The following is a 134,916-nucleotide window of genomic DNA, read 5'->3' as shown; positions in this document are numbered from 1 at the left end:
GTGTGTGTGTGTGTTGTAGTGGGCTGTTTTCATACAGGTTACTCATTGATCCCGATGACTTGAGGGAGTGGTGGTGCAAGGCGGGGATCGGCTCCGGCAGCAGCTGTGAGGGGCGACTGAGTGAACACAGACCGTGAACACATTTCTGTACATAAGGTCTAAAACTTGTATTTGCCAGATACACAATCATTGTGTAAGGGTATTTGTCTGCAGAACATACACACAGGATTGACCTTCCTCACTCAAAGTCAGCCCTCTACGTCTCTGGTGCTTGTCTAAACACCCCTACACAGAGAGGAGGGCTTTTCACAACACACACACACGCGCACGCACACACACACACACACACACAAGCCGACACACACAGACAAACACACTTTGTTGTAGACAATTCCCCGAGTTGAGCTCTGACAAAGAATGTGACAGCTCCACACACGTCGTCGCACAGCAGAGGTAGAACACACACCAACAGACACACACACACACATACACACGAGGAAGAGGAGGAGGAGGAGGAGGAAGAGGAGGAGGACGAGGAGGAGGAGAGGCGGCATGACCCAACATGTGCTTGGCTCCGACGGAAAACTGCCCGACGCTCCATCGCACAAAGACTTGGAAGTGGAACCGGGAAAGCCGGCATTCCGCGGGATAGAGTTGTGTACACTGAACTGAGCCGGAGCTTAGAGGGAGAGAAGGAGACAGAAAGAGGGGAGTGAGGAGGGCAAGGAGGCCCAGAAGATGGAAGTGATAGTAAGCAGTGCTTGAGAGAAGGGAGGGCGGGGGGGGGGGGCAGAGACAAAGGAAGGCGGGAAGGAGATAGAGGGATGCCACAAGTATCAGTCAGGAAGGATACAGCACTGATGAACTGTTTGTGGTTAGTGACTCCATCCTTTAAGTCTGCTGAAGGGTCCTTGAGCAAACAGACTTACCGCAACACTGTCTTCCAGACGTCTAAATTCCGCAGTAGACTTTCTAGTACCCGGTTTTGACATAGGCATCTTTTCAGACACACATTTTACAATGACCACAATCAGACCCAGTTTCAGAATGAATAGGCAGATGCATGTTGTTTCAGGTGAATACATCAAGTCATCTTTCTGGGGGCATTAGTGAGGAGGGGTGAACGGTGCAGGGTGCATTTGCTCCATAAAACTGTCCATCAAACAGACTAACAATGATCTCATGGTAGAGTGAACAGTGGGCATTGTAATATTGAACTGTTTTTATTACACCAACTGCAAATGCATCTTGCACAATCGGTGTGTGCACTTTCGTATCAGTCTATACACACCAAGTGGTACCTTTAACTTCTTTAGGTTCTTCAGCGTAACAACAACAACAAAAAAAGGAAACTCACAACTTGCCTGAGGACTTGAAGAACTATGTGATATCATGGAGGCATAAGTGTGACTACTAGAAGAGATCACCTGGCCTTTGGAGATGAAATGTGTATACCACACGATTCCTGTGTGAGTCATTGTTTTGGCAAAGTGGGAAATAAAGTTTGAAATGTTCCCATCTGTGAAGGAGCAGTCAGGAAGTTCAACACTTACCTAAAATTACGTCAACCCTTTCTCCCTCTCGGGCACCCTCATGCACGCGCACGCCAACCAATTACACCGATCATATCTTTAAAAAAAAATGAAATAAAAAAAAAAAACACGCTTACCTGAATATGTATATTTCTTCATGGTTGTAGAGGTTTCCTCTTTCAGTCGTTAAGTGGAATTGCAATTTGAAAATCGTAACGGTTGATGCGTCGATCCGGTTTCTCAGTGCGTCAGGATGTCCTCTCTCTCCCTCTCTCTCTGTCTCTCTCTCTCTGTCTCTCTCTCCACTGCCACTCCTGGACTGTCAGCTTTCACCTGGGCGCAGGTAAACAAAACAAAAAGAAAAGAAAAAGACTTCTTATTAAGCTTTCTGAACTTCTTCCCGCGTCTTAATTTCCGCCGCGAACCACTTGGGTGAGACAGTCTGTTGGGAATGGATGCGATCACACCTGCGCTCCTCCTGACGCACGCCCAGTCCGGGAGCGGGAGTGGTTTACACACTTTACACTGTGTGTGGGGGGGGTTTTACGTGTCGACTCACAGCAGCTGGAATACAGATCTAAAATCATATTGGCTGTGCTGGTGAATTAAGAGACCTTTTGCGGCTCTGCTCCATTGCGCAATGTGGAGATCATACAACTTGATAATCACCTTTTCAAAAATATACATACGGTCTTATTGATGGGTCTGCATGTCATGTATCAACAATCACGTGTGTATTGTGTGCAGGCCGGCTCGTGTGTGTACGTGTGTTTTGTGTGGGGGACAATTTGTTTCTAGTATAAACTTTGGGGCCTGCTCCGTGTTCTCTAAACACGGACTCACAACCTCCAACAAAGAGCTGCAGCTCTGAGCTGCAGAGACCTCTTGTGGCTGCTGCCCGGAGTCATCCTCTTCACCTCAGGGTGCTGATCCCCCAACAGCTTTGATACCATAGATACAGCTGTCACCTTGAGTTTGTCCCTCGGGGCAAGAACTGAAATCACACCTTTTTTTTGTTTGAGGAGTCAGAGGAGTCATATTGAGCGAGTGGTGAGTACAACTGTGAGGCCTTTTTGAGTTTTCAAAAAGCAACACAAAAAAAACAAAACATGCCAGTGCTGGGAATTTCAAGTCACACCAGAAGCTCCAGACACAATGTGACATGTGTGGGAGGATCTGCAGGCTGTTTGACCCAGAACAACATCTAGAGACTAAATCAGACATCAAAGCATGAGCAGGCTTTGTCAGTTTCACGCAGAAAGAGTTTTATTGCCTCTTGGTCTGTGGTTGTACGGCCAAGTATAGACTTGATATATTTAGAAAAGAAAGCAAGACACTTTGAATAAACTGCTGCAACACACAGCGGACAATTACACGCTTTATATCATTGCTTTGAAGTTTCACAAGGAGAGTCATAAAACCAGGGAACTGACCTAGTATCAGCTATAATATTCACATAAAATAAGCCAACATTAGCTTCTAGTAGTCATACCGGACCAAATGTTTAAGGAGAAATGCCTTTCTTCTTTAAGTCTCACTTTAGTATGTTAGTTTTTAAGGCAAGTGGCACAAAATGTCAAGTGAGTCGTGTCAGTTCTCAGAAACCTGAGTGTGCTCGTTGTGCGTGGACCAGAGGCAGCGCAAACATTTGTTTCTCGCTTCGAAATGTCGACGCAACCCGTCATGTTAACAATGGAGGCTGAATCCCACTGATGGAAGATTTTCAAAATGTTTTGATGCCAAGACTCCGCCCACAGGTTTTAGTAAGCCCCTATATATGTTCTTGTTTTTGTTAAAAGTACTTCATAAGAAAATGTTTTAATAATATCACCTTTAAAATGTTGATTCAAAAGAGAGCATGAGAAAAACAATATAAATAATTCCACCTGGGGACTGGGAGTTGCACCCCAGGAATACTGTCCCAAGATGTGAACAGTTTTCAAAAAGCATACGTCAAAATAGATTAGTTTCTTACAAAAGACACGTTTTTCGAACAGACCAAATGTTTTATTTAAATAAAAATGTTAAAAAAAAATGTCAATTGGCAGGAACTGGATTTGCTGGGGAGGAAGGATATTGATAGCCAAATCAAGTTTTCTGGAACCAATAAAGAGAAGAACAGTGCATGCTTTCACAATTTTAGCTGAGACAACTTTAAAAAATATTAAAAACTGGCAAGCCCAACACAAACTAAGAAAAACTGTAGAAAGTGAGCTGAGGCCTCTTGTGGTGGAGCAGTGAGGCGGCGTGGAGGGGTGGTACCGCTTACTGAGCTCAGGTGTAAAACAGTAATAGTCAAAGTGTTGCAATCTGCATGTAGTGGTTGTATAAGGTGAACATATTTCACCTTGTGTCCTTCCAAACAATGGCTCCGCTTTACTGCAAGCGCTGACGCAAAGGGGAAGTTTCCTATGAGTTCTGTGACGCTTCAAATGTGGGATGTCCTGGATCAGAACATCTGTATGACCTTCTGCTTAGCAGCAGAAACCAGGAACCGCATCATTATCCCATAACTGCTGATTCAGAGGCTTAGTGTCTCTCTGTCCCAGATGCCGCAAACGGGGGAGGCTGCAAGAGGCAGCCGGCCGTAGGAATCCAGGGTCCCGTCTCCCAACGCAGGATGACGAAATGATTCCAAATCAGCCAAAACAAAATCGGCTGCTGTTGGTATTCACAGTCATTTTTTATCAACTTCATTGTTCTTTACAGAAGAAGAAAACACCAAATGATGGACCCGGTGGACTCTCACACGGCCTCAGATCCCTAGAGCAGACTAAAGGTCTCAAACATTTGTGACATTCATATCAAGTTCAATCTGATGTTCAGTGGAGACACTTTGGCTCAGAACCATTCAAGGTTTGTGGGAAGAAGTACAAGAGGATCAGCATAACCAGACGTCAGAAAAGCACACCGTTCGCCGACCATCTTGTGAAGAAAAGTTGCATAATATTGTTGATTAAAAAAGCAAATCGTGTAAATCATGTAATTACATGCATTTGGCCACATACTTAGTGTGAATGAAGCCATACGCATACTGGCATTGACACCAAAACCTCTCATCTCAGAACCTGCTTATGTAGACCGTTAGATCCAGGAGACCCTCACACACGGCTTTCTAATTTACCAGCTCTCCTTTCCGTGGGTCTGGATCTCGAGATGGTTGGAGATCTGTTTAAGCTGATGTTGAGGAAACTGGCCCGGCCGTCCCTCCTGACGTCTACCCCGCTTCCTCTCACAGCGACACTCGACCGGGAGGCCCTCCTGGTCCAATGCAGCTATCAGTCGCCTCGGTTAATGGCAGCTTTCCTCTAATAGACCTTTTCTCTTGGTAAGGTGCCAGGATATATTGAAATAGCTAGGAATAAGCCCTAAGGGTCTGTTTAGTGGACTAGGAACTAGAACAACCATTCAGAACTGCACACAGTAGTATTTAACTTTTTACAACCATGAATACGCTTCATTACTTTCATATGATAAACATTCAGGACTTTGCTTTAAATTCAGATGATATGTTTATTGCAGGATTATTAGCAGGAGCATAGCAGCTTAATTATCTACTTAATTTGATTATATTACAGCTTGATCATAACATACATTTCCTCCTGAGCCGAGGCTGGATGGAAGAGTCTTTAGTCTGACAGGAAATGACACCCAACTCTTCCTGCGAGGAATAGAAATCCGTCTGAAATCCTCCGAACTCCGTACGGTGAGGGCTATCTTTGGTTTGGATGTTACATTTGACAGAAAACAAGGCTGCCTTAAAGGCCATAATATGTAAGACCATAACCACATCCTGCAACTGTGTACCAGCTGTTATTACATCTCGTGCAATAGACTTCTGCAGGTACAAAACAGAAACACATACCGAGAGCCCTCAAAACTTTTAAACATTATATAACTTGTAAGAAAAAGAACAAGTCAGATAGAGACACTTTGGAACAAAACCTTTTTTTTCCACCCCCAACACCTACGTACACTTGTAAAAGCACCATAGTGAACGTCACAGTTTCCACTCTTAACTCTGTCACAACAAACATAACACAACCTTGATCAACAGCACCTGTGTGTGTGTGTGTGTGTGTGTGTGTGTGGGGGGGGGGGGGGTGTTATCAGACCTGATACCGAGGTCTGAAAACAAATTGCCCGTACATGTGGCTTCAACGTAGAATTTCACATCACCTGGTGTTGTAAACACACTTCACAGCACCCATTAGCTGTGTGAAACTGTGACAGATTATTATCTCGTACTGTGTTTTGTCATTCGGTGTTTCCTGTTTCAAGTTATCGCATGGAAACCTCCGCGGCAGCACAATCAGTAGTTTTCTGCACTTGTACAAAACTTAGTCTGAATCAACACAGGAGAAGGATAAAGTAAAACATTCGCTGCGTTCAAAACCTCGTCTCTATCGTATCTGTGACCTTGTGGTGGGGACGCGCTGATTGTCTTCTTGCTTTGAATGTGCTGATGTTGTTCTTCTTGTCACAGGGGTCTCAGTTTCCGTTTAAGTGCTATACCACTCACCTCAAAGCCCAGTTTCTATTTCTCGCTGGGCTAAAAGTTCTTCTAAATTGTCCCCCATCTCGCACACGCACACACGCTACTGCATACCTGCAACCCTGCGCCTTGACACTACCCCGCAGCAGGCGCGAACACACATTTCACACTCGAAGGCTGATCTTTGGTGCCGGGTGAAGGAGCAGAGTCACAGCTTGTGACCACACGGCCGCACCGCACAAGTAAACATTCTGTTGTGTTGCACGCTGCCACAAAATGAGATTTTTTTTTTATTTTTTTAAAACTTTGTGACATTTCAACGTTGACTCACACAGCGTCTCTCGGACTGGAGTTTGAATGCAACTTGTCTTGACGTGGTTGGAACTGTTTGATTTGAAGTGTCTGAAAATGAGTTTGCATTTGTGAAAACCTGCTGGAGTGACTGATCTCCGTGACTCGCCACAGGGAGGCACATTCCTGCCACCGGCAATACGACTCTACAACAAATCCCTCGAGTCCAGATCCGGGGACTAATTTTCACTGTACACGTGTATAAATAACACTCATGTATATACATTATTATATACATGTTACATACATATATTTTGCATTTTGCACTCTGTTTGCACTCTGTTTGCATTTAATTTAATCTAACCCCTGAATACACTGCATTTAATTTAATCTAACCCCTGAATACACTGCATTTAATTTAATCTAACCCCTGAATACACTGCATTTAATTTAATTTCCGTTTGCATTTAATTTAATCTCTGAATACACCGCAGTTATTTGTTATGTATATGTTTCTATGCATATATATATATATATATATATATATATATATATATATATATATATATATATATATATATATATATATATATATATATATATATATGTATGTATGTATGTATGTATGTAGACCACAGGTCAGTGTGGGATGCTGCTACTATAACAACAAAATGTCTCCTTGGAGATTAATAAAGTACTTTTCATTTCATTCAGGTAATGTTCCTTACTCGCTCTTCAGAAAGAGTCCGGGCCGTTCGTATGTTCTTGGGTGAGGTTTAATAATATTTCACAGCTGATGACACACATGGCTATATCGGTTTCCTGGTCTCCCTCTGAAGTGTCTTGTGTTGATCTGGCATGTCGGCTGTGTGAAAATGAATTTCCTCAAACTGGAACCTGTATCTGTTTGACAGTAAACCAGTGTTGGTGCAAGTTTATAATCAGACCCAGGGATGACTCATATCAGACCGTGTAGCTTATGAAAAAGTGAACCGCTTCACTTTTTCATAATCTACATGGTTCCAGTGCTGCTGTGCTGCTCTTCAATCACAGAAGTCTGACGCTGCAGCTCAGAGAAAAAGTCTAAGTGGTTGACTCTGAGTTAAATCTAGCATTAATAAAAAAGTGAACATTTTTACGCTGAACCAAACACAGCAAACAAAGCTTCAGTCCTTTCCACCTGGTGGGTTTAAATATTTAGTTTATTTATTGATCACACAAAATGTCTCTAACCTTTCTCTCTTAGTTTGATTGTTGTTGCAGGGACACCTTTATCTCTTCACAGGAAAGATTACAAAGGAAATACTGACCTGCCTGGTTAACCTTTATTTTATTTTCATTCATTTGGACTAGAATCAACACACACAATATATGTCATGGCATCGTGGTGGCGGTGCCACCAAACCACCGCTTTAGTAAATTCTTACAGACACGACGACTAATCCCAATAGTTAATTGTTATATTTATGGAGATGACATTACATAGTATCATCTTATATATGCCATTCAAGTCTACTCTGCCCTTTTTTACAATAAATCATCTCTTTGTAGACAAAAATAAATGCAATGAATAAAACAACAATTAAATAGCAATATCATTGACAAATGAATTGTTCCTAAAAAAAAATACCTATGTTTATTTCCTCTGTACATTCGTTACGCACAGCGTAATAATGGTCTTATAGTTGCTTATTATAAAAAAAAATATATATATGTATATAGTTACCTTACAGGCTACAAGAAATGTATAAAATAAAAAAAACACATATTTACATTAAAAACACATGTGAGGGAACAATCCAGTTCTGATTTCTTCACACTGAGAGACAACAAACAATCGTGTGTGTCTATACTTTCAAACAGAGTTGTGTAAAGTTTTTTATAGTCTTACAACTGTGTCAAACAAAGTCAAACATTGTTAACAATTCGTGGACGTCTCGTGTTGATTGTCTTTCACCGAGACACACACACGAGGCCTCAAGAGATGTCGCAGAAAACGCTGAGTTGCAACGTTGCTTCCCTTGCATCGCTTGTGCCTGCGTGGTGCAGACAGCGTGTCGAGTTTCAGGTCGCTCGCCTTGCAGGCTGACATCTTTAGCACCGGATCGTGCCACGCATGTCCTCGTAAACATCACTGTTGGGGACGCGCTGCGGTTTCTTTGCGGTGCACATCTTGGCCTGGTGACAATAGAGAGGGATGTTGACATGCGAGATGCTATTACACAATAGGTAGGAGAATTATTATGCTGTGTGTTGCAACTTTGCTCTGCTGGGGCTTTTTTCTTGGATCCTATAGTTCATCTTTGCACCATGACAGGTTGTGTAAAAAGTGGCATTTTGAAGTGGCACAACATTGTATAACACACATTATTAATAGGGGCTCACTTCAACGTGTGTCTACTGTATATGTGCTTGAGATCGGTCTCGAGACTTTCTTAAAGTACTCAGTCTCATCTAAGTCTCAGACAAAGAGAGCTAATTACCAGACTCATCTAGACCACAACTACATATTGTGGTCTAGACCACACTGTATATATTACAACGCGCGTGTGTGTGTGTGTGTGTGTGTGTGTGTGTGTGTGTGTGTGTGTGTATATATATATATATATATATATATATATATATATATATATATATATATATATATATATATATATATATATACACACTGTAATATATACAAATATAGGTCACACTTTATAATGTTAACTTTAGTTTGTTATCCATAAATAGTCTTCACTTTAGATTAGGTCACAGAACATACTTAACCAATACTTAACTAACGAGTAGTAACTACTTGAAATAAACCTGAATTGCAGCATTTTTTTTTATCATTTACGACAGTTTACAAATTATCTTATTGATCATCAATAAGTTCTTAATACTTCATTTACAAATGGGGAATCCATCAGTTATAAAGTATAAGAACCCAAACTTATTAATCAAGAATGAAACATGTATAACTGTGTTTATAAATTGCATACTCGTGAGTTACTAATGAGTGTTCATGTTGGAATAATGCTTTATAAATGATGAATTCAGTGTTTAATCATGCTTTACGTATGCTAAATAGTGTGTACTTATTACGAAGTGCTACTAAAATATATAATGTAAGTACACACACGTATATACAAACAGAATAATTCAGATGAACTTTTTGCTCTGACACACATTGTCGTCATGCGGCTACTGTTGCATCGTCTGAAAGAACCGCTCACAATGAACTTTAGTTTCAAACTGAACACACATAAAAGTACGATGAGTGTTTGTCAGACGAGTACTTAAACAGAATAACAGGAAACATGGAAACAGCCCCCAAGATTCCACAAGGGTTTGTGAGTCACAGATAGACACCTTCAGATAAAGAAAGAAACACACACACACACACACACACACACACTAAAACACATGTGTACCTTGAGGATGAGCCATAAGAGGAAGAATATGATGATGACGGACAGGGCAGCCACACAGATCACAACAGACCCCAGGATCAGGTTGTTGTTTGCTCGGTCGCACCGGGGCGTCTTATCTGTTGTCATGAGAAAGTGTGTTTAGCTGTAAATACAGTCCCCATTTTCACCACTATAATGCTGTGTTGTCTACGGTGGTGGTTCTGAAATGGGGCTACGTGAGGCACTCCAGTGGGTACGTGATATCATCCATTAAAAGAATCCTTTAAAAATAGTTAATCAATACATACTCAATCAAATATAAGTGTAGGTTCATGAACTGAATTGTATATATTCTATATTGACTCAGACACTGATGGCACAGCGATGTGTATTACTTTTTTTTTTAACTTTTCTTTTTTTAACTTGGCTGAAAACTGATTTTACAAGTGGTACAGCACTGAACTACTGATCTATGGCATCTGAACTCTGGGGATTTTCTTTTTGCATATTGCTCGTGGACTTCCCATTTTAGCGATAAATATCCTGATATAATATTGTTTTGGGGTAAAAATACAAAAATCACATGATTAAAAGTATTACGTTTTTGTTCTGATCCCTGCTGAATGTGAGAATATTAAATCTCTAATTCACCTTTTGTCATGTCAGCGGAGTCAAAAACAATTTAATTTACAATGAAGTGAACATAAAGCATATCAAATGTCAAATAAGTTAATATAACTTTAGCATGAATCAGGCCCTTTGAGGCACTCTGGGAAATCCCTCGTTACTTTGTGGACTGTAATAATTGTCTGCTGATGCTTGAATTAATGTTTCCCTGTCACCTCTGAATTAATTACACCACATTTTATACTTCTATACATTCTGTATTTGGGGAGTAAACTGAGAGGCTCACCTGTCACCACCAGGAGAACAGAGCCCCTGCTTCTCACGTGTTCATACTGATTGGTCTCATTGTCAAACTTCATGTAGTTGCACCAGTAAGGTCCCGTGTCGTTAGAGGTTAGGTTCCTGATGACAATGTCCATGTTTGGGAAATCTCCCGTCAACTGAAGTCTGTCACGGAGTTCTTCGGCAGTGATATATTTCTCTTGCTTGATCGTCTTGAAGAAGACTACCTCATTGTCGAGACCCTTGAGGAGAGTCAGGGAGTCTTGACCCGTTGCAGGAGGTCTGCACTTGATGGTGACAGCTTCTCCGATTTCTTTCCATTCCACTCCACTGCTCCCTACGGAGATAGACACATAAAACCTGCACAATTATTCTGTTTCATCACACATTACATTTGGAGAAAGCTGCACACACGTGTTTAAATATTGTCATATATGTCATCAGTCTTACCTCGGCTACAAAGGGCTGTGCAGGAGAGACAAAGGACGGTCACGAGCTTTAAATAGACAGCCGACATCGTGAGAGTGACTATCACACGGCGGTTCATCTGAGCTGTAACTCTTCAGTAGGAAAATGTGTATCGTGCCTTCACCCACCCACCACTCGTGCGTGACATACACGAAGCTGTGTATGATGAGGTGATAGGAACTCACTCAGAAGGTGACGTGTCATCAGACAGCATTGAAAGGTGGGATTGGCTGATTCTAACAACAACAAAAAACATGTAGCACAGCTCGTAGCGGAAGTGTAGATTGACATTTTGACTTGAACACCTTCTAAGAATAACACAAGATATTATCTCTGGGTGGTATGTGTTGAGAGCCTGCACGAGTGCCTCTGCAGTGCGAAGAAGATCAAACACGTCTGATGACAGTCAGAGTGCTAGAAACCCAACTGGATGAGATCCAGTTCCACGGTAAAAAAAAAGAAAAAAAAGACAGCTTTTCTTTATTATTAAGCTAGTTGTCCCAATAGTTAAACTCCTTAAACAGGCTTTGTGTTGATGAACATGCCTTTCCAATATACTTCATGTTTAAAGATGAGTATATTCTTAGTACATCACAAACAGCAATGATGCCAGTAAATGCCATGGTTCAGAATATGGCTCAGAACACAGTATCACCAGGGATGACATGAACAGATGGTAAAAAGGTCGGTGTGAGAAAAAAAAAAAGAAAAGAAAATGCAATTGTATCCCAGAGATGGAAACGCTTTACAAGGAAGCGTTATAAATATTTCCTCAGGTTTCTTGAGCAAAAGTCTACCAGCAACAACATGTGAAACTTGTGTGTGAGAACCAAATAACTACTTATAGAATATGAGATTGGCAGCTTTAATCTGAACTACATTGATAATATATACGTAGAGCATGAAATAGTTTATCATCTTGACAAAAAACAGACTATCAGTCTTAAAAAAACACATTTTCCTCAGAGGTCACATAACTCATACTTATTAAAGGAAAGCTGAACATTAAACTGTTCTTTCTTAAATCTCCCTGAAGCATCAGACACAAGGAAGCACATTAGCACCAAAGTTCAGTGTTTAGTGCTTCAGAGGGTGGGAGGCCTTTGTTACAGAGTTTGCGTCGCCCTCTAGTGGCAGACACGTTAACCACTAAGAGAAAATACAGTTTGACGCTAAAACTGGCCCCAATAATTGGAGGCAAACAAATAATGAATGACATTATAAAAAAACACAGTTGTAAGAATATAAAATGTGTATTCTTAAGAGAGTTTAGAGTTATTGACATACTCTATATTACCAAACATTTAAAATGACCTTATATCCGGCCTAAAGCTGTGTTTAATTGTGTTACAAACCATTTAATACGGTGCTTACTGATATGGGATACAACAGGGTGCATGGATATAATATTAGCATGAGTGAATATGATTTCAGATCTAAGCATAGGAGGATAAATCACCTCTCTGGCGCTGCGCATCTCAAAACTACACTTGACTATATGAAGACAAATTTAAGAGTTTGTTTTAAGAAAAATTGTAATAAATTAATAAACACATTTCTGTCCATCCTCATGCTCATTTACTTGCTGAGATTTCTGCATCCACCCCAACATAATGGAGATTACGAGAATTTTATAATTGGGGTTCGCTGGATTAGCAATTAACATTTAACAATTGTCCTGTTCAAGCTTAATTCCAAACTGAAGAAGAAAATTAGGACTGGAGGACGAAGTGGACCTTTTACGAGCAAGCAGCACAATCCTGCAGTTCAAATGTCCACACATGAGCCTCTTTGTAAATCAAAACCTGAGATAAATTCTCAAATGAATGAATAGTCAGTCTCTTAATTACTCACGAGTTAAAAACAACGAAACAAATAAATACAGCATCTTTTTTTTTGTTGCATCAACAAACTAAATATCCTCCCATATCGTCAGGACACAGTAAAATCATGTAATGTCCCGATTGCTCAGTCTCATAAGATGCTGATCCGTCCAGTTTGAAGCAGAAATGACCTCAACCCCCTTCCATTAGCTTGTCACTGTCCTGGGAGAATTGTAAACATCAAAATCAATCACATCAATAAAAGGCTTTCACCATCTTTGGAGATAAATTAAAAAAAAAAAAACACCCCCAACCCCCGCTGCTCTTTCCGCGCCCCTCTGGGACAGATTTAAAGAGGTCCCCGTCCATCCCCCTGCTCCTCCCTGCTCCAGTCTCATCCGGTTAAAGAGAAACAACCAGAGCTTCCTGGTGGGTGGAAAGCCTTGTATTTGTGAGACTGCGAGACAATCCGGAGGCTCTGTTTGCGCTCCCAGAGAGGACAGATTATTTCTTCATACAACAATATCATTTACTATGGTTGAAGCTTCGCAGTAGAGAAGCACCGCTGTCCTCCGGATACTGTGCAACACATTAATAGTGTATTTCCTCATGCAATCATCCTTTCTCCTCCATTGCTGAGTCAGGGCCTGACTGGAATTATTGATTATTGTCTAATTGCTTGCAATGTCCCTCAGAGATGACTCACCTCATTTCCACGCTCGCACATCCTTTTCCCCCTTCAGAGATCTCCTGGGAACACGCAGGGCCTCATCTGGAGTGCAGGTGGTATCATGGCTCTGTCAATACACGGACCGTGCAAATGAGCACGGAGAGGGGAAGGGGTGGGGGGGGGGGGCTAACGCATTAATCACAGACATCGGTTAAATAACTTGGCATATGGCCGGCGGGGGAGGAAAATGTTAATCTCCCGTCTCTCTAGAAAGATTAGTAGGATGATCAAGAGGGATAGACAAAATAGTCTGTTTCTAATGTGGTTGTACTGATTAGCTGTTGACCTGGAGACCAGAGCAAGCTGCAGAGTTGCATTTGCTTGCTCCAGAGAAAGTAGACTAAGCTTTCGGAACACTGGGTCTTATACAGAAGGAAAAGCAGCAGAGGTCCATTCTGACTCGGTGTTTTGAGGTATATTAAAAGGCACAGGACTTTCCCTGGTGGGTGCAGCACTTAACAGGAACAAGCCTCCATTGACTGCCCTCCCAACGTCCTGGCGTGTCTCCAGAGCCGGAAGTTCTTTTCTTGATCTTGGATGACCTCTGCATGCCTTTCACAGCAGACGAGGACCTGAACGCACCGCCGTGCCACAGCACTCTTCGCAGGCTGTGAGGGAGCTGGAGTTGTAGCTCAGGAGGGGGAGAGGAAAGCTACGGTTGCAGACGTGTGGAGCAGAATATAGTGGAAAGCCCACGGTGGGCACAGGAAGAGGACTGGGATGCTCTGGTTCAGACGACCTGTCACCCCCAGTTATTTCTAAAGAGTGCGACTGGAAGACGATCCTCCGGCCTCACAGTAAGAGGCTTACAAAGAGGCAACAATACAGGCGTTCAGACAAAAGTCGCAGAGTTATAATCAGATTTGGGGGTCTTATCAGAAGTGATCTTTTTGTATCGGATGCCCCTTTTTTTTTTTGGGGGGCATTTTACCCCAACCAGGACTGATGGATATGCAAGTCTCAGTCTCATCTCAGCTGGATAGATTTACTGGTTCAAGAACCCGACTGAGGCATTGAACATGTATAAAGAGTTACTTCCTGGGGTTGTATTTCTATGATAATCACCCCTGTCTCTGCTACTCAGTCAGTTTAGCGTCCATGCTATTATTAGTGCTAAGATAAATATGTAGGAGCTTCCTGGCATCCGCAAGGCTGTAACAGCTGAATGTATTAGTTGCATTAATGCATCAAATATAGGTGGCCATATCTCTAATGTGCCAATGTGTCACAATAATGAGAGAACTGTCTTTCAGAAGCAAAAGGATGAGATTCAATTTTTATTAATTTGTCACATATCTGCGTAACTAAAAAAACTTGTCAAATAGGGATGCGAACAAGCTAATTGTCATGATTCACCACTATTTGCTTCGGAGTCAAGGAATAACTCCAAGATACGGTCTCAAAATAACATTTAACTATGCTCTCTAACTATTTGAGATGAAAAAAAGAAAAAGAATCATTTGTACTGCATGCAAATAAACTCAGACTTTGACAAGTCTTTCCAAATAAAGCCATCTTTGTGGAGCGCTGCTGAAGGTTGTTTCAGAAGTAACATTACATCTTGTGTGAATAACTTCACCTTTTGAATCCGACTTCAATAAAATGCAACGCCGGTCTTAAATCAGACCGCACAGAGAGCCAAATATCCAGCGTGTGATGTCATGACAAGACATGCAGTTTCTCTTTTGGCAGAATTGGCGGCGGCTTTTGTGATTACTTTGTCCGGGCAGATCTCCAGTCACACTCCAGTCCAGTCCGCACCATTCAGTCTTCCTTCAACTGTACTAAATATTATTCTGCTGAACTCTTTATACACGTGAAAATTAAAATGGAGAACATTTGTCGACATTTTTTGTAACTTCACACTATTTTGTGTAGATGCCCACTAAACTAACTGCAGTATTTAAGTTGTCAAAGTCAAATATTTCGATACCATTGCACGACAAAGGGAAAAAAAAAAAGAAAAAAAAAAACACAAAAAATTCATATCAATCTTTATTGTATTTAGAAATCCACGCATCAAATCTTTTTAATTATTTTTTTCCTTTAGCATTTACAACAGGGAAGAATGAAGGACAAGCTAAACGTCATGCCTTTCCCAGCAGGCGCGATGCACTACAGGATGGGCTGAAATGGAAGAAGGGGAAAGAGAGAGATACATAAAGTGCTTTTGTCAACAGTTTTCTTATTTTAATAGAAAAAAGGATCAAAACAAAAGGTTTGGAGGGTGGAGGAAGAGGACACGGGGGTCCATGGATGCGACGGCGGTGAGTGCATGTGAAATAGGGAAGAAGGTGACAGGTTGATGAGGAAGAGAGTGGTGGAGGGGTCTTTATCTTTTAAAAAATAAAAAAGCGTTCAAATGGAAAAACAAAAAACAAAAAAAAACAAGTGGTCTCAACCCAGGATGAGGCTGGACTTGCCACCGGGTGGGTTTCTTCGGCCGCCTGTGGCCGCGTTGACATCTCCCGACGGGGCAGAGGGCTGTGTCGTCTCCTTCGGCTGCTCTTGCTCCTCTGACTCCGCCTCCGCATTGTCGGGATGATCTGCAGGTGCAACGCAGAGACACGACCATGTTTATCGCGGTCAAACAAACCAACTACAGCAGAAGAAAAAGAAACTAAATGTACTCGACAGTTCGGCCCAACAACGGCAGAGAGCTTTCATCCTTTCAAGGAGCTGATGTGGAGAAAAGGTTTCAGAGGATGTAATGCTTCCATTTGATGCTTTTTGAACAAACACCATTAGAGATCATAGATGAGACCTATAAAATGGCACACTGCCTTTGAAATACCATCACCATACATGTATTAATATAACAATACAATAATATAATCGATTCACCTTTTAACATGTAAATATGTGATTTAAAACAAGCTTAACCACATGAGCATGAATTCCACAAGTCAATATCTGAGAAGGCAGTTACTGCTCCATTTAAATCTTTAGTTGCAGCTTTATTTGTGGGATAACAAACTTATCAACCAAGATATTTGTTCATGAAAATTGATAGAATTTCAACTGCTTGCAGCAAACACTTTAATCTAGCCGTCGCTGTCTCCCTAGCTAGCTTCATCTGGGTTAAGCATCTTTTAGCTGTGAATCATAGAGGCTGCAAAATTACTGTGCATTTTTCTTTGAAATGTATAATAAATCTAGAATACAATAACATTTAACATGTTTTTACAAATGCCAACAAGGCAGCCTCTGGTCTTAACATTTTGACTATCGCCAGGTCTGTGATGATGCCAGAGCTGAAGCGGCAGGCTCTTGTTGTCCATTAGTGCCTGCATGACTGTCGGATTTGCACAGTCAAGAGGACTTAACTTAAATGTCACAAATAAGGGCAACACTGATTCGAAAAATCTTCTTTTAAGCGTAATGGACACTCAAATATTCTCGGCTCGACATTGGAGCGAGTGGTTGCTGTGATGACTGCATTCAATGTTTTACAAGACTTCAGGACTACACAATGTGCATCCAGACGCTCATTATGAGAACTCTACCGGACAGATTTACGAAGAAATCTTCCACAAACGTGTGTGTGTGTGTGTGGTGTATTTATCAGACGCACAAGGATGGAGTTGCATTATTTGATGAGTGCTGGCAAGGTGGACCTTTTTCTCCACACTTTATTATTTCAGGAGGAAACATGGGAACAGATGATAATCAAGTATTTTTCTGGATTCATTGAAGTGACGCTCCACTGGGAAACATTCGCACAGGGCAAACAGAGCATTTGGGATTTCTAAGAACCGCAAAGAAAGTTGAAGTGCCAGAAAGAAACCTGCATTGAAAAAGACTTTTAAAATCAGATTATAATAAACAAAACTTTTATTAATGAAACAAACATCTGATAACTGTCATGCAGGATGGTAAATTGTGATTTGTGTTCATTAAACTTCAAACAATTTGATGTGAAAATCTACTTAGCTTTATTTACCTCAGCATTGTGTGTATTTTGTGGGTCTTTGATTTGTCTTACATCCCTTCATCTCTGTTTATTGACTTACATTACTTATTAGAAATATGCTAAAGATTATAATACCATAATTATAGCTGACGTCCATAATTAGAGCTGACGTCTTGGTAAATCAGACGCACAGGTTGCGGCCGCAAACTCATTCAAAACATCAGCACACATTTGTGCCACGCCCCATAAATATGTCCGTACGTCTGGTTCCTCTCCTGGCTGCTCCATGCAAAGCAATATGTCAGGAAGCAGCTTAGCTTCACTTTGACTTAAGTCCTTAATATTTCTATTGTAATATATACTTCAAAGCGCGAACACACACACACACACACACACACACATTCCGATCACATTCGAAAACAGGGTAAATTAGTGAGCTTATATTTCTAAACACTCAGATGTGTGTTAAAACCCTCCATTATCTGAGCAGCAGACACTCTTACAAACATGCACCTGGAGGTTAATAAAAAGCTTTTCATACTAAGTGAAGCCTGCCATCAAAGAACAGCTGCTTGACTACAGACCATCCCACCATCATGACAGGGAGAAACCACATCAAAGAGATCATGTGATGTTGACTTAGAGAAGGAGAACATGTGTATTGTATCTTTAAGAAAAACAGTAATGGATGTAAGCAGCGCCAGATATTTTGGGGGCAGTGAAAGTGGAATTACCCGATCGAGCACGGAGCTATTCACTGAATAATCTAAGTCATGCACTGCTGTTTTGACATTATGAGAAAAAGTTACAGGCTTCTTTATGCACGGTTCAAGAGTTCAGGATACTCACCAGTATTTGCTGGTTCTTGGCCATTTTCAACCTTCAATAAAAACAAAATACAAAAGATATCAGATATCCTCACTGAACCAATCAGAATGTTTTTACTTTCATGAGAAAGTGCTCCAAGAGGTAGTGGATTTTTTTTTGCGACAGACACAGCTGATCACGGTTTTGAGTCATGGATTGGAAAGAATAAGGAAACAAATATAACTTTTAAAGATGCCACGGTAACATTTTTTGTTAACAGTCGATTCTGTTGTTGTCTTGTTAAAAACGGCTGGTACGCAGAACACAGAATATTATTACATCCGTCTGAAGTCCGTGTAAAGCATCAAGATGGTTAAACTGTGTAATTGATCCACAGTTCACATGTCCGTTACACCACCAGTAATGAACACCCTGTTTCACTGTCTTTACGCCTCATTTAAATTGCTCAAATATAAAATTCCACAAGTCAGTAAGTGAAGATGAGCACATTCCCAGATGAAAAATTAAACCTCTGCAGGGATTACAAATGTCAGGGGAGAACATCGATCAAACAACATCCTGGGTCTGTTTCAAATAGAGGGATTAAGTCATTCATCCCCCAATGCATTTTCCACTGAACTGTTTAGAATTATATTTAATCTATAACTGTGCTTTTCAGCCCCCAACTAGGCTGTGGCTCTGTTTTGGAAACAGCGTCTGTCAGACTAAGTGAGCGGTACCTCTCGTCTCTGGTTCCAGACCAATGCGGCCCCAGAGTTGTGGATGGTGATCAGCTCCGGCTCTGGGTTCTTGGGGAAGAGAAGAGGCTGCTGGCATCGCCTAAGTGGGGCTGAGGGTTCCCCACACAGGGTTCCTGCAGCTTCCCCAGCTGGGAAGGTAAGAGACAGATGGATAGAGCAACCAATTAATTAAAGACTGATCAGAGCGTAATAGTCAAGTTCGGTTAATTATATTTATATTGTCCATTATCACAGATATGCCCGTAAAGGGCTTTACAATCTGTACAGCATTGATTTGGAAAAGAAAAAAACATGTCAAGGGGAAAACACAGAACAAACATGAGCTAAAAGCCTATTTTATTTGATTATTTTGAAGATAGACAGGAAACAAAAGACAAAACATGACTCAGGCTTCAAAGCAGCAGAGTCATACCATATGGACACTAATCCAATTAGCTACAGCCAGACCCCGATGTTTCTAAAGCACGAGGCAGACATGCTCACCAAAAAAAGATTCATCTTGTCAGATTTGTGAGAAAACATCAGCTTTATGATGGAATTTCACTAAAAAAGCATGAGACAAAAATCACTGAGAACCAACAGAAAACATCCCCAAAGCCGATTGGGCGTCTGCAACAGAAACATAGTGGAACACTTCCAGGCAGACGACATGGTTGCCAAAACTCACATAACCCTATCGCGCCTGTATTCTCCTTTAGCAGAAAGAGCATTAAAACCCAGTGTTTGGCACACTGTGGGGAACTAAAGCCACATAAGGTAACAGCCCAGCTCTAGCCCAGAGGGCCAGGGAGGGGACAGACCGTCTTTGTCATCAGGGGAACAACGGCTGCTGCAGAAGCGTGGGAGTGGCCATTGTTGTTAATGGAGTGAAGTGAATCAGCTCTGTTGAAAAGCCTCAATCACTGAACAAGACCTCCTTCATCGCTGGCTCCGATCAATTATGTGGACAGCAAATGGAAGACGATTAAACCAGATTCATCGGCTGCACAGTGATGCATTATGTTATCATTACTACAACACATATCCTTCTACTTAGCCTTATAGATCTCCTGGGTCCGAGATATAAATGCATGATGGCACTAACTTCATTGGACAAACATGATTGAAGGCAGGAAGAGCATCCATGCTGCTGCTGGTCTCAGCGGCCTCTCTGATTACAGAGAGCTCCTCGTGTGGTCTGACGCTGAGAGCACTTGAGCAAACCAACAGCTCTGGTATCTGAAAACCCTAAAAAAACAACCTGCCAAAGGCTCCGACTAACACTATGCTTATATGTCAGCATGAACATAATATCAGAACATTCCTACAGCTGAATTGACGGTCATAACTCAGAAGATTAAACAAATAAAAATCTGCTTCATACCGCCGGCAGCTTCCAAATCACCAAAACATACTTTCTACGTAGCTTAATTTACAGATTTTGAGATATCACTTTCTATGGTTTCTGCCATCACCCCAACATTTATCAAACTGTATTGATCAAATTATCGAAAGAGGACTCTTGAACAACTTCACGCCTTTTCGTAAGACAACATTACAAACGATCACAGAATCTACTTCAACAGGAACATATGTTTTTATTTATTGCACATTTTACAGTTGTAATTTTTGTATGAGATAACTTGAGATGTTTCTATGTTTGTGACTAAAATAAATTTAAAAAAATAATGCCCTTGCCACTCAAGTCACAGATCTTCGTGTGAACATTTTTTTATTGGAATATTTTTTAAAGGAATAATCCCTATTAAAGAAATGTCTGATACCAAATAATTCTTAATTGTCCCCTAAATAGAAAATATGCTTTTACAGTTCGTGCAAAAACTCTGAAAACAAGTAATACTCAGACACAGGATATAAACAAACAACAACATTAACACAAGTCTCTCACTGTGCTCAGGCTGCTTAAAGCATTTAATGGCCGAAGGCACACAACTCCTCCCAAAGCAAGTATCTTCTGCCAGAGGGGAGAAGCATGAAGCACGGTTGAGGGGGTGGCAGGGGTCGTGTGCAATGGTTAGTGCTCGGCAAGTTGTGGCAGTGTCATTGAGGTCACTCAGTGACACTGTGACGACACTAGGAGGCCCCTTATTAGAGAAGATATGTTGGTGAAAATCAAGAGCTTATTTCTATCGGCGAAATAGCAGGTAGATGGATTCAACGCGAGGCCTACCGATGATGCAGAGAAAACAGGAAATTATCTGAGGCCAAGTCTACCATTTAATATTCATTCATTCATACCCAAGTATCCATACTTAAAGAGGATCTGCTCAGGATAGCCTGTTCATCTACACTCTGAGTTCACAGGCAGGCCAGGCAGATTTCACAATGCTTACAAAATCTGTTATAGTAATACATCATGCTCATTTAGGCAGGAACAATTATCGTCATCCAGTTGTATCCGTTAAATTGGGAAAACTATAATAAGGCTCCTGTGAACTTGACTTAAACCCAAGAGGAACAATGCAAGCAGGAAACGCTGGCTTGTACTGTCCCCAGCTGCTGTCCATAAAGTCAGAGAATGAATGAAGGTTTTTAGGGTAAATTCTTCATTATCCACAGAACATGACACATCATATAAACTGTTCCCCACAGAGTGACCAGTGTGAAGACAAGTGATCACTGGCTTGTGAGTAACTCCACTGCCTCGAGCAGAAATGGAAGCCTACTTCTGTGGGGAGTGAATCTCCTTTCCTCGACTGTAGCTGGCTACAAATACTCATCCTTAAATATAAGCAATAGGGATAACGCATACTTAAGATGAGTGAATTATGCTTGGCTGAAGCTTTACCACATTAATCATCAACATACTGCGAGAATAATGTCAGAATACATTCATGCAGGCCCCACTGGCCGTATGTTTGCAGTGACCTTGACACTTCAGTAGTCAGTTAAATTGCTGAATCGTGTCGCCTACTGCTACATTTGACTGCCTCTCATGGACCCAAAGTAAAACTTCCCTTTTGTCTAGAAAGGGCCACACAGTTTCACCAACTGACACGTATTTTAACTGACCTATTTCTTTCCAGTGAGGGCTGATCCTCATCCCCATCTAACAAAGTCTAGCTTCAAATTACCCTTATCCCAGTACGCCAGGGCTTCTTGGTTATTTCACTTGTGGGATGTTCTTTCTGACATCCTAAACGGAAAAATACTTAATAAAACTCTAATTTGTATCTTTTCCATGCTCAACATGCCAAACTCAAACAACTGTTAATGTTATCTTGGAAATATAAACCCTATTGTTTCAGTCCTCTGGTATTGTCACATGGAAAATTAATCAAGATGGGGTGAACCGAATGATAGATTGAATTACTGGGTGGATTGTTCCTCCGATGAGCATGGAGGTCTTCAGGTTCTGCAAAGATGTTGGAGACCATCTTGTCCTTGCGGGGAGTTGAATCATCGTCTGTGCCGAAGGAAATGCTGGATGTTCCACCCGGCGGTCGTAGTACCCTAAGGGACAACAAATAATGGGGTCATAATATCATTTGATTGACATTGTGCTACCATCCCCCACTAGTCAGGCCAACCTAAAACACAAGGCCTTCATGTCACATGCCGCTGATCAGCTGCACAGCGCAAATAAAAAAATAAAAAAATCGATAGTCAAATATAACATCAGGATGCCTAAAGCTACTTGCAGCTTTCTCCTTACTCCACCCGAACCCTTTTATAAACATAGCGCACACACACAAAACACACAGGCAACCAGCAACGTCTCCGCTCTCTAAGCCCCGGCTGTCAGCCTGTCAGACAATCTTTGCCCTGCAGCTGACTCCAGTCACATATAATCAAAGAGCGTAGCTGGCTAGCTGCAGCCTCTCCTCAGTGCAGATTCCTTTGCAGTGACACACGAGGGGTTGGTGTCCGTTCCTGGTTGCATTGTAATTCAATTATTGAATGAGTAAATCAAACTTGATGCCCCTTCTGGGTCAACATTACAAAATAGAGGTGAAAAGTCTGATGTACACAGCTAATCTAGATTACCTAATAAATGGACCTTTCTAGAACAATATAAAAACGCTGCATGCAGACCAATGCTTGGTAAACAAAGTGGAATATCCACCGACATTCCTTCCACAAACTGAACAAAAGGGACACGATAATGAGTTGGGAAACCGCTTTTCCTTGCTGTGTTGAAGGACAGTTGGGGTGGACAACAAAAACGGGTGTGTTTGCAGAGCCCCTGCTTGACCCCTCCCTGTTTTTCCAGCAAACTCTCCTCTCCTCAGAGTCCCTGAAGCCACCAGCTGACACTCATGCAGCTGTCCAAAGGACCAGGCGGGCAGATGGAGTCCAAAAAACAACTCTGCTCTCAAAGCAAAAACTACAAAGAAAGCAACTGCATTGGCGTGAATTTTATAAATCAATTATTGTATATATACACACACACACACACACTCGTGCTCCTGGCACGCGGCTGTGACAGTAATGCCTAAACCAGACTTCACCTCATGCTGGAGGATGAGCTCATGCTTTCCACACGGATTGCGATGGGGGAAAAGCTTTTAACTGCCTGGCAGCGGACCCCACCCTAAAATGAAACTGCAAATAATATCGATGAAATGGCATTAATGTGCAGGAGCTGGAGGGCAGCTGCAGGGCGGTGGAGATGGAGCAGCTATAGCTGAGCTCAAAGCCAAAGATGGCACGTCTGATAAGGAAGGGTGGGAGGCTTTTGATGGCCTACAAAGATTTTAGCTTAATTCTGCTCAAGTAGCTGCAGTACGGATCCCTTTGGTCATGTAGCATCAGAAATGACCAACAGCTGGTAAAAAGGTCTTTAAGGAGCAAAAGCAAAGAGCTAAGGAAGATTTTCAGGCTTAGCTAGCGCAAAGCCCCCACCCTAGGCCTCGCATCATCCGAAAACAGCATGCGACTTCAAAACGATTAATGACTGACCGAGATTTGACATGCTCACTAAGCAACGGCTAATAGCAAAAGTGTTCCTCAAAACTCAGGATTATACGCCCTAAAACCATGACCCATTATTGAGACAGCCGTAAACAAAAACGGCATTTTCTCTGCATTGTTTTCACTGCAAAGGGGCAGGAATGAATCCAGACGAGACGCATCACTTACTGGAAAGCCATGGCTGCGTGCTTGGAGGATGAGTGGCCCTCTTGAGGTGGGTTTTTATTCCCCCACTCCCCCAGAAATATCAAGATATAACAGATAGCATTCGTCAGACAATGTAGCGTCGACATGCCTATTGAAACTACAAATGGAGATTTTTTTAGGTTTCTCCAAACTTCCATTCGCCCCAACCAACAATGAGCCATATTGGTGATAATGACATATGCAGACATGAGTCGTCTGCGATTCTTCCTGCAATCAATCACACATTCAGATTCTCACCTCTGAGCTTTTAACGTTACACTTTTCTTTTTTATCCTATTGCTCCAAAAAAAACAGTCAACATATTTGGTTAGAGTTACATTATCAGCAAGCAAATCCGAAGATCGGCACATTTAGAAAATCATCGCAGGAAAGGTGCAGGGGACTTTAACAACTACACAAAAAAAGTTATTTAGCTTCAACCACCGTTAAAGCAGACGGGTTAACGTTAGTAATGGTCGCTCTGACCATGTCTTCCTTCTCCTTAAACCCGCATGTCTAATTGACGTTAGTCTTTCAGTCAGGCTAACCTGACTAACTAGCTAACCCAACTAACTTGGTTTGGATAAAGAGTACGCGGTGCTTCAGCCACCCAATAAGATTAACTTAATTAGCAAGACTATGTGACAGTTTTGCTAAATCCAGCCGACCAGCGGGGCTAACGTTGGGAAGCTGGCTGCCTTCAAGCAAACGCAGAAAAGAGGCGTTTGCTAGCCGACAGGCTCGTCCGCATCACACTTCTTTTGTTCCTCCGCGAAAAGGGGTTTCAGCTCTTTTTTCTTACCTGGAACTGCTTTTAGAACCGGGTTCCATCCCTGTAAAGTTGGTTGTCGTCGTCATCGTTAAGGAGTATTTCAACGCCTTGGCGGAGACAGATAGTCGATGAGAAATTGATAAAGACAGTGCTCCTCCTTCCCCGCAGAGCTGCGACGGGATGTAGACTCCACCCGACACTGAAAAGCATAACGGCGACCAGATCCGCTGGTTCTGCGGTGCCAGCCCACGAGACCCAGCCCACCAGCGTTCGACCCGCTATGATTGGCTAGAACATCACAGAACTTCTCTCTCATTGGACAGAACCTCAGCGATCGCCTCTCTTGTTGGTGGCAGGTCTCGGCTTCATGTCAGTGTTCAGTCCACAGCCCTCAAGGCTTTTTACATTTTTTTAATTTTTTTTTACCGCTATTAGCATTGATCATGACATTCTGCAAAATATTTCAAACTGCTATGTCAGGGTAAATAAAAGCGCAGAGAACTTTGACCTCAAGCTATTTAGAAAATATTGGGTCAACTATCTTGTGTTATGTTATGTGGACAAGCCTTGTCATAGTTTTAGAAATGTATTGTAATATTTTTTATGCATTTCTACCCAAAAGAGGGTTCAACAACCACACTGGAAAACCAGCCAAAATAAGTGGAAGTTTCAAAAAGACGATATCTTTATTTTAACAAGAATTTTATTTTGACAAGCATCTTAATACAGGCAATACAGATTATATACTTTATATCTGTATATAAGGGGAGACATCCCAGGTGAATAAGGTAAAAATGTTTAACTAATATATATCAACATACAACTTCCCTCATTGATTATTTATAGTAAGGCAATCCTTTATTTGTATCACAAGTTTTCTGTAAAATTATTTTAAATATGCAAATTAGTATTATCTTCATAAATATGGGAACATTTGCATATATTTCAACAGAAATCTGAACATTGAATAAAGCAAGGTTCAAAATTCTTCTTTCATCGTGACACATTAAGAGTCAAAGGTTTTTACAGTTTTATATCTCTTTGCATCACTCTATAAATCAGAAAATACTGTCATGAGAAAGCGATCATTTTTACCATGTTTATAGGAATACAATGTTCTATAAATCTGGCTATGAATTATCGATGAATAAACCCCTCCTTTGCAAACTTTCAGAATATAGATAGAAATTAAAGTGGCAACTTTATTGTATACAAGTGCTACTAAAGTGGAGATTTCTGGGTCACTGATTGAGAGAAAACAAATTTGAAGAAAACTGCCTTCAAAGACGTGTATTGTAAAATGTCATACATTTTTAAGACAATACAGGAAAACAAGGTAAAAACAAATTCAGACATTTCCTGTTAAAATATGCAAATGAGACATTATCTATTACCAACTTGGTGACTTTAAACAAATAAAGACCTACGGGGATTTTTTTTTCCACGTTATTGAAGCAAAATATGAAGCATGGTTGAATAAAACAATTTAACATATCGTTACACATCCACTACTATACGAAACATTCTAAAATCAAATATGTTTTCTGAAGATAACAGAAACCAAATGACAATGCAACCCCATTCCTAAACTGGGTAAACGGTTCCCTAAGGGATAACATACAGTTTAAGAACAGATATTCTGGACACTTATCAAGCCTAGCCCAACAACATTTGTTCAGTAAAGTCTGTTGTATTAATTCTCCCTCCATCGGTCTGCCCCTCCTCAAGAAGAAGTCCTTAACGTCTACCACAATACAGCATGAACAAACAAAACCTGGGTGTGGTTTATGTACATAAACAGAACAGTAAAAAGGGCAAGCATGAAAATACTGTACAGCAGTTGTGTGTAGCGCACAGAAATTACAACTTCCTCTGCATTGAAACCAATTGAGACAAAAGTACAAGTTGCGAAGAAGCGGACACTGGTTTTTTTGGGGCCGGGAAGGTTGATTGTGTTAAGGAGGAAAATGGTGAAGCATGCGGTTGATTAAACGAGGCCTCCGGTCTGTTGCTGGAACACGTCAATTGTATCTTCATCTTCCATTTCCAACTGTTAAGAAAAGTAAAAAAAAGTTATACAAACATGTGCCACATGACATAAGTTTCAGGTTCAGTGCAATCTCTTTGCTACATTTCAAACCTGGTTGGCATGCAACTTGTATATTTATTTTCCAAGATTAATTGGCTTTATTAGGCAACAATTGTATTGTAAGAGGAGATATATTGTAAAGAGAGAGACAGGGGACATGCTCATGTTGTGTCATGATGTTGCAGTTGCATGTTATGAGCCTCAGGGATGAGATCGGGCGCGATTCTAACTTGAATTTGTTGTTTGCATGGGCAAAATTAAACATTGAGACAGCCTCGAATAAGAGGCCATAACAAGCACATTTTGTGGACCTTTCTTCACAAGGTGTATGAAGCTTGTTTGAGCCCACTACCAACTCCAGGCAGCAGGGTGCCCTTTGTGTGTGTATTTTACTATTCAGTCTGTTTTAGGTATAAACACATCGGCTTAAAGCTTCACACTTACTTGTGATGGCGTGTCTGTCTCATTTATTGGCTGTCCATCAAACCTGAACCTGATTTGCTTCATTGAAAGTCCCTGGAGAGACAAACACATACAGTGATGAATGTAAATTAAAAGACTTATTATTCCCATTCCTTTTTATAAATTTGAACACAGACGGTGCCAATTAGATGACTGGACCATCTCTGTGAACCTTTCACAGCCGGACAAAGGGTTCATAAAAATAAACATACGTTCACGAGGAACATCGTTAGATGGCTGGCATTACGCTTCTTCACAGATTCTGTGACTTTTATTTGATACACGAGAGCGACGTTTTACAAAGATAATACAAAGCACTTTCTCAAAATGTTATCTTGTGAAGTGAAGCGAATGAAGTTAACTCTCCAACGATAATGAATTTCATGATACATGAAGTAGCAGCAAATACTCAGGGTTCACAGTCTCGCTTAAGAACACTTTGACATGCAAACATTGGAACCTTGTGAGAGAAGGACAACCCGTTCTCCCAGAGTCAAATGCCCAAATAAAGTAATCCACAAAACCCGAACATAACATTAAAATAACAGTTGTTTGATTTAAAGTTGAAGTAGTTTGATTTATAAAGCTCTAACACAATGACTTATGACTTACACAATGACACAAGCCAAATGTTTTAAATGTATAGCACAAGCCAGAGGTTTTCATGGAAATCTCGAGATATTATATTAACAACATTTTAAAGCATGTATTTTATATTAAGTGCTGAAGTTTGAAGGCAATATAAACATATTGCCAAACCTTCTCTTGCAGTAAAACCTAAATAAAGAAATAATGAAAAACATCTGCTTTTCATTGTAGTTGTAAATATGAGCTGCATGACAAACATGTCTCTTTCCGGCAGCCTAAAGGAACAGACAACGTTAAGTTTCCGCATTTGACTTTCAGATACAGAATAATATTAGAGGCTGCGCTTTTGTATTGGATATATAGATACTTCAAAATGTAAGTTATCAAACCTCAGCTGTGTTCAGATATTGAAGAAAGATTTGCATCGACTTTGTAACCCTGACTGCATGTCATAGAGCAGAACTGGAACATCGCCAAGAAACTATGAACAATACCTCTTTGAGAAAGAAACAACCATGATGAATAACTCTTTAGTGAGCCGCTCTGGCTTTTATTTAAGTTCGACCTTTCAGCAGAGTGCAATGTCTCTCGATGGCGTGGATGCGACGCGTCTTTAGACAAAGCCTAGATTCCTCTGACATCCTGACTTGGACCTAAAAGCCAACTAAAATGTTTGTGTCAAATAAAAACCACAGTTACACACTTTTACTAAATTGCCTAGACATAACTACTGGTTTGCTTGAGGTTCACGTTGCACTATTTAGAATGCTGCTTTTGTGTCTTCAAACAAGATTAAACATGTACATACTACAAAGACGTTGCTTTAAACCATCAAGCAATTACAATAATTGTTTCCATATGATGTAAATGCAGCATAACTTAGCAACATAGCTCTCCTAAGCCTTCATCCACACTGTCTACACAGCTGGAAAGACAACGACAAGCTCTCAGCTACAGTTCGCCAAAAACATTTAGCTCCGATAAGCTTTTTACTGGCAGACATGTTGATGTGTCATAGCTGGAAAAGCTTAAAAAAAACTTGAATAAAAGCTGCATTACATTTAGGCGTGCCTGTTCTAGGTCCCCAGCAGTGTGAATACTGTGGTAAATATTGTGTATTAAGAGACATCAGGAGTTTTGTCAAGTAACCTAAAAGACCTGACATATTACAAAGATTCAAAAGAGTGCATGCATTTCATGCAGAGGGTGTGACTATAGTGAGTAATAATGGAGGTGCTGCACCCTTTGACTGCAAAAAGCTAGAGAGAACAGTTTCTAACAACAATGCAATCTTAAAAATACATTGAGAAAAACGGTTTCCTATTTTTTTTTATTATGTGATGGTTTGATTAGGTGGTGGTTGATATAATTGCCTTTAAAGCGAAACAGCTTAATAATAAGGGAACAATAGAAGATATTGAGGGTGAATTTTATTAAAGAGCTTAAATAACAAAGTGGCAGAAGACACTAGAGAACAGTCATCAGCCTCATGTTATAGAAAACTATTATCAAATTAATTGCATTCGGTCCAATAATAAATTAACTATCTATCCATCAATACAATGCAGTGATTTGTCCCCAAAGTTTAGGAAATAGACCTATGACATCATCCTGAGTGTTCACAATCAATCAGCTGTGGTTGTTGTGTGCAGACATTGAGTCCCACCCACCTGTCTATCGCAGTAGGCCTTCATGAGTTTGATGAGCGGCGTGTGTCTTTTGATCTTGAACTGCACGATAGATCCATCCTGACCTGCTACCTTCAGGTTTATGTGTTCGTTGCTTTCTGTCTTGACTGATTCCTGATTGATAAAGTCAGAGAGGGAAAGAAAACAGTTTACACAGCCATGCAGCGATCCAGAATATGCAGATTTGATGAACTACAAACAGTGTATTTCTGGGTTACAGCTTCACAGATGTACAAAGGTGCATGCTTTTTCCACATTAGTATAATTTGTTTTCCTCCTAGAGCTGCAATCTCAGATCATCTTTGTCGTTATCGTTGACATTTTTAAGATGAGTGATTGATTAGTAAAAAAAGATGAAACATCGACAGTGAAGTGGTTAAATAAAGAGCAACTGAGAACAGGAGCAACCTGTCATTAAGGAAATAAGACTGTATGATTTTACTGCGAGACAATAGAGCTCTGGGATCCGGTTTGACTGAGAAACCTTCTACTCGGCCACACGTCTATAGTGTCGTTGACTTATAAGCCGTTGCAGACGATGTAGCAAATATCATAACATTTAAAATCATTTTGCATTAATGTAATTCAATAATTGATTCACTCTGTACCAAGAGGTTTACAAATTTCCATAAAATTTAAATCGAGTAAACTTTCAAATCTGTCCCGGGATACTTTTTCCCTTTGATTACATTATGTTCCAGCACCTTTCAAATTCATGTCTTAGTATAACTTGCCACAGCCGGCAGCGGTGGAAGACAAATTGAGATTTTAACTTAAGTAGTAAAACTATGGTGTAAAAATACTCTGTCATAAGCAAAAGTCATGAACTTAAGAATTTTAGTCAAATGTTGAGTATGAATCTTGAATAAAAAGTCTGCTGTCAATCCAAAGACTCACTCGGAACAATGTGCCATATCAAGTATTGATGGCAGTAAAGTTGGTATCCCTGGTGGACTTGTTTTTTTCTGTATATAAAACCAGTATGTGATTGCAGTGATAGTTGGAAAGGATCAAAGGAAGACTGAGTCAGAGCCCGGGAGGGAGTAGAGCCTGGGGCATATGAAATCGCATCATCGACGAAGCAAATGGACATCAAAGTATTGATTAGGAAGAACTATGTCATTTAAATATAAAGTAAACAGCAATGGACCAAGGATAGACCTCTGCCTGATGGTAAGCATCATTGATGCATTATATTGTGTTTATCCCTTTAATGTTGCAGCTGGTAGAAGTGGAGCTAATTGGACTTAATTTACTGCTGGGAAACCAAATCCATAATAGTATATCATAATGCATTAGTTGATTTGTTGTTTATATTGATAATCTGAATCTGCACAGTAACTAATGTGTCAAACAAATGGAGTGGAGTAAAAAGTACAATATTTCCCTCTGAAATGTAGTGCAGTACAATTCAAAAGTAGCATCAAATAGAAACACACACACACACGCTATCAACATCATGAGCCATTCACTCTGTCTTTCTCTCTCTTTGCCTCGCACACAAGTAACAACATTGAGCCAGTGAGGAAGACACCCGCTGGTTGGCTGTGTGCTCAAGCAGAAAGGGATCTGCGCGCCTTTGAATGCGCGTTCACAAACCTTCCGGTCTATCAAAGTAGGCATAGATAGTAGTTGAAATTTAGCTCTCAACTTTATCAATCTGAAACAGAACATGTTGACTTTTTTCTCTGAGCCTTTATGACACAGATCTGGTGAAACAAACGAGTATTTTGATACAATGTGAAGATACTCACCTTTGGTTTTTCATCAGCCATGGTCACTCTTTTGGCGCTTCTCTACGCTGCCACACAAAGAATACGGGTGCGCGCACGTACACGTTCCATTTTAAATGATTCGAACCAAGCGTGCGCGATCACGCGCTGGTGCGCGTCCACAGTGCCGGGCTCTGAATGGCTACAGGTAATCACGTGCATGAAAGCGCAGTCTGGACATGGGCGGGAGAGTCCCAATGCGCGTTACAGGGGAACTCCAGCACCACATGCACGCGCACAGCTATGTTTTTCCTTTTGTTGTAGAGATTGTACAGGTTCAGTTATCCCTAAACATCAACCTTCTCACACTACTGACCTCTCATCAGTCTTCAGTCATTATCTGTGTACAGAACATTACACTTACTGCACTTATTATTGTGTTATTTTTATTTTAACTCTATAAATCCCAGCGGCCATCTTGTTTTTTTCTCTGATGAAGATGTACTTCCCTAGTACGTTTTTTTTTTAAGTTTTTTTTTTATTTTTTATAAGAATGTGTGTATTTACATATACATTGAGTCCAAACACTTATTCTTAATCTAGTGGAAATATGTGTGTGTTTTTGCATGGATAACCGAACATATTTTGACAATTCATTTATTGCTTTCCTTTCATACGTGAACCGTGTTTCCCAGAGTTTAAGATGTATTGATCATATGTTGCGTGAATAAGCTTTTTTCCTTTTAGTCACGTCATGTTTTATAGCCTATGGTCAGGACAAAACCACACAGTTAACCATATAAAGCAGATAAAAAAATAAAAAAATAAAATCCCCTGGACAGGCAAGAGAATGGCCAGCCTTTCCGTGACGTCATCAGTAATGCGCGTGGGCCTTCGAATGAATGAGCGAGGCGCGTAAGCAGCGCTGGTCCTGTAGTTCATGTGGTTGAGTCTTTACAGCGGAATAGTTAGGAGTTCACATTATAGCGTGTCAATAATTTTGCTCTCTGATGGAGGAGGTAGACGTGGAGCCGGCAGTCACAGTAAGTAACCATTGTAGCCTAAAAGTTGCTCTCTTTCCTCCCACTGAATAGCATTGCTAACTAGCTAACTGTAGCGCAACAACACAACTGCACGTCTAATCAAGCTAGCTAAGTTGAATTATGGTGCAAATGAGAAAGTCCCATGACGTGTGTCAAACACGTGCAATGTCAATAAGCGAAATGCATGTCTTAAATGTAAACATATTAGAACATATTAGATAAAATGATACAAGACTAGTTAGTTGGAAAGTATTCAACTTAATCATTGGATACTTAAATTACTTAATCTATTCCAATTATGGGCGGAGCTTGAGTTAATAGAAAGTTGGAAATTTGGCTTGACTGCTAAAATTTTGAATGTAAAAAAAATCGTGCACGAGACAACCTATTCATTGTATTATGTCTTCAAATTTAAAGAAAGTTGCAATCACGCAAGGCATTTCTTGTTAAAGAACAAATCAGAACACAGTATGTGAGTCAATATTTTAATTTGAATCTTTCAGGCACCTGTTTTAATTGAAATTGATAATTTCAGTGAAATGATGATGTCATTCTTCTTTAAATGCAGAATATTCCTGCAGCCAGTGATGGGAAGCATTTGGGGTTTGCATGGGGTCCAGGAGATATCCTTGTGTATGAGACCCTTTACAAAGCATCAGGTACGTGTAGATGTTCAAACAAGCCTCTCTATGTTTTCACACTCTCTTGCCCTCTCCTTCATCTCTAATGTCACTCTCTTATTAACACCTGTCGATTATTTTCAGGTGCTAAAGGTCAAGGATCAGGCTGCTCCTTCATCCATGAAGTCAGGAAAGATGAGGATATATATTCCCCCATTTTACGCAAACTCTTCAATGAGTCACATCACATCTTTGTTGGCCTTCAGACGATTAAAGAGGACCTTCCCAGCAAGAACAAAAAACCCCAGTAAGGCGACGTCCCTGTTTCTGTGCATGTCACTGTATGGCTTCTCACATGAACCTTTAACACCTGCAAAAATGATTGTATATCATGAGTTGTCTCTATCTTGCTCCTTAGATTTGTCAGCATCAGTAAAAACTATAGATCTGTGATACGAGCCTGTATGGAGGAGCTTCAGCAAGTTGCAGGTCAGCTTTTTGAATATAATTTTTATATTTTGGTCTTCATTTTGCATATTCTGAAATAATCAAATTCAAATTTCTCTTTGCTGCAGTTTCTACAACAGATGCAGAAGTAGCCACGCAATATGGAAATCAGGTACTGAGACATTACATCCTTATGTGAGACGTAGACATAATAAGTAGAGCAGTAATTCAAGAACACATCTTTAATTTAGTTTAATGATATTGTACCAATGTAGTATCGCATAATTATTTCATATAATTTTATGATAACAATACTTTTATATCAGTCACTAGCTACAGTAAGGACTTGGGCAAATAAAGATGTGGTGCTAATGCAGAGGAATGCATTTTTTTTAATTTATTGAAATCTACTTTTGGATGATTTTATTTCCGTTGACACGGTCCTAACCGCAGCCTCTGTTTTGGTGTTAGGTGTCCATTCTGTTGGCCATAGAACTGATCTGGAATCTGAGTGAAGTGCTGTTCATTGAAGCTGCTCCTGGTTAGAGTTTGACTTTGTGCTTGTTTTTAGTCTCTCTTTGGAATACATTTTATTATATAAGAACTCTCACAAAACAGTGTTTGTCTGTGTCCTCAGCGGGTTCCCTGTTGCTCCACCTGCTCGACTGGGTAAGGTTACACGAGGCCGATGTGGATGAGAAGGCCAGACAAGTGCTGCAAAGTGAGAGCCCTGCTGAGCACCAGGACTACTGGGATGTGGTAGGTGCAACACACACACATTTATGTTTTTGAAACTATCCAAGCTATAAGCACACCTAGCCCTGGTTTTCCTGGGAGGGATATCAGTTATTCCATGTTTTGTGTCTGTGCTGTGCAGGTGTTGAGTTATGTGCTGCAGGGCAGGTTGGAAGAAGCCAGGCAGATGCTGGTGAAGCAGGCCACCCTGCACCCTGCTGCCGGCAACATGTACAAGCTCATGGACACTTTGCTCAGCAAGATGCCATTCTACAATGTAAGATCATCCTTCAGTAGTTCATCCCAAAGAGTAGTTTTAGTCAAATATGACACAAATATTAATGCTGGCACAATAAACACCGTAACACCATTCAGCAAAATTAAAACCAGTCAAGCCAGCTTTTCTGCAGGAGTTGAACACCATAAGCTTCACACAACTATTATTGATTGGAATGCTGTTGTTTTGATTGAATTATTAAAAGAAATAAAAAAGTTTTTACCACAATTTCTTACCATTTAAAAAAAATAATTAATGCCATACATGTGTCTTAAATAAGCATAATGTTTGTTGCTGTGAAGTACTATGGGCTATTAGCTAGCAATTCTGTGTGTAAATCAACAGGGCTTTGACCAAACAATGTGCTGCGACTCACATTTAATCCTTTAAATCTATATTTTGTGGATAAAAATACACACCGGTTCCCTCCCTTGCTTCACAGTTATCATACATATGGTTTGTATTCTTAAAGACACGGGGACTTTCACATTATTCAAACTGATTCAAACAGCTCATGGACCAACCAATTTTCTTCTTTTTTTTACTTTCTATAATCATCATTAGCCGGGTGGCACCCAGACGTTGACAGACTTTGATGTGAAGTGGAGGCACTGGCACGGCGAGGTGAACCGATGCTTGCAGGACAACTCGTTTGCCAGCAATCAACACCTGGAGATCATCTGCAAGGTCAGAGCCCCCAGCACCCTCTTTCTGCTGTCCATCTACTGCAAAATTACATCTGTAGTATAAGCAATGAGAAATGTAATAAAATCTTTACATTAGTCACATTAATCCCTCTGTTTTTTTTCCTTGTAATTGTAGATCATAGTGGGGGATGAAGACACGCTGCTGGAGCACAAGGAGCTACTGAGCACCTGGTACCACTTCCTGGTCACTAGGCTGCTCTTCAGCCATCCCACAGTCAAACCCACTGAGTTACATTACTATGCACAGGTACAGCTGCTGCAGCACTCAGTATTCATGTTCACTGCTTCTGCATGCCTGTTATTTACCGTGTGTGTGTGTGTGCGTGTGCGTGTGCGTGTGCGTGTGCGCTGTAGTCATGCATGACGATGTTTCTAGACGCGAGGAGCTTCCCAGAGCCCCTGGACAACATCTTACTGGCTGCCTTTGAGTTTGACATCCATCAGGTCATCAAGGAATGCAGGTAACATAGATAATCATCCATCTATAAATGTATTTATTCATATTTGTGTTAAATTGAACTCTTTCCTAATTTCTCGACAGCATTGCGCTCAACAACTGGTGGTTTGTGGCCCATTTGACAGATCTGTTGGATCACTGCAAGCTCCTTCAGTCTCACAATCTACAGTAAGGACTCTGTCCGGCTGTGATCGGACATGCATCCACTTCTAATGTGGAGATGAATAGATTGCACACTTCATTCATCTAATATCTACCATGTCATTTTGATGCGTGTGTTTTGTTGTGTGTGTTCAGCTTTGGCTCCAACTTAAGGGAATTTCTCCTGTTAGAATATGCCTCTGGTCTCTTCACTCATCACAGGTACGGTTGTTTAAAACTGCTAATTATACTTATGGTATAGAAAGTCTGCAATGTATTTATTACTATGTTTATTAAAAGATTTAGATATACACAAAGTATTAATACTAGATGAGTCTCGACACCCATGCCTTTTGGATGAGCAAATGCTGATTATTTCTTCTAATTTTTTATCATAAATAAGTCTCAGCACCATTGAAACACGAGACGGCGGCATCGTGGAATTTGCCTATACAGCTCACCGTAGAGTTTTCATGTGTGGTTTGTTTGTGTGTCTGTGTCTGTGTCTGTTCAGCCTGTGGCAGTTGGCCGTTGACTACTTTGACCACTGCCTAGACTTTGGCCGCGTCTACCTGGAGCTGCAGATTGAGCATATTCCTCTAGACACAGAGCGCAAAGCCCTCAAGGTGCTCAGGATCTGTGAGCAGAGGCAAATGTCAGAGCAAGGTAGCCCTTCCTTCAGAGTATCCGCCTGTCTGACACAAACACGGACATTGATACAGTTTTAGTGTTCATCCCAATGCGATAGGGAGTTAAACCTTTAATTTCTTGTCCTCTTGCAGTGCGGAGTATCTGTAAGATCATGGCTATGCGGGCCCTGAGGAACAACAGACTGGGTTCTGCTCTCTCCTGGAGCATCAGGGCCAAAGATGCTGCCTTTGCTACGCTTATTTCAGAGAGGTGAGTTCGCCGAACTACACACTTATTCTGCAAGTGCAAGGCTTATTAGAGAGAGTTTTACCTTGTTCTCTTCAACACTGTTCCCACCGTGGACTCTGAAGCGCAGTCCTTCTATGAGCATGTTTTAATGAGGGGCACACGCTCTTAAGATGACTCTTATGAGATGGTATTTCTTGAGTTGATCACACTTAAAACAACTCAAAGCTTCTTGCTCGGTTTATGTTGGTCAGATCTATGTATTCTGCGGGGGCCTTTTACAGAAATCTGAAAAAAGTAGAGTGAATAATTATATATGGTTTGTGATTTGAGTTCTAAATTGCAACTTGCTGGTCTCCTTGTGAAAGCACTTGTGGTTGTTTTCTTTCCAAGTGGTTTTAAAATTGTGTGTGTGTTTGTGTGTCAGGTTTCTACAGGATTACTGCACTAGAGGGACCTTCTCTGATTTGGACCTGATAGACAACTTGGGTCCAGCAATGCTGCTCAGCGACAGGCTCACTTTCCTCGGTATGAACAAAGAACACAACACATCATTTTGTAGCACTGCTCACCTTGTGACTCACCAAGTACTGGGCAGCTTATAGTCTCTTTCAAGCAGTCACATGAGCCTCAGACACAGAGACATGTGTGCACACAGATAAATAAAGTCATGTCCTGCTTAATGTAGCAGCATGCGACCGCGTGATAAATTGGAAGAATGTCAGTGAAACTAGACCAACTATTTATAGAGACAAGTAGGGTACATTTCATTAAATGGCTTTTTGTATAGATTATGACTGTTGTACACTTTGTAGCTCTATATTTATTTAGAAGTTATACAGATTTCATGATTAAATTTGATGAAGCTCCTCAATACAGGCTCATATCACAGATTCATAGTTTTCACTGATACATCTGTCTTTTACAGCAAAGCTTTATCTCACTGAAAAACAATACAGTACATAGAGTACAGTACATACAATGCACATAGAGAAAGTCTCTGTATTCATGCAGACGAAGGGTCACTTTAAAGCATCTATGTCAGCATAAGCTTGGTAGCATTGACCTAAAAACGACGCTCTGGTTTCATTCCTAGGAAAGTATCGTGAGTTCCACAAGCTGTACGGAGAGAAGCGCTTCAGCGAGGCGGCCAAGCTGCTCCTCTCCCTCATGACGGCAAAGATCGCCCCCCGGAGCTTCTGGATGACTCTGCTGACTGACGCGCTGCCGCTGCTGGAGCAGAAAGAGGTCGGTCACTGCGCACATGACGACATGCATAAGAAACACAAGTCCGGATTTTAAATGTCTTTGAGAGGATCATAGTTTACTTTTTTTATTCTTTTGTTAAATTTAATTTCATAGACTATACTTATTATTATAGAAGTCGGAATACCCAAAATAAATGAACTAAAGAAGAACAGAAATGCTCGTAAAGGAGTTGTTTTGTCGACTGTTTTTAACTAAAAGGTGGCTTTTTTTGTCGAATGTTTAGGTGATCTTCTCAGCAGACCAAACCCACGAGCTGATGTTCTGTTTAGAGGAGCTCACCTCCTCCCTGAACGCCTCAGCTCCCGGCCCAGACAAGCCCACGCAGGTACGCAGCTCCTCAGGTGCTGATTATTGTTTGTAGGAGAAATTAGCTTTCAGTTGCTGCTGATGTAATATTCTTCCCCTTTGTGAAAGTGTTGACAAGTGTTTCATGTAAATGTGGTGCTTCAGTTTAAATGAAGGTACGTGAAACTAAATTTTCCACTTCAAGGTGACCTAGAGAACAATTCACCCATGATGCATTGCTGAGCTTGTTATACACAGACTCCGTGCTATAAAGTGCATTTCCTCTACAGCTGCAATACAACAATCTGCCTCAATGTTAAAGATATTCAATCCTCCACACGTCTTATGTTAATATTTGTCATTTCAGGATGAAGACATCGAGCTGACCAAAGTGGAGTTGCTGAGACTCGCTCTGGCCAGGAATCTGGCCATGGCTATTGTCAAAGAGGGAACTGTGGAAGCATGAACGGTGACATGAAAAAGAAAGCTCTTCTTTTGCATTTTTTGTATTGTATATAACGTGAAGTAATCAAAATGTGCTATTTCATAATAAAACTCTTTTCATTATGTTTATTCTTGTAAAATCAAGTCGAATAAACTCAGACATCCATTGAAAGTATTTATTTTTTCATGTTGCAAACAAATGGCACATCATACAGTATGTACAGACATAACGGCTCTCCCAAAATCTGCACGTCACATGTTCACATAACAAACAATAGCTACATTACACACTATGTACAGTAAACACGCACCTCTTCTGTACATCCACATGACGAGCTGAGGACTACCAGAGAAGTAAAGGAGGATCGGCAGGACTGATTCATGAAACTACTCACAGTCCCGCAGATGAACGGACTTCATCCCCCAGTGACAAGTTTTCTTTTAGAGCGACCAAATTTAGATTCAGATCTTTTTAGTTTTTTTTACAGTTCACATTTTCTAGGTTTCAGTGATGCACTGAAATACTATAACAGAACATAAAACAATACTTTTTAAAGACAAAATACTCTCAATACTGGCATTGTTAGGAGAAAATATCTTTAAATACAGAACAAAAATATAATAACCCACTGCTAAAATCATGACTGAAATGCACAAAATCATGACTAAAATGCACAAATTCACTTATTTAAAAAAAATAACCACATGAAATAAAACCAGAGTTGGACTCAAACATCATGACATATTCATGATTAAAAATGAACCACTTTAAGTGCAGTTGGTTTCCTTTCCATAAAAAAAAAAAAAGATTAACCATAAAACGATAAAATATCACTACTTTTTACTAGACGGATACATCTTCCAATCTAGTTCTCATCTTAAGACATCTACTGGATCCTGTTTTCAAATGTCGGGATTCATTCAAGTATATTTTCTGCGGGCTAAGAAAGTGCTGAGCCAGAGGAATACAGCTGTTGTATCTCAGGCTCTGTTAACTTACAGGTCAGCACTTTTTTTGAGACTGCAATCGATCAGGTCCATCAGGAGCTGAGCTTTAATGCATCGATTAGTTATAGCTCATTAAAATCTGTTCTATTCATCTCGGGGAAAATCCCTTTTAATATTTATCTTAATACCATCAACCTGTAAACTCCATGGCTGTCTTTCTTGCCTGTGTAAATCTTTAGTTTGTTAGCTGCAGGAGAGTATACAACAACTTTAGTTTCTGCTGTTAGCTTCTCACTGGCAGTAATAACGGCCAAAAAGAAAAAATAACAACTATAAGGAATGTGAAACTGTAAGGTTGAGTGCAGCTGAATTTCTCCATCTTGCCCTCGTTTCTCTCTGGGATGGATGGATGTGCAAACACACACGCACGCACACACACACACACACACACACACACACGGAGCATGAACTCCTCTATAGCTGACCCCATGTCTCCGGTGGGGGGAACTGGTCGACCTCTCCGACCTCGTTGCACAGACGGTCACCGAGTGTGAAAGCCAGCTTGTAGCGCAGACGCACCTTCTCCTGTGAGGACACACAAACACACGCAAAGATCTTTCAGCACTATCGGCATTGAAGCTCTTTGTGTATTCATGTCCTTCAGTGTTATTGTGTTGCCTACCCTTGTTGGGTTGGCCAGCAGCATGATCTGGGTGATGGAGGCTGGAGGAAGGATGGGGTTAAACGGAGCCAGTTCTGTTCCCGATGGAGGCAGCAGCTTCACCTTCATTGACTGGTGGAGGATGAAAGGAGTCTGTATGTTTCATGCCTTTATAAAAAGGATGAATTCACATTTTTTCACAAGTTTCTACAAAGCGTTTCCTTGCTGAAGGTGGCAGAGGGACAGTAACACAATAAGTCGAATCACCACTGTGTGAGTCATCACGCGGTTCAACATGAAGCACACGGAGGAACACGGGTCTCTACCTTCGGCACAGCGGCTTGCAGCACCACGTTGTGAACCAGCAGCGGTGCCGTGTTGAGCATGGACACCACCATTACCAACACGTCGGGCCTGCCGGGGGGACAGTCGGATGCAAAGTTGAGGAGCATGCGAACGCCGTCCCTATCATAGGCCGTCACAGGCAGCACTTTACCTAAGGGAGGAACAGGCAGACGTTTATCCAAATCATTTGTCCGTCAACCAGTCTAGCCCATCACCCCTCCCTGCTCTCCCCTGTCCTTACTCGGTCGGATCGCCTCCAGAGGGACGTGCACGTTGCTCAGGGAGTCCATGACTCTGGCCGGGCTGCCATGGAGGGGGAGGTGGCAGGGGGACAGGGAGCGAAACAGCGGGCTGCCCGGGGCGGAGCCCAGGCTCTGGGCCTTGGTGTGGGACAGAGCAGGAGAGCCGGGGAACGTTCCCTGGAGGAAGGAAGGAGAGGAAGGAGCGCCATGCCCAGGCACAAGGGCAGGAGCTGCAGCAGGAAGCCCAAAGCTGCTTCCTCTGGCCGTCATCTGGACGGACAAACTGTAAAATCACATTTGATAGATCGCTATGAGACCTTTACGTGCAAAATAACTCCTCAAAGCTGTCAAAATGTCTTCAAACAAGGGCATAAAAAGAGACAATTATGTGGGACAATTCCGTGTTTACTCTTATTCAAACTGTTAGAAAGAACTGCCGCTGTGCATGACTGTGTACCTCTTGTGATCGGAAAAGCCCATCATAGCCAGGTCTTGCAGGTCCTGGAGGCTGTGTGTGGCAGCAGCTGGTTCAGCCGGAGCCACAGCTGGAGCTGAACGAGCTACACTGCCAAACATATCCACACCTGCAGCTGGAGCCTGCAGAGGAGAGGAGGAGACCAAAGATAAACCTGCTAGACATTAACTAACACGCTGTGGTTTAGTTCAACAGAGCGCTTTAGATGTACCTGTAGGGAAGTCCACTGATTGGACAAGTCATTCAACTTGGGTTTTGTTTGGCTGATCAGAGAGCTAGGGGGCTCGTTCAGTCCTGGAAGAAGATAGATTAGCATCGTCAAAAGAGAGAAAGTCTTTTGTCTTTATTACCGTTATGTATTTTATCTGAGAGTCCAGCTTCTTTTCTGTACTCTCACATCTCTTCACATGAAAGCAATAGTTGGATTTCTGGCGGCCAGTTAGATGTCAGGTGAGAAGGTTGATTTAACTCAGTTAGTCACATTGCTACCTAGAGACAGCAGCTCGTCATCGAGGAGAGAGAGGGCGGTGGTGGCCTCGTCGAGGGGCGGGTGACTCGGGCTGCTGCTCTGACTGCCGTGGGAGCCGGCTAGGCGTTTGGGAGGAGGGGGCAGGACGGGGATGGGAGAAGCCGTGAGTTCGGTGGAGACGAGACTCGGAGACTGGAAGGGAGCGGCGGCGGCGGCGGGCTGAGGGGGACTTGGAGTGTCGAGGCCGGCGAGATCGATCAGTGTGTCTGTGCTCTCTGTTGAGGGAAGGTGGTACACAACAGCAGGACATCCGGAGCATGAAGCAATCACGTGTATTTATGTAAAATGGAAGAATAAACGTGGGCATATCTATAAGACGTCCCTCACCGCTCTCACCGTGGCCCGCAGTGGATCGAGGCTCCTCGCTGTCGCCGTTGATGGGCTGCCCCTCGACAATCTTCTTGTAGGCGTTGATGACCCTGGAGAGGTCATCGCTGGCCTGCAAGATGTCACCTGAGGAGTCAAAGGTTACAGATATTTACACACAATGAAATGGTCGAGAATGGGCTTCTTCAGTTAAAGACATCAAGCAAACAAGCAAACCTAAACTGGTGTCATTGTCCTCCGTGTCAGTGGCCATTTTGAAAGCTGCACGTCTCAGCTTGTCGCATCGCTCGTAGAGTTCCTGGGAGAAAAATACAAAAGGTGGTGCTGGACAGTTTACTAATCACCTGTGGTGTATTTTAATAATGCAAACATATGAAATTACTTTACGTGATCAAATGATCATGAACTACTGGAACAGTCTTCCTCTCAAATTAGGAAAGAGCACTCTCCTAGTTCACTTTAAAAAAAGAGTACATTAATAAAGTATAAAAGTATTTCTACATCTTGAAAAAATGTGTTTTCCCTGTTTACTGTCAGAGGGAAATATTACAGTTTCTTCCTTGATTCAACTTCACCATTTTATACGTGTGTGTGTGAGTACACGGACACTCACCTTAATGATATCCTTGTCTGAGTTGGAGGATCTGTCTTTATTGTAGTGGGACAGCATCTCCGTCAGCAGCTTGACGTTGATGTTCACCTCATCCAGCGTGTGGATGCGCTTTGTTACCTTATGCACTCGAGCCTCATCCTAACAAAAAGACACAATGTTACTGTTTACCACATCACATACAACACATATGACATCATATTAAATAGATTGACTCCAAATGTATTAGGTTACTTGAATGAGCAGCAAGCAATGGGAGGATCTTACCTCTTTCACCATATTTTTGATTAATCTGTTGGCTTCCTGGAGGTCCTCTGGATTTTTACTCCGGAGAAGCTCAGCAAGCAGCTAAACACACACAAACACACACACACTCAACATATCTTTTACAAATAAAGACCCCTGGTTTCACAGAAAACAAATCATTCTGCTCATCTTTTTGGTGATGATGCCCTTCATTTTTTGGGAAGGTAAAAAAGACAAATTATTCAGAGAGGAGCGTTGTTTCCTTTGCCTGTTTTACCGAGCAGCCTGTATGAATCACAACATCAACTTCATATTCATACATAGAAGAAATATGACTCTCGAGGTCCATACGCAGGAATACACAAATAAACAAAAAACAAGGACAACAAAGCAGAACAACGGTAAGCATAAACATGTAACTACTATGTGTATTAATATAAATCTATACAAAAGTATACATATGAACATAAAACACAATAATAGTGCAACATTACAGAACAGATGTCGTTCTCTCACCTTGCCCATGTCCTCGTTGTCAAACACCGGATGTTTCGGTCGAGTCGGAGGAGACGGGATCAGAGTCCTGTCCAGCGGTAACTCGGGGTCATGCGTCACGAGGCCTGGTGAGGAGAGCGAGGACAATAAGGTGTCTTTTCTTGTGCATTGCGTTCACTGTGTGACTGATCTCAACTCACCCTGCCTTCTCAGCGTCTGGTAGGCTTCGCCGATCTTGGTTTCATTTGGAAAAGCCACCGTCCAGCTGTACAGCATCTCTACAATCTTCAGCTTCACCTTCTCAGGTGCACTGTCCCCCATGTACTGAAAAACCAGGGCGGATGTTTGTTTAAAAGAGGCTAAATGGTCTGAACACACAGTCAGCATGCTTTTCAAATAAACCTATTTGGAGACTGCTTACCTTCGGAGACACAACTTTAATCAGCTCATTCAAAAATCTGTACTTTCCGACTTCATTGTGAAACCTCCTCCCGCAGTTCTTCATACATGCCTCCAACACCTGCACACAATGTCGTTAACATTAAGCCAGCTTTGAGGGTGGGAAAAAAGGTGCTTGTTGATATGAAGGTGAATTATGTCTTACTGTTAGAGCCTGAAGAGCCTCCCATTCCTGTGGTGAGTGTATTTTGTGGACGAGCAGAGTCACAGCTATCTGCGGACTGCAGGAAGAGATTCTAGATGAGAGACTTAGTGACTTAAAAAAATGGTTTGCAAATATATATCCCAGACATACCCTTCCAGCTCCTTGTTGATCTGATCACAGAAGCCTATGATGTACTCCCAGTCCTCTTGTCTGTTTGTCGGATGCGTGGCTTTATCTGTGAGAGAAAGACGTGGAAACTAACTTACAGTAACTGGTGTGTTTAAGATAAAATAAGATACTCCTTTATTAGTCCTTCAGTGAGGAAACTACAGGATTACAGTAGCACTGCTTACAAGTAACAAGTAATAAGATGAAGAAACAAGTAGTAGAACGGTAATAAACAGATTAAAGACCACATATGTATGCACATAACAGCCCACTTTGAATATGGCTCAAGGAGAGCATTGTAAACGTAACAACGCTGCAATTCATCCTCCTTCCTTCTTGTATTGACTGATGCCCATTGTGCTGCTCATTCAGACGAGTCTGTTTGCTGAGCAGCAAACAGCTGCACGTATGTAGCTGTGCTGGGTGACAACTGTCTGCAGAGCTTCTCTAAGCAATCACTGCGCACACACTGAGCTGCCACTGGTAAACGTGACCCCACACAGTGTTTAATAAGCCTCTCCACCCATCCGGCCAATGATGCAGCCAGTTGTCTGTCAGCAGGACCCTCTCGCAGCTCCCTCCAGCAGCTGGAAGCGGCTATCAACTTCCCGACTAACAGCTTTGACGTTACTGCCTCGCATCCAGCTATTTACGCACACAATTTAATTCATAAAATGAGGTTAATCACTCACTGAGCCAGGATTCAAGCGACTCCCCTTCCTGGTACGCCATAGCACTAACAACATTGCGTGATGTCACCGCCAGCGTGTGCGCGAGAGTCCAAAATTATTGCTGAGAATGATTGAGAAATACAGATAAAATAGTATGTGCCATTGTAAAAATACAAAAATATCACGTCGGTGTTACATTTTAAATCTGCCGAATGAAACGCTGATTTTGAATTAAACTTGTCTTTTCTGAAGGCATCTGCAGGACGTACTAACCTGGGGTCCTAACTGACACTCACGTTTTCAAGATGGCTGCTTCCATCACAGGATTACTTAAACCTTGGACACCAAGGTAATTCTCATTTTATAAAGACACGAACACATTAACAGGTTGTGTTCGCTATCTGTTTTATAGTGTTGTGCTACGGGCGAAATTTCACTGCAATCCAGGATCGGAGCAATGTAAATTATGCGTTTGCGCTAATATCTGGCAACGCGAATGTTGCTTCATGTTTTTTTTTTGCTTCTTATACGTCTAAATGCTTTTATGCATTTTTTTTTATCCTCTTGTGAACCACGTTGAGCTGCATTTTGTAAATTAAAGGTGCTATATAGATCAAATGTATTTTAAGTTTATTATCAATTTGCTACTGTAATTAGTGTAAAGCTTTTTTAAGCAGTCAACGGATAACTTCCACCAAAGTGACCAAAATATAATGTATGGTTCATTTAATCCTTCAATGTATTGCACGTTGCAAGATTCTGACAGGACGGATTCAACTGTGTTTGACCAATGAAGTTTTGTTTCAACCTAAAGCATTCCTGACACAGGTGAAATCTAAAAAACTCTTTTTTTTAAAATATATGACTAACTTTTTTTTATTTTAAATGAATGCCCAGATACTTTTTAATGAATACACTATTTTGGTTTTGGTCTACTACTTTTGAAATGGATCTCCCGTCCTCACACACACACATAAACCCTTTTGAGTAATTTTTTAAACGTCGCTCTCTCGCATCCTTTGTTTGCAGAGTGTTTATGGTGAGATGGAGCAGATACAACCCATACTATCTGGAGCCAGAGGTCAGGAAGGAGGCCTACAGCACACCGGAGACGGAGCTGAGTGCCGAGGATAAGGCGCAGCGGGAGCTCAAAGCGGTCCGACCCATCAAGGCAGCAACCAGTGGAGTCAGCAGCTCTGTTTTCAGTGACCCAGTCCTCAGGTACAACGACATCCCAACTCTCTGTAGGAGGGCGTCACGTCTTCAGTCAAAGCTTTGTGACATAATGCTCCTCTTTGCTTTTCAGCAAATTTATCAACATGATGATGACTGACGGGAACAAGATTTTGGCCAGAGAGATCATGACAGACGTAAGCGAGCAAACAGTCTCAAAGATTTGCTGTGTCTAATAGTATACAAGTTACCAAAAGCGCTCTCTCTCTCTCCCTCTCTGCTTCCAGACGTTGGAGAGCATGAAGAGGAAACAGGTTGAGAAATACCACAAAGCTCCAGAAGGGAAGAAGGAGGAGATAGAGTGTAACCCCTACGCCATTTTCCACCAGGCTATAGAGAACTGCAAGCCTGACGTTGGGCTGGCTAGTATCCAGAAAGGTGGAAAGTACTACCAGGTGAGTGGTGGGGCCGATCGATGCATGCTTTGATCCGAGGGAGTAAACAAAGTCTAATTATATTCCGTTTTCTCCCTCGTCTCCACCCAGGTGCCCATCCCTCTTACAGACAACCGCCGTCGTTACCTCGCCATGAAATGGATGATCACCGAGTGCCGGGAAAACAAACATCGACGCATGCACATGTATGAAAAGCTTTCCCAGGAACTGCTGGCAGCATCTGTGAAGGACGGCAACGTTATCAAGAAGAAGTTTGAGCTACACAAGATGGCCGAATCCAACCGAGCCTACGCTCACTACCGCTGGTGGTAGAATTAAACAATAAGACTCAAAAGACATTTAGTGACCCATTTTGCTCCTCAAAGCGTTTCTGTAAATAACGAACTCCATGAAAATCCTTTGTTGGAAGGACGACAGTGATATACAAAGGGTGACCTGGACTGCCATCACTTTTTGTAATGAGAAACTGCATTGTGTACTACACAGATGTGCTTAACTGTCTTGATAATAAACACACAATTAAGGAAAAACTTCCAAGATTTATTAGAACAAATACATTTGTATTCAATGTACAACCCAATCATAAAAAATGGAATTGAGAAATGTAAAAATGTTACAACAGTGTAATAAAATATATGAACGAATATTGCAGTCAGCACTGCGCCCCGTCATTAAGGGACTAATTTAACCTTTAGGGTCAGTTTCACACATCTTTGAACACCTTTGCTTTATCAACTTGGTCTGAAGGAGGTGAAAAATATTTAACTGAAATCGCCAATGAACTAGAAAAAGGTACCAGGGGGAATATAATGCAACGTTTCTTTATCTTGGCAATGGCTGACTTTTATTTGAATAATTTTCTAACATTGAGGTTAGTCTGTCTGCCACATTTATTTTAACATTTAACTATATACATATAATTACAGATACAGTGAAACGGAGCTCAGCTACATAATAGTGTAACCAGTGCTGGTGGTGCTGAAAATGACTTCTCTCCTGGTTTTATACTTATAACCAACCTGCGTATTCCTTAAGGGAAAATAATTAAACATTTATCCAGCAGGGTTGCACATTTACTGAAGAAAAATTGAGGTAAATATTGTACTTTTTACTGCACAAGATTTATTTGATAATTTTAGTTCCTAGATATTTTTCAGATTCAGATAAACTATACAAGATATGATGAACAAATAAATTGTTTGATTAAGACATAATGCTGTTATATTGGCACGAGTTGTTTGAAAATTAAACTTGTGAATCCAGTAATGTGTTGGATACCTGTACAAACAAGTTAGAATATTAACTGTAACTAAGCTCCTTGTTTATTATGTATTAGTTGAGCCGTAACAAAAAATTAAAAAAATAAAGATCCCCGACTGAAGACATCACTTTATGTCATTAAAACCGCCTCACAAAACAAATGTAACTAATCAGTAACACAGGACTCCTACATGACAAATGAGGCAGAAAATTCCTTGAAACAGCAATTCAAATCTTTTGAGAAAGGTCAATTCCACAAAAAAAGTCAACTCAATTATTAAAATATAGATTTTCAATTAAATTTGGTCACACAACAATAAAAAGTAAATTAAAGACCAAATCAGCGTGTATCTTACTGGAAGGTCTGTTCCAAGTCCTCTGGATTTGGTAAAAAATAGGTTGGACTTCTTCAAAACAGGAACGCCCGCAAGATCAATACAGAATAAATAAAAACATATTCAGCTACTTTCAAACCAAGTGTACCTGAATGTGCCTAAACCTCGATAACTTAACTTCAACGCCTTGTGAACTTATTGCACATTCAACATCCACGGCACCATGTCTGTCTCAACGTGGAAACAATTCAGCCAAATCAAAAAGTGTTTTTACAGTTTTTGAACCACCATCTTCTCAAATCCCTCCTTTCCTGGAAGATGTTGACATCCTTCAGAAATTTGCTGGTTGTATAATCAGAAGAGACTAAAGAGAGGTATCCAAGACCCTTGAAGTTTGGCTAACGCAACTGCAGAAGCAGCTGCTCTATCCACACGACAATCTTAGTCAGCGATTTCGCTGTAGTAGTACTTGTGAGCCGTGCCGCTGAGCAACCAGCCTCCGGCTCTGAACTCCAGGATCTCCAGCAGCAGAAGCCGGGCCATCGAGCTCAGGCCCTCCTGGAGCAGAAAGCCGTCCCGCAACAGGAAGAACAGCTCGTCCATCCGCGGGCTGTTCACCTTCTCCAGCTGCTCTCCGATGCGATGCAGCTGCAGCACCAGACAGTCCACCTGCAGAGGGAGGTGGAGGGCATGTCAGTGACTTGTGGGTAAATAATGACGCCCTTGTCAAGTTTGGTTTCCTTACATGTTCTTGTGTCTGATTAAAAAAAAAACAATCTCTGAATCAAAAGGAATGTATAACAATATTCAATTTAACTTTGATTGTATTGAAAAAAAGTAGGGATAAAATTTTGCATGACAGATCGATGGAGTTTCATTACAATAAGGAAATGGCCTCAGACACTGTCGAAATCATTTGTGAATAAAACACATTGCACTAGAGAAGAGTTGTGCATGTGTTTTAGCTTTAATGGACACAACGTTCTGCACCTCAGTTTAAATTATTTCTCAAAGTTAAACATGAGAGACATATTGCTACCACTGCCTGTGACCCAAGATTTGTCATAAGAAATCAGAATTTCTCCTAAATATTTGTTGCACAATGTCACAGATTTGCTCCGGGAATGTGACAAGAAGGGAGTCCATATAAGGTGAAACTTAAAACCAACCCAATTTATGTTAATAAGGACAATTCAACAATGAAATCAGCAATATCACAAAAGACAATGAGGCAGAGGGACTATCAACCGGGCTTCATAGCTCTCGACTCCAGGTGAGCCTCATCAAGCTAACGGCCTGCCCCTGTCGGCCAGCACAGCCTCCTCGACGCTGGGAGATAACATTACCACTAGTTAGATAACATTTACTGCCAACCTGATGACACTATTAGATAACACACTTGTTTCCTTGTTTCCTTTAACAAAGTCGTGATTAGCTTTTGGCTGGATTTAACCTGTCCAAATGGGTTTGAATCCCAACCGATGCTCCCATCAGTCAGAACTGGCTCAGGGAATGTGAAAAGGAGACTATGCACTTAATAACCAACAGAATTTATTAAACTACAGTTAACTCAAATGAATGGAATGTATAGATAACTCAACAGCAGTATCAACAATGCATGGATGTGTGGCATGTGGAGGTTTTGAAGGCGCAAAAACAAACGACAGCGAGGTTAGGGTGAATGTCAACCGTGTAATGGGCGATCACAAGGCCAGTTCATTGCTTAACGGCCCAGGTGAGCCTAATCAAGCTAACGACCTTCCCATGTCAGCCTGCTGAGGTTGACCAGGACAAAGCTTAAACACCGGGAGGGTGTGAAAAACAATTAAATGACATGCAGGATATCCATCATCATACCAAAAGTTTACTGAGAAAAAATATGTTACATCTAAACTAATAAACTGAACAAGAGAAGACAAAATAACTAACATTCTTTCTCACCTCCTCTTCATTCATTAGAGCATCTGGTTTGGCTAGCCGGATCAGGCAGTCATACACAGGATGGACCAGCGCCACCATTGGCATGTTATTCACCTAAATGTCAAGAAAAAAAACATAGATACTGCTTACAGCAGCTGAATGTCAAAGTTAAAGACTAAAACGTTCATAGCTGTGTTGTGTCAGTAATTTAACTTCCCTTTCAACTGAAGTGAAAAATGAGCACTGACTCACCCCAAGAGAGTTGACCTGTGCAAAACAACAATGGCCATTATCAAGGTTGAAACCAGAGTCACTGTGAGAGTGAACTGGGGCCACACCACTGACATATTTAACACTTACATTACCACACAACAAGAGGTGTTTTTACTTTGATCCAGAGTCATTAAGCAATGCCACTCTGTATTATTGATGAAGACAACAAGCTAACTTGATTGAGTTTAAACACATCTTAAGGGGAAGTGACAATCACTTACTTTGAGGTAGTCGAAGACGTTACAGATGAATGTGACGTAGCACACCCACTCCTGCAGAGAGCGCCCCCTCATCTCCTCGCGGTTCTTGAACTCCTGCTGGAGGCGGTTCAACATGTTCCTCCTGAACACACTTCCATTGTTCTGCTTGGCCTCGGCCTGCACGATGAGACCAAGATAGAAGGTGGAGTATGGACAAAAAGTTAGGAAACACAGCGATGTAAGTAAGCTGGCTTAAGAGCCTCCTGTTGCTTGAGTGTAAACTACCAGTTAAGCATTAATAAGGGAATTGGATTAAGAAATTGGTTAACAGACTTAAGGAGATGTTCAAGTTCTGCTCTGGTTTCTTCAATCCCTTGTTCTCAGGGGTTCTCAGGTGTCTTGATTAAAGAAACTAACGTAGACGACAAATACTGTCAAACTGTGTGGAGGTAAATGAAGTAACAAAAACAGCATGGACCTGCACGATGGTGTAGCAAATTCGTCCGGCCTCTTTGCTGAAAACCTGGTCCTTTAAAGACTGATCTACGATGACATTGGATACCTTCACCAGGTTCACTGAACTTGGATCTGAAAGAAACAAAACTGCATTTACACAAATGCTGATTATTTACCACACAGAGGATGCTGACTGCAGGAAACCTTAAAAAAAATATTAAAATTGTTTGCAACATTGACCTGATGGTGAAATTCTAAGTAATAAGAAGACAGTAACATGCTCACCTTTCAAGGCTGTTTTCAGCAACATCTGCGTGTCCAGGTCGAATGACTGGATCTTGTAGTCATCAGTAGGGTTTTCCATCACAGATGGTATTGCACCCAAATAACACCCAAGAGCAGTCACGCTGTAAAGATCAGACAATTTGTTTACTGCATTTTAGAGGGTTTAAACTATAACTGGTGTGTTAAAACTAAATGCAACTCTACGCACACCGTGAGGGTTTGCTTCAAGCCAGGGCACGAAATACATCAACGTTACAGACAGACAGCAGAACAATGTGTGGCAACAATAACAAAATTGTGCACTGTCATCAAACTGACTGCTGCCTGCAGCTCATTCACTGAGGGATAGGAGGGATTACACAGGCCAACTGGGGTCACCCGAGAGGTCACCGTCCCAGTACCACAAATACACAGATTGAATACATTGTAGTTTTTTTGTTTTTTGTTTTACATTGGGAGCCATTTATACAATTAACCACAAGCCAATCACATGTAACTTACACTCACGTGACATGATTCCGGCTACACGTCAAGGTGTGTAACGTGAACGTTATTTTGGTATAACCGGGCAAATGTAGTGTGAGTCAGCCAGTAGGTCAACACACTACTTCACTAGCTGGCGTCAACTGATATACTCTAACGTTGTGTAGCTCGTGTGCTTCTGCTCAATAGGAGAAACCTAACGTTGCCGTTGTCGTTGAGACGAGTTAACGTCAAGTTTTTTTTATCGAACCTACATGTGTTAGTTACGTTACAGCCCCCGCCCAAAACAATGAAACGGAGTAACGTTAGGTAATGTCACGTAAAGAGTCAACCGAAAAGCCAAAGCCAGTTACTTACATTTCGAAAATAATGTGCGAAAAATTCCCTATATTCACTCCACTTCTTTACACCTAGACTGGTCATCCCACTTGGGTGGATGTAAGCGGACGTTAGCCTTTCAAAGCTGAGGCATTGAGGCAAGATGGATCCCTGCCTCTCTTCTAAAATAACGTAACGACGAAGGAAAAGAGGGCTATTTGCATTTGGATCAGCAGTAAAGTCCCTATTATCGTAGTCACGGGGCTACTCAACACTTTTACTAACATTTTAAACTTTATCTTTTTATTTTATCATCACACACGGTATTTATGTAATCCCAGAGCTGTATTAAGAGATGCAAAATAAATGGAGATAACGTGACTTTCCTTAAACGGCTCTGGATAATCCTATTGCGTCTGCTTGTTATTCTTCTTCTTTTTACTATTTTGGCTGACTACAATCCAACGTTTAAGGTGCAGAACGCCACCTGTTGTACCGGAGTGTGTAACATCATTACTTCTATATAATTATAAATAATTACATTAAATGAATAAACAATATAAATAATGTTCATGAATTATAGGAAGTTGCAAACAAAAATTGCAAGTTGCAAAGAAAACTTTTTTTTAATTGAATCAGAATAAATTCATTTAAATCCATTTATGAAGATTCACGAAAATAGGCTTCAAATAACAGTGGATGTATATGGCAATGGTAAGTGCCAGAGATCAATCTGAAAATACAAGTTATCTCGCGGCTGGACGGGGACCAGTTGCATTGATATGTTTTGTCACTTTACACTGTAAATACAATTTCAGCTGTTGTATTTATTAGTAACCTTTAATGAACATTTACATATGCCATAAAGACTATTTGGCAACATTGCACAGTCATATCATCTGCATTTTAGGAATCAAAAGGGTTGTTACTAAATATGTGACGCGTATGTTCATGATACCTGCATTATTTCCGGTGCGTTGAAGCGAGTCAGTGATTGATCTTGTCGTGATATTTCTGCTTTGAAAGGTGGAGTCCGTCTCAGCCGGAAGTGATGCTTACAAATTGTGACGTTCAGTGCATCATCCGTGAGAAGAAACCTGCCTTGTCCCATTATAGTTGGACTGGACGTGTCGGGTTCAGGACTGAAGTTTAATTCATGAAGGACTTTAACTTTAAGGTAAGTGCCTGTTTCCCGCGTCAGAGCTGCTCAAAGGTACCGCCTGATGTTGTTGTTGTTAGCTTAGCTTAGCTAGCCCCAAGGTCCCACTGCATGTCCTCTATCCTATATCTTTACATAACTTTATATGGTATACCATAATATTTATACTATGTTCCCCGCTGCGGGTTGCTAGTCTTCATATATTTTATTGTATTTTGTCTTGACAATGTTATTTTCTCCAGATATTGATGTTTTTACAATAGTTTAGCCTTCTAAAATGCCCATCGAGGAAGATGTGCCACAAACCTCTGCAGACTCAAAAGTACATATGAAGGAATTATGTTGCTAATGGTTTGTTATGCATACGACTTCTGGGTTTACGAGACACCCCATATTACTTCAAGACGGATCGAGAATAGTTCCTTTAATTTCCAAACAGTCTGGAAGTCAATAAAATAAAGTTTTGAATACTTCTGAACACCAGATGTCTGTGTGATGTTAAATGTAAAGCTTTTTGTCCTCTGGAAGGGGGCATTCTGCATCGCAAGTACATTTATTTGTTAATACTGTGTCGTGTGTGGATTTTTACGTACCAAACATATATTTCACCAAACATACATTTCAAGGTGTTGTCAAGTAATTTCATGGCTCACACAGCCTGTTTTCGACCCTAAGTTTGTCAACTTCATAATCCACTTGAATCCACTAACAGAGTATTTCATCATTTCTGCAGTGTTAACAGGAATCAGACCCTGAGGAGACATGGTGGGCTATAACCCCGGGGCTCAGGATGCAGCCCACTCCCCAGAGGAGGCCGCCCTGTCTGGGTCAGTGGCTGGCATGGTCACCCGGGCGCTCATCAGCCCCCTTGATGTGCTTAAAATCAGATTTCAGGTAACGATGTGTGAGACTACTTACTGTGTGTGGGGGTCAGGGGTCACGGCCGCAACGAGGCGCTGACAAAATAAAACTCAAAAGATATTTAAACCAAAGCTAAATACATTGTACCTCTACTTTTGAATTATTAATAATGTATCATCATTGATTTATCAATGTTTTCACACTTCAAGCTGTGAAGTATACTTTATGTTCATGTACAGTACCGGCATACTAAAGTGTATTTGAAACCCCACAAAGTGATAGTAACGTAGATTAAAAGTACATTGGTGTCTCATCAGTTGTTGGCTTGAATCTTTACCCTCTCCGCCTCATTTCAGCAGCTGAACTCTTGTGAGTAATCGTGCTGTTTGCTTCCTGTCTGTTCGTCCGTATTTTTTTTACCCCACAGCTGCAGATTGAGCGTGTGTCTTCACAGATGCCTGAGGGAAAGTACCAGGGGTTATTTCAGGCATCCCGGTGCATTTATTCAGAGGAGGGACTCTCTGCTTTCTGGAAGGGCCACGTCCCTGCTCAGCTCCTCTCCATCTGCTTTGGGGCTGTCCAGGTAGCGCCGGAGACCTTTTCAAACCAACCTGATAACCTGTATCTACATGTTTTAAATAACTGCGTACCTGTGCTTTGCAGTTTGCTAGTTTTGAGTTTCTGACGGAGTTGGTCCACAAGTCAACGCTGTACGACGGCCAGACAGCAGGAGTTCACTTCGTATGTGGCGGCTTGGCTGCGTGCTCGGCGACTGTGGTCTGCCAGCCTCTGGACACACTGCGGACACGTTTTGCAGCTCAAGGACAAACCAAGGTGGAAATTCAAAATGGGCAAACTTTGGCCGGTATTTAACTTAATGAACTCCAAGTCATATGTAACGCTTCTTCCTTCCTCTCAGGTGTACAGGAACCTTCGCCATGCCGTGTCCACAATGTACCGCTCGGAGGGCGTGTTGACATTTTACCGCGGCCTGTGTCCAACGCTGGTGGCGGTGTTTCCATACGCTGGGCTGCAGTTCTTCTTCTACAATGTCTTTAAGAAACTGTTGCCTCCACCACCCAAAGAAACTGGAAACTTAGGAGGTAGAGATGGTGGCACATAAAGCATGTGAATTATTTCCAGCTTGACATTTAATTTCTACATATGCCCCCCCCCCCCCCTCACTCCCAAACACTTTAGGGCACCTGAGAAGCCTGGTTTGTGGCAGTGGAGCTGGAATTATCAGCAAAACAATCACATACCCCTTTGACCTCTTCAAGAAGAGACTGCAGGTGGGAGGCTTTGAGGCAGCCAGAGTTCAGTTTGGACAGGTGAGCTCCTCAGCGACATGTTTCTCATACCTGGGGACACATCTACGTCGCATGTGTCCGTAATATGATCTGTTTCTCGTGTGCAGGTGCGGAGCTACAAAGGCCTGGTGGACTGCATGGTTCAGATAGCCAAGGAGGAGGGCGTCCGAGGCTTTTTCAAAGGCCTCTCTCCCAGCCTTGTGAAGGCTGCAATGTCAACAGGCTTCACCTTCTTTTGGTATGAAGTGTTCCTCAATGGCATGCGTAGCCTCAAGCAGAGACAGAGAACAAATGGCCTCGCCGAAGACCGAGAGGAAACATAGTGAAGGAAAGAAAAGTAATGAAGGCACAATCATGCCCATCAGGAATAAACCCTTCTTTTCTTGCACTTAACACTTTTTTTTTTTATCAACTGGGTCGAATGAGTGGAGGTGTTGGCTGTGTTTACATGGAAGGATCAGAGAATATGACCTAATTTTACTTGTTTTTGTACTGTCGTTCCACCTTGTGTTGTATAAGCAGGGATCTTTTGTATGTATTTAATATCATAGGGTTTTTTAAAAAGGTGCAGATTATTGCTTTTGATCAAACTGAACTTTGCACATTTTATGCTCTGATGTATTCCTAACTTTGCCAATGTTGACTCACATTTTCTGGACATCTAGACATTCAACTGGAAGATGTGTATTCACCAAAATTTGCTGAATTTGTTGTGACAAAAATGTGGAATATTTATTTTATTTTGTACGGCATGCTTTTGACTGTTGGGAAAATATGTGTCAAAAGTGGGTTTGCTGACATGTCTATCCAACACTTTAAGCTTATTATTTTCTAAATAAATGGCGTTTATAAAATTAGCAAGATTCAGTGCTCATGAGTTTGCCACCCTGGTTATTGATATTACTGATGAGTTGTCAAGAGGATACATGAACACCGGCAGCAGTGTGTTTTTCTAAGTATTAACTTGTGCAGTATTATTAAAGAACACATAGATGTGGCTTAGAGTCAGACTCACACTGGATTTTAAATGGTCCTCTCAGGTTGCTGTGGCATTAAATGAGGTAAAAATGCATTATGACTTGTTTCGGACCGCACACACACTTGTTCATTTAATTTAATTTACCCCTAATGTCTCAACATTTGTCTTCATTGGGAGCAATAACGCCGGTTGGCAAAGGTTTTATATTCAGTTTAAAACACAGGACATCCGAGAGGATAATCTCATCATTGGAATCAAGTCCACATACTGAATGTATCACCTGCGTCGCCTTGCCTCCCGTGTATGCTTTACACATTATGGCGCCATCTTGTGGTTAAATTAAGTCAAGGGAAAAAGAGCAAAACAATGTTACAATGCAAATTTTACTTCCAGCAAATTATATCAAAACTAAATAACCGTAGTGCTTGAAACATTTAAGTTGAGCTCCTCCTTCAGTCCATGTGGAGATCGTGTTTTTATTCTATGCATCTAAAATGCTTAATGTTTCAGGAGACCATGTTGTTTATTGCAATATGCTTCCGCAATGTCTTGTGTGGCTGTGCCCTAGAAAAATATTAGATCTGCTTTTGTCTTCTGACGTATAAATATTAAATTTCCCTTTTGTTTTTTCTTACATACACACTTCAATAAATAAACCACATGGTGTCCCAACTGTAATTTATCCGTTTGCATTAAAGCGTGTCTGAACTCTTCAGTTCAGGATGTTTTGTTGTAATGAGAAGCCGAGGGAACAAGGGGACATCTCATGCAATTATGGATGTATCAGGTTTGAATTTTAATTAAATTTACTGGATACAAAACCCATCAACAGTATGACAAAAAAATATGAATACAGTTGAAATGAATGAAGAAGCAAAACAACACGCAAACCACATGACCGGTCTGCAAAAACACAACAACATCAAGTGTAAGACCAAGCTAATAAATGTAATATTCAGTTAAAATCATGCAATTACACAAGTCATTTACATACATTGTACCTACTATAATAAACATTTAAAGAAGAAATACAAGTTCATAGCAGCACCATCACTGGGTATGATAATCTTTTTTTTTTTTTTAAATAATGACAATGCACCGGTTAGATATAGATCATACAATATATACAAGAATACACAATCACCTTACACCCGACTGTGAAAACCAGAATACTCAACTGATACGGTGGCCACCGAGACTGTGGTGAAGGCTTGACCACATAAATAGATACGTCGAACCACTAGGTCCAGGTAACAAAGCCAGAGACTCCGATGCTTGAAGCGGAAAAAAAAACAAAACAAATTCTGTACATGTAAAGATTATTATATGGACGGCACCGCAACATACCTCGTCAACACAGAAAGCAATCTGTGGGATCAAAACATTTCCAGGAATGTACACTACACTCAATCTGACTAATAGTGTCTGATGCATGATGCTGTCGGTCTAAAAGGAGGATGAGGAGCCTCCAGCTGCTTTTGCTAGACTCTCAATAGGACGCACTATACCGTTACACCTCACCGGACTTTTTGCTATGGAGATCAGGCGGGCCTGTCTGAACCTGTTGGCTTTTGCTGAAACACCGGCGAGTCTGCTGAGGGGGCTTGGACCACCAGGACAGTGAAAAGTCTCCTTCACTTCAGCTGGCTGAGGGGGGCATTGTGGCATCCTCCACTGATCCACAGGTCGAAGGCGTTCACCAGTGAGTGGCGCGGCCCCGCTTTTCATTCGGGCTGCGGACTGGAGTTCCAGGAGAAAAAGCTGGGCAGTTTGAAGAGCGAATCCCTCCGGCCCGGATCCGGCAAGGTCAAGGTCTCCGGAGCGGACTTCTTCCTGGGGCGCTCCTTCGGCACCGACAGGAACTCTGGGGCTTCGGTGGAGAGGGGAGTGGTCGGGGCGCTGCTGGGGCCGCTGCGGGCGCTGGACGGCAGGGGGGTCTCGGAGATGGAGATGGCCGGGGGGAAGGTGCCAATCTTCAGGTTGGTGGCTTCTTGTGTGGCTCTCTCGTACTCTCTGACTTCCTCCATGGTCATGTCTGCGGGGATGGATTACACACTTTGGCAGTGACACTTTGTCCGGTTGTGATTAACATATGGACAAATCAAACGGACGTTGGCTGTGGTTTTACTTCACTAACAGTCCAATTATTGTTTCACAGTTCTATGTCACGTAACGAGAGAAAAGCAGGACAATAAATACTGACAGTAATAGACTGTCGCGTATGATCGGTTGCCTGTCGCACAGTGGCTTGAAAGCTAATTAAATAATAATGGCTCAGAGGAGGTGTGAAATGAATCATGACATAGTGGAGATGAAAAGAGAGTACCGCAGTTGAAAGCTGTGAACCTTTCAATACAAATGAAAAACTCAAATCTCATTAGATAACCTCATTCATTTAGAAGACCTTTCACTGTCATGAAATACAAAACACTTAACAAGACCCCAAACAGCACAATTCAGCTGGAAATGTGGCAATCAACAGGAATTAGTCCAAACATGAAAGTCTAGAAGTGTCAGCTTGAAGTATCAGAAAGTGCTCACTGGATTTCTGACGCAAATGGATTTAAATGGCACCATCATGTCGTTATCATTATTGGATTAAATGCTGAACAACAGCACAAAACGTTTTAAAGTCCTCCATCCATTTGGAGAGATTGTCATCTTTATAAATGTTTAAAGAATACTGTCGAGGGCACTGTGATACAATAATGTATAAATAACAGGTGTAGGTATGAAACGCAGGGGTAAACCATTCCATTTTTGAAATCACAAGGCAAAATACAAAGTACAAATGGCCTTGCTGGACCTTAAAAGACATATTTGCATTATTCATCATCATTTCTAAACTTTTTATGAAGTATACTTTGAGTTTTACCCACACAGATGGGGCTGAAACGGTAAGAGAACGTTGTTCTGATTTTACCTAACTACAATCTAACTATAATCTTGAGATGAGTCGACGTCTACAAACAAAAGCAACCAAGGTTTCATCAGCAGTGCCGTCTCTAACAAACTCACCGATCCACTCATCCACCCAAGCGAAGGCCTGCCTGTGTCCTAGAAGCAGGACATCTCGAATCACCTGGGCAGAATAAGACAAAGAGAGAGGAAGAGGAAGCAGACGAGGCACAAGATGACACATGGAGAAAGATAAAGAGGTACAGAGGGAGTTCAAGGAGAGAGGATGTGAATCACAACGCGGTAACTCTGAAGGTCGTTCCAAAACATTTTATTGTTCTAAATATTTCCGTTCACCCCTTGAGGTATGTGATTAGCATGAGTGTTACCGTGTCAGTAATGGTCCTGACTGTGTGTGTGCGTGGGCCTCGGGCAAGGAGAGCACAGAGACGGTTCACCTCAGGGACTGACGCTTTGGAAGGCCAGGTGAAATGCATTTTGGAAATGGGAGATATGGAGTTTAAACTGTGCAGCTGAGTCAAAGGGGGGCGGTCGAAGTTAATCCGTGGGATGTGAACAGGGCAGATATCGTAGAAGGGCAAAATGGAGCGTCTGACTTGGTTCATGGTCAACTGCTAGTGAAACGCCTCAAGCACTGACACTGATCTACAAGGGTCAAACCGTGGGACTGAGCAAGGAAAGGCTATTTCTGAGCGGAAATAACTTGTTGTTGTTGTATCCCTACCTTGTGTACAAACTGCTCCACGCGTGTCTGCAGGCCCCAGACTTCAAACTTGACTGTGACCAGTTTGTAGGAGCACATGATGGGTTCTTGGTTGTTGATCCACCCTTCCTCCAGAAGGCCTCGGTTAGTCTTCTTCGACTTGAAATAAAGCAGGTCCTGCAAGGCAACGATAAAACCAGCCGAGAGAGAGAACGTAAGACCAAAACAACCTTTATTAAAACAATATTAAAATGCTGTTTCCCGTCATTTATCTCTCGCACACACATTTCCTCCTCCCTGCCTGAAGGACAGGAGCCCGCATTCATCACGAGTCCCTGCTCTCAAACTTAGCGTGCATTAATCACGGCCCCCCAGAGACTAATTATGCTGTCGTGCTCATTCGTCCTGGGGTCGTGTGTCTGACTGCGACAGTGTGCAGTCATACAACTCTCTTCAGCCCTGCTGGAAAAACACTTACAGTGGAGGTGGAAAAGGCACGTTTAATTTGCCTGTGCATAAAATGTGTCGTACGTTAGTTAGCAGACCTTTTAAAATCATCTTCTAAAATACCACTATTATAAATATGCTGATTAGTTTATGGAGGTATTCTTATACGCTTTTTTTGCTGAGAGTTGGATGAGAAAATCACTACTGCTCTAATGTCTGTACGTCTAAATGCAGCAGCCGGCTAGCTTAGCTTAGCACAGAGACTAGAAACAGGTGGGAAACAGCTAGTCTGTTGTGGTTTCACGGGGATACTGTGCCAGGCTCCTGGAGTCCTTGTTGGCAACCTTACACTTCAGGAAGTGACCTCGGCCAGTAAATAGTTAATAGACACCTAACCCCTGTTAAATCTACAACGCATTCTTTTGACAGCTCAGTAAACTAATATAACGTGTTAGACGTCGGAGTTGAAATATCTGAAACAAGTCTGTGACCATTATCTTTTATTCCTTAGATTTAATATGTGTAAGAAAACTCTGTGCTGTTGTCTGAGTGCAGCATGTAAAGAAAGAGCAAACAACAGCACACTTGCTATTTGTTCATTGATGCTTTCGAGGTGTCTGACTTCATTCATGAAACTGCTCTATGGTGTGCATTGTCAGGTGTGCCTGCAAAAAAAACATCATATGATATTTGCATTGGCCATGTGACCACATTTGACCCTGGACAGCATCTCTGAGCTATTTTTAGCTTTAAGAGGATAAAAGCAGAAGATCATAAAGCCTGGTGAGAGGTGTGCATGTGTGTGTGTGTGTGTGTGTGTGTGTGTGTGTGTGTGTGTGTGTGTGTGTGTGTGTGTGTGTGTGTGTGTAAGACCGTGTGTGTGTAAGTGGGGGTGTCAATAATAAAACTCCACTGCAGTGACATCATGGCCCCTGGCGATTATTAATAGCTCAGCTTTTTATGACCATCACACCCTGACAGACGGGCAAACACACACACACACACACACACACACACACACACACACACACGAATGACAAATGTCAAATCACCTCAGCTAATGCCCATCACCTCCCCCTCACATAAACATGCCTTTCCATCACTCTGAACAGGCAGATGGCCAGCTGGTGGTCAAAAATAAGCTGGCGCTGCCAGAGAAAGATAACACTGACACTCTATTCTGTCTATCTTCTCACACGCCATCCCTTCTTTTTCTTTTTCATTTGAGGCCTTGTTTGCCTCTCCCCCCCCCCGTTGTTCCTCTGTTCGTCTCAATGCTCTCTCTTCTACTCTCTCCTTTTTATCCTCCCTCCCTCTGTCTCTGTGTGCGTGTATTTGTTCGCTCCTCTACACTCGTACAAACATGTATTTGTAGCATGAGGTCGATGGTTCGACTCCCCTCACCTCGGACTCCTTGTAGTGGCGCTCGGGGATCTCATCATAGACGATGTCCACGAAACACACCTCTGTTTCCTCGTCTCTGGGCTCGCTGCAAAAGATCTGAGGGACAGGGAACAGTTCAGAGTGTGAGGAGGACATTTAAATCCACACATGTTGTGTGACGGTGCGGTGTCCCCTGTCTCTTGGTACAGTTGTAATGGGGCAGCTTCACACACTTACTTACAGAAAGTGTGTTCAGTATTTCACAGGAAAGCAAGGGTTCAAAGGCGTATGACGGATTGACAATAACACAATATATCTCGTTGGTCTTTAAATCACAACGCACAGGTGTCCTTCCTTCTGGCTTTAACACACTAAACAAATTACGAGGATGAATGTGACGCACCCTGTGTGGTCTGTGATTTCTTCCTGTGTCTGACTCACACAGGAACAGCAAAGCAATGCCGTCCAGTTCTCCGCTCCTTACAACAATGTGCGTCACAGAGAATTGAGCACAAACTTTCCACAAACGTTCATACAGGTGTAGCGGAAGAGAGAAAAGGGGCGGTGGGAGGGATGATGAGGTGATTAAAAGGGATGAGGGAGAAGAATGAAGGGAGAAAAAGAGCGACTGCACAAAATGGTGAAGGCTGTGGCAGGAAGAGCAAACTTGAGAGCGGGAGGAGCAAACACTTCAAAAACACTTCGAAAAACACCTCCACTTGTTAAGATCAGCTTCAAAAGTGAAATCCGGACCGCCTGGGAAACCATACCGGGCTCTGCATCTCCCACGAGCCACCACTAGGTGGAGCTCCGGTCTTTTGTTTTCAGCCGCAGTTTTGATCGAGGCAGTATTGCATAACACGCCTCTGAACAAGGTGGAGATCAAGCTATGTGCTTTCAACAAAGATTGAGACTCAACATGTGTATTATTGCTGTGAGCTGCACCTCATGCATTGGAAATAATGTCGTAAAAACGTTCCAGCCAATAGTATTTATTATATTAAGCTGAAATGATCAAATGATTCTGTGATGTCTGTGACTTTTAGCTGTTGATTGTGATTTCGCAGCCGGTAGTGGATTGTTTATGATTTATTTATGTTCAACCATTGATGGTCTGACTGATCTGCTGCTAAGTCTCATAACTTCATATGTTTAGTCACATAAATGTTCCAAAAAGATTGATCACACCGAGTACAAACTATCCACAGGACTGAGCATATAGTAGCCCGAGTGCTAAACCTCTTTGCATCCTTCACTTGATATAACTAAATCATCAGCGAAATGAAATGATGGCACAATGATGCCGTCACCCTCCGACGAGGAGAATTCACCAGCTCAGTGTGGACGCAAGATCGGTGAACATATGGGAAGAAGAAGAAGAAAAAGAGGCAATCAAGTAAATAAATAAAAACAGGGGACTGGCAAAGGTACAAGACAGGAGATTCTGTTGTCGCTGAGATCCCTTTTGCGTTGTCAGATCTACACAATAAGCTCCCGACCGCACGACACTCTGCGCTTTACTCACACTGTCATTGCTCCCTTTGTTGTCTTCGTATTTGGTCTCTATGTGGATGGAAAACTTGGGCAGGAAGGAGCACTGGAGAGGAAAGAGAAGACAAGGGAGTGAGAAATTGATACGAACAGATGATAATTACATAGTTTAGGTTTGGACCAGATCGCATCGCAGAGGAGGAGACGGGAGACTAATTGTGTGTCTCTGAGTGTGTGTGTTGTATCGCCCAAACCAGATGAGCATGAGTGATTACTCTTTTACTGTGTAGATTTACGGCACCTCTCCCTTTCTCCAGGAGCACAACACACACACACACACACACACACACACGCACACACACGCACACACACACACACGCACACACACACACACACACGCACGCACACACACACGCACACACACTTTATTGCCTTTGGTATTGACTGCCATTCATCAGCTCTTGAACACAGCAGTTTGATTAGATTAAAACTTAACACTTCCTATTATTAAACAACCAAAGAATACTGCTTACATAACCTGCTGATGTATAAGCTGGTGTTTGTGTATATGTGTGTGTGTGTGTGTGTTAGTGAAAGCGTGTTTATGTGTGCCACAGCAAGACAAAGACAGCCGGAAGGATGAGAGAAGAATGAGCTATAGGAGCAGGAATCAGCCCTAAAACCTGCAAAGAAGTTAGCATGTTTGCATTTCCGGTTGCTTTGTCTCAAAGTCTATGGGTTTTTGGTTAAATGCATGAAAGGAGCTTAATGAGACGACAAAATGTCATCACGCCGACTGTCTGCCCTTTACAGCTTTGGTGTGTAAACCCACATGATCCTGGTGGAGTTTGTCAAAAGCCGAACATTAGATTTTGACTTCTCCCCTTTGCATTCCACGCTTCAAGAATCATAAAAGGTGTTCATTAGTGAAGAATATCTTCAAATGTGGAAGCATCAATGTTTTTATTACCACTGGCTTTCTACCGAGGGCACAAGTGTGTTGCTATCTTCCCCGGTTGGTCTCCAATACTATTGAGTATTAATCTCACGACACGGTATGCAGCGTTTTCATGAACTCGTGCAGCCGCACACTCCATGCGGTGTGTCGTGCTCATGCAGTGGTTCGATGTGGCACGATGTGCTGTGAGCATGTGTACCTTTTAAATTCCTTCATAATCTGCTGTCATTCTTCAGCTTTACTTTAGCTTTTCTCTTTCCTATTTCGCACACAGAATAAAAGAGTCGACAGCCTCATGAGCAGCTCTGAGGGGTTGTATTCAGACACGACGGAGCCACGAGGTAGAGATGGAAAGAAGAAAGATTGTTGATGATTGAATTCAAAACCCTCCCAATGTACCATGCCTGCGGCTCCGCTTTGTACACCCATGGCCTTTCCCCTGAACTTTGCACAAGCACGAACGTTCACGGTTGCTGATTAGCTGTAATAGTTATTTGTTTGTCATTGACGGGCTGAGGGTCGCTATCTTGAAAGGACAGCTGAATACTGCCGATGTCAAGAGATCACTTGAGGAGCGCGGGATGACATGTCACATGAAAATCCAGAGGTGACACTTTGTTTTGAACAATGGCGGCTCCTTAAGAGGTTAGCGTAAATGCTGCAAAAAGCCCCAGTTCTTCATTAAAAGAGAGGACTGACGGGTCCTGAGGTGGTTTTGTGTAACCAACCATCTGGAGGAGCTGTGTATGAACAACAGATTTGTACTTTTCAGCGCACACACAGAGAAGACAGCTAGCTGACTACGATTAAACAAAGTACACACACAAAGTACAGCTGATGCTCATAGGAATTTGTTCTCAGACATGCGGCCCTGAGGATTAGACTAATTTAAATGTGGGGCTAATTGACAAATCAGATTATTATGTGAGATTATGTCAAATTAGCATTATCATTATACTATGAATATTCACCCCGAGAGGGACAGGAATATCTGTACCAAATCCCATGTGCGATCCATCAAATAGTTATGATGAAATCTCACTGAGCGTCAACCTTCTGGTGGTTTAAGTTATTGCTGTTGTCCCTCCCAATAATTATCCTCATCTTTTGCATCATCAACCCCCTTCTGGCTAATCGTGACCAACCATTCCCGAGCATAATCAGTCCCACGATGCAGCGTGACTCCCCGAGCACCATCGACACAGACTATAAATACGCAGTACATCTGGACATCAGTTTTGTTTCAGCGGCTCTTGTCAAAAATCATGATGATTACTAATTTGAGAACACTGTGAGCGGCTTTCAGCTTTCTTTCAGGAAAACGTCGATCCTGATCATTTTTCGGCAACACCCACTTCACAACCTTCACGACCTCCTGCAACGCCCGGATGTTCCATGTACCTGCACAGTCGCCGGGGAAATGATCGGCCTGCCGCTGATTTTATTTGTGACTCATTGATGTTTGGCGGGTAAATGTTCCTTTAGTGTACCCGAGCAAGTCGTTGGGGTTTGTTTTCTCAGTGACGGGAAATTAAACCGTCGTATCACTGAGCGCTTTGAGGGTTCTTGGTGTTTTTAAAGGAAAATAAGCTTAATTAGTTGATATTTGATTGGTGCAGCAGGGATGCAGGGGTTGTACCATACAATTAGTAAAGAACGATCTCGGGCTACAGGGGAAGTTCCTACATCTTTGTTTTACATTTCAACCTTCATTGTGGTCCTAAGTTTAGGAGGAAATAAAACACATTGATTTCAGATACTAGCAGCTGTAATTACAAGATGATCAGGATTCATCCTGAGTTATTCTCGGCCAATCCAAGTGGGAGTTGATCCGAAGCAGATCCACAACACAAAGGAGGTATTACATACACCACTTGGCCTGGTAACACCTTGGGATTCCCAAGATAGAGCAGAAGGAGAAGAACTTCCTGTTGTTTAGCACGCTGCCACCATGACTCTGAATCAATGAAGGGTTGATGCTGGTGAATAACGTCTCTTGGGTACCACTTTTAATTGGATTATTTACAACACAAACGAATCATTAAGTCTGAAGGAGAACAATGCAAAGTAAGAAGAAAAAAAGGAATTACTTTTTAATTTAATTGAGTTTCCAGATCGCACATGTAAGATTACATGTGATTGACAGATGGGATGGTTGAAGCTAAATGTCACTGCATGGAACGTTATAAAATCGTAGATGAGATGTTGTTAGTGTTTGGATTAGAAGAAATTTGCTTTGGGCAATCTAATGAATCTAAGCTAATACACGAAGGTAAGAAATGTCACGAACATGTTTATCTTTCTCCCTCTATGTTGCAATTATTAAACGAAGGGAATCTGGTAACGTAATATTGGAGCATATTGCAAGACATCGTATCCCAATAGACGACAGCATAAACCCTGTTGACACAACAGACGTGCACAATGTGACAGATGGTGTTGCAAGACATTTCTATGTCACAATTTAAAGAACCGCGGATTCCCGCTGAAGACTGTTTTTTTTCACATTTGGCATCCAGTCCGAGCAGCATTCTGCCCTTCAACGTCTACGCCACAGAGATCAACATGGCAGCTTTTGGATCAAAGCATTTTTTTGTACGTGTGATTGCATGTGTGTAATGTGCGTGGATGCAGACGCATTGGAAGTACTCACCGTGTACTCTGACCGTATTCCCAGCAGGGGCCGTCAGCGTAATGGGCAGAAATGGGAGGTGTGTGATGGGTGCAGACAGGTAGAAGAGAACAGAAGAATGAAACAGTATGAGAGAGATAAGAAAAAACAATTTAGTTTAAAATGGACCATTAAGCTTCAGCAATAGCATTTCAGTCTTAGCGAGAGCGCTTATGACAGTCTCATAAAAAAAAGCATTACGGACATACAGTACATACAAGAGAGCTGCCACCATGTGGGTTTGCATGCTGCCGTGTTTCCAGTCACTGAAAGTTCAACATCGTCACAAGGCATGTGATATCCGCATGCTGACAGTGTGTTTACCTGTCAGTGTTCTTTCTTAAGCCTGTGTTCATGTTTAGCTTTCCATTTGACCATTTATCTCTCAGTTACACCTACCTTTCCTCCCTCCATCACTTCTACCATCTTTCATGACCTCTCCCATCGTCTCCCATCCCTGCCCGCCCTCTGCTTATTGTGGGGTGTGAATATTATAGAAGATTGCTTCTACAACCCACAGAGCCATGATTGTAGAGGGCTGCAGAAAATGGGAATGTATGTGTGTACATTGCTTGAGTAAAAATCTTTGGAAAGCCATGCTATTACAGAGAGAGAGAGAGCTCTTTATTTTAAAATACAACCAATGCTAATATTTGTTACATAATATAGTGTTATTGAGGTAATAATGGTGGGACAAATTAGCATGTACACACATGCTTATTAAGGTGAACCTGATAACCGTAGCACAAGGAGGTGTAGTTAAATCTTTACCTGTGATAGTGTAGGGGTAATAGTTCCAAGCCTTCTCTGTGACATAGAATATTTTAGGGACCACTGCTCTGGCCCAGCTGGGCAGCTTGCTGAAACACAGAAAGAGAACGGATGGATTTGTAAAGGTAAAAGTTAGAGGACTGATGATACAAACAAGCTGCATGCTGTACAGTAAACGTAGCCCTCTCTTTAGATTGCTCCACTCCATTCCTATCACCCAGAAAAAGCAATGACAAGCATCCAACTGTTCAGAGCCATGGAGGCCTTACAAAGAAGCCATGATGGCCCCTGGGGAAGTTACAAAATGACACTGATTACACGCTCCACCCTGCAGTGGCGTTTCACCGGAGACTGAACCGTGATGGATACGGAGAGGGGCATGCAGGGCGGAAAGCACATAGAACCAGCTATTACTCAGCACAAATTGATTCTAAATGCGGATAGTTGCAGCTAAGTAGCTGGCCATTTATTGGGCGTCCAATCAAAGTGCAAACGATTACTGGGGAAGAGAAACAACAGGGGCTAAACCTCGCTGAGCTGGAGCGAGATTGCCAAAGAGAAAATTTGAAGAAAAAGAAAAACACAATTTAATGAATTTTATGAGACAGTAATAACTTGAACAATTGAACAATGAACAACATGTTTCATTGTTGAATCCCATCAGACAAATCGCTGCATTCCAGATTACAGTTGGTTTATAATGCATGCTGAATGGATTTCAGCCAATCAAGCGAGGCAAACAGCAACATAATAAGACACAATGCCAACATTAAGCTCTACCAAGTTCCGCTTTCAGGATAATTATCTTTTACACCAGCCCTTGATTATTTTTGCTCCCACATTATCACCCGCGTCCTTTTTTATCCTGTGTCTCGCGGCTGTAATTGAATGTGGAAATTATACCGAGTCTACGGACCGCTGGGACGAGACGGACGGTTCCCTCTGGTCTCTCTCCAATGGACTGTCAAACAGACTGGGGAGTGTGCAGACACAGCAGACCGGTCACATGCTGCCTTCACACACACACACACACACACACACGCACACACACACACACACACACACACACACACACACACACACACACACACACACACACACACACACACACACACACACACACACACACACACACACACACACACACAGACTGCAGTTATAACATGGTAACAGGTGGTCTGTGGGTGGAGAGGCAGGCGAGACGTCCGACAGTGACTGCTCAAATTATCCACCACTTACACTGACCTTATCTCCCTCTGCCCACACACACACACGCACACACACACACACACACACACACACACACACACACACACACACACACACACACACACACACACACACACACACACACACACACCACTAAATCTTCCCGTCCTCTGAGTTTGTCAATGACACTTCACAGATCCCAAAGGCCCACTTACTTGTCACTCCCGACCACGAAACCTTCCCCTCTCTGCCTCTCTGTTCGTCTCTGTCTCATTGTCTTACTTTTGAGAATGAGTGACCCAGTTGTCTGTGGACTTCATCTTATCAGTCATGTCTTCTTTTTCAGTTTGAGCATTATAGAACTATGGAGGAGTGAATTGGGGTAAGAGCACTGAAGGGCCCATTATTATTGAGGTCGATTACAATAATGCTCTACAGCCGTCAATGGAGTACTTGACAACATTCACCTGGATTTGTCTCATCAGTGTACTCAATAAAAAGTCCAACTGTCCTTTAAATTCAGTTGCAAATGTACATACTATATTTTTTGCTGCTGCAATGCGGTTCAGCTAAATTGATGCAGGTGTGTGATGAGGGGTCACATTCACAGCAAATGCACTAATGAGAATGAGGAGAACACACTTCAGACTGCACACGGAGAATTAAATTGCAATCTACATAACAGAAAATGAAATAATCAATTCCACGCTTATCAAGTTGAACAAAGCACAGGAAGATAGGCTCGGAGGGAGATGAAAAGAGAGAATGAACTACAATGTGCTCTTATTCCTGAAAACCAACAGCAATGCTCAGTGCAGCTCGCAAAGCCTTATGATATCCAACATTAGCATTTTACGAGATAATCATCTCCTATCGGGGACAATTCATACTCAGCTATTTATTTGAATATGACAAATGTTGACAATCATAAGATAACTAAGCAATGGCTATATTTAACATCGAGGTCTCTCCTGATATCAGCAAACGCTGACCTGTGAAAGAATACTGAGGCTCATTACTGTGTGAGAGGAAAACTGTATTTATATATTTAACTTCTCTGGAGCTGGGCAATCAAAGACAGGTTTTTCTCTTTTTGGGATCAGTGTCGTATTAAACCACATTCATACACACCTGTTTCCACATTTTAAAATGAACATTGGACATACGCCGCATGGCAAGAGGAAGGCACTCACTTGTTGAGGTAGATTCGTTTCTCGGTGAACTGGCCCGATCCGTGCTCGGGGTCCTCGTACGGCTCGTTCTGGACCACCTCCACCCCCTCCCCACGTTCACTCTGTTCATGACTGTGCTTACTGATCATATACAGCTGGCCAATCTGGTACTGGGAGACAGACAGGAGACAAAGAAACAGAGAAGCGTGACATTAGATCGATTGCTTTATTAAATCTTGTGAGACAATTAAGGCAGGAGGAGGAGGCCACGCTGACATCCTAACATTGTCATAGCAACAAACTGTCTGCAGTTCAACTCTGATGAGGGAAATGTGAATGGAAACAACATGCTCTTCGTTTGAAGTCCAACAACAGACTTAACGGTATGATTTTATAGCAGCCGTAAAAATAAACACAGAAGGGAAAATACCGGGATTACTGCTCTCACTGAGTGGTCCTGACACCTGGGGACAGTCGCCAGAGCGAAGGAAAGCTCGGGTATTATGAGCTGTCTGCAGCATCGTGACACGGGCCTCATGTCGGGTCAGGACCGAGCAGTACAACAATAGTAACACCAGCAGCAGCCAGCGAGGTGACCCTATACCACAGGCCCCTTGTGGCACATTAGTCAACACCCACACCATTCTCTCGTCACCGAATGACCCATTTGGCCCAAAGACAATGTCCCTTTTGGTCGCCCACACTGCAAGTATTTTCCGTACATTTGGAAAACGACAAGCATTAGAGCGAGAGTGCTCCAGGAGGGAGGTTTCCGACTGCTTGTAGGCCTATTTCCGGGCCGGGGGAAATCGATACGGCCTTGATGGTGACTTATGCCCCTCTGCTGGAATGCCAAAGGGTCATGTAGGACTCAAGCGCCACACACACAAACAGGGCCGACCAATGATAGCTGTGTTAAGCTAATGGAAAAAAGGACAAGGATTGCCTGGCTGACTTGTGACTCCATATCCATCCACAAAAAGCAAGGAATGGAGAGAAGAGAAATGTGAGAGCGGAGTGGAAAACAGCAAAGCCAATGTGTACCAGTACACAAGCTCTGGGTGTAACTTTTTTTAACCACAATGCCAAATTCTTCCAGCTGCCGACCATGAGAGAAAAAGCTGAGGCAAAGTATTCCCAGCTGGAATGTCAATGGCCGTACGTCGACTGAACAGCTGTTGGAGTCTGGCATAATTTTTCCGCTGCGATGACACAGTCACAGGCCAGGCGGGAGGATCCTGTGTCCTTAGGCACACACGAGCACATGACACACATCCAACGCACGGCGGCAGTGCATGCGAAACAACAATAAGGAAGAAAAGAGGCTTTATCTCGACGACTTAAAGCTGCTCTCATCAATATTACTATTACTAATGGGTTGAATGATTACATGTATGTAAAAGGGGTTTGAACACACATATAAGTTAATTTTAGCTGACTCGGCGGACTTCCCAGTCTATGAAGTGTTTCAGCATCAGTTTTGGCTTTCAAAGTCTGTCAAAGTCTCACTGAAGTCATTTTCAGAGGCAGCTCGTTCTAACAAAAATACACCCTAAAAATCAACCTGGCCAGGCCAAACAGCAGACGCACAACTAGAGTGACTAGCTGGTAAATATTTTGGAGCATTGTTATAATATATATATATATATATATATATATATATATATATATATATATATATATATATATATATATATATATATATACACATATATATATATATATACATATATATATATATATATATATATATATATATATATATATATATATATATATATATATATATATATATATATATATATATATATATGAGGAGATGGACAAGGGCCTATAAATCTTACACATGCAAAATACACATGGTGGAAACAGCATCGACAGACAGGAATAGCTGTCACAAGGTGAAACTAAACACCAGGGATAGACAAAGGACATACATGACACTCATAAGGAACTAATTAATCACAAATTAGACCCATCTGAAGTTGCTAAAGCGAGTTAGTTATTCAAAGGCGTGCGATCGCCGTAATGAGTGGACACTATTGAAATTAACCACAGCATCACAGTATCATTTGTTGCATATTTCATCTGTATTTAACCTACACTGTCGTTATGACGGAGGGGGAGGAAGTGCAGCACTGAGAGAGCTAAAAGAAGAAGAAGGATGAGGTTGTCACACAATATCAATAATTACATTCCCAGAGATTCCAATTTGGGCAAAACAAAGATGAGAGGTGGTTGAACGGCACACATAAATCTGCCTGCGAGATGAAAAGCAGCGAGGCAGAATCCCCACTCGAGTGGACCTCTGAATGACACTCTGATCACACTGATGGCCAGCAACCGCATATTAACATTAAGCACCATCTTTCATGTTTCCCGTGGCTCATTCAGGGATGAGACATATTGTGTAAACACGCCAGCTGTTATGATGTCGCTCCTACCTGCCATTGTATTCGGGCCCTCTGTGCGGTCTAACTGATGGCGGCTGCTGATGAATGAGAGGCGGCCTTCATTGTTGTCTTTGGAAATCTTGCTCTAATGACTGTGAGGGATAAGTGTCCCTTTGCTTCAGGTTGAAGTGGCCGTGAATTATATCTTTTTTTCTCTTTCTGTTCCTCCCTGAAGAAAGTATAGCCATTGGGTTGGATCAAGAGCTGACAGCAAGGAGAAAAGATGTTTCATTGGAGGCTCGGGTGTAGTTTTTCTTCTACATGTCATTTGATTTATCGACACAGTCAGTTTTCTATATTTCCCTCTTCCTTACTTCTTTTTGTATCCTCACCCAACCGCTATGTCTTCACCTAAATTCAACCTTTCCTTTTGTGAACACCTCTTTTCACTCTCTGCCACCAAACCTCATGATGGTATCTGTGAAAGCCACATCGTTCAGTCCCTTTCAGCACTCAGTCCTCAGCACCATTAACTCTGGTGACAGTTATTACTGGAGGTTGAGAGCTGAAAACTTTATTTTTATTTTGAGAGGGAGAAAACATATCATCCTTGATGTTGGTCTCTCTACTTCCTTTTGTGAAACTCAATCCATTTGTGAAATGTTGTGAAATACAATCCATTTGTGAAACTCCTCTGTTTTCATATCTGTCAAACATAACACAGCAGTCGTTAACTTAGCTCAGCACAAAGAATGGAAACGGGTTTGTTACATTTCATGCGTTTAATCTGGAGAGCAAACATTACAATTCAGCATTACTGCCCAGAAATAGTCCCAGACTTAATCGTCGTTAAATACTGAAGTGTCATTTTTGCCTCCATTAGGACCAGAGCTGCATTGATTATTGATGCCAACTATTAAATTAATCTGCAACTATTTCAATAAGCATTTCAGAGATTTAAGTAATTTTGTAGAACAAAAAAGTCAAAATTCTCTTTAATTGTAAATACTTTCTTGTTTCTTTACGCCTCCGACAGTAAACTGAATGTCTTTGAGTTGCGGTCAAAATAGACTTAAGTATGTCAACTTGGGATTTTGCAAAGATAATGAACAGATTAATCGACAATGAAAATAATTGTTAGTTGCACCCCGACTCTTGAAGAAGCATAATTTCACCTTTACTCTCCATCGAGCCAATAAGCAAATGTACAAAAAGTCAAACTTTTACGTTAATAGGCAGATAAATATTACAATATCACATGAGAATATCAGTTCAAAGTAAAGGCAGCAATGTCCTGGTTACATTTAAATAGTCCCCAACACAGGAATCAATGAAACACGTCCTGTTCTTTGGAAAGCGAGAGTATGTGTCATAAATGGTCCAAATTTACCCAGCGAATGCAAAAAAACTAAACAATAACAAAAACCTACAGTACACTAAATAGTTGCCATGGCTTAATATGCATTTATAAAATATAAAATACTATTTAAAGATGAAAGTAATGAACCAATTTTGTGATGAAGCTGCGTCGCTTACCGCCTCTCTGTTCTAACACAACAGCAGGTGGTTGGGAGCTGTCATTGTGCTGCAGCCAAGGAGTGTGTTAGTGTGAGTGTAAGATAACACACACACACACACACACACACACACACACACACACACACACACACACACACACACACACACACACACACACACGCATAAGACAATGCATACATGTAATTAAAAGTCAACCAAAGACAGAGTAATTACTGCTTTCAGCACTCTGTATTCTTGGATAAGTGACTGTGTTCCTGTTCAGATCAATGGCTTCTGCAGTTGTATGTCCATTTTAGGGTCGTGTGTAGGTTCATGAAAGCTCACTATTCGGCTTGTATCACTGTTTTCGATCATAAATCAGAAAAGTTCTAAATGTAATCCTTTTCCTTTGCTATAGTCATCTTTCGTGGATATTTGCTTTCTAACGCACAGAAAAAAAACAATTAAATAAGAAGTTAAAAATATAGTAATCCATCTCTAAACTGCACATTATTTTGCTTGTCCATTTATGGCTGCAGGCTCATGGACCTCTCGTGGTTGCGTTGCCTCACACACTTTGAAAACCCCTTGTGTTGCATGTTTTCCACTGCCATTGACTACGTGCTGACTCCTCACTCGTTACTCTTAACCAACCACCGGCAAGTAAGTGATAACACAGCTCAGTGCATCTCGACCTTCTACTCCGCGCCCAGAGATAACCGCAGATTGTGCATCACCAGCGCTCTGCAGCCAGAGACAATGTTCAGTGTCTTTCTTCTCAGCATTAACCTCACGTTTACACTCATATTGTGGGTAAAATAGACTTGAAGCATGAATAAATGCTTCCAGTTGGGTTACAGCTGGCAGACGGAGCTGAGAAGCAAGGAGGAGACCTTTCTAATTTTCAGGAGGCATCTTTTATTTATTAAAAATAAATAAATAACGTCTAGTAAAAGTGAATTTTCCTTTGTCTTTTTTTTTTACATCCGGTGTGCTGTGAAAGATATTTCATTCAGTTCAGGCCATATCACCAAGCCCTGTGGTATCTTTTTCAGTTTTATTTATTATGTTTCATTCCCTCTGTTCTTTCACAGATACATATTGGTGAAATCCATTCATGTTGTATTTTCTCATGTGCACACATGGTGGTAGAAGTATTCTGACATGTGAGGGTGCACAGACATAAACACCCCTCTTCTCACAGCAGATGCACACACGCAGTGGCCAAAGGAACATTTTCGAAAATGTTCACAAACATATTTGTTTAAGTTGGCAAAGTTAATCCTAATTCATCAAACCATAAGCGAACACCCATATTTCAAAACATAAAACACAAATACATTCAATACTTGGAAAGAACCTCGGGTGTAATCTAACTGTAATCACCATAATCTCAACTCATACTGGTTGTATTCAGCTCAAAACCTTCCAGCAGATGAGGCACACAACACACATGCTACTAAATAGTCACACACTGCATTGTGTCTTCAAGCAGCGTGAGAGATAAAACTGCACGTTCTTCTTTATTTTACAGACTTGATGAAACCAACCGGCATCATTGTACACAGGGAACCGCTAACTGTCGTGCTCACAGATCACAGAACGCCATTAAAAGCACCGCCGGGGGCCGGCACCGGGGTGCACCAGCTTAAACACTGCGCCATCAATGACATCGCGCCGCAGGGCTGAGCTGCGTCAGAGGAGTGGGAGTCCTCTGCCATGAAGAAATGTGTGACGAGGATCCACAGAGTTAAGAAAGTCTCGTGTGGTTAATGTTGTGGCGGACATTACTGTGACAATGCTGCTCTCGTCCATGTGATAGACGGAAGATTAAGTGTGAGAGAAAGAGAGAGAGAGGAGAGCCCGAGGAAGAAAACGAGTGAAAAAGATAAGTGAGTAAATCTGTGTTCTCGGAAAACATTGGTACAGACAGCGTGTCAGCACCAAACATTGTATTCAATGCAATTATGTACAAAGCTCTCTGGAAACAATAGTAATATAAATTAGAAATTCGGATCCAGCTGTGCTGTGACAAGGACCGCTACAGGGGGAACACAACCACCAGTCAGGACAGGAAGGTTGCTTCCCCATCGTCGACGAACACTCATACAACCACTCTTAGCCTGGACTCTTAGATCTTTTAATGATCTGGTTCACCATTAATATACTCAATTTAAAAACAGGAGACACAAAGGAAAGCCCGCTGAGCTTGTTAAGGTGCAGAACTTATGTTTCAGCATCGTCTAAGTACTCCTGTGGCGCTGCTAATGCTTAACACACTCACACATAACACACTGCTATTATCACCAGCTGAACTTAATCAAGGCAATCAGTCAGTTAGAGAGGGGGAGAGAGAGAGAAAGAGAGAGAGACAGAGAGAGAGAGAGAGAGAGAGAGAGAGAAAGAGAGAGAGACAGAGAGAGAGAGAGAGAGAGAGAGAGAGAGGCACACACAATGCTTGTGTGGCTGTGCTAACGCAGACGACTAATCTATTCCTAATAAAACCTAATCTAACTTTAATTTAGATGAGATTACTTTGCTCTGCCGTCTTATAATCTTCTGTAACTTTTTTCTCCACAAGGACTTAAGTACAACACACACACACACACACAGACACACACACACACACACACACACACACACACACACACACACACACACTGCTGTCTCAGCAGAAACGAGGGCATGCTGTTGAGAGCGAGTGCATATGATGGACTGTATTTGCTCCATTCACGCTGATTCAGCAGAATGTGAAGGTGAGCGTTGACTCCCTGTAAAGGTTTGATAAATCCACACAGCATTATGGGTCACACAGGCAGTATAGGAGGATGCCAAAGGCGGAAAGTGTGTGTGTGTGTGTGTGTGTGTGTGTGTGTGTGTGTGAGTGACATCGTGCCACAAGTTCCTATTTCAGAGTCAGGAAGCTCAGATACCAGAGTCAACCTTTTGCATTTTGAGTAGAGTTCAGTGTCGTTTTGTAATGTTTGACTGCCGAGGTCGTCATGTATATCATGGATGGAGCAGACCAATTAAAGGAAGGGCGTAAAAAATATAATCCTCTGTTGTAAAAAAAAAAAAAAACACCCATTAAATGATCTACAAGCATTTCTTAACGTAACATTCTTTATAACTACCACATGGTTGATGCACAGCAACAATATCAGATTTTTGCAAATACAGTATATTGGTTTCATGGAATCAGTGTTTGAGATTTCCTCTGCCTACACCTCCCTACAATAAAGCTGGATGCCATTTATTTTGTATCAAGGGGTGAAATTGACTTGCATTTTAGTCCAACTGCTATATTGAATAGCTTGAAGTGTCAATGGGACCCGCCCTGATCCGCACAGAGAGGTCTTCTTAAAGCCACTTGACAGGAGCAAAAGACTGCATTACATAAACCATGTCAAAGGCATGTGGAGAAGCATACATTATTAATACTGATCGCTGCAGGTGGGAGAGAGCCCTCTCCTGTCGTTCATCCCTCTCTTACCCCTTTTCAGTCTCTTGCTCATCCTGCATCTCTGCAGTGTCTGAGGTCACTGAACCCAACATTACATAACGCCAAGATCACTCACTACGGATCACACCGCTGTGCATCATCTTTACTCCCCGCCTGGCGGCACACCCGGTGGCCTCCTGAAGCGATGCGCTTGCATGCATCCATGAACCAGGAGAGAAAAGGGCTGGGCAGAGGATCGGATTGAGGGAGATTTGCAAAGAGAGGGAAAGATGGTGACAAGGAAGAAGAGAGCAGTGCTTCAGAACCAAGATGTCCAAGAAACTGAGAAGACTGTTGAGCTACTACATAACAGGACTTGATTGACAGCAGCTGTGTTTCTCTCCTGCCCTGCCCACTACCCCTGATCCTCTTCCCTTTTATATGATGCATGTCACTTTCTCCTTCATTTTGCATACTCACTTTGCTTTTCCCTCTTCCCCCGCTGTCTTTGCCTCTTGTCTCCGTGAGGCAGGATGGAGAGCATCATTATATCAGCCAATCTTCTGATACTAGTGGATGAAAGCGTTTCACGCCTTTTACCAGAACTGCTTTCTTCAAGCCCTGCGATATTTCAGAGCCATATTCAGAATCACATTAGACCTCGACGGGGCTGGCAGTGAAAGCAGTATATGACCATGTAGCTTGTAAGAACGGGTTGATGCAAGACAAAAGTGGTTGATCTGAAATATTACACTTGAGTCAAGACATTAAAGATTACACCTCAGCATAACATCGGCATTGATTATGAGCATTTCAGCATACTGGTAATAGCATTTAGCTCAAAGCACCGCTGTGCCTGAGTACAGTCTCAAAGAGCAAGGAGCCTGCCTCCAGACTTGTGATTCATAAACGTACACGTTCAATTAAAAAACAGCCGGAGAACAAGTGTCTTTTTTGGCATCTGGTGCTTGATGTTTGGGTGCTGACACCCTGTGATGCTCGTTCACATAATATACTAAAATCCGGAGAGTGCAGAGAGTGTTACTGGTGAGAAGGATCAATATTCATGTGATGGGAGAAAAGAGTAAGATGTCCATAGCTCAGAAAACTCTGAACACCCGAAGGCGACACAATGTGAACCAGTAAGAAAGAATAGTGAGTTACAAATTCACGTTAATGAATGTTGGTCAATTTATTTTGGGTCCCTGGTTAAATGGTGATGGTGGATTAAATTAATTTCCTCATACAAGTCTGTTCATTGATGTCCTTGGCTCCGTTTCAGTACTTTGGAAAAGCCACACATACACACACACCCTGAAAACAGACAACAAACAGTGTTGTCCATTATTATGAAACATTGAGAGACAGACAGGCCAATCTTTTTTTTCAAATGTTGGCTATTTTCTTGAGCTGAAACAGCGGGATTAATGAGCAAAACAAACAAACATGATTTGACAATAACTCCACGAGCAATTGGTGACCTAACCAATCTGATTTGAGTGTTAGTTGGGACACACCTCTACTCCTGGTGCACACATTAACACATTTTAAACCTATTGTGAGGTTCACGTGAATCAACTCATGAATCAAATAGAGACATTTTATTCAGGATCCAATATAAATATAGATTTTACCTTCCCACCCAGGCTGTGCTTCATCTCACTCCTTGCCAAATGTAATTCACAGTCAGTGAAAAGCAGAAGCAGGGAGAGATCAATCAAACCCCCCGTGGAGAACAAACAATAAGCTGAGCCCACGGTGGATGCCGAGGTGTGACATACATTAGCAGCAGCGCAGATTTTTAATTAATATCATTTGTGTCACAAACAGAACATGCATATTATGCCACGCACCCAAACGCTGTTTCCACTCATTCTGGAGCCGTGTGATGTGCAGCGGACCGCAACTTAAAAGCAATTTACTCGACCCGCATTATTCTTTTTCTCAATACCTCCTGAGCCTTGAGCAAGAAGCAGGTGATTTTATTCCCATCGCTCAGCTGGTTGATGAACAACTCTCCCTTCAAGTAACATCAGGCTTTTGTCCTCTCTGTCCCATTCACTGTTTTGGTTCTACTTGAATTTCAAGTTGCTTGGGGAAAACCACCTCATTTATTATGCATAGAGAGAGCACAGTGTGTTTCTTACAGCCCCATCAAGACAGAAAGAGAAAATAAAAAAGGGAGCAGGAAAAGTAGAGCAAGGGTGAGAGAATACGAGAGGAAAGGACCAAAAGTGCGGTCTTTGTTTGGTTTCACATACAACACTTTCTATGACCTCCTATTTCATCTGCTTTGGTGGAGCCGGCTGTGACTCGGGGACGCTGAGCACCTTCACTATTGATCTAGCAAGGGAAGAAACTGCAAGAAGAGGAGCTTGTTAAAACCCCTAATACGTTGGCATGACATCACACCAGCAGTGACAGGTGCAGTGGGCCTTTCTCTCAGTAGGATGTGCCCGCGGTAGCTCGTAGTGACGGCAGCTGTTGAACAGATTAAAGGGACCATGTGGGTGTTCTGATAACAGCCTTTAATACCTTTTAATAAACTCATCAGTGTTTATTAGCTGCGCCATCCATTTACATTAGTCGCTACGAAGACGTCTGTTTAAATATAGAAACTGTAACGTGAATGAGAGAAACATGAGAGGCATTGATGTAGACGTCAATTAGTTAGGCTGATGTCACAACAGCTCCAAAGAGGTTTTGCGGCACCCTCTCAAACACACACACAATATTAACAGGCAGTCAGCTGATGATATTTTACCATAGCAGAACACACTTTACTCCACTTTATAAGCACAGGCAGATTTTGGACATAAGATCACGATGTCTTTATTTGTTTAGAGTGATACATGAACGTTAAGATGCGAAGAGACAAAATAACAAAAACTAGAATTATCGTGTTGTACGCCTCCATCATTCAGTTATGTTACAGTTTACATTCTCGTCTGTCCAAAATGTCACCACTCTACCATTTTACCCTTTTAGACGACGCTGTAAAGTTGTTATAACTAGCATATACATTCTTAAGTTGTAACAAAAAAACGTGTTTTGCGAGGTCACGGTGACCTTTCACCACCAAACACTTAACAGCTCAACATGAAGTCCAGGTAAACGTTTCTGCCAAAATTTTAAAACAAAATTACGCAAGGTGTTCCCGAGGTGTCATGTTCACCGAAATAGGACGGACGCGAGGTCACGGTGCCATTGAACACCAAAATCAAATCAGTTCAGAGTCGAGTCCAGATGGACTCTTGTGCCAAATTTGTAAAAGATTTCTTAAGATATCGTATTCACGAGAACGGTTGGGAGGTACGTACGGGGTCGCATCACCGCAAATACATAGCAGTTTGGAGAATAGAGAATAATAACTCCAGATCACTTGCGTGTGCTAACAACAGCAACAGACGCCAGAGAGAGAGAGAGAGAGAGAGAGAGAGAGAGAGAGAGAGAGAGAGAGAGAGAGAGAGAGAGAGAAAAGGATCCATGCTGCTGGCCACCTGCGCCCATGGCACTAACTATAGCGACCCAGGAACGTTGACTCAGAGAAAACCCAGTGGGAAGAAGTACCAGAAATAAATATCTTGACACAAACTGTTGGAGAATGGAATAATCATATGAGTTTGAGTGGGTGGTTTAAAAACATATCTGTCATGTAAAAGACCTTGTTAACATACCTGAAACCACTCTCACACTTTGTTTGTGTGCTTGCCCTCGTGAAATAAATCAAGGAAAATCTCAATTTGCATTTGGAAGGAAAAAACTAGCTCAGGCGGCCATCTCGATGGAGCTGTTATCCTTGTGTGTTTGTGTGTATATTTGACACAGCTTTTGTGCAAACGTACTCTCTCACACACGCGCATATGCACACACACACAGACACACACCATGATTTCTAATCATGGTGTGTAAGCTGCTTTTGTTCCTATAGCAACCTATAGTATGCGCATAGTCTCTGCATACGTGGACATGCGTTTGCATGGGTGTGTGTGTGTGTGTGTGTGTGTGTGTGTGTGTGTGTGTGTGTGTGTGTGTGAGACAAAACAGGGCCGTTTGATTGTGAAGCAGCCCTTTGACATGGCGTGGCCTTCTCTCTGTCTCCATAGAGCCACTTGGGAGAAGGTCAATGGCAGCTTTACATTTCTGCTTTAATTGTCTTGGCGATGGGAGATGAGTGGCAGAGGAGTTGGAGTGAACTTCTCCCTCGAGAGCAACCCCTCTCATGGAATCAGGTGTCACTCGGACACGTTCATGTGTGCTACTTGTATGGATTGGGGTAATAAACGTCCGTGTCTCATGTTTATAAAACTGTAATTCAGAGAAAACAAAGAACTCAGGAAATTATTTTCCCCCCTGTGACAGCTTCACGTCTGTGAAACAAACGCGCTGGAATATGGATTTATCTGCATCGAAGGACGGGACAATAACAAGATGGAGAATGATTAAGGGCCTTGAAGTGTTATTTATTTCCCTGCTTTGTTAAAGGGCACTTGTTGCTCCCGCGCACTTCCCCATCGCCTGACCCTCTGTGAGCTTTTGCAATTAACGGTTATCAATAAGGTGCTTCTTCACGTCGGCTGTCAAGCATGTTCATGTTCATCTCGGCAGAAGCTGAGCATTTCTGTTTAAAAAAAACTTGGCAGATGGACGGCTGAATAATGAGACTTACTTGTTAAAACGGATGTTCTGAAGCAGCCGCTTCGGGGGAATCGGTGTCATTTCCAGATCAAAAAAAGCAAACGTCACTCCCCATTATCATGTGATGAGTCCGATCACATAAACGATGCATCACCAATCAGAGCGCACAATGCGTCCTGATACAGTGTGATCATGTTAAAGTGCGGCATGCCCAGCTGGTCCCCTTGTCACACAGCATCTCTCCGACCACCTGCCCCATAACTCCACTGACACATTCACAGTGCGTCAGCGGCGCGTCTATTCTCGGCAGCCATTGTTTCTCCTTGTTTAGACAGAATGTTGACAGTTCGTGAGGTGCAGGAGGAATGGAGCAGAGGAGGTGGGGTACAGGGGGAAATGGAGACACAGGCTCTTAAGAGCTTCCTGTTATGATCAGGTGAATGATGATGATGATAGCGTCCCATTAAACGGGTGGAAGTGCAGCCTGCACTCAAAATAAATCATATAAATCTATTTTTTACACCAGTGCAGTCACCAAACCTGAACTTGCAAATCAGCTGATACCAATCATATATATATATATATATATATATATATATATATATGTGTGTGTGTGTGTGTGTGTGTGTGTGTGTGTATATATGTATACTGTATATGTATATATGTATGTATATAACCATGCTTACTTTCACATGCACACACAAAAGCACACACAATTACATTATTATTATTTCTTTATGTGTGTTCTTTTGTTGTCTGTCTTATGCATATTTAATTTTATGTTTGTAATTTTGTAACATTTGATATATTATATAGCTGGAGGCTTCAAATTGGCCCAGTTGGCTTTTTGCCTCTTCCTGCACTGTGATATTCATTTATCTCTGGTATGTTTGTTTATTTTTGGTATTTTATAGTTTGAATTGTGTAGAATCAATATTAAATAATGACTAATAAACATCCCAGAGTGCTTTTTCTAGGCAGCAGCAGCAGGACGGCTTCGACCGTTTACTTTTTTGTCCCGACCAAAGCTTGATCTATACGCAGAGCGTGTTTCTGTTCGTAGGTTTCACTGAACAATGAACGCTTCTTCATCGCCCTGTCTGCAACCTTGCTGTTATGGTAATGTCCCATTAGACCATCATCTAAGGTTGTTATTCAGCCGTTGTATCTTTTATCTTTACTTTAATGGCCATGCATGAGTTAGAAAGAAAAAGGTTTGAAAACCAACGTGACGGCCTGTTTTTACAATCTGTAAATGTATTTCCTTTTCCTCACACTGATGTAGAAACACTTTTGCTTGAGGTTATCTGAACTGCATATTGTTTCAATAAGTAAATCAATCCATGTCACGGACATTTTAAGATGTAAGTCAAGCACTCAAGTAAAACGGATTGGGTTGCTATGTCAAACGGCGATTACAGTCATTTATTTGTCATAGAAACAGTTTTGAATTTAAGGTCCAGTATTTTTTTGATCAGGCATAAAGGGCCTATTATTTTGTTTTTACTTGTTATTTAAGAGCATATGTTTCATTGAGAAAAATGTAACACACATTTTTTATATTTACCTTTGGTAAATGAATTGTTATATAAATCTGAATTTATCAAATAATCTTTCAAATGAACAATCCATTAGTTCTTTGATAAATCAGTGAAATAATAATTGGTGGGTGCAGCCCTGATCCAAATTCTATTCAATCCAATTAAAACAATTGATCAATGCATCCATTCTTCATTAAAAGCGGCACGATGCGAGAGGTTATGTTGACGAAGCAAATGAACTTCTTCGGGTCTTGTTCTCATCGGGATGTTGCCAGGCAACCAGCAGATACTATTTCACCCCGTCTTTCCTGTTGAGCGAAGACAACCGGCTCCCGATCCAGAGACATGTCTGCAGACATGACAGTGGTTTCGTATCTCACTCAGTTAGAGAGAGAGACAATAAAACAAATCTCTTAAAATGTGCCGTTATTCCTCTGAAGCGAAGGAAAACGTATCCTGTAAAGTTCACGTTTGAGTGGAAAATGGCGGCCGTGCAACTTCCATCTTTTTTTCCTCCGAGGTGCTCGGAGGTCGCGTTCCTTTCGCACCTGCCGTTACCGCGCACCCACAACCTGCACGCTGCGTGGACAATGAGGATGCAGAAGTTTTCCTGTAACGTAGAACATTTAACTCAACTAAACAAAGTTAAATCAAAAGGTAAATTCACTTCCAAGCACCCCAAATCCCTCAGAGAAGCTTTAAATGTACCACATCTCTGGGAAAGTTTATTTGTATAGTAGTATAGTATATTATTCATCAATTTAAAATTAAATCAGATTAAGGGGACAATTGAATCACCCCCTCCTTATGCATATAGAAGTGGAGGCAATGGACGGATGGAAACTGAGTGTAACTCAGCAGCAGCCTCTGGTTCTGCAGAGTGAAGCTAATGTGAAATGTGTCTCTGCTGACCAGCAGGGGGCGCCGCCTCCAGTTGCAAAAAGAAGTCCGATTGTCTAGAAGTCTATGAGAAAATGACTCTTCTTCTGACTTGTTGTATTACATCAGTAAACATTGTAAACATGAGTTTACGGTCTCAAGCGCTAGTTTAACGTCTTCTTTGATACAGCCTGAAGTTCATTTAGTAAATAATGGTCCACTTAGAGTCAAACAGACCATAAAGCGGCGTACGCTTGAGGGTTGGCTTCCTGGGATTGACAGGTCGCTGCTGCAATCAGAGCCGTGTGCGCCGCCGTCTCTACGTCACTCCTCTGAAATCCAAGTACAGTAACTTCCATTCAGTGGTTGCAAAAGAAAAACAACCGAACTCAAGGCTTCAAAACATCCATGACCACGTCCACTCTGAGTGTCACGAGCTAATAATTCTGTCTGATATCAGGCAACTGACAACATATTTTGTAGTTAATTTTGAAGGACATATTATAATATTGGTTTTTTTATATGGTCATTTTTGTTGATCAATGTGTTGGTATACGTTTGCAGTAATGTGCAGTGCTAGTAGGACTTGATATTCTGGTTTATGAGTGAAATGCTAATGCATGTGCACATTAGATCCATCTTTGAATGTGTGTGTGTGTGTGTGTGTGTGTGTGTGTGTGTGTGTGTGTGTGTGTGTGTGTGTGTGTGTGCGTGTGTGTGTGTGTGTGTGTATCAAGCGGGCTTGCGGAAGGGACCATTAAAAATGTGTCACTGCTTCTTCTAACCCCACAGGACTTCTGTTTGAAGCTCAGTGCTGCAATATGTGGAGCTTCAAGCAAACAGCCAGAGGCAACAGCAACAGGACACAACAGACGACAAGCAATGGTGTGACGTATTCATGCTCACGGTCTAACACACACACACATGTGCCACGGATTCATTTCAGTTTAACCATCAGCAGCAGAAATAGAGATAGTAACATTTGCAGCACCCGTGCTCATATGAAGCGTTTATGCTCGGTTCAGGAAGAATGTGTATTGGATGAAGGTCCGTATCGACATGAATCGTCAACAATCATCAATTGCGGTCTCTGCCAAAAAAACTGAATGGATCCGCGGCTCAAAACCCTGATAAGATCCACGTGTGAGTCTTATGATTGGGCCCCGACTGGTTTAGGCACCGCTGCTTCAGCAGTGCACTCATGGAGGCCTGCGCGCTTCAGGGTGCCTTTTTTTGGGTCTCAAATCCATTGTTGTCCATGTAGACGAGCGGAAGGGAGCATCTATTTTTAGATAAATTCATTTTGGAAATCTCATGATACGAGGAACAACCAATCACAGCCGACAGATATCTTTTCATTCTTCCGTTAATATCTGCCTCTTGTAAATATTTGGTCAAGGTAATCATGTTGGTGCAGAGCTACCCGGAGCTTTACAATCTGTCGCATTGGTTATTTGACGTGCTTCACGCTTTCCGTTCAAGGACTTGACTGTTTAGTTTCGGCAGTGAGGCGTTCTTTTAAATTACTGCTACTTCATCATCCCTTTTTTTCACCTATAGTATCAAATGTGTGACCGGACTGGGTCTTATTTTCTTTTCTTGTTTATTGTTAAGTCTCTGACCAAAAAGATGTAAAACTTGAATATCCTTGTTAATCATTGGTGCCCGTGCAAATCTATGTCTCAATATAGTATCATCTTGTCCCTCATTGTCCAAAGTCATTGTCATCATCCCCTTTTTCTCAGTCTGGGTCTTCTTCTATAAAGCATAAAGCAGCTACATATGTAAATGGTAAAAAAATACTACGAAAAGAAAAGATAATTTTTCTGACATATGACCCAATTGATTATTCTTCCCAGCTTTTTTTTGTCTTTTTGTCTGCCCTTTATGAATTGTGTGCTATAAATTAATGAATGCACTAAGTCTACTGATCCAGCCAATATCAGAGGCGCCATCATGCCAAACTTGTCAAAATGTTGAAATGTTTCTTTGTGTAATGGTTCTCACAACCTATTGTTCTTGAAAATTAAGTGCTCTTAATTTAGTCTTCAGCTCTCTACAATAACCAACAGCAGAGAAGGCAGTGACATGGCCCGCAATTTAAGGGGAAGTGGACAGTACACATTTTGAGAAAATCAAGAAAAATGCAAAAAAAACGACAGGATAATAATTCTCCAGCCAAACTCTAAACACAATCATCGGAACTATATCCTCTGCTTTTTAGACCACGGGATACTCACATCAACATCTTTAGATAATTTATCTGATATCTTTGGGACTATTTCTGAAACCTGTCCAATGAATGAATAGTCAAAAAGGTCCCATACGTTTGTCACTAGACAACATTACACTTTTGCATATTTACCCATTTACAGGCCAAATATAGTTTGCCAAGTTATTGCTTTTTAAAGCTGGAGCGTTTACTCTTCAGTAAACACTTTATTAAATATTATAACCGTAGTATATTAAATCCTTGGACTCTGGGGAGTAAATTATGTGTGGGTTGTGTTAAGAGAAAGAAAGAGAGAGACACAGACTTCCATTAAGAGTCAGACAGACCAAAGACACAATGAAAGCAGATACAAAGATATATCATCTCTGATACACAGCAGAATGATGAAGCACATTAAAATAATTACGTAGGAGCCTGAATACGAAACATATTGCATTAACTGTCTGTATTGGCCATCGTTTGCCAAAAAAATGAGTCAAGCTGACTGCAATCCAATGCACTGACCAATGTAAAGCCAATGTTGCTGGATCCCAAAATAATGTATGACACAGAAAGCAGCAACAGTCTGACTCAGAAAGAGAAGTTCTCAGCTGAAGCAGAGCAGAAAATGAGCTTCGATAGCAAAGCTATAATCACAAATAAGGCTTTTGTGAGCGCGACCTCTAAAATACCACCAGGGTTTCAATTATCCCCACAGCCGGTACCATTCAGCGGCGTCTTAGGAGCTGGCAGCCTGGCAGCTGGAAGCAATTTAAGAAATGGTATGGGTATGAGTAACATAACTGACTGATCACTATCAGTTACGACCTGAGGTAGAACATAACGAAGCAATACAGAATTGACTGTAGGAGATGGATGTAAACTGCAGGTTTTGAGTCCAGACATTGAACAAAGTCCAACAGAGAAAGCAACAAATAAAACTTCACATTGGGAAACAGAACGTAAACTACAGCAGGATGTAACTATACTCTTGTCTTGATAAATGGACGGTACCCGTATGGCACTTTTATAGCACCGATTCCCGGATAGAAGGACGACCCTGCTCTACGATTGAGCCACAGTCGCTCCATCATGCATTATCTTTCTTCCATCTCATGTTAAAATCTACCTTTGGCAATTTCAAAAGTGAAAACTGTAAAGCATTGAACGCACCCTGATGGTCTGGACTAATGGGTGTGATGGGATTTGATTTTCAATAAAGATCCAAGGCCAGTCTGATAAGTAGGTTACACACTCGCCCTGATTTAAAGTGTAATCAAGCTCCATGTTAATGACTTAGGGTGCTAATTTACTGCCTTTATTAAACAATGATGGCAAGCAGATACGTGCCCTGTCTTTCAGCAGAACATTCCCCAAAGCTCATTTCTCAGGATCTGATTGAGTGGTGAAAGTAATTTAACTGCTGCTCAGGTGCAGAAGAGACACTCTCAGTTTTTTAACCAGTCATAGGGTAATTAATTTCAAAATAAACGGCATGGTGATTTGTGAGGCAGTGAAAGCTCTGCTCAGTGTCGTCTGAACGTGAGAAGCAATCTTTCATAGCTGGATGTGAGATTTGTTTTCGGGGGTCCCGAAGATTCATGTATCTGTATGACATCTGTGTCGATCTATCAGGATACTAGTTTTAATTAAACAGCATGAATTTGTCATTAATCACTATCCCATTGAATAGCGTGGCGATTTCTATTAACTTTCATTTAAATTATAAAAATAAAAAAATATATTTTGTTTTGCTATGGAACCAAAGTTAAAGCATATGTAACTTGTTCATTTTTAAGTTATAGTTTGTTTTACTACAATGAAGTGTGCACAAAAATAATCTGCTTATTCTGCAACCATGCATTCTGATTTCTTCATATATTGTTATAAATATTTTACTGTATAGTAATAAGTCTTCAGTATTTACATGATGACATTGAAATGTTCTTGTTATATATTCTAAGTACTTCTGGCACCAAGAAGCTATTTAAAGCCCCAGCCATGCAGCAAAAATAAATAAATAAAGTACAGATGCTCAATAACAATTCCAGAGTCTAAAACAGCATCATGCTGAATTAGACAGACTCGTCGGCGGCCGGCAAATCATCTTAGTGAGCGCGTTTCTCTCCATCTGGAGCGAGAGAACCAAGTCACCGCCTGGCCGAGCTGCAAGTCAGAGCACACAGTCTCCACTCTGGGGACGTAAAGCTCGTGGGTTTGAGCCCGACTTCTCAGTATGCAGGGACACAGACGAACTAACGGAGACTGACCTTACACTGACTGACTAATAAAACCTTAACCAAGACAAGTGGCCATCTCTCGTGCTGCAGCAGAACGTACAGTAAGCACGTTCCATGGCTTAGTGTCATCGGCACAAGCCGTGCACATCTGTTCAGTCCTTGTTGACTGAAGTCTCTGTCTAATTACATGTCTTTTGCAGGATTAATGCTTTTTTTTTTAAATGTATTTTTAAGTTGTCGGTTCCAAACTAACAAAGACATCCGCCTCAGCTGTTCTTCCTGCGGACAGTCAACCCCCCCGACCCCTCATCAAACTGTGTCATTACTTCATCCACGCTTTGGTTTACAGAAAGATTTCTCGGATTGTTTTTGTCAGTTCCTTCGTTTCTGCTCACGCTTTACTTTACTCTGAGTTATGTGCTTTCAGTATTCTTCAAGGAGAACAACTCTCTCATCTTCTGTGTCCACTCTGGCTTTGTTTTTCAATTTGTATTCCCTGTGTTATCCATTTTAGAGAAGCTTGCTTGCATTGACCATACTGTAAACATTAAAGGATGATGATGTGAGTGAAGCGGACCCATGGCAACTGAAGTGCACGTAGACATGTGCTGTCTTATGGCAGTGACTACAATGAAAGCATTGGCTAAACGGCAAGCAGACAACCTGGGCGTTAGCAAACATTTTAGCATGAAGGACACACTTTGGTTTGAAACTCGAGGTCGTTTATGCAAGCGGGCGCCGAAGGGCAGCTGGTCCCCTCAAGCTGCGATGCCCTTCAAGGAGATTCTGACTCGTGACTCTTATGATGTGTTGAGTCAGCAATGCAGACAATACAACCAGGACAGCAATGCACGCCATCAATCATTACTCATCGTGAATCATATACACTGACTCTGTGACATGAAGATGTGTTTTTATCAGGCATCCAATTTTCATAGAAGCCCATAGCAGTGATTTGTCAAGATGTCAGCATCACTGGAAGATAGATGGACCACTTCCTCGTGCCATTGGTTGCTGCTGTGTTGAATTTGGGAAAGAACTAACATGTTTGTTTTCTGAGTTTTACTTAGTTTACCTTGGAAAATCATGTTTCATCACCAGTTTTTAAACTCTTCTGAGATCATCTCTCTTCCTCTAACACAAACACACACACACACACACACACACACACACACACACACACACACACACACAAACTGCTAATGATTTATGTGTCTTTGTATGTGTGTGCGCATACTTACATGCTGCAAAAATGGATGGATTACAAATGCTCATTTGTCAAGTCGCTGACAGATTAATAGATAAGGTCGGACCCCATAATTATTACAACAGCGACAGATGTGATAGCTTTTAGCCGGCCACAGAAGACAACAGTGTCTTCCATCACCATTGGAGCGAAAAGCAAAGAAGAAGAGACAATCAGCCCGAAGAACCAATCGAAGAACACAACAATGAGCTTGGCTCCGGTGAATGATTGTATGTTCACAAACAGCACAGCTGACTCAGTGAAACGCTTGGGCTGGAACATCTGTTGTGTAGGTTCAGGCATGAAACATTACAAACACTGAAGCAGAAAATAGAGAGAGACACGGGCGGGACAAAGCAAACATCTTACAAATACAGTCACAACTCAGCTGAGTGTTGAACATTTGTGATGCTGCTTCTGTGTCACCGTGAACTGAGGGCAACTTCAGCCAGCAGATGGTTGTCTCCAAACAGAAACACTGTGTGTGTGTGTGTGTGTGTGTGTGTGTGTGTGTGTGTGTGTGTGTGTGTGTGTGTGTGTGTGTGTGTGTGTGTGTGTGTGTGTGTGTGCGTGCGTGCGTGCGTGCGTGTGTGTGAAAGTTCCTCTACAGATACAAGGCGATCAAAAATGTGCAAAAAAAAAACTGCATTATTTAGCAGTGTAGCCATGAGACAAAGCGATATAGAATAAATTCCTGCATGCACAAACATTACATGTAAACAAAAAAACAAGGAGAACAAAGGTAACGACAGAAAAGTAATATTAATATGCGGCCATGTAGGCCACACACATGATGTATAAACTCTCACGGAGCATGCAATCACAATCCAGACACTCAAAAGGAAAACAGAGACACGATTTGTCCATTCCGATAATGAGACGACCCCCCACTGCTGCTGCTGCTCTCTCTCTCTCTCTCTCTCTCTCTCTCTCTCTCTCTCTCTCTCTCTCTCTCTTTCTCTCAAGCCGCATGACTTCAACACGTAAGAGTCAGCTAAGGCTCAAGGAGGGGGGGGGGGGGGAGCAGCAGCAGCGCCACCCGGCGGTGGCTCCCTGAACGCACCTCGGTTGTAGGAGCTCAACGTGTCCTTTGTTGCAAAGCGATAAACGCATCACTGACAACTTAGTAAACACACACGTGCAGCAGAAGAGTAGACGGAGCGGGAGGCAAAAGCAGCAGGAAAAGACCAGAAAACTTCCCCTACCTCGTCCACTGTGAGAGGCATGCAGATGCGGTACTCCTTCATCAACATAGTCCTCGCGCAACGGGGATGGCCACACGCAGGAAAGGTGGAGGCTGTCGGGGCTTCAGTCTTGAATGCGATCCTGCGAGTCGGTCGTTAAATTTAAATCACGTGTCCAATCAAACGAGGCGACGGACTTCCACACGTTCACGAGATCCTGTTGTCACTTCTGCATCAGCGAGCGACCACCTGACACGCGCCGAGACTATACGTGGGTCTCCACGCACCAGGTCCGAAGTACGAGCGGGTCTTCTACGGGCTAACTGGACCCTGCTGTAGAAATCACCAGTCACCAGTTGGAGTGAACTAATCCAACAGCATACAATCTGTTTTCGGAGGACGGTCTGCAGGGTGGAAAGTGGACCGAAATCACAACAACTCCCAAAACAAGTCGCTTCAAACTACCTTCAAGCGGCTTTTAAGCAGCTTCTTGTCACGGAAGCCGCTCGCGTCCCGGACCCGGATCGAGTCTGTCGTCGTCCCCCGAAACTCCTCCTCAGACATAAACACTCCTCATTTAACCGCGCGCGCGCGAAAGGAGCTGCTCGCATGCACCACGCGTGACTCCTGCTGCTCCGAGTTTACCCGACAGCTCCGCTCTCAGGGATGCGCAACGGCCGTGTGGAGCTGCTGCGTCAAGAGAGAGAGAGAGAGAGAGAGAGAGAGAGAGAGAGAGAGAGAGAGAGAGAGAGAGAGAGAGAGAGAGAGAGAGAGAGAGAGAGAGAGGTGGGGGTGGGGGGTGAGAGAGAGGGAGGGAGGGAGAGAAAGAGAGGATGTGTGTGTGTTTATATATATATATATATATATATATATATATATATATATATATATATATATATATATATATATATATATATATATAGTCATTAATTTAAAATAACCCCTTTATTTGGCTTATGAGAATATGGTTCGTGCATATATAAAATGATAGACAACATATCTCAGAGACAAGGATCATAGGATGGGAGTCTTCGTCTATATACAGGCTGTGGTGTCTTGGCTCCGAACACAAACTCTTCCCAATCTCTGGTTCTAACCTTTAGAGCTGACCTCGGTTCTGAACTGGAGCTGACCGTGGTTCTGAATTTAGCCAAGATTTCGAGTTTGCTGCAGGAGTTAAGGTTTTCAACATAACTTTCGTCAGCTAACTTCAAACCAAACTAAAGACACTTTACAAATGCATGTATTAAATATAACTTAATGCCACTTTCCATTAAGTCAACCATTACAGCTGATTCATAAACTGTAACTAATGGCTTTACTTCTGCAAAATACATTATTTGATAACACTTTCTAGATCATGTATATAGTAATTAAGAACAACTTTTGGGGGCTGCCAAGTTGTGGAAACTTTTGAGCCATTAATATGAACTATTTTGAATAATAATAATTCAGTAATTAATAAAGCCAAATGAGTTTCTCATTACTAGTAAGGACACAAAAACAGTTCAGAAAAAATACGGTGGTTGTAAGAAATCCTCTGATGAATTAACGAGCTAAAAAAGACAACGCAAGTGAACTGATGGAGGCCACAACCTGGCAACCCAAACCGTGTTCTCCTTCTGTTCTAGAAGCTACAGACGCGGACCGCGTTCTCCTGGAACGTGAAACCAGCTAACGTAACCTAGCAACAACAGACACGTTCCTCTGTGTCGGGATACATTCATACTATTCTAAAGTCACGGGGAGAAGAAGAAATGCAGCAACGTGTGATACACACATATTCTACGTTGTTCAACTTTTATATTGCATTTGAACTGTTATACTTAACTCTGAAACAGAGCAGAACGCTCTAACATGCAGTACTCATTTCAAACGGCAGAGGTCGATAGAGACCGTAATGTTAGCTAAGCGCCTGCAGGATTAACATATTATAATAACCATCATTAAAACATGGTCAATTTACTTAACTTAGGGTGATAGTTGTTTTTTCCATAATAAATAATAATGTCTACTAAAGATTATTAATGCTGTAATTCATTTTTATTCAATAGCAATTTGAGTTACTTGATATGTGTTATCAGGGAGGGTGTTTTAGTTTGTTTAGGACCTTTCCCCCCCAGTAGATTATAAACCATATGTTTGATTTTCACACCAGCGGTAGGTTAGTTTCTGAGGTTGGTTCTTTTCAATTCATGACAGCTGAATTAGTCAAACTGTCGCTCATTTGTTTTGCATAATTCAAGCAGCAGTGGACTGTCAGTGTTGTGTGAAATCAACGTGTCCCTTTTTCGCTGGACAGGAAGGAAACAGAAGTTCTTACGTTTCAACTCAAGAGGGTGCAATGTACTCAAATATGTATCTGAAATACATTTCCCACAACGTCAATGTCACAGAACAAGACACCAGCACATAAATATCAATCAATCAGATTTAATTGTGTTGGTGCACAGTGCATGCACCTTTAAATATAAAGGACATGATCTAAGAGCCAAACTGCAACTATCCCTCCATTAGCAAAAGCATATTCACACGCACGCACGCGCACACACGCGCGCACACACACACACACACACACACACACACACACACACACACACACACAACCACACTGTCAAACGTTTAGCACTTACAGAAGCTATATAGGATCAAATTAAAATAGGGCTGAGCAGCTGACAACAAACTGGTGATGTAATAATTCATATTATAACATTATCATAGATACATTTTAACTTTAGCACTACTGTTGTTTTGGTTAAACCAAAATGTGTGAATTAAAGAGTGAATTCAGGCAGTGCACACACTCACACACGGAGTCATTAAAAGGCCGAACAACTGCCTCAGATTGGCTGCCAGTGCACTCAATTAAAGAAAATTATAGTCCAAAATCTCTTCTCTGTACTGTTCTCCAGCTGAATTCAATATATGCACACACACACACACACACACACACACACAAACACACACACACACACACACACACACACACACACACACACACACACACACACACACACACAAAACAGAAGCCTCTTTTGATTTTTTTGTCCAAGTTGCCACAAGACATTATGCCAATCTTTTTGTGGTGCTATAATGACACCCGCTACAGTTAGGCAGACACACATGTCTTCTTACACACACACACACACACACACACACACACACACACCAAACTCTGTTTATTCCAGCCGGCATCACAGTGTAGGTGGAGAGAACGGAACTGTTGCTAAGAGACCTGGCTTCCTCGCCTCTCGCCGCTCAGCATCATTAGTTGGCCTTTACTGTCACTCCTAACCTCTCGGCCCAGTCGCTCCACTGTTACTGTGGAGAAAGGAGCTGGCTTTTCAGCTCCTAAAAAAAAGTGGGGGTTGGCCTGGTGCCAAAACTAATAAGGGCTTTATTGGAGACATCACTTGAAAGAAAACACTGGTTTTAGACGGGCGTCACAGTCCGGCTTAATCGTTGGATTACATCCAGGTGAATCGAGGTGGTGGGTTTCTTTTACGCTTCATTTGTGTGAACAGAGATTTTCTAGTAGGGCGTGATTGAATTCATGAACAGTTGAACATGGAGCTACCGCTTTACAAAATTGGACTATGCAGTGTGCACATCAAGGATTGTTGGCTCAGCTTGCTCAAAACTCTGACTTCTGATCCTGCTATTGCTCGGTGGAAAAGCTGTCCGTGGGCTGCTTTTCATCTCATTCTGCTCTTGATACGGAAAATCCTAAAAAAAAACAAAAAACTGTGCTTGTCCACATTTTAGTGTAATTTTAATTGGGTTATCTAATCTCAAATTGTATCCCTATCAGCAGGAAGATTCAGTCGTCCATTGTATGAACAATGAAGTGGCTGGAGGGTGTGTGAGGTGAATAAGTGTGACTGCCGCTCATCAGCATATGATACACACATTTATACACACATTCCACACTGGGTATCACAAACTTCAGTACATGTGTTTCCATATTGGCCTGCTGTGATGTGTCACCAGTGAGGCGGCTATTGAGAGTCGTGGTGACATCAATGTTGACAGCAATTTTGAAGACAGAACACCTTATGAGGTGAGGTTAAGCTGCTGTTTCTGCATCGCTTGGTGGGAAGAAATCATCACTTCTGCAGTTGCGCATGTTCTTTGCTCCTTCTGGCCTGATGTTAAAAAAAGGGACTAAAGAGATTTTGACCTTCATTGGTACTTTAAAGTACATACTGTAGTGTCGTTCACTCAAATATTCTCAGTAAGAGTTAGGCACCAGACAGAAGAATAATCTAAATATTACACCTGTTACTTTAACAATGTGGATAGAAGCAAGTTCAAGAAACACATGTGTAACAAAAGTGAGATAAGATAAAATAAAAAGGCTCCAACGAGGCAATAAGCAGGGTGAAATTAGATTTAATTATTCAGATTATGATTAAGGAAGGAGTAATGCTCATTAACCTGAGGCAGGAGAGTAGAAGAAGCTTGAGCTGTGGAAAAGGAGACATCTTAAAAAAGCTTTTCAACTAACTATCCTGTTGAAAATGCTTGTTACAAGTTTGTTTGGACATCCCTATATTTAATAAAATGTGTTGTAGAAAAGAAAAGAAGGAAATATAGCAGAATAGCCCTTTCCAACCTTGGCAGGAAAGGAAGGTGAAGACATGAAGCAGATGCACCTGTGAGGTGGAGGAAAGAGGAGAAACAAACAAAAGCAGCAGCATGAAGGAGACAAGGAAGAGGAGTGAGAGGTCAAGGAGAAACATAAAAGTCTTCATTTAGTGATTTGATATCGTCGCATAAGAGTTGTTCCAAGAACCGACTGGGTTTCCTAGTTTTTGGAGGCAACAACGTGCCATGTTGTGTCTCTCTTGAACCTGCTCGAATGTCTGTGTTGGACCTACAAAAAGTTAAGAGCAGCTGTGTAGATTTAATACAAATACAGAACTATTACTGTGGAGCACTCGTTCACAACAGAAGACAACAAGCGCACAGCATGGACTTGTGAAACCCGTCACGGCCTTCAACTGTGAGTGATTTACACACTGAAGATGAGATTTTACCAGCACATCGCACTCAGACGCTCGTCTTCTTTTGCCACATGTGCTCTCGCCCCGTATCAATCATGCAGATGCAGCCTTTTAGAACGAGGATTGACGGCATTGTTGTCAAGACTGTTTCCATGGATACACTGAAATCCAATCCGCTTCCCAGCGTTCCCCATTGCTGGTGGAAAAACCCAAGAAAAGAAATGTACCAGTCGTGAACCAGGCCCCCATAATGTGCCTTTTTCTATCCGGGTAATTTCGAACGTCCCTTCTCCCAATCTTGTGGGTCAGACAGCCATCCAGGTGAAATGCACATTTCATTTAGAGCTGAAGATTGTCTCTTGCATAATGTATCGTGAAATCTGAACTTATTGCCGGTGCAGCGATATTGCTGTGAGAGATGTGGTCTCTCGCTTCATCTCTGGGCTCAGCTTGCATTTCTCCTCTCAGATTAAACAACAACTGCAATATCACAGCTATTAGGGTGTGATGTTGTACGGGAGAAGAGTGCTTTATATGTATATATATATGTGTGTGTGTGTGTGTGTGTGTGTGTCCTTGTGTGTGCGTGTACATACGTGTCCTTGTGTGCAAGACCAAAATGTTACAGGATTTCATTTTATTGTATTTTGTATTGTTCTCTTTTTTTCATTTTTATTTTGCTTCGTCAAATGGGATGCATTGCATTTCAGGGTTGCTGATCATCTCCTGCTCAGAGCGCCTGCCTCCATGTCACTATGGAGACACTGGTTGCTACACATCAGCCAATCAGTGCAGAGCAGGAGATGTTAAAATGTGAGTCTGTTTAAAGACCGTCTCTGTTGTTTGGTGCTCGCTGAGGGATGTAAATCTGTCATCTGCGAGTGTCAGTTTTATGCCTTTTCATCTCCACTGATGGGTTTCCATCCATGTCGTTTTTTTATATTAGGATGTATAAAAACAGAAAAGCAGAGAGGAAATGGTAACTTTCAACTTAATGTTCTCCTTATAGTGAAAAGGTTTCAATCCGCCACATGAAGCGAGGAAGTTGTTTAGTCAATGAAATCTTTTAGGAGAGCAGAATGCCACATTGTGTTGAGCAAACAGGGACTGACTTGGTACAGTTAGTTCAGTTGGAGGTTAAATTTCACCTGATGGTTGGATGGAAAACATATCTTATCTCTCGATTTCTGTCTCCGTCCTACTTTCAAGTCCTTCAGTCAGTCTCATGCCTTGTGTCCAGTGAGCTCAGATCACATGACAACCATGTGAACAAACTGCCGTAATAAATATGAAGAAGGTGAGTTGAATTTTCATGCACCTTAAAACTGACTCTGCCTTTTTGCCTAATTATTTTTGCCTAATGTATGTTTTGCCTCATTAACTGTGGATTTAATTTAGCGTTGTGACTTTGTGGTTCAACTTTGAATCACTAAACACACTTTTGATCGATGCAAACTGAAATGTAATCAATTTCTTAATTTCAATAGCAATCTCACATCTCGGAAGGCAATTGGTCGATTGTTATTGTGTTGAAACACGTGGACAAAAATACATGAATAAAGTGACCCTTAGGAAGATTATGGTTGCCTTTTGAGGGATGGAGATGGCACAGAACAATAAGAGAGAGCAGCAGGAAGAAGCTGAACGAGTGGACAGTAGAAAGAGTTCAAACAAGTAGGGATGTGAGAGAGAAAGAGAGAGATGGGAGAGGTGAGTTAATGAACCTTCAGATGGGGCTAATAAGTTAATCTGCAGGGCTTTCTTCTGAGGGGCTTTCAGACGCGCGCGCACACACACACACACACACACACACACACAACTACACTCACTCCTCCCCTAAGCCTTCCTCCTGCTTTTTCACCTGTGGAGTGGGAACAAAGACACACCGTGAATTGATGAGTTCCTTCCTCCAGTATCAATGATGTTGACAGCTTGCCTGACAATGACTGCTTCTTTTTTTTTTTAACAGACTTAAGGTCGCATAAAGTTGAAAACCTTTGTGTGACCAGCACCTCTTTATCTTTGTTGATTTTAGTGCACTGAAAGTGTGCTTTGTGTCACCTCTTTCATCCTTCCTTTGCTCTTTTGGACTGTGAGTGGTAGATCAATACACCCCAATTGCTTTGCATTTTACCTTGTCTCTTATTGGATTTGCAGAGACAGATTTTCTAATGTTTTTTTCACGCACTGTTGATCTCTCCTCCACGTTTCAAACTGCTTCTGAAATTACATTTAGCCACATGGAGTTGAGGTGGCAGGCAGAGTATGGTGATGGTGATGGTGATGGAGTTGCAGGTGAGGCCATTGCCTCACTGAAAATGGTTTGTTGTCTTTGACAGCGAGGCTCACTCACATGCATCAGCTCCAAACGCAGCGGATTAATAATGGAGGCGCCTCGCTTCTCCGAGAAACACCAATGATTGTATTGAAATCTGGCTGTTGCTGTGTGTGCCTCTTCTGTTCCATTTAAACATAGTGTATACACACACACACACACACACACACACACACACACACACACACACACCCGTAAAGTTCCTCATACATGCATGTCACATTTAGCGACACATATAGATGTTAGGAACACACAAGACCTCCCACACACACACACACACACACATATACACACATACACACACACACACACACACACACACACACACAAACACACACACACACACACACATACACACAGGCACACACAGCTGCCCGGACAAAGGCCAATGTGACCGTGGTGTGTGTCTGTTCCTTCAGGGACATTCTCCTCATTTGTCGAAACTCCATCCTGTGGAAAAATAATTGAATTGAATCTGTTGGTGTTCCACGTGTCTCCATGCAAAAATTCCAATTTCATACAAAACAATTAAAGTTCAGAGCAGCATGTTGCCATGCAACAGCTGTTTCAGAATAATTTCAGCCCTGCCTGATGAAACTAGTTCAAACCATTTTGCATGAGTCGCACATGAGATCTGGATTGTACAGATTGAACCCTGCAGGTCCATGATCCAAAGATGAAGGATTCAAACCTTATTAATGTCATTCAATCCTTAAGGATTCAAATGACATTCATGGTATGTAAATTTAAATGAAACCACCTGAGAGTTTAGAGAACAAAACATCACTCAGAGAAACACACACAACTGAAACCTGTGACAAGAAGACCCTGCTTCCTTTGTACAGGGTTTGTGTTGTATTATATACACTTATCATATGTTTTAAATGTACATTCTTAACTTGAAAAGTAACTACAGCAGTCAGATACTGTAAATGTAGTTAGTGGAGTAAAAAGTACATTGAAAAGTACCAAAATGTAGTAGAGAAAAAGGACCTTAGAATTGTACACAAGTACAGGAACGGTCCAAAGTAACTTTCCTAATGTATTTACTTTAATACTATATCTTTACGTAGTGCGTTTCGTTTGAATGTCATAACTCTGTCAATAGAAAGTCCATGTTATAGCAGTTTAAAGAAAACCATAGTCCTTTCGCGGGCAACACAATGTCACAGTGTGTCTTTTTAAGTTATGGACTTGAGATTGTAGAAGAATGACATGTAAAAATAGAGCAAGTACGCAGACAGAAAGGTGAATGACAACTTGAAAAAACACCTTTAATAGGCAGCCAGATGGAACGAAATACATGTTTTTAAAAAGAGCCGCACACAGAAGTACTCACAGCCGTGACGCACAAACCTGATGCAAATCAGGACAAAGTAAAAATACAAGCAGTGCTAAACAGAGTTGATCATACGTGGGTGGACAACCTCGTGGGAGACGTCGACATGGTGGAATAGTGAGCCAGCTGTAAACCCATTCACATTTTCTTTATTGGATATGCCACTAACAACTTCTGTCAACTCTGAAACAGCTGCGCGTGTTATGCAGGAAATGCTCTTTCGTCACAGAGCCAGAGGAGGCTGTGGGCCGGCTGATGGACGCGAGGAGCGTGACAGAACATTAAGAGTCCGATCAGAGGAACAGCTGCGTTGTGTTTGACCCTGAAGGGAGTGTGTAGCTATGAGGGAGACTTGACGTGTGTGTGTGTCTAGAGAGGGGTATCTCTCCCACTCTCTCTCTTCTGTTCTCTGGCACTGAACATGCAAATGAAGGTTGCTCAATATTTTAAAAAGAATCCCACGGGCACCAGCAACTCCAACAATTCAAACCTCTTGAGGGAAACTAGCCATCATTATTGCCACTATGCCCTTTTCTCTCGCTCTCTCTCACGGTCACCATGGAGACTACGAAGCTCATATAAAAAGCGAGCATGCACTGTATAATGAGAGAGAGAGAGAGAGAGAGAAAAAAAAAAGTCAAATTAAGATTGAGAAAACTTTTGGCTGTTCTTACGCGCTCTCCTCCCACGTTGCCATCGAGTGACTCACAGGCCGGAATGATGGAGACGAAAGGGAGAAAAAGTGCCGTTCAGCAAGCGTCATTCAAAGGTTGATTGGGCGAATTTTTTTTCTTATTTTCTTCTCAACCTCACCTGAAAGCCTGTATGGAACGTCTCATTCAAGCGCTGAGACCCCTCAATGATGAAAACACAGTGAAGTTTTTCCAATTTCACATCGCTTGAGACCTTCAACTTACGAGGTCTGCTCTTCTTTGTGCAGGTGGACTTAATTGCTGCGCACTAATTCTGACTTATTCATAAAGGTTTTGTCCTTAAATGTTATGCTCATGCGTCTTTCCTCTCCTCCAGCAGCGTCTGCTGTAATAGGAGTTAGATAACTGCAGTTATCTATTCTAAGTAAACAGACAACTCAAAATTCAATGAACAGAATGAGAGTGGATGCTTTCGTTTTTCTCTGTTGATGTAATTCATTTTAAATCACTGGTTGCTGAAAGTTTTCACACTTTAGGCTTTTTAAGCCCCTGTTATTTTATTTATTTATTTATTTTTTACCTGATATGGCTTTATTTTATTATGAAAAAAGAAAACAGGTACAACAATAAAATCAAAGACAAATAAACTTTGACAAGAGGAAACAAATACAAGGCTGCCACACTGTTGCTGTTTGCTCTTAAAAAAACACTTTTCCCAGATAGTTTGTTGTCTCAGTGATTACCCGCTGCCGGCTTTGTCACGGTGCTATTCATTTCCTCCTTTTTCCGCTCTTCTCTCTTACATAATGGAGAAAAAAACAACATTATATGGCGGTGCTCAAATCTTTTATTCCACAAGGACTGGACTGAATAACGCCTCCATACTCATCATTCTTAACAATTGTTTCCTGTGTGAGTGTGAGTGTGTGTGTGTGTGTGTGTTTCTATATCTGTGTGTGAGTGTGTTTTGGGCAATTATTGCGTGACCTTTTCTTCCACCGCTCCTCCCTATTGATTGTGAAAACCGACTTGGATTAATAATTCACAAAAAAAACAGTAGGAGTTTTGACTACTCCTGTTGCCCATGGTAGCAAGACCAGAGCACGTGTTTGCATGTTTGTGTGTTTGCATGCGTGTGTGTGTGTTTGAAATATATATTTCACACCAACTCAAACCCTTTGAACGCTAGGTCCAGCGATAGGAACACTTCCATTCTCTCCGTTGCTGTTTTTTCCTTGAAGCACTGTGATATTTGCCAGTGTGAGCATCATGATTGACACCTGGCGATGTAGATGCCATTAAAGGAATACTTGTACATTTTGGTAAATACTTACTGGAGCTGATAATTCCCAATCATGACATTCTTGGCGTTCACTTGATTTGAAATGAGCTGGTAATTTCTCTGCTTAATTCACCCCAAACCAAAGTGGAGAAGTCCATTCATGAAATGCCGGAAGATTTGTAAGCAACAATAATCTGCACATACATGGACCTTAAAGCCATATAGCTGGCTGACATATAGGAATATGACTTGTCTTTAACACACCTCCCTTCCTCGGAAAAATCATATCACTTGTCCTCCGCTTTTCTTTCCATGTAAACAGGTGTGATTTCGTCGAGCGCTCTCAACCCAGAGAACATTTCTTCTCCACATCCATGCCTCCTGGCTTCCTCTGCCTGCAGGCCGAGGGAGGTGTGGAGGGGCTTTGGGGGGGTGGCGACTTATGCAGCATATGGTTTGTACAGATGAAGAGCGCTGCGCTCTCAGCGCTGGGTGGCATTGCCTTATTACAGGTCTATCTCCTCTCAACAGTCACTACCGATCCAAGTCATTAGACAGCAGAGCGCCTGCTTGAGAGAGCACTGGAGCAGAACGACAGAGGGGGAGGGGAGAGGGGAAGGGAGCAGAAGAAGAGGGAAAAGCTGATAAAAAAAAGGAGAGGGAGAGGAACTCACTATGACTGCAAAGAGGTAGGAGGAAAGGAAGGGGAAAGCGAGGGGGAGAAAATAAGAGAGGATTGAAGCTGACTGAGAAGAGGGAAAACAACGGAACAGGGTGAATAATGAAGAAAACACAGAGGAGAAACGGGAAGCATAGAGTCTGCTAGAGAGAGGCAGAGAGATACAAGATTAGAAAAAAAGAGTGAGACAAAGAAAGATAAGGTAAAAAAAAAAAAGAAAAATGTGGTTGAATGGAGAGAATTGGGGATGTAAAGCAAAAGGCAGCAGAGAGAGATTCAGAAACAGAGTGACACAATGACAGAGGAGTGTCAGAGGAAAAGAGAGGCGGGTGACAGCAGAAAGAAAGATAGTGGAGAAAGAGACGAGAGAGTAGTTCAGGCTAACTTGAGTGTTGGTGTCACTGTCTCCTTAGGTGAAGAGCTTTGTCCAGTAGACTACTGTGTCTTGAATTCAGTGAGAGCTTTTTGACCGCAAAAGGCAGTAAGAACACGACAAAGCATGATTACCATCACAAATGATCTATAACAGAATATAGAAAATGAAAATGGTGTATGAAAGCAACATTACAAGGAGCTAAATCAGTCCCACTTGTTGTCTTACAACAAGTTACAGAACAAGTAAGCATTTGATAAGATATTGATATCTCTTCAATATCAATATTTTTTCCCCCTTTCAGTCATATCCAAAGATCAGATATCCAACTCATTTATGCTGAAGCCTCAACGACGATACCCACGTTAACAGAAGGCCCAACCAAAGGTGTGATCCATAAGTACAGCGTCTTTGTTATCGGCCTAATATCAAACACATTGTTTCTCACATGTATGCAAACAGAGATTGTGTGAGAACAAACAATATAAAACCAAACCACACTGGACGCAGGGATCCAAACCAGTGTGGGCGGCAGAGAGTAAACGCATTCGCTGCTGCCATTGCTCAAAGGTAAAGGTCCCATGAATCATTCAGGGGGCTTGAGGCATCTACTACACCTGTCCCTGAAAAGCCCTCACCTACAGTGTGTCAGGTCTCTGGAGCATTTCCGATAGGTTTGTCTCTCAACTCAGCCACATGTGCTGGTTGAGAGAGTCCCCGGCCCAAGTGGCTCTGAGTGTGTGAGCGGCGACACACGGATGGATTCTCAGTAAAGAAAAGACTGAATAGACATCATCCATCTCTCTCTCTCTCATTATATATATATATATATATATATATATATATATATATATATATATATATATATATATATATATAAACTTGTGTGCATTAGCACAGATTTGTAACAGACCATAAAAAATGGAATTGTTTTTTTTAAAGAAGTACCTCAGAGCAAATGTAATCATTCCTTGTTGTGTTCCCCGGTGAAACAACGTCATTTAGGGAACTTTAATTTCACTGCAGCTGCCCCAGCTGAATGACTTCAGGGCCAGAGTGACTCAAAATGACATGTCAGACGGAGGTGGTTATTTTGCTAACAATATGCAACGCTTGTGGGAAATCTACGCAGGAAAAAAGACAAATGAAAATGACTGCTGTCAGGTGATTTGTGTCTTTTTTATTAAAAAGATGATAATTTGAAAATGAAAAGAATTAAAAAGCCACTGAAAAGAAAGTCTGTCCATTATTCTGACAGCAACAACATATGTGTCTTCAGAACAGTACCATCTTCAAGCTTACATTTTACAATCATGTGCGTAAATGAAAGTAATTTTGTGTCTCACTTATCCTATATATAGTATTTTAGCTTTTGGCATACATGGCCCCTAAAAGGAAAGTAACACAATTCATACAGCATTAAAAACATCATTATTATTTAAAATCTACATTTAAAAGGAATTCTCTGAATATGTTTACGATATATTTCATGTGAAGTATGTTTCACCACTCACAATTACTGTAGCAAAGTTTCAATTGACCATTTTCTAAGCCACGCCCCCATGAGTTACTGTTTATATACCTGTTAAACTGAACATATTCAGTTTGAAACAGTTATTGCAGATTTACAAGATTAACCTAGAAATTCAGAGCAATTTTTTACAACAACGGTGAATGTAATTTGTAGAAGACGGGGTTGAATAATGAAGTAGAAACTAGTGTATTGCAGGATTTTATTTTAAAGTAATGTTATCAGAACAATATGACAACGCTCTGGAGCAACAACAAGTTAACATACATACATATATAGTTTATGAATATATATCTTTTTTTTCTGAACAGGTACTGTTCAGTAGTAAGGGTCCCTGTGAGGGACAAGCCACTTCTTATTTTGTCCATGTTCAGTCTGTTGCTTAGCTTAAAAATGTATGTTAAAGACAAGCAATTATTAACTTTATACAAAAGCAATAAGTGCTTTTCATGTTTTCAGTTCAGTTTTTCTTACTCAGTGAGAAAAGTCTAGTCTGTGTTGGCTTGAACAAGTGCACTGAAGTCTGGTTGAATGAGGTGGAGCTGTCAAGGACAGCTGACAGGTATCAGCAGCTGCTTTGCGCATGCGCGAATAACGTTCAATCCGGGGACACTGAGCTTGCAGCGCGAGCTAAAGGGAGACTGAACGCTTTGTGAGACGAGCGAGTCGCTCGCGCGGTGCTCGTTAAGGACCGAAACTACAAAACAATACGTGCCTGGTCCGTGTACGTTTTGTTCGTTGGTTTTATCGTTCATTCGGCAAATGGTCCGGTAATGCTACGGAAGTGCAAGGGCGGAAGTAAATTTATCGCGTTCAAAGTAAAAGCCAAAAAATAAAAATAAAAAAAATAACGATGATCAAATAATTAACGCCGTTAATCGATTAAAAAGTTAACGCTATATTAACGCCGTATTAACACGATATTAACACGGGTCGACTCAAATTATTGAAACTGAAATTCTGTGCACGTTTTGTCCTTTTTTCAGTAATATATATATATATATATATATATATATATATATATATATATATATATATATATATATATATATATATATATATATATATACTTATATATACATATGCATACTCTCTGTATCTCTCTGTATTTGTTTAATTATATACTTTCTATTAAAAATGTTACTTAATTTGCAAGAAATAACTTGGAGTTGTGGGGCAATTATTTCAAGTGATACAACTTTATTGATAATGTTTTAAAAATTAAGGGTTCTAGGTCAAAAGCAGGTTCTATTAAATTTGAAAAAAAATACTGCAGGAGCTAAAGTTGCTGTAGAATTGTGTGATGTCACAGTTGTGCCTTTCAAAGATGTGCCTCTGAATATGACATCATGAACCAAGCTTTAAATGGGACAGATCAGACAGCGGTTAGCCTCTTTTGGACGAAGAACATCCCACGTTGGACTTTCCTTCAGTTATTTTACATCTTTTTCACAGTTTTACAGCCATGTTCAGACAAAGCACTCGCCTCCGCCAAAGCGGCTACTACTTGCCAGATGGAACACCAAGCATTTCCTATCGAGATACTTGGAAGAAGAAAAATAATACAAATAGGACTGGACACTGCGACCAGTTCAACGTGAAATGGAAAAATGGGATTAACACAAAGCTTTGCCGCCAAACGGCAATGCCTGTTGTCCATCCTCCTGACAGGGGTGATTCTGTAAAAAGTCTTCCTAAGCAGATCACTCCTGTCAGAAGGGAAACTCCAAGTTTCACTGATCACAGGGTCACTCCTAACAAGAATGAAAGCCCCAGTTTCAGTGTCGACAGGGTCACTCCTAACAAGAATGAAACCCCCAGTTTCAGTGTCGACAGGGTCACTCCTAACAAGAATAAAACCCCCAGTTTCAGTGTCGACAGGGTCACTCCGAACAAAACGGAAACTCACAGTTTCAGTGCTGTCAGGGTCACTCCTAACAAGAATGAAACCCCCAGTTTCAGTGTCGACAGGGTCACTCCTAACAAGAAGGAAACTCCTAGTATTAGTGTTGACATTCGGGTCACTCATGATGTTGGAAGTAGCAGCGACACTCCTGACAAGAGTGAAGGTGGCCTCTCTGGATGCATAGGAACTATATTGCGATGGCTCATCATCCTGCTCCTTCTTGGTGATCATCTCAGACTGTTTTCATATAAAGTGTTTTCATTACGAAAAGGTCCAGTGAATGGCACATTTCACAACAACTCTGCCTATCAGACACGCCAATCAACCTTTTCAAACTACTCGGATTAATATTAAACATCTGAATTAACCGTACAACATTGCCAAGATAATGCATATGATGTGATACCAAGTATTGTCATGGCATGTAAGTTTGCAGCATTGTTGCTCATGCTCCTGTGACGGGAGTGAAAGTAGTGCAGTTACTTGATGTAAAGGCACCATTTTCAGATTGTTCATCCACCTTCTTTTTGGTTATCAATCCACGTGATGTGGATTCAATACCAAGAGGTCAAGCAGGCGGTACAGGGTCAAACCATTCTCCCCTTTCGCCGGGTGTTTGCCGGGTGATCCGGTTCCCTTCCACAAACACACGTGGTGTGTTTAGAAATCTGAATTTGAAAATAGAGATTGCTCTATGTATATTCAACAATAAATGGTCATTTTGAAATGTTCCATCAGCTAAACTGTTCTTTATATATATATATATATATATATATATATATATATATATATATATATATATATATATATATATATATATATATATATATATATATATAGTGAATTGCATTAATAATATGACCTTATTATGTTTGCTGAAATGTAAGATTTAATTAAAATACGTATTTTAAATACAAGTATTAGAAATACTGTCCATCATAGTTCTATATTACAGAGATAAATGTCTCATACGGGTTCACACTGACATCTTTATAACATAATAATCGTTCCATTTTGGTTCTTAATACCCAATCGTTGAGTAGCCAGTTTGGTTACTTCAAAAACAACTAACTTTTCAAATATGGTTCATAAGGTAGCAGCAGATCACAAATCTATCCAGGCCCTAAACTGAATGAGCATGACATACAAGTTAAGTGTAGAATTATGTTTCAGACAAATTTGTCCACATTATGATAAACAAAATGTTAAAAGGGACTCAAATCCCCATACAATGCAACACAAAGCATCGCAACACAAAGCATCGCGACTCTGTAAGGCTGTCCTGGCTATTTTGCATTATATTTGTAGTTAAAAGTCATATACAATCAATGACAGTGAATAAATGTGTTTGTAGTTTGTAGTTTATTACATTTCAAGAAAACAGTAAAGAAAAGTATGTCAACACAACACAACAAGACAATTGCTAGATTAAGAACTATTGTACGTTTGTGTTTGACATATTACAACATTTCTGTATGACCAGTACAGTTAAGATGTTTGGATGTGGTCAGAAATGTTCTGAAACGGTCTTCTCTTTGCCTCCGCAGAGTTTAGAAATTCAAATATGCTTAAATTCAGCGGGAAAGCAAGAAAACAATAACACAAACACAGGATTATAAACATATTTGTCATGAACAATACAACTAAAATATGTGTATAAGCAACGTATTTATACGTCAATCATAGACGTATAATCAACGTATTTGTAATACATCAAACACCGATGTAATCAGGGAGAAAATATGTTTTCAGTCAACGTAATTGAAAATCCGTTGTAGTTGTGGGGGAACGTCATTTGTAGGAGACAGGGTTGTCCTTGGAGGAAAGAGGCTGCTGCAATGACTGTAGCTCACTACAACGAGTCACGACTTCAATTCAAGCAAAAGCGTTATAGTGCAGTAGGCCACTGTCTTTATCTTGTGTAGTGTAGTACATTTTCTTGTTTTCTTTTTTTTTTTTTCGAATCTTTCGGCTGGTCTTTTGTATCTAATTTGATTAAAGTCTTCAGGTCCACTCCTGTTTGACCTGCCTGTTCTTCTGTTTTCTAGTCTAGTCTAGTCTAGTATAAAATAGCATTTGAAAATCATTTTACTTTTATTTGAGTGACATATATATAGCTGAGTGTTGTCAGATTATCCTTAAAAATCATAAACAATTTAACATTATTTTTCTAACATGAAATAAAAAAAATCTACCGTGCTCTTACTACTCTTTCTTTAATGTTAGCTTTAACCTGACTTCTAACAGTTACAGGCAGGGCCCGCTTGGTGTGTTCAGGTGCCAACATCCTAAACTTAAGACACAGCAATGCATTTTAAAGAGATGTTGTAACAAAATCCCTAAAACACTTAAAAAGCACACATGGACTTTATATTTTAAAAAAATTAGAAGGTGAGTTTAGTAAAATCGTGTCGTAAAAAAGATGCTGCGCCACAGATGACTCTACGAATGAATCATTCCTCAGCTTTGAAACACACCAATAAATATTTTTTTTAACCTGTGAAAAGAAGATGAACTTCATTGTTTTTTGCTGTGGTCGGTTAACTATCACACATCTATCCAAAATGATCATAACATTTTACTAAAATATTCTAAAATCAATGGACATGAAAGGTTGAAAAAAAAAGGCTTTTTTTGGGAAATGGCTTGCAGGAAAGTTAAATATGTAGGATAAAATATGCAATTAAAGAGCTAAAAGATGCAGAAACATGTGTAATTGCGTCACTCTAACCAAGCAATCACCTGTCGCTACTCTAAGGTGTCCGGCTCCGCATCCATGCAGGTCTCCCAGGGGTTACGTGGCATGTGGGGCATTGAGATGAGGAGCAGGGCGCCGCCACTGAGGATGAGCAGGGTGAAGGAGGCGCAGGCGCAGGTAAAGGACCAGGAGTAGTAGTATTCAATCCAGATGGTCTCATCACTGTCAATCATGCGCTTGACAGACTGGCGCATAACTTCAACAGAGATGATGATGCAAAGGCCTGCGTGTCAAAACAGAAAAAAAAATACTTGTTGGTTAAAAGCAGATGCTTTAATATAATTAAGTGCTGTTAAAAGTCCCACATTTACACGGCAAGATTGCAGGTTAAATTTTGACTTTGTCACATTAAATGCGATGCTGAAAGGGAGTTTAAACCCATCACCAGTGGTTACTCTAACAGTGCTAACATCAACTCCCACTTTCCACCTCCGAAAATGTGTGATGAATATTTAGTTTGTCAACTCTGTTTAATTAGTTAGCTGCATAAGTAGTATTCACCACAAAAGAAAAGGCGAGGACACTGACACACCTCATTTCAAATTGAGCTGTAACACAAGAGACAAGAGTACCAGACAGAGCCTGGTCTGTGATTTACATTATCTTCCACACTGTCTGACCTGCGAAGGCGAAAAACATCCCAGCGGGCCGGAGCAGGTAGTCCCGCCCCTTCCCGAAAGAGAAGACGACACAGAGGGTGCCCAGGATCATGAAGATCAGACTGAAGATGGCGATGGCTGCTGCTGAGATATTGTACTCTGAGGAGAGATGTAGAAAGAAGGAAAGAAGAACGAGACAGTGAAAGGAGTGCAAAGAGGGGGAGATGACAAAGGAGCAATTTAAAATGTAGAGTGTGGGTAGGAGCAGAAGGGAGGTTGCAGTCTAGTTTACAGAATAATTGCTTCAATAAAGCACTCGGGCGAGTTATGACACAGGTAATTAGCCTTTAAATTAGCCTCACTTTAAAAACAACAAGCGATCATACTAACTGGCGATATATTTCCATTTGCATGACAGATGAGATGCTGCCGGGTTATAACAAGATGATGAGAGCGTCTCTCTCTTCCTCCCATCTGGTCCCCGATAAAGATAATCTAGTCTTCATTTCTCTCCAACACTCCAGCTGAGATGGAAACAATCCATGGAGCATCCTATTCCATTTCAGCACCTCGACTGTGGAGTATCACCAAGTGTTAAATAACCTTACACTCAGGTCTCTCCAGTGTGAGTCTGGTCTGGTGTATGTGTGTGTGTGTGTGTGTGTGTGTGTGTGTGCGTGTGTGCGTGTGTGCGTGTGTGTCAAAGTCTCTTCATGCTGTGGATTGGCAATATTGCGTTTTTGTTACAATTTTAACAATACCAACAATCTTCAATGAATGATTGTTTTCTTTGAATTTTTTAAGATAATTTTTATTTAAACGACCAAAACTGTAGGAAAATGTTATGACTTTTGAGATGTAGAATCAGAAATAGCGAAAATACCAATACCAATACCAAAAATCACGTGACGCATACCGACCATTAATAACAAATGAGTACATACAAATAAAAATGTGTCAACAAATGTGAAAAAATAGACCAGTATTTCGCAGAAATACTATGATTGAAGAATTAGCCTCCCTATAACTTTCAAGCTGTGTTGTTTTTAAATGTTTTAAGAGGTTATTGTGTTGTGAGTCCATCTTTCTTACAAACAGTTGGGTCTGAAAAAAAACGTCTCTGTTGTAACTCCGTTGTCTTGGCGGCAGTGAGGAGGCACCCACCTTTCTGGGTCTTGACTTCAAAAAATTCCGCTTCTTCCCCCGAGGTAAAGTGTTTGAAGTAGGAACAGTTTTCGGCTGCAGGGTAAGACAGGAGGGAGAGAAAAGGGTGAGATAGAAAGAGGTGTGTGCTTGCAAAGCCAATCGACAACCTAAATGTTAAATCTCTCTGTGGATCCCGATGGAAAGCTCATACACACACATTAACGGAGCACTCCGCTACTAGCCTAAATAATAAATACAATTATCAGCCAACTAAGTTATTCGTGTTGTGACACCCCCAATTTTTCGCAAGCCTAATGTTTTATAAGTTTAGAAAATGAAAGAATTTTAAAAGTTGTTCCCTCACTAATAACCTCACAACTGTTGGACTTCAGAAATGTTTCTGAATTAGTTTTGCGGGCCCAATTTCTCCTCCAGTTCATGGACCCTTCACCAGGAGGGATGCTTCCTGTGCCTCTTTGGTTGAAACACATTGTTTTGCACTTGCTGTGGCAGAGAAGGAGGTGTAGAGTGTGTTACGTGTTATCCAGCAGAAAACAATTGCTTTCTGTCACTATATGCACAACTGTAGCAGCTCCTCTTTGCCTGTTTGATCCGGTCAACACCGCCCTCAAAACCACAGCAATGTCCTTGTGTGACTTGCTGTTATCCTGAAGTAAAACGTCTTCAACCCACTTAAGTCCCTGTCGGCCTGCTCTCGTAGGAATGATCAATTTCTGCACTTTGCTAACCCAAACTCATTAGTCCTCTGACCACAATCTTCAATACAGCCTAATACAATAAAGCGACCCCTGGGTGCAGTCATTGCCCGCACGTCCACAACTATCTATCTGCTGTCTCTGGGCTGAGACGGAGAGCTGGAGAGGAGGCAAAGGCCAAGAGAGAGTCCCGTCTTTCTTTCTGCAGATCTTTTTGCTGAGATTAAACCCATAAAGCAGACGGGTGCTCTCTCCGTCCACTCTGAGATGGACAATGTGTGTGTTGATGTCTGTATGTGTGTGCATATGCTATGTGCGTGTGTGTGTCCCAGAAAACAGAGAAGCTGTTTGTTAAACAGGATGAGAAAGAATCACTAAAGAGGTAACCTAGCAACAGGCTGCTGCCGGTCTTGGCTGGGTCTATCTGTTTGCAAAGGCATATCAAGGGGAGTGTGTACATACAGCGTGTGTGTGTGTGTGCGTGTGTGTGTGTGTGTGTGTGTGTGTGTGTGTGTGTGTGTGTGTGTGTGTGTGTGTGTGTGTGTGTGTGTGATTGAGGGGATGGACTGGCTGGCAGTTAGGAGAATTGGAGGCGGGGTCACGGAGCAGCTTGGATCTGCAAAAATATTAGTTTCATTAGTCTTCCCTCATTAGCTGCCTTTACCTCCGGGGCTAAACTGTCTAAGCTAATATGTGTTTGGGCGTAGCTATAAAATTTACTCCCGTTTCCAGGAATACAAATATCTGCTCAAGGTACAAAAGACACATGGACCTTTGGTGTATTCACAGGAAGCTTCAAATGCCTGAACTTCTAGTTATCTGCTTGATGCGGTTGACCTGAATGAATGCCTGTCCGATTTACCTTCGAACTTCCAAGTAATAAGGGAGGAATCCAAAATTATAGTATGTATGAACTATAGTCCAGATTCTAAAGAAATGGATGCCGTAACGTCACACATTGGTATGTAAGCCGCCATTTTGAAGCCCTGAGTTCATCATTTTGGCCGTCGCCATCTTGTATTTTGGAACCAGAAGTGACCCAGACGACTCACAGACCGGACCACGCCGTGGAAGTGACCGCTCTATCACAAGGTAGCCTGGCGCTTAAAGCACTTTATGGTCTATTTCACTCAAAAGGTAACCATAATTTACAAAATGAACATCATGCTGTATTGAAGACGACTTGAAACTAGCGTCTGAGACCATAGATTCATGTTTACAATGTTTACTGAGGGAATAAATTAAACGGGATGTAGGTTCATGTTCTCGTTGACTTCTAGCCAATCCAAACAAGACTTCTTTTGAAAGGAGGCGTCCCCTGATGGCTGTTAGAAAGGTTTGACCATGACACTGTTCTATTTTTACAGTATGTAATTTGTTATTAACACGTTTCCGAAATGCTAAACATCTTTCATTGCACAGACAACAAATATTGGAGCAAAAAAAGAAGTTGAAATAAATCTGGCTTGTAACTTTCGATGTGGACCTTGGATGAGGAGGAGAACATCTGGGTGCGTATCATTGACCTTGCAGTCGGACTAATTGAGAGATTTAGTTCCAGTGGGGGAGAGTGATTAGAGCAAGGAATCGCTTGTCATTTTAGTTTTGCCTCTTTCTACGGCCCTCCTCTCAGCTTCTCCTTTACTGTCATGCTTTTCCACCTGCCATTAAACCCTGTCTCTCTCGTCCACCTTCACTTTGTCTTTCATTCCTCTCTCTTTCGAGCTTTCTCGTGGTTGTTCTTTCCATTCTACGGTTGGCTTTGAAGGAAGGTATTTCCATCTTTTTACCCTTTAAAGTTCCCGAAAATTTGAAAATAGCCTCTATATTGTTAGCAGGAGTGTTCGAGAAAATTTGTTTTTTAGGCGACGCAGGGGGGCCGTTCTCTTTCTCACCACTCAGAATGACCGACTATTTCTGGGTCAATGTGAATAGGATGGGTGGTGGTGGTATTTGAACGTCTCTTCCACTGGGAGGTCTGATAACTGGGACACGGCAGCAGAAGAGCGTACTTCCTTGTGAGTATGTGTGCATGAATATTATTGTGAAATTAAAAGCAGCAACGTTAGTCCGTCATCATCATAGCCACCGCAAATTACACCCGAGCTCCTCAGTCCGTAATTTATGTTCTTTCTGAATATTTTGTTCCCTTTAAAAAACCTCTCATTTACATAATAGGGAGTGAGTCATTCAAATATTGAACCTTACACTTGTTTTCTGAATACCAAATCAGCGCCACACCTCCGCAGTTTTAGCTCTACACCCAAAGCTGGCAGACTGTTGAGGGAAAATGACTGAGCGTCTAGAAAGTGAAAATGTTTGCTCAAGGTGACATCTGGTCTTTTTGTGAGTATGAATTTGGGGCACCAGCATCGTGTCCCTGAAAGAAGCAGAGGACATTTTATTAGAAAGTATAAATCTCAAAAAGCTCAAAAACATCACCGACAAACTCCTCTCCTCCTTCTTTGTGCACAAAAAGTATGTGTAGGAACACACATGCACTAAAACGCACAAGTTACGCTATTCATTTCCCATCCGAGCCACATGATGCGATCCATAAAGATTTTCTTCGGTTTTTACAGCACTCGAGCTGCCGTGCATCATTTGTGGGAAGCTAATTTCAAAAGTGCTTTGGGTTCACCGTTTTGCTGCCGTTGTTATGCAACCCCAACACTAAAGCAGTGTAATTGTGCCTAGATGGAAAAGGTGTTTGTGTAGAGCGCCTCTGGACAACTAACACTGTTAGGGAAAATGCAAATGTGGTAATGGAGTCAAATCACTGCTGCTTGCTCGGGTATAATGTTCATTAAGGATGTTTTCTATTATGGTGCACTCAACTCAGGGGTTTTTTTTCCACGTTGTGCTATGCTTATGTGCTCAACACTTGACCTACGACGCACGCAGATAGCGTAACACTGGTATAGTGATGTTAGCCGGAAATAGTCATGACTTTATGTTGTAGACCTCGCTATGATATAGTATTCACCATGTTGCTATGGTTGGTTGGCTTTTTAAAATGCAAATGACATCTGTGAATTTACCACATGTGAAACCCTATTAGACATGAGAATCTGCACTCAAACACTGTGGCTCCGGCACTCAGACACGCTGCCAGTCCTAATAACACTCACTTTCTCCATATCAAGCAAATATAAAGCAAATGGCTGCAGCCACAGAGTGGTTGTATTTCTCTGTGGTCCAGACTGACCAACTGGGGGCCAGTAGAGAAAGCACCTGTTAAGAAGAACTGTAGACGCCTTTTCTTGGCCACTACAGGAAAAACAATGAACTTCGCCTGGTGACAGTCACTTAAACAAATTTTCAAAAGCACCAATCAGCATTTCATCCAATGTCGTCCTGACATGAAGAAAGCAGGATACACACTCACAGATCCATTCTTCTGGATTCAAGCTGGCGTAGAAGCAAATGGCAGCGCTGTTTAGCAATGCACCAAATCCCAAGACATTTTCAGGTAAAAATGACTCATAATCACAGTTAAGACATGCCACTGTTAAAACAGCTGATATTTGTTGCTGCACACACTCAGGCAGGTGGCAGCACACTGATGGCTGAACTCCTTAACTGCTGGAAGCAAGACAGGTGAGCCGCCGACAAGTTTAGTCTGCCAGATGGCTCCTCTCTCCCTCGTCATTATTGTCCCTTCCAGATCCCTTCCAGATCGTATCGAGCTGTGATTCTTCACATATCTTCTGACACAGTTTTACTGCTGCTGTCAGGTTGTGGCGGTTGTAACTTGATCGTTTATCCCATTTGAGTTGGGAGTCTGTCAGCTACAACATACCTGGAGACTTGGCCAATGGGGAAAAGACTACTTGTTCCAATGTTCCCTCCGTGAGTCACAGCTCTTGTCTGTCAGCCTCCCGGCCTTCCTTTAACATCTTAGTACAGTATCCCCTCCTATGGATACTAAGAAAGTGCTCTCTTTTTCCCATCAATCGAGGCATCCCTGCATCTATCCACCTACACAGACTTCTGTTTTCTTCCCCAATCCCCTTCATCTCTCCTGAGTCTCCCAGGTGTACTTTAACTCATGAGCAGGAGTGGAAAGTCACACTTCATTAAGGCGTGTACTGATCCTGAGGTGCAGGAGGCTCAGTCAATGATAGAGTCAGGCTTAAATTTCTGTGTTAGGCTGCAAGGCACGCACACACAGCCAGAGGCCGGAGAGAGTCTGCTTGTCCCCGGGCCGGATCGGTTTAAATAGGACTGGTATTTAAAGCTGCGGGGCTATTTTGGAGAAGCAGATGTTTGAATACTACTTTTTGCTTTTTTTTTTGGGAATCACTTACTGTATGCAATGTGATGCAAAAAAATGGAAATACAATGCTTGAAGACCAAGCAGCATCTCCCACTTGATGCATTTAAGCATTGGCCAAACCAAGGTGCATCGGTGGTTTCAGAAAACACTGCTTGAATTGGGTTGATTCCCTAGAAAATGCTTTCATCAAAGCCAAACTCAGATCTGCTGTGACATGGTGAGCCAGAGTGAGCCAGAGAGGTATTTAAATAACATTTATACATCATAGTATTTATCGAGTCGGAGATTATGACTTCCTGTGAGGTCAAATGGATTTTATTGCTCATCGGTTTCTCAAACAATCGGCTTCGCCTGGTGAGGACGATCACGTAAACTCATTTTCCAATGTCGTCCTGACATAAAGACGGCACAGCAGGAGGACTAGGACGCGCACTCACAGATCCATTTTTCTGGCGAGACTCTGATGTCGAAGCAAATGGCAGCGCTGTCGAGCCACGCACCGAATCCCGAGACATTTTCAGGTAATATGAAAGAATAACTCATAACACCGGTAAGAAACGGCACTGAGGTTGTGGGAATGTAACCAAGGGGGTCTCTGTTAAAACAACGGATATTTCGAGACTTCATGTTCGAGATTCATCTTTTTGTCATATTAACTGTTAAGTACAGCAGGTGGTCTCTTCAGAGACTTTCTCTGTGGAGGATAATGATGGTGTTAGTGAGAAGCCGGTCATAAGACTGTTTCACTGGGTGGAAGATAAGGCTGAGCAAAATTGTTCTCCAACCCCTCACTGGTCCCTGAAAAATGACATGAGGGTTTAATGCCCCAAGATCAGTGTGATATTGTACAAAAGGGAGCAGACAGACCATCATATTCAGCTGTTAAGTCCATTTCTTCTGTTGTTTTTGTCTGCTTTACATACTTACACAGCTACATGAAGCAAAATTGAACTACATAAATTTCCTCACCAGTTCCAAGTTCCAACAATATCGTGCCTCGTGCCTCTTAATATAGCAGAGTTAAACTTCTCACAGTGACTGAACATCCAGGATTAGTTCAATTCAAAAGAGCTGTTAGTCACCAACCATGACAAATCAAGTGTTATAAATAGTTTGTCCCCTGGATGTGTACCACAACACAACACCTTCACCAACAGTGCGAACAAAAGGCTCTTTACCTCCAGGTAAGCTGATGGGGCCGCACCCTTTGCCCTGAGGGTCCGCCTCGACAATGAAGATGCTCTTCTTGCACAGCCTCCATAGGCCAAAGTGGGCCGCCTCGCAGGTAGCGTTGATCTTCTCCACCCGGGGGCTGAGGACGGCCCAGTGGTCCGTCACCACCGCCGCCAGCATCAACGACATGCCCACCACAATCACCACAGACGTGATCTTGACCCTGGTCGCCTGCTCCTCGAACATGTTGCCGCTCGATGTACGAGCAGAGCGTACGTAAAGTGTGTGTGTGTGTGTGTGAGCCGAATATGTGAAATGCTAGTGTGTGAGTGTGTGTGTGTGTGTGTGTGTGTGTGAGCGTAAAGACCGTGTAGGACCGTCCAGGTGGTCTTGTTTCTCTTGGGATCCTTGACGGCGGATGTTGACTCCAGAGGTTCCCTCGTCTTGTCTCGTCTTCACTACGCTTGTGAAGTCCTCTTCTCTCTCCTGCTCTCCTGTCCACAGCTCTTTCTTCCTCTTTCTCTGCCTGGCGCCTTGTGGTTGCTAAAAAGGGGCCAGATAACAGTGCCCTAGTTTCTACCTCTCTCCTCCCGTCCTCTCCCTCCCAAGTTGCCTTCGAGATGAAGATGTACTTCGGCCTGTTTACGCCTAGTACACCTCTTACTCGACCATTCTGAGGGTCAAGACACTTTCTTTTAAAGTTCGGCCGCAGTCTATTTATTGATCGCGAGTGTGCCAGTTGTGCACTTCTAACTGCAACATCTCCTGAAAACATCCAGATTCAAGTTTTGAAAGTGCTATTTAATATTCAATCGGCCCGCAAACTACGGATGTTATCAATCCATCACTTATCTGAAACATTCTCTGTTTTTCCTTTTCTTTTTTACTCCGTTTCCAGCTGAATTGTCTCAGGCCCTGTGTGGCAGGGGGACTCCAGGGGAGGGGGGAGGTTTCCTTTATTAGTTGCCATCTGATTGAGCTGATCTACTTACTCAGCCAATCAGCAGTTAAGGCGTGAGACAAGGGATCTAGATTGTTGGTCTAGAAAGACAGAGACAAAGACAGGGCTTCGACATAGGAGCTTTAAAATGTGACATTCGGTTCAAAATGTTTGAATACGCTCTTCAGCCAAGCCCTTTTAATATTCTCATTGAATGAATTGTCTAAATTGACTCGTATTTGCCAACACATTATCTCTCCCATCTCGTCAAATGCAGACGCTTGGTCAGTGTCTTTTAAAAAGAATCTTCCTTCTTTACAGGAAGTTATGTTTAGGCAATGAGCATGGCTAATGTAAATTATACTGACTCGTGTCACTACAGATGAGTCAGGTGACTAACGACTGACACGACAAAATGTCAAGGTTCACTTTGAATTTCACACAGGACACAAACGGCGGTCTCCTGAATGAAACTTGTTTGACCCATCCACCGCCCCTCTCGTCTGTCCTGCGTACACTATCTCACTCTTTACCCTCCGTGACCATTGAAAAATGATGCAGGTGGGAGAACATCAGAGTTATTTGAATGTGATGTGAGTTGGGAGGAGACCGGGTTGATTTGGAGCATTTAAAGCCAGCAAAAACAAGATTTAAGTGGCTGGGTCACGTCTGCTGGACATGAAAGTGTGATACCGTGTATTCCTTTTTGTAAAATACTTTAATTTAATTGAATCTATTCATATATTATTGATTAGACACACACATGTTTTTGATGGCTTGACTAAAAAATAACAGATCGCAGTTTGAGGATGGAAAAAACCCAATAATAACCGGATTCATCTCAAAGGTACAATCAACCTTTTCTCTATGAAATAGTTGAGTAAATGGGCATGCTTTTTATAAACCGCTGTGCCCCACTTTAGACAGGATTCTGGCCCATTTTCAACCCTCGCAACGCTTACGCTGCTCTGGGTGTTAACACACTAAACGTGTGAAGCAGGAGCAGGAGGGAAAAAGAAAGTATTTTGAGATAATCATTTGTGTGTGTGTGTGTGTGTGTGTGTGTGTGTGTGTGTGTGTGTGTGTGTGTGTGTGTGTGTGTGTGTCTGTGTGTAAAAGTTTAAAAACAGTGTATTATTTGTTTAATGTCCGCAAAAACTAAATATGGTGTCCATGTGTGTAACACCGGGCGAGCTGCAGAGAAACACCACAGCGTGTCTGATGCCTCACACCTCTCAGGACGTGAATGTAATGTGAGACCAAAGTGCTTTCTGTAAACACCACCAGTTGCTATCTCAACCGGGAAATTGATGATCAGAGATAAATCAACTCACTCGGTAGCTGTAAAGAAGAAGAAGGAAAAAAAAAGAAACCCCACAGTGTTCAGTCTTGGTTGAGAGAGGAGAGAGACTTGTGTTCATTATTGTGTTCCACCTGGAAGCATTTGCAGCAAAACTGCTTTTTTCTCCCAAAGGACGAGGCTGTGAAAGCCCTTGCTTGTCTCTAAGTGTGTAATAATAGTGTCTCTTGCCGCGGCCTGTCTTTCTGGGCGACCCTCTGACCTGCTTCATTTGCTCACGGTCCCCCGGGGGCCGCGGAGAGACTAAACACCTCTCAGCTGCGGCGTCTCCAAGCAACAGCCGGCAGCGTGGACGACTGTCATCAATAATACGAGTGTCTCATATAGCGGAGCCGAGAGGAGAGACGCTGAACACAGATAACAGCGTCTCTGACAAACATTACCAGAAACATCACCAGGGAAGCTTTTCAGTGTATTGTTCGAGCACTGGTTCTCAAATGGAGGGACGTGTACTCAGGTTTGCAAACAATATAGTTGAAATTACCATCCATTCAAAAATGCTTGAAAAATAGTTATTTAATAAGTGTTCAATAAAATATAAGTTCCTAGTGAATTGTATATATTTTATATTAAATCAGAAATGTATGTCACAGTGCTGTGTACTGGGCAAAAAAAGTCCCCAAAAAAAAAAATCAGGGACATTTTTTTTTCTTCCCTTTTTTCATTGATTTTTTCATCGCTGAAAAAATGTTGAGAACCACGAGAGCATTGCCAGAAACATACACAATCACTTCTGCTGAAATACGGATTGACACATCTAAAAATCTGCAGTGATTAACATCAATTCCGTCTGCCACCTTTACAGTCTGATTTCTTTTTTATTCCAGGATGAAAAACTAATTTTACCCAAAACAGAATGGATTGCACAGAGGGACCTCCATTCGCTAATGACAGGCGACATTACTCGAGCTAAATTAGATTGCCCTGAAGCCGTTCCTATGAGGGTCTTGTTAAAACTACTCTCAGAAACAGCGGGATCCGTTACCACGCACGATTCCCTCCTCACTCATTTGACCCGTTCGGGCGAAAGCTGCCGTCATCGATCAACATGAAGCAGAGGTCAGGTGATGCCAGTGAAGTGAGAGTTAATGAGCACAGATTGAGGACAAATGAAATTAGGTGTAAATTACAAAGAGCTGATGTAGCGGTTTAACTGCAACACCAGATTTCCTTGTCAAAAGATAATTTCCCCATGCAGCTAGATTATCAGCATGCCATTTTTATGTTTCTTATATGAGTCACAGCGTCGCTTTACTTTAAGGGGGTGATCTCGAGTTATGATGTACTGCTTTTGAACTATGCAACTACAATATGTAGGTATATTCAGCTTTTCCTTGCAGGTTAGTTGCATTTGGACAAGGGAAAAAGATTAACACATAACTGTGGTGAAGAAGCCTTCAATCTGCCTTAAGAAGTGTTGCCACCAGGACGCAGACTGGTTTATTTCTTTGCCAGACTCTGAGGCTAAAGAGGCAAATCGCTCATTCTAAGATGAAAGTGAGTCAAACTGATACAGCAGAAGTGAAAAGGCATTCAGGACTCAGAAGGTCAGCCACGGAAATCTGAATGAAACGCCACAATCAAAGGTTTTCAATGGAAATCAAGCTTCTCTGAGGTGAATGCCTGTGGCTCTGTTTGGCTTGAATCCGATACAAGTCCTTTGAATATGCATCCTGACTGAAATATCTTAACAACTATTAGATGGATTAAAATAACATTTTCTAAAGTTATTCAATGTTCCCAGAGGATGAACCATTTGTTTTTTCCCCCTTGCGACACCATGAGGTTGACATTTGTGGTTTCAAGGGAAATGTCTCAACAACTACTGGGTGCCTTGCCATGACATTTCACACACATTCGTGTTCCCCTCTGAATGAGTTTGAGTTCATTCACTTTTTCTCTAGCGCCATCATCAGGTCAAAAGTAGGTTTCGACCAATTTGTGACCGAAAACCAGCAAGATAAACATTCTCATCGGCCCCCGCTGTAGGCTACTTTATGTATAGCCAAAGTAGCTGCATGCTAACATGCTAAACTTAGATGGTTTGAGACGCTAAATAAACATCAACATGTTACAGTTCAGCCTCACAGAGTCTTATTAAAAAGAAGTCACCACTATCGCACAACCAAATAACCCTGATGTAGTTTATTTGTCTATGTACAGTATGTTTTGGGTTGTAACAAAGAAAAACTGAAATGAGAGAGAAATTCAATATTTGTTTTGATTGTTACAATAAAAGCTAGAAATACAGGAAATTCCAAATCAAATTTACCAAAAAAAAAGGAAAATACTTTTACCGTGTTGATGTTAGGTCTTGAAACAGCATGGACAACAATAGAAAGCCATAAATCAAAATAAGCACACAAAGTAAAAAAAACAGCTGTGCATATACACATGGCATGGGAAATATAGCTTTGTCTCCTACTCACTGTACTTCACCTCACAGAACATTGCAATAGGTTAACCTTAAACAGTGTGTGTTTACCTGAATATGTCCAACGACCAAAGCCAGAATGCATCAAGGCGTTATTATTGAGACATTGTTCAGTAAAATGCTTCGACTCCTCTGTTGCACATTCAATGTTATTTTTGTATTTTTATTGTATTTTTATCTACAACTTTACAGCTTTACATTACAAACAAACACATTTGGATTTTTTTTCTCACCAAATTGTACTATAAAAGTGTTTGATCTACACGTAGAATGAATCATATTGGTGGCTTTCCTTCACATGAGCTAATATTATCTGAAGTGGTTTCTCCAATGGGATATTAAACACACTAAATACAATCAAATACGACTCTGTGGTTAAGTGAGCTCAACACGCACACACACACACACACACACACACACACACACACACACACACACACACACGCACACACACACACGTTCTTGGGGCAATCTCAAGCAAACACTCTCCCAGCATTTTATAAATACGGTAATGGCCTTTTTTTTTCTCAAATCATTTTTACCAGGTTTATCTTTATCACTGGTCCATTTCCCAGCATTGCCATCAAATGGAGTAGGATAAAGCTGCGAGAATAACACAGTATTTCCTGAGAGAACTAAAAGAAAGAACCGCGATTGACGTGCAAGACGACAGAAAACACACACACACACACACACACACACACACACATCTGGTTATTCAAACTAAATCCTTCAGGGACGCGGTCGCAGACAGTTCCCTCTGCTTCTGTTTCCTCTGTTCAACATGAGAGGGAGGAGAGAGACGGGCAGATGGACTCAAAGGCGCCGTGACAGAAAGACAAACATTCTCTGTCTGGCTCTGATCTTTATCCATTGAACAGTGTGGATGTTTTCTTTCAGAGCTAAAGGAACCTGACCTGGGCCGTTTTCACAGTTCTGAGCACTGCTGCTCGTCTCTTGTGACAGGAACACACACACACACACTGTCACATCCATCAGGCGGACTGCTATGGAAGGACGGCCGACTGATATGGAAGTGAATAAAGAGGGGGCCATGGAAGAGAGAAAACAGACATTTTGTTTTCGACTGACAAATGTCAAAGAAGAATGAGGATCAGACGACGGGGGAGACCAAACATTTGGTATTGTTTGGAGGATAAGACGGTCAACTTGTACAAACAAACACTAAACACTTAATACATTACAACTCAGCAACTCAACCATTTGTGAAGAAACTGACTCTCCAACAACACCATTTAGAAGTGGAGTTTGTTTAAAAGGCCATACCTTAATCTGCAGGACATAAGAACAGTGTCAGAGAGAGAGAGAGGGAGAGAGGGAGAGAGAGAGAGAGAGAGAGAGAGAGAGAAAGACCCTGTGTCTCTCCCAAACCCTTGGTGGACACAATATAGACTTTGGGGAAGGGTCCACAACACAAATGGAACACTTTCAAGTTGATGAGTACATTAAATTTAGCACCTTGTTGTATAATGTACAGGTAGATTACTGCTGGCACATCTCAACATGTCACACCCACAATGTTTTGTGACAATTACACAAACAAGGGTTGGTCTCAGCTACAGCACACACATTGACAATCTATTCCGCTTTGATGGTCTCTAAAAGCAGATACATGGTTCTCAGGTTATGATAATTGGCTCATCTTCCATCCGGCTGAATGTCCTCTCTTCTCCTTTCAGGTCCTTTCAACAAGAACAGCCTCTCCAAAAACAAATTGCCTCTCAGATGGCAGGCTATCACAAGCACCCGGGCTCCAATAGATTAGTCCACTGATCTCTCACGCTTTCATGTTCCTGCTCTTCCAGGTGAACCTCTGACGTGCCTCTCACACTGGCGTGGTCCTGCGATTCACCCCGTCCTTTAAATCATTGGGGAAACAGTTATGGACCTGGAGGAAATCAGCGGCCCCGTCGTGTTCGGGGCTGTACGTGTTGTCCGTCACACTGTCCCTCGCCAGCGCGTACATGGACAGCTCGTCCAGGCCTCCGCCAGACGTTGGCATGCCCTTCAGACCGGCCACCGGCGAGTTCTCCCGCGAGGCCTCCGTGGAATGAGAGCTGGCTTGCGACGCCCGCCGGCGGTACCGGAAGCTGGGTATCCTGGAGTACGGCGACGAGGACGAGAGCGAACGGATGAACTCGCGCCGCGCCAGCCAGCGAACTTCCTTGTTCCTCTCAATGTAGATGTTGACGGCGAGGACGGCGACCGTTTCGGCCACGATGAAGGAGAGGGCGCCAAAGTAGAACGACCAGCCGTAGGAGTAAGTGTACTTCCTGTCGTCGTCTCGTTTATCGCTCGGGTCTCCTGCATTGCTGGAGATGTAGACGATGATGCCAATTATGTTGCTCAGACCTGAGAGACAGACACAAAGAGAGGAAACAGAGAGAAGGGATGGGGCGGGTGAAAGAGTGTGGACACAACTGAAAATGTCCTCTATGACTTTACCGCTAACAATGATGGCCCCCTCATCACCATCATGACCCTTAATCACAAGTGTCCTGATCCCTTGTGTGGGATGAATGTAGATCTTGACCTTCACCAACGGGGGGATTTAAGTCATCTTCGTGATTGCGTTGCCGAGTGATCACATCAACATGCAGCTCCTAAATGATTGCTCCTCACCGGGAGCCCGACACACAAGAGTAATCCTCCAGCTCACCTGCAGCTACAAAGAGGATGCCGGCGCTGAGGAGGACGGTGTTGGTCTTGTTGTAGACTCGGCCGACCCCGACACACAGCCCGCCGAGCATCAACAGGACGGTGCTGAGGATGGGGAACACGCTGGAGGCGCGAACTATACCTGCAGAGGCGGAGGAGGGACTAGCCATGATTGATAACTGCGTTGAATGGGTTTTAACACAATTCATTAACCAATATTTGATCGGACAATAAAGAGACCGGTTAATACAAGATTAATACAGCTGAATGAATCAATACATCACCCAATGGATCAACTTGTGAAGAAATTCATAGAAAAATAAACAACAAAATACAACAATAATAGATTGACAGGAAAATAAATTTTGAGAGTCCAAAATTGAATTATAATTAAATTAATTTTCACTATCCAGTCCCTCGTCATCCTTTGAAAGACACCATCATTCATATTTTATGGCTTCAACTTGTGACAAAGCTTTGCTAATCGGCTGCAGGATGTAGCGAGAGCTCTCACTGACTATCATACGCAGAAATGAATTAATCACCGAGTCATTTTACAAGTTTCCAAGGATGGATGAGCTTACTCGATTATAAAGTCTTTTGTTAACCCTTCCTTTGAAATTTGAACTATGTCCCAAGTCTAGTAAATCGTCTCTGTTCTTCTCCACATATTAGGCAGATACTGAATCGTCTTTTGCTGTTTGACTATCTCAATGTTACAGAGAACTAACCACGATCTATGTGGGAGCTTTTTATTGCCATTTTTAATCAGGGCTTACTGAAAAATACCGTGACATTTTACAAGCAGCAGAATGGTTTAATCTGGTTTTAACAAGGATTTAACGTGCCACAGTTCAGTGTAAACAAGTCTATCTCGCGGTGAGCAGAGCTCACAATATGCTTCATGTCAAAAGAAATTAGGGAAAATGCTTCTGATCCTGCACTAGCATCACTCAAAGTAATTATGAATAATAATAATAATATTGGGTGCCTGTGCTGCAAACGGCATAGTCATTTTACTCTTTTTATGTCTTCAGTTCATTAAAACAATTATAATAAGCTCTCTTTTTGTCTCAGCTTTATGTCGCTATATCTATTGTGGGGTTAGAGCTAATTAATTAGCAAGTAAGGAACATTTAATCAAAGTATGAAAGTCAACTTAAAACCATAACTGCTTTACAAATGATTTGCAAGAGAAGTCAGACCTCCGGACAGACAATAGAAAACAAATATCACAGGTTGTGCTCCGACACAGCAGAATACGTTTAAAGGTTGTCTTACTTCATGCCTTTGTTCTCCATTTCATCAATCTCTAAAAGAATATTTAATGTTCGGTGACCGTTCTCAGAACCAAAGAAAAGACGCTGAAGGTCAGTGGACTTCCTGCATCCCCTTAAAAATAAAGGAAAGCTAAAGGCCAGACAAAGAGGACGAGTGGGGAGCACTTACGCAGCAGGTATTCAGAGCTGTCTGTGTCGTAGTCGTTGTCATCAGGGAAATGGTTGATTCTGTAACAGCTGCCCTGATTGATGCCTGCGAGACAAGAAAAGACAAAGTCTTCATGTGAATGATGAATTACAGTCCCCGCGGTGCGAAACGGTATGTGTGATGTTTAGGATGCCGGTTAAAAGAACAAAAAAGTGACGTTGAACCGGATATATTTGAGAGGGGTCTGACTTTTGTGAATCCATCAAAGTCCAGTTGGTTTCAATAGGTGAGATGTGTGTTGAACCTAAATGTGTTGAACTGTGTCTCCTGGAGTAAGATGTGTCCACGCTCTTGTCTCTGATGAAAGAGGAAGGGCGGGAAAATCCCTTATTGTAAACAAAAAGTTATTTTGGATGTATAGTGTACTTATCAAAACAAAGTATATGGTGCTTTACAGAGAGAACAAATAATAATACCAAACTCAGACAGCCTTATTTCCTTAGGCAGCTCGCTCCAGACCTCGGGGCCCAGGTCGCAAAAACTTCTGTGCCTTCTAATTATTTTTCATGTCTCAACAGTGCTGCGTCGTGAGAAGGAAGAGACAACGGGAGTAGCGGGACATGGGGAGGAAACACAACCCTTCTGATTACTTTAACTTGACTTTGTCTTCTGTTCAGGCAACAGTTGGCATAGAAAATAGCACTTGCCACAGTAGCAAGTGTTATTTATACCGTTAATATGACAACTTGAACACAGGGTAAAGACATTGTTTGCTTTTTAAAAAATTTTTAAAGGCACTTTATTCTAAAATCACTGTGCAGATGTTGCTTTGAATGGAACAAACTGGATCCATAAACGTAGCACACAAGCGAAACCATTTCTTTTGGATAAACTCATTCAGACATGGAATTTTGTTTATGGGTCCCGCCGTCTGCCGTAAATCCTGCACGCTAAAGATCAGAGCTCAATATGCACATATAGTAGGAGCAACCTGAAGAGGTTGCATGTTTCACGGATCAGTGTTTACGCTTTTGGTGGGGATTAGATTGTGTTGCCCAGAGGGATTTGATGGCTGGTGGCGCGTGTCCAAATCCAGCTCAGGTGAATGGTTGAGCGGCGGGAACAACAAGAAGCCAATTTAAACAACAAAAGACTGTGTGGCGGAAGCTCTCAATCCCGAGGTGAGCTTGAGCGGGAGAACAGAGAGAAGCATGTCGCTGTAATTGAGCAGGATTATAAACACCTTGTCTGGAGAGAGGGGGTTAGGGGGTTAATGGATGTTCAGTGCAGTGCTTTGGCTCTTTCAGTGTTTGGGCTGCGAATGACCTCACCACTTCAGTTATGTAGCAAACTGCACCCAGATAATCAATGGTGGGATTCATTTGCACATTTTAATTTATCTATGTCTTTGTGTGCTTGTCTTTGCATTCGTCTGCATCCCGGAGTAGGAAAGGACAAGTTACCATTCATTATAGTTACTGTTGCTATTCCTGTCAAGCATTTGGTTGTCGCACAGCTCACAATGCACTTCACAATGGTAACTGTGCCACTTTACCAGGATCCCAATCTGAAGAATAACCCTAACCCTAACTCTAACCGAAGATTAACTCACTACAGGATTCAGGGCATCTAAGCACGAAGAACAAAGCAAATGGCTGAACAATAGGCAGAACGAGACAAGGGGAACGCAAACTTGCACAAGTAAAACTGTACCCAGTCCCAGGAATATGACAACCACTTGAAATCATTTTAATGTTTTAAGCAACAAGACAAAAGCAGGCTTCTCTCCTTAACTGACAACTGTCGCTGAAAGATTCATCAGTTGTAGCTCACCTGCTAATGAAGCTAATGTTCGCTGCGCGAGTTACGTCTTCAATGTTTACTGTTTTCCCCGGCTGACACGTATTTAAATTAATTGCACTTAACGGCTACACACTGTATACGATATATATGATATTGTGCTGAAAAGACTGAGGTTAAAGCTGCCAGGCTCGTACATAAAGAAAAACCATTGCTCTCGTATTTCCGTGTAGCGTTACTTCGTCATATTATAGGTGCAAGAAGGTAAAATGTAAGATTTTGATAACCCTGTTTGGCTGCTTTAACTATGTTCAATGTGGATGCCCTTTTTTGGTAATGAATTGTAGTTAGCCAGCCAAAACACCTTTTAAATCAATTCTTACATTTTTTGCCATTGTGTTTTTGATTTTAAGAGGGATAAGGTAGAGGAAACTATGCTTCAGACTCTTTAGAGACAAAATGTCTCTCTCACTCAAACCCACTCCACATTACCTCGTGATGAAATCTATGATTGGACAACCACTGATTGGGAGAAAGAGCGAGGAGTTTAGTGAACAGTCAATGGGCTGAACCCCAGCCAAGCTTTGCCTTTCTCTGTAAGCATTTAATGTTTTTATCGCACATCAAAAATACAAAAGCCCCTTTTCATCTCTCATGGACTCTAACAGGCAGCCGAGATGAGAGCTGACCGACCGCCATATAAATGTCAACTGACTGTGCCGGTCGCCAACAGACACCTGTCAACTCCATTCCCAGGAGCCCAAGGGTCAGCAGCCTTCATCGTCTGGGCCCCAGCTTTTAAGGGCACGCTTGCAACCATTAACTAGGTCTGCTGCTTAATAAGGGACATCAAATTAATTAGCGTCAAATCAGTCGGTGGAAATGGAGCACAAGTTTCTGTGTCTAGTGGCTGATGGGAGTAAAAAAAGCGTTGGTATTTTAAGCAGCTCATGTGAGACTTTGTGCCTTGTGATAAACCAACACATCCAGCTCTTGTGGTTAGATCAAGAACTGTGAAGATATCAAAAACACAGACACCTTCTGATAATTGCTGTGCAAAAACTAAATCAATTGCAGCAACAGAGCCTGTCGCTGATTTTATACATGCACGCACAAAAACACATCTTTCACTGTGGACACAAAAAGCTATTTATTTTGACACAATATTTTCTCTGAGTTCCGACCACAGCCCAGTCTGACGCCTCTGTCTTGTCTCCTGTGTGTGTGTGTGTGTGTGTGTGTGTGTGTGTGTGTGTGTGTGTGTGTGTGTGTGAGGGGAGGAGGAGGATGCTTCATGTAATGAAATAAAGCCTGAATACTGACTAGCTGGGGAAAAAAAGGAGGAAGCGGAGATTAAACGCAAGAAGAAGGTACAAGGAAATGAAACCGAAGCGCAGGGAGCAGAGGAATGATAGGGATGAAATAAAAGATAAGAGTTCACATTAAAGAGGGACTCAGTCAGAGCGGGGATTAAGCAAAAGTGCGTATCGACACATTTGGGGGGTTATCCTTTAATAAAAGCATTTACATAAACAATCTCCCAACGATGCTTCTGACGACGTCATTGTATTTTGATTCCCACTAAATAAGACGCCCTAGCAAACCCCCTTTCACACTTAACAGTATGACTGACAACACGCGCCCATGTAAGCACGCAACATACAAACACATACCAACACGCACGCACACACAAACTGTACTGGGAGCAGCTGTGAAGCCACTGGCAAAAGGATGATGGACGTCTTCATTAGTTTTTAATTAACGCTGCTTTGCCAATAAGGGAGTTGCCGCATAGGAATACACCAATAACATTGTCTGAGCCAGTTCAACGCTGCTCTGGTGCCTCCAGAGCAGTATAACATGACAACGAGCTCCATTTTCCAGTTTTCACACTTCAGTAGCTCTGCAAATAGATTGATGAATAAGCCAATCAAAAGTGACTTGGATATTGCACGTCGGTTTACAGCAGCCAGGGTTTTTTAAGCCGTATATGGATAAGAGTCCTGCTCGATATGAAATGCACGCACCAAGTCTTAGAGACACATGTGTTTATTACTGTGGGACCAGGGAATGCCAGGATGAAAGCAATGTGCAACCCTCCTCATTTCCGCTCCAAGTTGGACAATATTACTGGTAATTAAACTGTCACTAAGCAGCGATTTCTTCAAACACAGCTCTGCCACAGCCTTTCTTCTGCTGCCATGTCCCCTGTTGGTCCCTCTGTGTTTGTGCGTGTGGTTCCTGTCCAGCCATCTACCTGGATCTGTGTTCACCTGCGCGCCCGCCGGCGACCAGCCCATCGCCTCTCCAGTGTTTCACTGTGACGCAAACTGGTGCGAGCAGAAAGAGGACGACTTGTAAAAGTAAAAGTCTTGACTGGAAAACAGCGTTTAGAACGGAGGCAAACAAAGCAAGCAACTGGCAAGGAATAAACCGGTGAACACTATGAATAACACAAGGGAAGCTCGCTTAAACCGAAGATTAACTGGCACAGACAAAGAAGAACAGATAGACTGCCATATATTTCTATACATATAATATATGCCTAACCCTCGTATGGTGTTCATTTTTTTGTTACTCAGAAGGTGTTGTGGGTCTGTTGGACCCTCTGTATTTTGGGGTTTTTAATCAAACACAATCAAACAGTGGACCCGAACGCCCTGGATGTAATATAAATGTGTAGGGGGGGTTACGGTGTACGGTAGATGAAACTTTTGTCTGATATATGTTCTTCGCAGAAAATGAGCTAAGGCCAATAAGTCTGAGAATGAAAAAATAATCAAATCATATTTTTTTTGCTTTGATGAAAAATGAAAACGGGTCCCACAGACCTGAACACCATCCAAGGGTTAAAAGGGGGATTCAGATTGCTATGATTAAATATACTTTACTTTATTTCTGCCATTTTTAAGTTTAACAAGTAATCCTTGTGTTTATCCCTAACAACAACCTCTTTTTTTAAGTTGTTTTTACCAATTGCAGAATTGATGGTGAAGGGATGAAACATTTGAAAGCAATGAGGAATGTGAAGTGTTTCTATTGAATCAACATTAACTTAAACGTCTGTGTGGTAAATAGGAAGTTACCACGAGCAGCCAGTTAGCTTAGCTGAGGACAGAGACTGGGAAGTCTCCAGCGAACCTGAATAACTGACATGCAAATACATAAAAATGACAAATCACCACTGTATGTGTACAACAGACAGATTCATGTTTCCTTTGGGCGAATGGAGGATAGACATTTTCTTCTGCTTCCTCTCTGTATGATAAACTAAGCTAAATGGCTGCTGGTGGGACCTTTTTACTGTACTAAGTGTGTCAAATGTCAACATTTCCCTTCAATATCTTGCCTACATTTGACACAAACAATCCCAACTGAAGAGGACAAGTGAAATTAAAGGCCTCAAAAATTAATAATAAAGGGCTTGAGGATATTAAGAAGGTTCATTAAATAAAAAAAAAAGAGAACGAAGAGATGAAAGAATGATGAGAAAGGCGGAGGTCAGTCTATAAAGAGGCGAGAAGAGAGAGCGCACACGGAGCAGACGAGAGGGGGACGGGGTGGCGAGGTGGACGTTGGGGCCTGCTGGCTTATTAGTGCCCCCGCTTGGCTTCTCATTGTCACACTTTAATTACAGACTTGTGGAGCATAGTGGGAATGACAAAGTGACCCCAGTCCACAGCGCCTAAACAAAACCCTCCTCGCAAACACGCTTCCACTGTGCCCCACGCCTCGCCACTCACACCAACACACCACCGCCAGCTGGGGTGTTTACTGTCAATATGCACCTGCTAATTGGATTATGTATCATCCTCAGACTAAGTTTTATTTACTCAAGTCACACATAAGGACGCCTCTGCTGCTGCATTACAGATTCCGATGCAAATTAGGTGCACTTAGTGCCGCCCTCACAACACTTATACGTGGGCAAACAAACACAGCAGAAAAATACAAAAAGCAGCTGTTCAGAAGTGGGTAAATGAGGGTTTTGCGCTGACCTCACGGCCTCATGGAATACATCCCTGCCCGCTCCTTACAGGCCCGAGGGAGAGGTGGTGGCGCCGGTTCAGCAGGCCGACGAGAAACCCAACAACGCATTCACTACACGGTTCTCCTGTGCGTGCTACAGCAACGTGCTGCCGTCCAGAGAAAGACATGTCGTCACTGCTATCTGTCCATGATGGTGACACCGTCGTCCCCGTCAATAACAGTGTGTTTGTCATGATGACCGGATGGGTGTGTGTGTGTGTGTGTGTGTGTGTGTGTGTGTGTGTGTGTTTGTGTGGGGAAGGGGGCGGTGGGGTGAGACTTCCTTCCTTGTTTTCTCCACTATACTTATGAGTCTCCATGACAACAGCATCCAGCAGTTTGTGTTTTTTTTTAAGCAGATGCACAGAGGTGCAACTATTAACCGTGGAGTGAATTGTATGATGAGCATGACCTTTGAAATGAGCAAATGACTTAAAAAAGAAGTCTCAACCTCGTTAACATATACTATATGTATGTCTATATAGTTTGATATTTGTCATTGATCCACTTTCATTGTTTACTGCAGAGCACTGATGGGAAATCGTGCTCGACATAATTGTTGGTTGCCATTTCAAATCTATTTTCATTTCTTGGGGTCTTAGTCAGAGGATGCACGTCTTATTTTTTTACACTCCTTGTCCGCATTAAAGAGAGGCGCCCAGCTAAGCATGCATCTTAGTAAATTGCAAGTGTCATAACACACCAGGATGTGCTTTACATGTGTCTAAAGCGTCCATCTTCACCACGGGGCGGACGGTTTAATCATTGATGACTGCTCCCTGTATGTGGGCTCTGATGACATTAAGCTTTAAAAAAGGGAATGAAGATGACCCCGTCTACAGAATCAACTGCAAATATTAAAAGGCACCTGACCGGACATTTTATATGCTTTTTAGAAAGACAATTATTTGATTTTTCTTCATGTGGGAAAAAAGTGAAATAGATTCAGGTGCTTTTGTGGTAAAATAAATAAATAAAATTAAATAAAGATTTAGATACCTTTTTGAATTATTTTAAAATCTAGCCGTCAATAATAATAATAAAAACCTCTGACTATATCCACAAAAAAGACACGACAGTCCACATAAGATGCATGAAAGAAAAACACGTTTCTGTTTCCATGTTGTGAGAAGGTGTCAGAAATGTTTCAGCTGTGTTGGAGCACATCATGTGCAGCGTTGAGGCTGGACCCCTCCTCCTGGTCTCTGTGTCTCTGTCGTGTCAGCCTGGAGCCATGGTCAAATGCCTCATTCTGGATGAATCATGTTTTTACATATAGTTTCACATGGCATGCTCTTCTTGGCATGCACAATATATATTACGAAGCAAAACGATATGTGGGATGTTTAGTAGACTATATTTTAAAAACATCTCTCCACCAATTTAGAAGACATCAATCTTGTTTTTTTTCGTTTGAATTTATTGGCAAAATCTGTTTCCAGCAATATCTGCGTTATGACATGAAGAAATCCATCCAGGCATCGACTAACTCACTGATAACTGAGGCGAGAAGTCGAGGGGTGGCCGGCAGGAATTGGTCAATGGAAGAGTGTCTGTCTGCCTCTGAAGTGAGACGTCACGGCCAGCGAGGCTTCTCAAACACCAAATGCGTAAAATGGGTCAAAACACTCTCCAAAAGAAAGCAAATATGATATATATATATATATATATATATATATATATATATATATATATATATATATATATATATATATATATATATACAATATTTTCTTTTTGCTTGGACATGACGTGAACTCAGAGTCATCTATTTTTAAAAACAACGGGCATGTTTCTATAGCAATTTCGGGGATGTTGCCAAGCAACAGCCTCGGATACAAAGACATGAATGAAAGTAGACGACAGCGCGCACATGTCCTGCCGTCAATGTGAATGGGCTTCGACGCGCCGGCTTGGCAACTCATTTCCGACTGCAACACAGCCGTGTTTATTGTGTGGCGCTTGAACAATGCGGTGTAACAGTTGGCAGACCGCTTGATCCGCTCGTGTCTTTGTTTATCTGCTACTCCATTGGTGTTACAATCCGTAAGTGTGCGTATCGACGCGCTCTCCACCTGACCTACAACCTCTGAAAGTTGTTTCGGAAAGGTGTGATTATTTTCTTGTTGCGTTCTCAACTCCCGATTGAGACATTTGGCGTGCGTAAATGGAGTGCGTCCTTTTGTGCGCAGTGAGAAATAAACGGACTCCTCCTCGTAAAAATACAAATAAAAAAGAGAGTAAAGTCAAACTATTTGCAGGTAAATAATAATGGACCGTGCATTCTATGTTACATTGTCACACAGAGCCACGGCGTACGGGTTGACTTACCTTCAATGCAACAGATTCTCCACAGCCCAGAGTGGGTGAGGTCGCCCTTCTTGGTTCTGGGCTGTGACTGGGTCTCGTCTGTGGTGGCATTGGTGGTGTTGCAGATGTACGCCCGCGAATAGAGCCAGTAGTCCGTGCCGATGGCGATGGTCATCAGGCTGAAGGCAGCAAAAGCTCCCACGGTGGCCAGCAGCGTTTGAACCCCGCGGTCACACCAACCCATGGCGCTTCATACTCGTCCACACCCTCACCGGTCCAACATGCGCTCACCGGATGCTTTGGTCATACTTTTAGGTTTTGGGTGCGTCCACTCTCTCTCTCTTTCTGCTCCCCGGCTGAAAAAAGTGTCGTCCAGAAAAAAAAAGAAGCAGGAATATTGTCTGAAACGCTCACCTGATGCTCAAAGCCAACTGGTTGCAGCTGTGGGAGAACACCAGTTGTGCCCGATCCAAAGGCTCCACACAGGTTTGAAGCGCGCAAGACAGCACGAGCGCAACAT

The 134,916-nt window shown here is 41.9% G+C and overlaps 11 protein-coding genes across 17 annotated transcripts in view; 3 read left to right on the top strand and 8 right to left on the bottom strand.

Annotated features, from left to right (window-relative positions):
* Positions 1 to 7,514: 7,514 nt before the first annotated feature.
* LOC137787036 (uncharacterized) lies at positions 7,515 to 11,175 on the bottom strand. The gene is made up of 4 exons (XM_068579238.1): positions 11,073 to 11,175; positions 10,627 to 10,959; positions 9,735 to 9,850; positions 7,515 to 8,496 (listed from the first exon to the last, which is right to left on the bottom strand). Exons 1-4 carry the CDS (start codon positions 11,167 to 11,169, stop codon positions 8,413 to 8,415), a joined length of 630 nt encoding a protein of 209 aa, XP_068435339.1. The 5' UTR covers positions 11,170 to 11,175; the 3' UTR covers positions 7,515 to 8,412.
* Positions 11,176 to 15,625: 4,450 nt separating this feature from the next.
* On the bottom strand, positions 15,626 to 25,220 carry LOC137787033 (jupiter microtubule associated homolog 1-like). The gene is made up of 5 exons (XM_068579235.1): positions 25,027 to 25,220; positions 22,438 to 22,577; positions 19,104 to 19,252; positions 18,406 to 18,436; positions 15,626 to 16,189 (listed from the first exon to the last, which is right to left on the bottom strand). The coding sequence occupies exons 1-5, from the start codon at positions 25,080 to 25,082 to the stop codon at positions 16,041 to 16,043; spliced, it is 525 nt and encodes a 174-aa protein (XP_068435336.1). The 5' UTR covers positions 25,083 to 25,220; the 3' UTR covers positions 15,626 to 16,040.
* Positions 25,221 to 25,711: 491 nt separating this feature from the next.
* Positions 25,712 to 31,679, bottom strand: LOC137786327 (small ubiquitin-related modifier 2-like). The gene is made up of 4 exons (XM_068578142.1): positions 31,578 to 31,679; positions 29,806 to 29,937; positions 27,530 to 27,601; positions 25,712 to 27,046 (listed from the first exon to the last, which is right to left on the bottom strand). The coding sequence occupies exons 1-4, from the start codon at positions 31,596 to 31,598 to the stop codon at positions 26,984 to 26,986; spliced, it is 288 nt and encodes a 95-aa protein (XP_068434243.1). The 5' UTR covers positions 31,599 to 31,679; the 3' UTR covers positions 25,712 to 26,983.
* Positions 31,680 to 32,437: 758 nt separating this feature from the next.
* nup85 (nucleoporin 85) lies at positions 32,438 to 39,002 on the top strand. Its single transcript, XM_068578141.1, has 19 exons — positions 32,438 to 32,578; positions 33,147 to 33,237; positions 33,343 to 33,505; positions 33,617 to 33,687; positions 33,774 to 33,817; positions 34,117 to 34,186; positions 34,283 to 34,404; positions 34,523 to 34,657; positions 35,222 to 35,344; positions 35,480 to 35,611; positions 35,719 to 35,825; positions 35,906 to 35,989; positions 36,119 to 36,184; positions 36,477 to 36,628; positions 36,745 to 36,862; positions 37,266 to 37,366; positions 37,935 to 38,086; positions 38,331 to 38,432; positions 38,760 to 39,002. Exons 1-19 carry the CDS (start codon positions 32,546 to 32,548, stop codon positions 38,856 to 38,858), a joined length of 1,965 nt encoding a protein of 654 aa, XP_068434242.1. The 5' UTR covers positions 32,438 to 32,545; the 3' UTR covers positions 38,859 to 39,002.
* A 9-nt stretch (positions 39,003 to 39,011) lies between these two features.
* Positions 39,012 to 45,351, bottom strand: gga3b (golgi associated, gamma adaptin ear containing, ARF binding protein 3b). Of its 2 annotated transcripts, XM_068578139.1 has the most exons (17): positions 45,179 to 45,351; positions 44,469 to 44,553; positions 44,319 to 44,394; positions 44,136 to 44,234; positions 43,915 to 44,038; positions 43,736 to 43,839; positions 43,241 to 43,321; positions 42,977 to 43,114; positions 42,580 to 42,661; positions 42,364 to 42,489; positions 41,997 to 42,251; positions 41,719 to 41,801; positions 41,490 to 41,629; positions 41,032 to 41,315; positions 40,772 to 40,941; positions 40,467 to 40,577; positions 39,012 to 40,369 (listed from the first exon to the last, which is right to left on the bottom strand). In XM_068578139.1, exons 1-17 carry the CDS (start codon positions 45,216 to 45,218, stop codon positions 40,259 to 40,261), a joined length of 2,109 nt encoding a protein of 702 aa, XP_068434240.1. In that variant the 5' UTR covers positions 45,219 to 45,351; the 3' UTR covers positions 39,012 to 40,258. The 2 variants fall into 2 exon arrangements, with proteins under 2 accessions (XP_068434240.1, XP_068434239.1); XM_068578138.1 differs by lacking the exons at positions 44,319 to 44,394; positions 44,469 to 44,553; positions 45,179 to 45,351 and having other exon boundaries at positions 42,373 to 42,489; positions 44,136 to 44,253.
* A 73-nt stretch (positions 45,352 to 45,424) lies between these two features.
* mrps7 (mitochondrial ribosomal protein S7) lies at positions 45,425 to 48,217 on the top strand. The gene is made up of 5 exons (XM_068579160.1): positions 45,425 to 45,506; positions 46,187 to 46,378; positions 46,464 to 46,527; positions 46,618 to 46,785; positions 46,876 to 48,217. The coding sequence occupies exons 1-5, from the start codon at positions 45,463 to 45,465 to the stop codon at positions 47,095 to 47,097; spliced, it is 690 nt and encodes a 229-aa protein (XP_068435261.1). The 5' UTR covers positions 45,425 to 45,462; the 3' UTR covers positions 47,098 to 48,217.
* Positions 47,305 to 52,656, bottom strand: LOC137786988 (MIF4G domain-containing protein B-like). 6 transcript variants are annotated; one of them, XM_068579153.1, is made up of 7 exons: positions 52,355 to 52,656; positions 51,515 to 51,636; positions 51,252 to 51,376; positions 50,795 to 50,950; positions 50,553 to 50,567; positions 50,310 to 50,414; positions 47,305 to 49,049 (listed from the first exon to the last, which is right to left on the bottom strand). In XM_068579153.1, exons 2-7 carry the CDS (start codon positions 51,591 to 51,593, stop codon positions 48,822 to 48,824), a joined length of 708 nt encoding a protein of 235 aa, XP_068435254.1. In that variant the 5' UTR covers positions 51,594 to 51,636; positions 52,355 to 52,656; the 3' UTR covers positions 47,305 to 48,821. The 6 variants fall into 6 exon arrangements, with proteins under 6 accessions (XP_068435254.1, XP_068435256.1, XP_068435257.1 ...); XM_068579155.1 differs by having other exon boundaries at positions 50,322 to 50,414; positions 52,355 to 52,651; XM_068579156.1 differs by having other exon boundaries at positions 51,252 to 51,361; positions 52,355 to 52,648.
* Positions 52,657 to 53,335: 679 nt separating this feature from the next.
* slc25a19 (solute carrier family 25 member 19) lies at positions 53,336 to 56,502 on the top strand. The gene is made up of 7 exons (XM_068578908.1): positions 53,336 to 53,492; positions 54,208 to 54,368; positions 54,763 to 54,918; positions 54,999 to 55,169; positions 55,255 to 55,438; positions 55,536 to 55,666; positions 55,753 to 56,502. Exons 2-7 carry the CDS (start codon positions 54,237 to 54,239, stop codon positions 55,966 to 55,968), a joined length of 990 nt encoding a protein of 329 aa, XP_068435009.1. The 5' UTR covers positions 53,336 to 53,492; positions 54,208 to 54,236; the 3' UTR covers positions 55,969 to 56,502.
* Positions 56,503 to 57,396: 894 nt separating this feature from the next.
* pitpnc1a (phosphatidylinositol transfer protein cytoplasmic 1a) lies at positions 57,397 to 92,307 on the bottom strand. Its single transcript, XM_068579358.1, has 9 exons — positions 91,663 to 92,307; positions 70,370 to 70,518; positions 67,968 to 68,056; positions 67,179 to 67,186; positions 63,602 to 63,673; positions 62,098 to 62,193; positions 60,268 to 60,423; positions 59,643 to 59,706; positions 57,397 to 58,659 (listed from the first exon to the last, which is right to left on the bottom strand). The coding sequence occupies exons 1-9, from the start codon at positions 91,708 to 91,710 to the stop codon at positions 58,349 to 58,351; spliced, it is 993 nt and encodes a 330-aa protein (XP_068435459.1). The 5' UTR covers positions 91,711 to 92,307; the 3' UTR covers positions 57,397 to 58,348.
* A 16,368-nt stretch (positions 92,308 to 108,675) lies between these two features.
* On the bottom strand, positions 108,676 to 117,986 carry cacng1b (calcium channel, voltage-dependent, gamma subunit 1b). The gene is made up of 4 exons (XM_068578889.1): positions 117,422 to 117,986; positions 111,267 to 111,341; positions 110,124 to 110,261; positions 108,676 to 109,726 (listed from the first exon to the last, which is right to left on the bottom strand). The coding sequence occupies exons 1-4, from the start codon at positions 117,660 to 117,662 to the stop codon at positions 109,494 to 109,496; spliced, it is 687 nt and encodes a 228-aa protein (XP_068434990.1). The 5' UTR covers positions 117,663 to 117,986; the 3' UTR covers positions 108,676 to 109,493.
* Positions 117,987 to 121,855: 3,869 nt separating this feature from the next.
* The window catches only part of LOC137786790 (voltage-dependent calcium channel gamma-4 subunit-like), a 13,158-nt gene continuing 97 nt past the window's right edge, over positions 121,856 to 134,916 (bottom strand). The window contains exons 1-4 of the mRNA XM_068578887.1: positions 134,418 to 134,916; positions 126,279 to 126,362; positions 124,831 to 124,971; positions 121,856 to 124,523 (exon numbers count right to left, since the gene is read on the bottom strand). The exon at positions 134,418 to 134,916 is cut by the window's right edge and continues 97 nt beyond it. Coding sequence (XP_068434988.1) covers positions 123,997 to 124,523; positions 124,831 to 124,971; positions 126,279 to 126,362; positions 134,418 to 134,640 — 975 coding nt within the window. The 5' untranslated portion in view covers positions 134,641 to 134,916 and the 3' untranslated portion in view covers positions 121,856 to 123,996. The remainder of the gene's footprint in view (positions 124,524 to 124,830; positions 124,972 to 126,278; positions 126,363 to 134,417) is intronic.

This window comes from Clinocottus analis, unplaced genomic scaffold (assembly GCF_023055335.1).
Source record: "Clinocottus analis isolate CAN_PGR_092001 unplaced genomic scaffold, fCliAna1.0.p SCAF_16, whole genome shotgun sequence".
Taxonomy (NCBI): domain Eukaryota; kingdom Metazoa; phylum Chordata; class Actinopteri; order Perciformes; family Cottidae; genus Clinocottus; species Clinocottus analis.
The sequence above is the reverse complement of the archived record's forward strand: the minus strand, read 5'-3'. Positions and strand labels throughout refer to the sequence as shown.

Excerpts from the sequence above, each read along its gene's own strand:
- LOC137787036 (XM_068579238.1), bottom strand. The coding sequence starts at position 11,169 with ATGAACCGCCGTGTGATAGTCACTCTCACGATGTCGGCTGTCTATTTA. Across the intron at positions 10,960-11,072 it reads CACAGCCCTTTGTAGCCGAG|GGAGCAGTGGAGTGGAATGG; the intron begins GTAAGACTGATG and ends CTATCTCCGTAG. Across the intron at positions 8,497-9,734 it reads TCTTATGGCTCATCCTCAAG|GCCAAGATGTGCACCGCAAA; the intron begins GTACACATGTGT and ends TATTGTCACCAG.
- LOC137787033 (XM_068579235.1), bottom strand. The coding sequence starts at position 25,082 with ATGACGACGACAACCAACTTTACAGGGATGGAACCCGGTTCTAAAAGC. Across the intron at positions 19,253-22,437 it reads TCGGAGGAACAATCCACCCA|CTGGGGAAGCTGCAGGAACC; the intron begins GTAATTCAATCT and ends TTACCTTCCCAG. Across the intron at positions 16,190-18,405 it reads CCAAGAACCAGCAAATACTG|ATCATCCCGACAATGCGGAG; the intron begins GTGAGTATCCTG and ends TTGCACCTGCAG.
- LOC137786327 (XM_068578142.1), bottom strand. The coding sequence starts at position 31,598 with ATGGCTGATGAAAAACCAAAG. Across the intron at positions 27,602-29,805 it reads AGGCCTACTGCGATAGACAG|GGACTTTCAATGAAGCAAAT; the intron begins GTGGGTGGGACT and ends TTGTCTCTCCAG. Across the intron at positions 27,047-27,529 it reads AGACAGACACGCCATCACAA|TTGGAAATGGAAGATGAAGA; the intron begins GTAAGTGTGAAG and ends TTTTCTTAACAG.
- nup85 (XM_068578141.1), top strand. The coding sequence starts at position 32,546 with ATGGAGGAGGTAGACGTGGAGCCGGCAGTCACA. Across the intron at positions 33,818-34,116 it reads CCACGCAATATGGAAATCAG|GTGTCCATTCTGTTGGCCAT; the intron begins GTACTGAGACAT and ends TTTTGGTGTTAG. Across the intron at positions 34,405-34,522 it reads ACCAGGACTACTGGGATGTG|GTGTTGAGTTATGTGCTGCA; the intron begins GTAGGTGCAACA and ends TGTGCTGTGCAG.
- gga3b (XM_068578139.1), bottom strand. The coding sequence starts at position 45,218 with ATGGCGTACCAGGAAGGGGAGTCGCTTGAATCCTGGCTCA. Across the intron at positions 43,115-43,240 it reads TCAAAAATATGGTGAAAGAG|GATGAGGCTCGAGTGCATAA; the intron begins GTAAGATCCTCC and ends TCTTTTTGTTAG. Across the intron at positions 40,370-40,466 it reads TGCTGGCCAACCCAACAAGG|GAGAAGGTGCGTCTGCGCTA; the intron begins GTAGGCAACACA and ends GTGTCCTCACAG.
- mrps7 (XM_068579160.1), top strand. The coding sequence starts at position 45,463 with ATGGCTGCTTCCATCACAGGATTACTTAAACCTTGGACACCAAG. Across the intron at positions 46,528-46,617 it reads CCAGAGAGATCATGACAGAC|ACGTTGGAGAGCATGAAGAG; the intron begins GTAAGCGAGCAA and ends CTCTGCTTCCAG. Across the intron at positions 46,786-46,875 it reads AAGGTGGAAAGTACTACCAG|GTGCCCATCCCTCTTACAGA; the intron begins GTGAGTGGTGGG and ends GTCTCCACCCAG.
- LOC137786988 (XM_068579153.1), bottom strand. The coding sequence starts at position 51,593 with ATGGAAAACCCTACTGATGACTACAAGATCCAGTCATTCGACCTGGAC. Across the intron at positions 51,377-51,514 it reads GCTGAAAACAGCCTTGAAAG|TTTTGTTTCTTTCAGATCCA; the intron begins GTGAGCATGTTA and ends GTGTAAATGCAG. Across the intron at positions 49,050-50,309 it reads AAGAGGAGGTGAGAAAGAAT|GTGGACTGTCTGGTGCTGCA; the intron begins GTTAGTTATTTT and ends CTCCCTCTGCAG.
- slc25a19 (XM_068578908.1), top strand. The coding sequence starts at position 54,237 with ATGGTGGGCTATAACCCCGGGGCTCAGGATGCAGCCCACTCCCCAGAG. Across the intron at positions 54,369-54,762 it reads TGCTTAAAATCAGATTTCAG|CTGCAGATTGAGCGTGTGTC; the intron begins GTAACGATGTGT and ends TTTACCCCACAG. Across the intron at positions 55,667-55,752 it reads CCAGAGTTCAGTTTGGACAG|GTGCGGAGCTACAAAGGCCT; the intron begins GTGAGCTCCTCA and ends TCTCGTGTGCAG.
- pitpnc1a (XM_068579358.1), bottom strand. The coding sequence starts at position 91,710 with ATGTTGATGAAGGAGTACCGCATCTGCATGCCTCTCACAGTGGACGAG. Across the intron at positions 70,519-91,662 it reads TGCCTCTCACAGTGGACGAG|TACCAGATTGGCCAGCTGTA; the intron begins GTAGGGGAAGTT and ends TCTGTCTCCCAG. Across the intron at positions 60,424-62,097 it reads GCCACTACAAGGAGTCCGAG|GACCTGCTTTATTTCAAGTC; the intron begins GTGAGGGGAGTC and ends GTTGCCTTGCAG.
- cacng1b (XM_068578889.1), bottom strand. The coding sequence starts at position 117,662 with ATGTTCGAGGAGCAGGCGACCAGGGTCAAGATCACGTCTGTGGTGATT. Across the intron at positions 111,342-117,421 it reads CCCCATCAGCTTACCTGGAG|CCGAAAACTGTTCCTACTTC; the intron begins GTAAAGAGCCTT and ends CTTACCCTGCAG. Across the intron at positions 110,262-111,266 it reads TGAAGTCAAGACCCAGAAAG|AGTACAATATCTCAGCAGCA; the intron begins GTGGGTGCCTCC and ends ATCTCTCCTCAG.